The sequence below is a fragment of the Mchenga conophoros genome, linkage group LG12 (assembly GCF_057382185.1).
Source record: "Mchenga conophoros isolate Kocher_MC1m ecotype Shallow Benthic linkage group LG12, M_conophoros_male_GT1.1, whole genome shotgun sequence".
Classification (NCBI taxonomy): Eukaryota; Metazoa; Chordata; class Actinopteri; order Cichliformes; family Cichlidae; genus Mchenga; species Mchenga conophoros.
The window spans coordinates 29,410,062-29,525,319 of record NC_140537.1 but is presented as its reverse complement, the minus strand read 5'-3'; the positions used below and the strand labels follow the sequence as shown (position 1 = coordinate 29,525,319).

Here is a 115,258-nt window from a genome sequence, read left to right as displayed (position 1 = left end):
CTTAGCTAATTTGTAAGGCAGACATGCAGTCAAATATCAGTAGATTTTAGGTTACGGTCCCATTACCACTGGTCAATTGTTGTTCAGTCTCGACAAGAAAGTGATGAAGTAGGCCGAGTATTTCCAGACAGCATACAGACATTTTCTCTCTCACCCCTTAGACAACCAAATGTTTCTCAAGGGAGAGAGTTCATGAAGATATTGTGGATCAGCTGCCTCCAGCTCACCCTATCCCTGGCATCCACTTCTGTCACACCAGTCTTCTACATCTCCTCCATCACTGCATCCATGAACCTCCTCTGTGGTCTCTTCCACCTGCTCCAAATTCAGCATCCCTTGTCCAATATATCCTCTCTCATGTCCAAATAACGTCAGCTTTGTCTTTATAACTTTGTTTCCAAACCTCTCGACCTGAGCTGTTGTTCTGATCTACCTGCATGGTATTTGCATGGTTGATCACAGGTATTTGAACGTCCAGCTTCACTTTCTCTAATACTTGCATCATCACCTTTCCACCTGCCTTCATCTCATTTGCACGCATGCATTCTGTCTTGCTTCGTTCCTTTTTTCTATTTAGCACACCTCCACCTTTCCAGGCTCTAACAGATTAACAAAGACATGGTGACATTTTGAAGACTCTGCATTTCATGACCATATTTGGATGACAGGCTTACTGTTACGACCCTCCCACACTCATTAAAGCCATGGTCTGCTGTTGATTGGCTGGCATGATAGGATCAGCTAATTTGTGTCGCCTGTGTCTTACAGACTGTACAAGCTGGCCCAGATAACCTGCTTAGTCTCTCTCTTTCACTCCACCTTACATCAGCTTTGTGTCTTGGTTAGGTTATCTTTAACAAGTTATTTTATATTTAAGTGAATTTCTTGTGTGAACTCCCTCCTTGCCACCGACTTTAATCCACTATGTAATACAATTTAAATTTTATTATTTAACCTTTATTTAATTTATTTAAATTATTATTTAAATTAACTGTGTATGTTATAAAGTAACATACACATAAAATACTCATTAAAGCCATAGGACAGACTTTTTGGACAGGCTGTTCTTTGTCTATAGTTTTATTAAAGTAGTCTGCAGTTTTTCGGTACTTCTCCAATGGCTGAAGTCTTCAGCCTTAGAAGATGCCCTTAATTTAAGTGAGCTGATTGGAGTTCCAAAACCTTGCAGTGTCATCCATAGGCATACTATGACTGCAGGAAAATGGGATGGTAACTCTCCGTTAAGGCAGATGGAGCCCCTCAACAAGGGCTGACACACTTTAGCTATCAGCTGGTCAGAAGTGAATCACCATCTTTAAATAGATTCACAGTGTTTACCTGGGATAAACTGGGTTATCATGTCAGCACATGCTTGAATGTTGTGCATCAACAACACCCGTCCGAAGCTTGGCTCCATGGTTACCAGTCCTGTACTATTAATGAAACTAACGCATACTCACATGCAGACACATCAGAGAAAGACAGCCCAATGCTATTTTTAGGTTTGGGAGTTTCACCCACGCCCCAAGAGATATTTTTGGTTACCAGTTAGATACAATAATGCAGAGTTATGTACAGATACTTAATTGAAGCATTCATATAACATACAAATTCATTTCAATTTAAATGGGATCCAACAAGGATTGCCATAATTTGTTCGTAATTATGATTCTTTAATGTTGTATTTGATGTAGAACAGAGAAGATTCATTTTAACAATGAAGATAGTAAATAAGTAGCACGTCAATAACATAACTCACAACGTTTCCCTTTCAATTGTCAGCAACTGCAAGGGAATTTCAGTTTTATAGAAGTGAAACTGAAAACTGAAAGTTCATGACAGACATGTTGTATATAAAAAATTCTGTGTTGGGTTGTTATACGTATAAATATTATTTTTGTAACTGTCATGGATTTCACGTCTATTATTTTAGGGTCTTTACCTTACAGTATAAAGCGCCTTGAGACAACTGTTGTTGTAATTTGTTGCTATATAAATAAAATTGAACTAAACTGAACTGAACTGATTGTTAATTTTGTTTAAGGTGTGACTTCAAATGCAGGTTAGGTTTGGTTACATATCAGCGATTGGTACAACAAGTAGCACTCTGGAGTTCTGAAGCAGATCCAGTAATGAGTGTTTGCCTGAATCTGGTATTTTAGTATTGTTGCTGTGAACAAGGGCAGTTTTATCATCTTGTTAATCATGAATTAATCATACATTCACAAGACTACTGGAGGAATTCCATATTAGCTGGTTTTCCCTTTGTGAAGCTTGTTTTATTCTTTTGGATTTTTTTTCTAACTTAGTTGGACAGTGAAGTCATTTTTGTCATCTATTTGTTCAGTGATGTAGCATAGCAATACAAACTCAGAGTTTGTTGGTAAATTTGCTAAGTCCACCTTACAAACACGGGTTAATCTCACATGAAGAAGAATACAAACACAACCAGAAGTTTGGCAGCTGAATTTAAAAAGATGAAAAAAGAAAGAAGCTTGAAAAGGACAATGATCTCCTGCAACTCAGTATCCTGGATCGGAGGTGGCATGTGTCAGTGCGAATGTCAGTTACTGTGATTAGCAAACGAGTTCACAGATAGTGCAGGGAGTGTTCATTAAGAGTTACAGTCCCCTGATGACAGAGGCCAGACAAAGATAGCAGCACAAGGAAAGACCTGACAGAGCAATGCCAGGGACTCTCCAGTGCATGTTTGAGAAGCAGCAGACAAAGAGAATGAAGCAGGGGGAGAGGGATACTGTACACGACTGTCAGTCATCACAGAATATTTTCTTTCATTTCTTAGCAGTTCTCTTGCTCTAAACTTCTGTTCCGTCACTGTCACATTCACATATCTATCCCCATGCATTCCTTTTTATATTATCTGCATGCTCCTCTCTGTCTGTGCAGCCTCAAGGGAGTTTCTTTCTTGAAATCCATCCCACATTTCTCTTTCAGAACAAACAGGGTGGAGACGTAACACAAGTGGACTGAAACAGTTTTAGCGGATTTCTTTGCAGTTTGGCTGAAGGACCAACCTCCAGAACTGCCCACATGTCAATTTAATCTAATTCTTTCAATTCAGTTTTATTTATATAGCACCAAATCACAGTAGAAGTCACCTCAAGGTAGGCATGTAGCATGTAGGGAGGCTAAGAATTACTTAAACCAGCAGCTGAGTTCCTTAAATTGTATTTCAAAATTGTTTACTAAACAAGGGAAGAAAAAATACTGCATTTCTCATTGTCTTTCAAATAAATTAAATGAAAGCTGAAGGGCACATTATATTACCAAACCCCATAGGAAGTCAGCCTTGTGAAGCTTCAGTCTACCGCAGGGGTGAATTCCTGCAAGTTTCATTTATACACTTCTTCCAGTGTTATACTGGGAACAGATAAGTGTGTGACACTCTTACAGAGAAACAGTTAGCTACATGATGTACTAGACCTGATTCTAACCAGGGGTGGCATAATCAAAGCCATTTCTTTACACACATACAGGTGTTACATTCTGTAATATGCACTATATATGGCTAAAACTATGTCAAATTCAGCAGGTACAAGGTGGTACAAGATATAAAACTAGGGTGGCACTAGGGGTGGCAAGAGAATATTTTAAGGTGGCAAATGCCACCCTTTGCCACTGCAGTAGATCCGCCCATGATTCTAGGTGTGCTTTGGAGAACAGTTAGCAGAAGAGCCACAGCAAGGCCTGAGAAAAGGACAGATTAGAGCTTACTTCAGTTTACTGAAAAGAGTGTTGTAACTTTAATTTCAGAGAGTGTTGCATAACTTTAATAATTTTTCTATCAGAGGAGCATAGAGAGTGCTTGGATTCAAGTTTCTTTGTTTTGTTTACCCCCTTAGGCAGAGTTAGTATTCAGCAGACAAGTCATTTATCCTTTTAATATATATTTCACAAATAAGACAGACAGCTAATCGTGTAAATATATTGCAACACGGAAAAAAATCCCAAACAACTTTGCTCTTATGTATTTAAACAATGATTGGATCTGCACATTATTGCTTTTTGAAAAAAGAAAATAGTAAAACATGGTATTGTAAGTATAAAGTAATAAAGGCAATAACAGAGACAGAGAAAAAGAGAAAAGGTGGGATTACGTACACGGTGTAACAGCAGGAAGAGAAGCAGAACTTTTTCCATTTGTGGAGGTTATTGTTCTGACTCCTATCAAGGCTGTCAAAAGAAATGTCAAAATCTCCTCCTTTAGTTTATTTCTCCTTGTGCAATCATGTTTATCACTCCTTTAAAGAGATGTGTCAGTAAGTGAACGTACAGGGTTTTATTTTAACAGTCCATATAGTCTAGCATTATCCCAGCAAACACGCCTTAGCAGACCTAACCATGGGTGAACTGTGGGGCTGTGTGAGCAGGGCAAATCCACTCTCACCCATGCAGGACTCAAGTAGATGTGTCCACACAAGGGTCAACAGCAGTTTTGCCTTTTGGGGACCTTGTAAGAGCTTGACAATACACATTCCAGGTGTTAATCTGAGACTGCTTCCTTCAAAGTCTTTAATAGTAAGAGGCTTATTTAATACTTCTAGTATGATACTTATTCACAAAATGTAATGTGGTTGTGCAGGAAGTAAAAATAACCAGATTAGAGTAATATAAACCTTTAACAGATCTGTGACCATGTTTTTAACAAAATTATATAATTATAACAAAACAGATAAATTTACGTTTAGCAAAGTAAAGAAAGACCTGGAAACTACAAGATGACAACAACAAAAAAGCATGAGTGTCTACACGCTTGGAGTGCCCCCTGGTGTTAAGTTTGGTCACTGTTAGATTGGATCGTTTGACGAGACACTCCCTATGTGATATTATACTGTCATAAAAGAAGGACTTTGGCTTCACCTGTGATTAGTCATTTTGCTATCAGGAAGCTGACAGAGAATAGTTCGTGCAGCAGGTTAATGGGTTGTTGCTGTGAAGTTTTAAAAGCTGACATAAAGACACCATGACTGTGGTTGATATGTAGTTTTATATATAAAATAAGCATAAGTGTAACGTATTAAAGGATTCATTGACAAAAGTGAACAAAACTACAATTGTCAGGCAAAGTTAGATACATAAGTATATGGACAATGGCACATTGTCTATGTACACCACACAATTGGATTTTAGATCAAACAATCAAGATGTGAAGACTTTCAACTGTAATTCAAGGGGGCTCATCAAAAATAACTGTTTAGGAATTGCAACCATTTTTACACATAGAACCCCATTTTCAGAGGCATTCCTGTTATTCTGTGACAAATGAAGCAGATGAAAGAACCTGGAAATGTGTTTAATGTGGTAGTTTTTGACTGCAACTGAGATCCAAAGACATGTCAGTGCAAGTGACAGGAAGCCATCATTAGGCTGAAAATAAATAAACCTGTCAGAGAGCTAACAAAAACTGTAGGAGTGGGATAAAGAATAATTCTTTCTTTGGTTAGAAAAAAAAACATTCAGAACATCTAGCAAAATCAAGAAACGTTCTCAAGGAGGTGAGTGAGACTCTCAAGAGATGACTTCATGAATAGAAATGCAGTGGGTTTACAAGCTGTGCCTTTTGCCCCGTCTTCTTCCTCTTACCCCCATCTGGTCATGCAGACGGCTGCCGCTGTCAGGGTTCTTGGGTCGTTGACCCAGTGTTTTCAGTTCGTTCATGTTCAGTTTATTTCTCACTCGTTCACAATTCCTGTCTTGCTGTGCCAGTTCCTTTCCTGTGTGTCGTTAGTTTGATTAGGTTCAGCTGTGTACTCACCGGTCTCTCATCAGTCTGTGTATCTAAGTCCTCAGTTTCCACTCGCTCATTGTCTTGTCATTGATGTCGTCACTGCCGTCGTTCCCATGTGTGTTTTCAGTTCAGCCAGCCATTCAGTCATCCAGCCAGTCAGCGTTCGTTACTGTTCTGTTCATCCACTCACTACACTAAACACCCTTGATCCTGCACCGTGAGTCCTGCGTTTGGGTCATCTCTTCCTCGCGTCCACACGTGACCCCTGACAGCCGCTCCCTGAGCTTGTCGGAGGTTTTCTCCTGTTAAAAGGTTTTCCTTCCCACTGTGCCAAGTGCTTGCTCATAGGAGGTCATCTGATTGTTGGGATTTCTCTTTGTTATTGTAGCATCTTTATCTTATTATATAAAGTGACTTGAGGCGGTTGTTGTTGGGAAAATGAAAAGATTGAATTGAAAAGTTTACAACGACAAAAAAACAAAAAACTAATGGCTACACTCAAGAAAAGTTGTAAAGGACCAGCTCTTTGTTCAAAGCATACCATATCATCTGTCAAACACGATGGAGGCAATGTTATGGTCTGGGCTTGTATGACTGCTCAGATTCAGTTTATTTATTTATTTATTTTCCCGCCTGTCCCGTTTGGTTCTTTTGCCATCAGAATTATTGTCTGAAGGCCAAGAAAGATGTCCAACGGATTTACTATACCAAGTGGACCATCCCAGCCTTGCCGTATTGGTCCATTTGATTGACCTTTGTTTTTATTGTTTATATTTTTTTTATTTTCAGTTGTTACATACGGGACAGACATGAATGGGGGAAAGGAAAGGGAGAAAGAAAGAGAGGGAGGGAAAGAAAAACAGAGGGGAAGAGGAACAGTGATAAAGGCCACACCAAAAGGGGGGGACAAAAATACATATACATCAATCACCTGGATCACCTGTTGAGAAGAAAGAAAAGAGAAAACAAACAAAAAAAAAGAGCGCAATATAATAAAAAACATCATCGCGAGAATCTATGTGTATATAACAGTAAATACTAAATACTGAATATTATTGTGCAGCACGTAAGATCGACAGCACACAGTGTGCTTTGAGGTAGCAGCCAAAAGAGGTGTAGTTTGTGTCTGTGAGCACCCGTGTGTACACCTGTGAGCATGAGAATCCAAAAGGTTCCTTCATGTAACGATCTGCTAGAGGGTGTGGGGAGCCATAGCCCCGCCCCCCAGGGCATGAAGCAGGTATGGAGGAGATCCAGGCTCTAGACATCCAGAGACCCCATCTGGATGTCTAGAGCCTGATCATCTGTCAAACATGATGGAGGCAATGTTATGGTGTGGGCTTGTATGACTGCTCAGATTCAGCCAAATGTTGCCAAACTAACTGGATAACCCTTAATGGCACTTCAGAGGATAATGACTAAAAACCTGCTGCAAAAGCACCTCAAGAGTTTCTTAAGCCAAAGAAACTGGAAATTCTTCAATGTTTTAAGTTGCACCGAAGTGAATCTTTGTAAAACATTTCAACTTTTATTCCAACTTTGTTAAAATTTATGACAAGCTTGATTTAGTGTTTTTCTTTATTTAAACGTATCCACAATATGTACATGTGATACAATCATTATTATGAACATACATTTACATGAAAAATTTCCTAAACATTGAAATCTTTTTCTAACCTCTGTTTCCAGGTTCATATTACAGACTTTGTTGGAGCGTTCAGTCTGTACAGAGAACTTTAAGTAGACCAGCTACTATAAATATCATTCACTTTTTTTTCCCTGAGAACAATTTGAACAATTAATTTGCGAATTTTGTCTATTTACACATTTCATTTCAAGTAAAGTGACTGTTTCATTAAAGTCTTAAAGCAAGTTCTCAGAAATCACAACAGTAATTGAATGGTACGTGAACAGCTGTAATAAATAGCACTAACTGATTGTTCGGCCATAACCAACGGCTGAACAATGAGTTACACCTATGCAGTCCCTGTCATGAGTGAAAAAGGCCTCTTCTAGCACAATATGAATACAACATCACTGCAACCGTGCTATTACAGTCGCATAAGTTAATCAGCATACATATATGAAAATACATGCTTGTCAGGCACACTTCAATATCATGTACTTCACTGTATGTGCTTGTTTAGAACATCACTTAAAAAGCAACCAGAGAATACATGCTTTCCAAAATAGTCACCCAAAGCTAATATTTTGATGAAAGAATGAATAGCGAATATCTAAACCCTTTTAGTAAATATACAGAGTGTGAACAAGCAAAATGCAACCATTTCAGTTTCTCACAGTGTTATTGTAAATGCCATGAGTGCCATCCCTTTACTGTCTGTTGAAATGAAGTCTGTAAAAGTGGTGAAAAAAATGCATCTCGTCCTCAAGATGTTGAGTGCAAACCAAAACAACGTGTATTTCAGTTTAGCTCTGCGCTAAACGTAATAAATACCTGATACCTGATACACTTCTTTGATATCCTGCTAATAAACACAGAGAGAACAAGCTGAAACAGAAACACGTTTACAGTGTTGTAACTTTAAACCTTTTCCATTTCCGCAACTTTGATTCTCTTCGTGCCAGCATCAACTCCCTTAAAACAATAAAGAAAACAAGTCTAACAATAAAACCAACCCTTAAAAGATTAGAACTTCTCGTTACTTATGTCCACGAGGCAGTGCAATATCGTGAGTGTCCGTAACCTCGACACAATAATGATTTTTCCTTATGGTTGTTACTGTGCCTGTGGTTGAACCATGTCTGGGCGAGGCGGTGGGGGTGTTATGGGATACATAGAAATGCTTTGTTCATTGTAAGCAGGTGGGAGCTCATCAGGCTTAAATTCCAGCTGAAGATAGAGAAAAAAAGAGCTATAATTTAGCAATAGCCTAAATGTACTGATATATGGGTGCATTATTTTGTTAGCGCAAGAGAAAGAGATGCAGAGAAAATCATAATCACCTCATTATAGGCAGGTGGGGGTCCTGAGTAGACTGTTGTGCTGTATCGTGGTGGTCTCATGGCATCACCACCTTGATCTTCGCTGTCCTGCTGTGGTATGCTCCTGGGGAAGGGAATGAAATATATGGACTGCGGGAGCCTGCCCTGGTCACTATGTCTTATAGACCTCCGTGATATAGGGTCATCCCTTTGGCGATGGCATAGTCTGCATATAGTGGTGCAGAACATCATGGCGAGACCAAAACCCAGGATGCCCAGGAAGATCCTTGGAGAAAGACGAAGATGTGGAGAAAGCAGAGAACAGGTTATCTAACAACTCTGGCACAGTTTGAAAACTCTCAGCCTTCCCTGGTGGTGGAAGATGTTACCAGTTTATTAGTTTGCTGTTTTAATAGAATAAAAGAAACTGAAAAAAAGGATTCTTTTTCAGCCAATAATACATAGTACACACAGCACAGGAAAGTAATTATCATAGAAAAGTATCAATGAAAAGAAATGGGTCTTACTGTAGAAAGACACTGTAGTCCGAAAACATCCTTAAATCTGGTGGATGAATTCTTAATGGGCCAAAATGACAGTGGAGTAACAAACCACTGAATGAACCTGAAAGGCAAACATGTAAAACAAAAAGAAAATAAATAGATTTTTTATTTTTTTTTGTCATCAGTGATCTAAAAACAGTGCAGTTAAAATGTAAAGATCTTGCTTTCACGAGCTTATGTGGTCACCCTTTCAATGAAAATGTTCCATTTTTAGATCTTTTCGTATCAGTTGGAAAATGTGTACACTTTGAACTTTAAACCCAATGTTTTGTCATAGAAAAAATGAAATCTCCAAGGAGCTTTTATTGCCTGTCTTGATTGTACTAGGATAGATAAGATAGGATAGGTAGGTTCTGGAAGAAGATTTCTTACAAAGCAGCACTTTGTACTACAGTAGCCTCATATAATTTGCAGTCATTTAGTTTAACTATTGCTGTCAGTGATATTTCGCAAAGACGGGATGACTGCACTTGTTCCATGATGCCCATAAAGCAATCAGGTGACGACTTGAAATATTAAATTGATTACAAATAGGTATCAATTTCATAGCCTGATAGCAAATCAAATCTTAGCTTATTTTAGGCTGTTGACATATTAGTGAGCGTGGATTTCAAAACTGTGAATCAGAGAGGTGAGATGGATGAGTGATTCCACAAGTTACCAAATTCTGACTTGTGGAGTCATGTTAAATGAAGTAAATAAACCATGACTTACTCAGAAAACATGGTTTTTATACAACACGATTATAAGAATGAAGTGTCTGACAAATAAACCTTGAATTCAATTTGTGACAGTTCCTTTTTCGTGAGTAAATCATAATATTAGACCTGTTTATCAAATAATTAAGCATTCACTATCAGATGGAATGGAAAGACAAATATATTATCAAAGGCTTAAAAACACAAGATACTAATACAGCTGCTGCACCAAGCCACAAATCAAATCAAGGTGTCCACAATAAGAAAGGTCTGTTTAACTGATTCGCAGCCTTGAATTGAGAAAAGTAGGTCACTGTGTTAAACATGCCTTTTAAGGCTGGCTCAGTTGCCAAAGTTAGGGTTTTCCCAAAATTATATTTTTATTTTCTTAAATGTAAAATGCTGGGAGGGCAACAGATTACAAGATTTTCAACATAATGAAACTGTGATAGTAAAGCCACAAAAACTCTGCCCGTACTGAGGTGATTTAGTTTTTTTTAAATAAATTATTAAACAAAAGCGAACAAGAGAACCTAAAACAATCACATGAGAAGTAGGCAAGGTGAGCACATGATCGGTAAGCACAGCGGGAAAGCGGCCTAGTCTGCGCTTCTAAAACAAACAGCTTCTAGTATTTTCAGATTTTTGTTATTAGATTCAGTTTTATCAGCTTCCTGTAACTGAGCAGAATAGTCAAAACAAGGAATCAGAAGAAAAAAAATCCAGCTCTGTGCTCTTACCTTCGATCCAGCCACAAGTTCTCTCACGTATGAGACTGGGAGGGAAAACTCACTGGAGCAGAGTGCAGTTTTATTATGAGTGTCCTGATAAGAGGCGGTGTGTACAGTGTGCTCAAGCATGGGGGCGAGTGCAAAGAAGGCACGTTTAATAGCACCTGAAATACACTGAGAATTGTAGTATTCTTAATTGTTACCAGGGTTTTTCACCTCTGCACATCTTACACACACACACACACACACACACACACACACACACAACAAAAACTTATATCTATTAATAAAAGCCAGGGGTCGGCAACCCTGGGCACGCGTGCCACAGTCGTCACGCGAAGGGTTAAGTGATGGCACGACCATAGCTGGACTGGCCATCGGGCATACCTGGCATTTGGTCGGTGGCCGATGATTTTTTTTTTTTTCTTTTTGTAATGGTATATAATGAAAGTGGTGGATTGGCCAGATGCTGGTCGGTGTGTAAAAAACGAACTCAGTTGTTTGGTGGTGGCTATGGCGAAGCTTCCACAGATTCGTTAACATTAATAAGTGGTGGATGCCAGCAGGCGGATGAGAGAAAGGGGAGGCAAGAGGAGAGACCCGAGGCAGCCGCCGGTCCGAGTGTCAGGTGAACTGAACTTCAGGTAAGAAGTTATGACCTGCAGTCTACCTGGGTCAGATATAAACCAACTTTAGGTGCAGTTTATTTTCGTTGTGCTGACTTTTTACAGTCAGTTACAATAACTGTACTGTGTGCTAGCTAGCATGACAGAGAGTCTATACAGCTGGGTGGGTGCTATGAAGTTACTGATAGTGAACTTTATTTTATTCATAAGGTTACTTAGTAGAGTTGCCAACCGTCCTGTAAAAAGACGGAATCGTCCCGGACTTCAGCTACAATGAAAAAGACATAAAGCTGGAGCTGCACAGCTGCCTCTTCTCTCATTCTCTCCCCTCTCTCTCCTGTTGCTACTTCAATCATGAAACTGATCAATGATCAGCTGATCGGCTTTTCTCTCTTGTTTGTTTATCGCCCACTTTGGCCAGAAAGAGGAAACCGCCGGATGTCGCGCTAAACTACAGCAGCATGTTTAAGCTTGATCAGCTGTTGTTAAAATTTATTTAATATTTCTTTCTAGTAGCTGATGTTTGCTGGAGCCACAGCTGTAAAACCTGCTGGTCATGATGTCGGTTTGGTTATCTGGTGAGAGGGAAACATGCAGATGAAACCAGGAGATGTCCTTACTGAATCATCAGAGCTGAACAGGTTTTAGGTGACATGAATGAGTTGAAGGGCTGGGTTGAATATTAACAAACATGCCATATTGGCCCAGTTTATTTCTCTTATCATTGTTGTGAGGAGACCATAAATAGGATTTGTATTTTCTGTCGTACAGTTCATTTGCTGTTGGGGAGTTCTTGTTATGGATAAAAAGTGTCTGTTTTTTGTTTCAAAACAGCTGATAACTATTCGCTGATAGCTGCCAACATCTGCGAACAAATATAATTCTATAAAGTGGTTCTATATATTGTGTAACTGTTCATATAGAGCAGGGGTAGGCAACCTTTCTGATGACGAGTGCCATTTAAAATTTCCTCAGAGGTCAGTGTGCCATATGATTGCATTAGCAATAAATCTAATAACGCTCTATATGAACAGTTACACAATATATAGAACCACTGATAAGAGAAATAAACTGGGCTAATATGGCATGTTTGTTAATATTCAACCCAACCCTTCAACTCATTCATGTCACCTAAAAGGTAAACCTGTTTCTCCATCACCTGTTCAGCTCTGATGATTCAGTAAGGACATCTCCTGGTTTCATCTGCATGTTTCCCTCTCACCACATATCCAGACCGACATCATGACCAGCAGGTTTTACAGCTGTGGCTCCAGCAAACATCAGCTACTAGAAAGAAATATTAAATAAACTCTAACAACAGCTGATCAAGCTTAAACATTCTGCTGTAGTTTAGCGCGACATCCGGCGGTTTCCTCTTTCTGGCACAAAGTGGGCGATAAACAAACAAGAGAGAAAAGCCGATCAGCTGATCATTGATCAGTTTCATGATTGAAGTAGCAACAGGAGAGAGAGAGAGGGGAGAGAATGAGAGAAGAAGAGGCAGCTGTGCAGCTCCAGCTTTATGTCTTTTTCATTGTAGCTGAAGTCCGGGACGATTCCGTCTTTTTACAGGACGGTTGGCAACTCTACTAAGTAACCTTATGAATAAAATAAAGTTCACTATCAGTAACATCATAGCACCCACCCAGCTGTATAGACTCTCCGTCATGCTAGCTAGCACACAGTACAGTTATTGTAACTGACTGTAAAAAGTCAGCACAACGAAAATAAACTGCACCTAAAGTTGGTTTATATTTAGTATTTATTTATTTATTGTCATTGTCAAGAACAATGAAATTGCGTTTGGGGCTTCCATACAACCCAAAAAAAAGAAGAAAATAATAAATACCCCTTAAAACCCAAGTGTACATATTTAACCCAGTGTGACTCCAATGCAATAAGACAATCCTTAGCAATAATGTTCGTAGAAATTCAGACAAAGACCTGAGAAACATGACAAAATACAACAATGCAACCCATTCAATATTATTGTACTGTGAGATATGATATCAGATATGATAGTTATCTATTTAAGAAAGAGGGGGGGGGGGGGGGCAGGAGGGGGAAGAGAATAAAGATATGATGCACCAATGCAGACCAGTTCATTGCTATTAAGAAGTTGGATATGGTTATTGTCCGTGAGAGGGGGGCAGAGAGTTCAGGAGCCTCACAGCCTGTGGATACAGGCTGTTGGCCAGTCTGGATGTTCTGGCCTGTATAGACCTGTACCTTCTCCCTGAGGGCAGCAGATGGAAAAGGTGGCGCGCAGGGTGATGTTGGTCCCGCAGGATACTGTGCACCCTCCTCAGACAGCGAGTGGGGAAGATATTACTGATCTCTGGCAGACTTGTTCCAATAATTCTGCCAGCTTCTTTCACCACCCGCTGGAGTGCTTGCTGATCGGCCTTGGTGCAGCTGGGGAACCACACTAGAAATCCATACGTCAGAACGCTGCTGATGGCACAGTTGTAGAAGTTCAACATCAGAGATCTGGGAATGTGTGCGCTCCGCAGTCTCCTCAGGTAGTAGAGGCGCTGTTGGGCCTTCCGTACAACTGAGGTGATATGGTTGCCCCAGGACAGGTCCTCGGTCACAGTTACCCCCAAGAATTTAAAACTGCTCACCCTCTCCACCGCCTCACTGCCAATGAAGAGAGGCAGATGGTTGTTATGACCCCTCTTCCGGAAATCTACAATGATCTCCTTGGTCTTTTTGGTGTTTAAGACCAAGTTATTGTCGTGGCACCATGACTCTAGTTGTTGCACCTCTGTCCTATAGTTTGTCTCATCATTGTTGGATATAAGTCCGAGCACTGTAGTGTCATCTGCAAACTTAACAATGAGATTGGACGCGCAGGAGGAAATACAGGTAGACTGCAGGTCATAACTTCTTACCTGAAGTTCAGTTCACCTGACACTCGGACCGGCGGCTGCCTCGGGTCTCTCCTCTTGCCTCCCCTTTCTCTCATCCGCCTGCTGGCATCCACCACTTATTAATGTTAACGAATCTGTGGAAGCTTCGCCATAGCCACCACCAAACAACTGACCAGCATCTGGCCAATCCACCACTTTCATTATATACCATTACAAAAAAAAAAAATCATTGGCCACCGACCAAATGCCAGGTATGCCCGATGGCCAGTCCAGCTATGGTCGTGCCATCACTTAACCCTTCGCGTGCCCAGGGTTGCCGACTCCTAATATAGAGCGTTATTAGATTTATTGCTAATGCAATCATATGGCACACTGACTTCTGTGGAAATTTTAAATGGCACTCGTCATCAGAAAGGTTGCCTACCCGTTATAAGCAGACTTCTATGAATTTCTGTTTTGTCAGTTGATCAGTGTCTTTTATTAGTATGTTCTAAAGGTCCCTCCAAAGAATTTATGGCAGCATTAGAAGTTTAAAAGAGAAAGAGACACGTTTATCTACAAGTTCTTAGCTGAAATTTACTGCCTAAGAAAAAATGAAAGTAAGGAAAGTAGTGGAATAAAACATTTTTATAATAGTATCGTGTTTCCTGTCACCTCTGGGCAAGAGAAGTTAAATCTGATGATTCATTAGTCGTCATTTTAAGGTATATTAAAATATGTAACAATTTGTAATTAATCTGGACACACTTAGCTTAATAACATCAGATTTTTCCTTCACTATGCATTCAGGTGTTGTGTCATGACGAGTCTTGTTAAAAGGTTTATTCCAACCATTTATTTTACACTTCTATAAAGACTCACTGTTGTGTGAGTCTTTCAGAGCAGCAATATTAGCTGTTATTATAGGCAGGATTAATACACCGCTGATCCTAATTTATAAAATCTTTTTGGTGTGTGTCTGAGAAGAAAGCCCAAAATTCAACAGGAAACACTCCCAAACTGGAAGAACACCTGCTGATCAGAGGGATGAGGAGATACAAAGGTTATATCCATAAAACTCACAGGGACCGAACATATAACCCTTATCAAACTACTAATATAATTAGAACACTATGCTGTTAGAAAAAATGCATTATAGTTCAAAAGAAAAACTTTATTTGTCCAACGTTTAATCAAACCAACACACATCTTTACATTTTCAACAACGGTTTTAGTAAAAGGAGCATAAAAATGGAAATATGCTACTCTGTTCAATAAACCAAAAAGAAAACAAAACACACACACACACATAAAACATTTTTTCTTACAGTGCTTTTTGTCTTGCCGAGCTTACTCATTTAAATAAACTGTACCAAAACACACACCAGCGCCGCTGGAATCCATGTTTAGCTCCTCAGTATTAAAATTTACCCAAACTGTGGAAAAATATAAACGTACAGAAGTGTAATCTAATCTTTTAACGACAACCAATAAACTGTAAAAATATATTAAGCGCAGCGCACTACATTGTCTGTTTCATTGGTTTTGCAGCATTCACTCGCAGACATGCCCACATTTTTAGTTTTTTTTTCATCAAAAAAACTTAAGTCAGACATTCAGTGCATTTCTTTTGCACTATTTATATCACATCGTATAATCTTTATGCTGCTTCGCACTGAAGCAGAATTCAACATTTACTGTTAAAAAGCAACAACTGTGACTTCATCCAGCCAAAACAGAATTTAAACTTCACAGTTAAACATACACACTTGCACAAAGACATACTCAGCACACACAAACATCTCTGTGGAAAAAAACAAGCTCTTTTCTTCAGAAAAAAGGAGACTATTACAAACAACAAATAGGTTCATTTAATAATTATGTTATATGCTAAGGCTGCTTTTCCCCTTACTGAGGACTGTTATGTTAGTGTGCTCACATGTTGTTTTGCACCATGCCTGTGCACGGTTTGACCGGTTTGATCATTGTGTAACATTCCCTGGCACACTTACACTGTTGAATGAATGGTTAAACATATTGTGTCTGTGCTCACTTTAAGAGTTAGGCCCCAGATCTCACATGTGATTTAGTTGGACTCCTGTATGATTGGTTTCCATGCAAAAAAAAGTCTCCCATTAGCCCATATAAACTGTAAAATCAACTTCATTGTGAAACTTTTTGGAAAGCAGGTGCGCTGGAAACTGAGAGGAAAACACAAACACACATCAGCAGATTGAGGGAGAAGGAGGGAGGGAGGGAGAGAGAGAGGGAGAGATGCTGAAGCAAACTGAAGCAAACCTGGGCACAGAGGGTTAAATGCAGCTGGACTGGAGAGCGAGCTGACTTTTAGGACGTTCTTAGAATGGTTCATTAGTTTTGTTTGGATCTGAAATGCACCTGTTTAACATTTTTTTAGGCTGTAGTTTAAACAAGTGTAATTAAAAAACTCACTAGTGTGGTCAGTCAGTTTCAGGGTATTAAATAATACTTATAATGACCCACAATCTTTCCCAAAGCAAGCTCATTTTTTTGTAAACTTGTGGGACTGGGTAGAGATTTAAAGTGATTTTGACACAAAAAAAAATCCAATTTAAGTCAGGACTTACTGCTATTATAGACAAACTTGAGCTGAAAAACAACCGTCATTGTGATCAACTTCATCTATTTTGTGGTTTGAGTTTACACAGATTTGTTTCTGTTTGTAATTATTCACTATTCATTATTTTAACCTTCCTGAAGCTATAAATCCTCATGAGACACTCGTCGGTTGCGCTTGTCCAGCCAAGCCTGCAGAAGAGGAAGATTTTTGTCCATCCAGCGGATGTTATCCTCAATGGTCTCGTAGGCCTGCTGGATGCACCTCATCTCTGAGCCCGTCTCCTCTGTCAGGGAGCCGAAGAAGCTTCGTACCTGAGTCGGGGTAAAGGAGGAAGACTTTGATCGACATTCTAGATGCAGCGTCCTTAATATTTAGATCCAGGCAATATTCTTGTTATCCGAAATACGGACATGCCTTCTGATCGAAATGCAGCCATACTTACCTCATCTAGCATCTCTCTAGTAGAGTACTGGTTAGTTACCCCAGTTACCAAGTATGATATAGTGCTGGAGCCGAGGTCAAACCTGTGACATCAAAGCAAACAAACACCAAAGTTCAAATTTTTTTAACCAGTGATAGAATTCCCTATTTTGTTAGGGAATAACTTCATATCAATATATAAATAAAAAACAAACAACATTTTCTGTATACAAATAAAGTTTATACTATAGGCTATTCTGCCAATTTTAATACTCTTGGCAAAGGCGGTGCTCTCTCCTGGCTAAACAAAAGTATCAATATGTGCAAAACTGACAAGACTGAGGATTTAAGGCTGATGGTGTATTGTGGATGATAAAACATGTGTGTGATGGGCTGACTGACTTCTTGATCATAGTGTGCCAGTTGGCTCTGAGGAAGTCCCAGGCCAGCTGGTAGCCATGGGGGTTCTTGCTGACAGAGACGACTACGTCTGGGAGGTCCTGAGTCTTCATTATCTCACCGATGAGGCTCTGCTCCATCATCCTGCAGACACAAAGGGAACAGTAAAGGGAGAGCAGGGGTAATTATATCCCCTTAGCTTTAGCTAAGAAATACTGATGTGTCCCAGTTCCCATAATCTACACACCACTTGAGCTTGTCCTGCAGTGGGCTAACAGCCATGGCAGTCTTCATGCGGCTCTTGACCGACATTTGCAGCGAATGGCGGTACTTCTCAAAGAGGAAATCCCAGCCCTCTGGTGTTCGAGCTCCAATCACAAACACAGCCATGGTGATATCAACAGGAAGGCTAAAAAAACAAAAACAAGGAGGCTTTCAGTTCAGATGTATATACATAGTAAAATCAGATTTTCTTGTGCTATTGTTGACTATGACTCCAAACCTCATGGTGCCATCAGAGTCCTTCCACTGGTTAAAGAGCTGGGTGGCTTTGGTCACACAGGGAGCATAGTTCCTGACACAGGAAAACAGCAGCAGGTAACTTCTCAACACTCGCTGAGACACGGAGCCGGAGTCATTCCATTCCTGCTGGTCAATCAAATCCTGGAACAAATCTACAATATAGCTCTAAAAAACAAAATGAGACATTAAATCCTCCTTAGAGAGTATACAGTTACAATCCACATACTGTATGTTTGTTTTCCTGCAAAGAGGAACGTCAGGCACCCCTCGAACGATGTTTGAACCAAAAAAAAAAAAAAAAAATTTAACCAGTTTTTCTAAATTGGAGTTTTATTGCATAATCACAATGGACATGGTTGAAAATAACAGGAAAATGCATTTAAGGTACCATAGATTCACTGCTTTTAGTGTATGCAGTAAGACTGGCGAATGACTTCAGGGGTATACTAGCAAAGTGATACAACAACAACAATCTTTATTTATAGAGCACATTTAAAAGCCTTGGGCATACCAAAGTGCTTTACATAAAACAATAAAAGGTTCAAACATTGATAAAGGATAAATAAAAATAACGAGTTATGTTCATAGATAAAAGCTACCAATAAGAATGACTACAGCACATGGGTAATAGCAAGATAAAAGCTGTACCACCATAATAAAAGACACCAATAGAAAGATAGGAGGGAATTAATACAAGAGGTCAATAGGTCACAGCAACCAAACAAACAAACAAACAAACCAGCAATTAAAAGGTGGAGAAGGCAAGTTTAAAAAGATATGTTTTAAGCTGTGATTTAAAAGAATGAATAGAATCAGATGCCCGGATGCCAATCGGGAGATTGTTCCACAGCACAGGTGCAACAAGAGCAAACGATCGATCACCTCTAGTCTTAAGTCGAGATCTGGGCTGAGCCAGCAGTAACTGTGACGATGACCTTAAAGCCCTAGCAGGAGCATAAGGGTTTAAAAGGTCCTTAAGGTAGCTGGGTGCAGTGTTGTTAGTAATTTTAAAAGTAAACAACAAAATTTTAAATTGAATACGATACCTTTGTATCAGGGTTTTCCTGGTCCTTACCTTACCTTCAATTTTTTAACAGAATATTAATTATTTTAGTCATTTCTGAAATAGAAAATTATCACTACAAATTCATCTTAATAATGTGGAGACATAAATAAAAAGAATTAAGAAGCGAAATAGCTCTTAACAGATATTAAATATGATATTTTGTCACTAATAAATCAAAAGCATGACTTTGTTTTTGCTCACTTTTTCACATTTCTGTATTTATGAGTATAGATTAGACAAGACTAGACAGAAATCAGCTGCTTTCTTTAAGGTTTAGCACAGCACACCATCTGCCTCCATCTCGTGCGTTCCCTAGCATCCTCCTCTGTCACACCAACCCTCTGCATGTCCTGCTTAACTATATCCATGAATCTTCTCTGTGGTCTTCCTCTTTCTTTCTGCAGGGCAGCTTCAGCATCTTCTCTCCAACATATCCACTATACCGTCTCTGCTCGTGTCCAAACCACCTCAGCCTTACCTTTCTATCCTTGTGTCCAAACTGCTTGAGTTAAGAAGTGAAATTTCTAAAACGGTCCATTCTTCATCTCCGCCTCCTGTCTCTTTAATAAGTATCACTGTCTCCCAACATCACTACCATCTTGTAAACCTTCTCTTTTCACATCCATTGTAAAATTCTAACAAACTGAAATTATATATAGTGTGAACCCTGCTTCTTAGACATTTCACATTATAAACTAAATTATATACAAAATGAATCTTTCATTACACTGATTTTGGGACAGTACTTTTGTTTCGTGACTCAGGTACTCAAGATAACTTATCTTGAGTACCTGAGTCCATGACAAATTTCCCAGACTGGACAATAAATTTTATCATAATATTTCATATCATATTGCACTCTGGGGCACTCGGCTTATAAAACATGTGCAAAGTCAAAGCCTTTTTATTCTTTTTCAGTCCAGTGGTTGATATGCGTGGAACACCTGAAGTCAATAATTCAGATGGGTGAATGTATAGTTTTACCTTAAACTACTGTAAAGGCAAAGGTTATTCTTTTTTTCCCTAATTGGGCCTGTGCTTTGTTGAGCTTGGTCGCACTATGTCACTGAGTCACATATGTTGGTATAATGTGCCAAGTAATGTGCCAGCAAACTAACCTTCATCTGGTTCTCCAGCACCTTCATGTCTCTCTTTTCCATCAGTTTGTAAAGCGGCACAAGCTCTCCAAAGCCCTGAGTCACAGCCATGATCTTGGTCTCTCTGGACAGGTAAAGCGACAGCTCCAAAGCCGTGTCGAGCCTCACCTTCTCTATACTGCAAGACAGATGTCAGGTAAACATCCTGCTCCCCTTTTCTCCTTTCTAGCATACTGTGTGCTTGGATCTAAACATAATTTTAGCTGATATATTTCAAAATTCTTGGCTTTAGAACAAAGAGTAGGGAAAAAGCAATGTATGTGGAATGTATAATACTTTGTTTTCCTGCAAAGCTCAATATATCAGACTGCTTCACTTAAACTAGATACCAAAGGATAGACAGCTAATTTTGGTGTTAATATGCAATGTTTAAACAGACCTGACAAGCTGGAAGACATTGTGGATGAGGTTGGCACGGTCATTACCGCTCAGGGCTGTGTGACTGTGTTGCAACAGCTTGATAATAGAGTTCCACCCCTCGCCTGCATAATGAACCATGTAGTAACCACTCATGTCCACGTTGAACTTCACCCAGTCTACCTCTTCTGGCAGGAACAGGAAATCTGAACAAGACAGAAGAGTAAAGAGAAGCTTTCAGTGATGAAGACTTGTGAAATTTAAATGAATATTGCCGTTTAAAAGAAAACCAAGGCTCAATGTCATCAAGTACTCACCAGTCTTTGTCTTAAGCAGAAAGCGGTGGACGGTGTTGGAGGCACTGGTCTTGTACGTCAGCGGGATCTGCCACAGGAATCTAGACACACAAAATAATGATTAATTAAAAGGTAATGTCTTTGTTTAATCATGATTAAATCAAGATAAGCAACTGTCAAACTGTTTATTATGACAATAAAAATACTGGAGACCGCCAGGGTGATCCCTCTGCCTCATAGCAGACACCCCTATGGTATCAATTTCAAAATCCTACATTGCCAAGTTATTGCACTCACAAGAGTTTCAGAAAACCTGACCTCTGACCTTTCATTTTTAGGTCAAGTTCAAGTCTTGACCGTGAGTTCAAGGTCAGAGGTCACTGACCTTGAAATCAAGGTCACTGAGAATAGAACTCATCCGAGATTTTTAGTAGATGCAACTATGGTATCAATTTTAAAATCCTACACTACTGTATTCTTCAGTTATCACATTCACAATACTTTGGGAAAATTGGATCTCTGACCTTTGACCTTTAAGTTGAGGTCACTGAGATATTAAGTTGTCCAATATTCTTAGTAGATACACTTATGTTATCAATTGAAAGCTCCAACGTCTCCTCATTCTCGATTTATCACATTCACAAACTTAGTTGTCCACACCGCCCCATCAACCTTTTACAGCTGAGGGGTAAAAACATAAGACTATTATTGGCTGGAGAAATGAAAGTGATGATTTTTCACTGTAAGCTTCAAAGACAGCTACACAGTTACAGGAACTGTTCAGTAAACTACAGTTTAAATATTGCACCCTGCTTCCTGCACGCTCCAGGCTGAAGACAGCTTAATGCTGTAAACTTGCATTGTAACAGAAAACGCTCCTGACAGCATACCCTTCACTCGGGGAGGGGTTGTCTGTCTTCAAGTAACGCTCCTGACTGAGCCTGACTTCCCGACCTCTGACCTCCACCGTGACCAGTGGGAAGCCTTCCTGCAGAGTCCAGGTGTCCATGATGGCCCTGACGTCTAGCTCATCACCAGAGTACCACTTCTGTATATACAGACAAACATAATGTTGTATAAATACAACAACGTCACAGGAGTTTATTGTAATTGCTAAAATATGCTCACAATCAGAGAGCTTTGTTGAACAAGTTTGCTACCAAGCATCAAACGACAACTTACTGAGGCTCCGGACTGAGTTTTGCGTTTAGAGCAGAATTCTGTGTGTTTCAGGCGACCTTCATCCAGATCATGTGAGCTGCAGATCTGAAGCACATTTAACAGAGACGCGTATCACGATGAGCCACATTCAGCATTCACAGTTACATAAGAAGAAAAATGGCTGATGAAAAATCAGTCCTCTAAAAGAGAGACCGCTCACACATCACTCACATTGGTCAGGCTCTCCCACAGGTGGCTGTTCACAGTGTTTTGGTAGCTGTAGCGCTTCAGGTATCGGACGATGCCAATCTCAAAAGCCTCAGGAGTGAGGAAGTCCCGCAACATATTCAGAATGCATGCACCCTGAAAACAAAATACATACATGCTTCTAAAAAAAGGAACAATATGAAACGTAGATAAGTCCTTCAGTGTTTTGATTCAACTGCACAGTGTGGGTTCAGCTTTGGGAATTTATGTCAAATATTAACAGATTTTACATGATGATGAAATACTGAGACGATTGTTAGTTTCAATATCCTACACAAGTACAGAAACATGAAACAGAATGTAACAGCCGAGGTTAACCTTGTCATATGACACATCGTCGAACATCTCCTGGATCTGTGTGGGATTTTCCACAGGGGTGGAGACTGGGTGGGAAGAGCTGAGGGAGTCTACTTCCATAGCCTCAAAACATTTTGCCAGGAAGAAATCATCCTGGAAGAATGAGAGGATGGAATCATGTTTATGCACATCTTTGTAGCCTTATCCAGCAAAACATAGGAGTTGTTCAGCTAATGTACACTACTAAAACTATGAGACTGTGACTTTAATGTCCTTCTGGTTTTTAGTAAATCATTTTAACTGATCTGTATGTTCCAATAGGACCTGGGATCAGTCAGTTTTAAATAGAGTTTCAAAGTCTCACCACATGAAGTTCTGGGTACGTGATGTCGAGAGAAACAAACTCCATGAACTTGGCGAAACCTTCATTGAGCCACAAGTCATTCCACCACTCCATCGTCACCAGGTTTCCAAACCACTGGACAGGTAGGAAAACATGCAAGAACAGCATTAAACATGCTCTTTCACCTTTAGTGTTGTTATACTGTACTAACGACTGAAAAGTCAAACAAACCTGTATCTACTGCACATGCTACGCTCAATCATACTGACAATAAATTTAAGCAAATTTTCTTTGTAAAGCTCTGACTTGGAAAACTTGGTACAGACTGATGAACTTTGACACGAATGAGTTTATTTCTATTTATTTTTTAGATTTTAAGCCTTTATTGTGACAGAACATTGAAGAGAAAAGACAAAGCTGGGAGAAAGACCAGGTGAAGACATGCAGTAAATGGCCTCGGCACTGATTCAAACCCAGACCTCTGGATTAGCCTTATAGCACATGGGTTGTCTGCACAGCCTAGCCATCCCCTAATGCTTTACTTTTAACTTAAAACAAACAGAATCAGTGCAGCTACCTGGTGCGCAAGTTCATGGGCGATGACCTTGGTGATGCCCAGCTTGTCTGAAGCTGATGACTTTTCAGGGTCAAAGAGGAGGCCGGTCTCTCTGTAGGTAGTCAGTCCCCAGTTCTCCATCGCACCTGACTGGAAGTCAGGAATAGCTGCCAGGTCTGCAGAGGGAACACAGTCACAAATAATGTGGTACAGTCATGTCACCTCACGGTTCGACTAGGTATGGCTTACGTTCTCCTCTGATACATCTACAGAGCAGTCTACACCTAAATTTACATATTTGTCCTGTCAAAGCGTTGAGATATGAGGTATCATGTGATCCTGAATGTGTGCACAAAGCACAGTTTCCACACAGGCGAGTAAAGGATCAGAAGCAGACAGAGACTTATGACTCATCAAGTCTTTTCTTGCTGTTGTAATATGTTACAAAATAACAACTGCTACACCAGTGTCTGTCTCTTAACATGGAAACACAATGTGATTTCCACTGACCCTGTTTGGGAAGTGGGTAAGGAATGTCAAAATAGTCATCATAGAAGTCCAGCAGCTTGACAGCAGCATCCAGTGCAAAGGCTGTCTGGTCGATCTTCTCAGGGACAGCATAGATTGAAATCTGAAGGGAATCACAGTAAAGAACAAAGAACAAGCAAGTTTTCTCAGTTAGTACAACAGTCATTAGATGACACGTCTGATATGCTTCACACCGTGGAGATGTATACAGTACCTATGCAAAGTATTTTAGTCAAACTGCTGACTAAAAAAAGTCTTTTTAATAAGAAGCATCTGGTGTGCATCTCACCTTGACACCATGCTGGGTCGTCTTGCTCACAGACTTGAAGTCCGACACAATGTAGGCAACCAGGTAAGTGCTCATTTTCACAGTGGTGTCAAAGTGATCCTCAAGCAAACCACCTGGCAACTCCACAGTTTTAACCTGAGAAACACAGGTGTGTTTTAATAATTAAGAAAAGAAAGGAGAGGTCCATAATATTGCAGATGTGCATATATAGTCATATGTATATAAGCATGTTGCTATTTTGTTCTTTTTAATAAATCCATATTTCTGGTAATTACTCATTTATGCTTAAAGTAAACTGGGACTGGTCAGTCTACATTTACCATTGGCATGTTGGATATGGCTATGTGGCGTGGCTCTCGAATAATTCGTATGGTGAAGTTGGCTTTGAAGGCGGGTTCGTCAAAACAGGGGAAGGCTCCACGAGCAAAAGTCGCTTCAAACTGCGTGGACGCCAGGACTCTGAAAATGTAATTAAGCACAAAGTGAAAGTGGATTAAAGCTGGTGTGATTAGGAGCTTTCAGCACTAAATAATCTTTTTTTGGTGAACTTTAAGCTTTTACTTGCACTGATTTTATAGCCAATTCCAAAGTTGCACTACATTTACAATAAACTCTTTGTTCTCTGTTGCAAAAAGGAAGATTTTACTTCAGTATCCGATAACAGCCAATAAAATGGAGGTGAACAAGGATGCCATTCATTTTTTTCTCTGACGTTCTTCAGTTATTTTAGTTATTTGTCAAAAGAGAAATTTAGTATTATTAGTAAAATAAACACAGAGAACATTCAAAATGCCTCGTGGCCTTACCTGACCTCCCCGCTGCTGGTGCGGTAGCTTCCCTTGTAGAAACCATGGAAACTGTCAGACAGGTTGGCAGCAAATGCCAGATGAACTTCATACTTCCTACCTTTGATGAGCACCGAGTCTGACAGCAAGGCTAGCTGATGGAAGCGAGGATACTCCAACACCTTAAGGCGCTTAATGCCTTCAGGTGCCAAGAGGAACACATCGGATATCTGCATTTGCTTGGCATGGAGAATGACAGTGTTGGTGTCTTCATGCACATCAAGCTCAATACGAACAACGCCAGTGAAGTCCAGGGTGGTCAGATTGGGGTGTATGGCCAGGTCATAGTGGAGTGGAGTGACGGTTGTGGGAAGTCTCATGCGGTCCCAGGGGAAGGGCTGACCATTGGTGGCAATAGGGAGGTCTTTGGCCTTGGCTTGATTTGGTAACTGTGCTCCAGATGAGGGAGAAAAGGGAACGAACAGCACCAGCAGGAGAGGAGCCACTAACATGGTGACAACAGAGGCGGGACCTGAAATACAAACACAGAAAACTAAATGCAATATTTCTCCGCTTACTTGTAGTGTCACACAGCAAACACCGAACATCTCAGGATAGCTGGACTGTCAAACAAACTACTGCTTCTCATGGTACTTTATGACACATGACAAAGGACCGGGAAAAGCATTACTTTCGATTTCACACAAATGGATTCGTTGTATAATCATGCATTACAATGCAGTCAAAATGACTCAGATTTTCAGAAGCCATAAAGCATCTTATCTTATATTCTCATTATTTTATAAATTATGTGAGCTATATGTAAAAAATTGCTAACTTACCGCTTCGTCTCCTGCACGCAGCTTCAGCAGAAATCATTGAAAAATGAAAGTGAAACACAGAAAGGGGGGAATTGCATGCTGGGAGAAAACGAAGGAAAGGTTCACTAAGCTGAGGTGTCAGTTTAGGTCATTTCACTTACAGCTGTGGCTGTAACTCTGAGTCTAAGACCTGATAAAGACGCTTAAAATTCAGGGTATCCTGTCATGTCTGCAGCTCATGCTTATATTCCAGCTGTGAGTTATGAAAACATACCGCCTATTTTTTCTTTATCAAACACTTCTGGTGCACATTTTTAAACTACTGACTGTGTTACACCACCATCACAATAAAAGGGGACAAAACGCACGAGCAATTTGTATAGGAAATGGACGGAAACAGGAACTTCCGTGTTTACAGCCCCCGCAGTAAATATATTTAACCACTAGAGGGCAACGTTGCTTCGATTAACGGTTATTTCCGTGCGCTTACTGTCTCAACTCTCTTGTATTTTGGTTTTCAGTTGGTCCTCGTCGAACATTTTGCAAGAATCCGAGATTAAATAACGTGTTAAAGTTTATTTATTTTGAGGAACACTGATCCATCCTCAGTGAGGATCAGTTCCAGACAGAAAATAGTAGTGTACGCTATGGTCACCTACAGGTCTACAGTTATGGACCACATGTACCCTTTGGGTGTCAGTGTATGTCACTGAGTGATAAATCTTTCATTATTGTTAGCATTTTTCTGGTTGAACATGACAAGTAAAGTAAATGAGTCATGAATACTAAAATTAATTGAGCTCAAGCTCATGGAGTGGCTGTAACTAAGGAGGTAGAGCAGGTCATCTACTGATCAGACAGTTTGTTCCCTGGCTGCTCCAGGCTGTATGTTAAATATCCTTTGGCAAGATACTAACCCCAAGTTGCTCTCTGATGCATTCATCTGAGTATAAATGTGTGTGACTGATAGATTTGCAAGTGTTGTGGAAAATTTAACAAGAACCTGCAATGGGGAAACCTTTTGAATACAAGCGCGCTGATTCACACAGGTGTGTACACAGATGTTCACTGTCCATAGACATAAACTACACCTTTCTTGGCTGCTACCTCAAAGCACATTGTGCGCTGTCGGTCCTGGGTGCTGCACCACAACATTCAATATTTAGTATTTACTGCTGTTTACACTTAGCTAGATTAATGCGGTGGTGTTGTGTTTATTATGTTGCTCTGTTTATTTGCTTGTTTTCTCTTCTTTTCCTCTCAACAGGTGATCCAGGAGGTTTTTTTTTCTTTTTTTCTCTCTCTTTCTCTTTTTAAGCACCCTTTCTCACTGTCCCTCTTGCCTTCTGTTTTTCTTTTCCTTCATCTTTCTTTCTCCCTTTCCTATCCCCTAGTCATGTCTGTCCCATCTGTAACAACTGAAAATAAAATAAAATAAATAATAACAACAAAGGTCGATCAAATGGACCAATACGGCAAGGTCGCGATGATCCACTTGGTAAAGTAAATTCATTGGGTATTCTTGTTGGTCTTCAGATAACAATTCTGACAGCTAAAGAACCAAATGGGACAGGCAAAAAAAAAAACCCAAAAAACAATAACCTGCAACACACCCAGTGAGCTTGATTTGAAGTGGGTTTAATAAACACATTGCAATGTGGAGAGAGCATCCCAGTGAAACACTAGGACTATCTCTGAATTGTGGCCACTGCCTTTACATCTTATATACAGACACAGAACAGAACATTCCACAAACTCTTACATGTTGGCCTCTCTCACGGGGGGGGGCTATACCTTCTCCCTCACAGTGAGAATTATGACCTTGTTTTCTGCTTAGCCGTCACCTAAGGATTTACATCCCTGATAAGCAGAAGTAGTCTCACTATCTATATAATGTCTCCCATTACAATGGCCTCACTGTGTTAACATTCCACATGCATGCAAACTAGTGACAGGAGTGCTCTTACTATAGTAAAGTGAGAAAGTGATGTTACTATAACTAATGTGATATGATTAAATATGTGATTAATACATGAGAAAAGAAATCTACCTCCACATATGCCACTAAACTCTGACTTATGCACATAACAGACAGCTTAATAAAGAACCCACTGCATCTTTAGGCACTTTGTTACTAGCTTCTTGTTACAAAGTTGCACATTTTGGCATTTCATTTGGCATTTCAGCCAGTGATATTTGGGATATTGAAAAATAAAGGTGGTTGTACAAAAAGACTTTCAAGCTTGTCAGCATAAACTCTGTTTTTGCCTTATAAACTGTTTTTCCAGTTATGTTTACCTGTTTCAATAGATCACTGCACTTATTCACATCTTCCCTGCAAAATATAAAGAAATGAGGAATTGTTCAAGACTTTTACAAAGTAGTGTCGAAAACAGCCTGCATGCAAAGCATGTTTAGTTAATGTGTTGTACGACAACATTAAGGGCTGAAGGATTTCTGCATATCTTTGACACACATTTATTTCTTTCCTTACCTCTGAATTCAAACAGTACATTTTAAAATGAAACAAAGCATGCAAAAGGTTCAAGTTTATTCTAGTTCCATGTGACCAATTTTCTTAATCGGTCCACGTTACTGTGTACTTTTTTTTGTTCTCCACATAAAATTCGAATCTTTCAGGTTCCTTTTTTGGCGTGCTATCATGATGCAGTTAAGTAACAGGAAGTCATGCATGAAAGTCATTAGTCCCAACAAAGATTGTGTTTATTTAGTACTGATACCAAATAACTCACCGTAGTCTCACAAGATCCATCCATTCATTATTTATAGACACAGGCAACAGTCTCTCATCTCTTGTGTATTAGGAATATTTGGACATTCCCATTTTGGTACAACTTCGACATTAAACCCTACGTGGATTTAATGATTTCAGTGGATTTTCCTTTATTGGTGATATTTTTTGTTTGTCTTGTAATCTTTATATTGTTAATATAGTTTTTAAATTACATTTTAACAACATTCTAACTCTTATATATTTTTTACTTTAAGAATTCTTTAAATATAAATATACATACATAAATTGACTTGAAATTAAGTTAAGAAATTGAGAATTGGGTTGAGAATGACATGTTTATAAAGAAAAGAAGAAAAGGATTTAGGTGTGCAAACATTGAAAATAAATGATTTTCAGTCCCCTCACACATTTACACATGAAGGGATAAAGTCCATCGCATCTGCAAACATTAATGAGTAAACTTTACAATGACCATGTCTTATGGGAGGAGACTGCAGGGGCTGCACTGTCATTACATTCAGGAATTAACAATGCTGTCTTACATAAGACGGGATTCATAAAAAGCTTACAGGTCAAAAAAAAGATCTTTGGGGAAGACTCACTGTCAGGGTTCAGGTCCAAAGAGACTTTTTCACAGGAGGATCTCATCTCAGGGAAGAGTATGATAAAACAGGTGATAATTGGGGTTGTGTGTGGTGCTGCCGTACTGACCGTAGGCATCCTAATTGGTCACTTTGGTATTGCCAAGAGCGGCACCTCTGCACCATCGTGGCTGAAAGATGTGGCCAAGGATGTGGATGAGAGCCTCATTGAGAAGTTCATGTCGGAGGTGGACAACATTCAGATTCAGGAAAATCTCAGGTCAGTTTCCTTATTTTTTAAACAATGTTATAAAATCTCACCAGCACCTCATTTAAAATCCAAAGAGTATAATTTAATACCATTACCATTCATTCAAGTATTTCAAAGGCTAAATTGCCATTGAAGTTTTATCTTTCATCTTCCTTCACAGGAGCCTGACAAAAGTGCCCCATATGGCTACCACAGCTGGAGATGAGGAGACTGTACAGATAATGCTTAAGAGATGGCAAGACCCTGAAACTGGACTAGACAAGGCCTGGAGAGAGGAGTACTGGGTCTACCTGTCCTTCCCTGACAAAAATAACCCTAATACAGTCACTGTAGGTGAGTGAAATGCTTGTGAAAAGCATGATGACAGAGGGAATGGTTACATTATCTTGGTCAAAGTAAACATTACAGTATAAGAAGGAATGGTTTAGTTAGCTTGTGCGGTATGATTAACTACAGTGAAAGCTGCTCCATCAGCATTCATAGGATTATTCCATGGAAGACAAAATCCTTTAAGTACTTTTACATTGTTACGTTTTGGTTATATTGTATATTTTTTTTCCATACATACGTATTTTGTCTTTTAAGAAAGTTCCATTCCATACTCAATCCAACATACCAAGAAAACTGGTATTAAGCGAAAACTATCCACTCTCTGTATTTAACACTCTTTCTAACACTGAGAAGCTCTTCAATCTGCAAGCGCCCTGATGTCTCACAAACAGACCTTTCACCATGACTTGTTAATTTCAGTGAGCCCAACCAATACGGTGCTGCACACAATAAGAGAAAAAGAAAAGCCTTACACTCCGGACCAAAGCGATCCTGAGGTGGTTCAGCCGTACGCAGCATACTCCCCTGCAGGACATGTAAAGGTAAAAAGCTACAGCCTTACGCATCAAGCACTAAATTTAACTTATAAATGCAAATCACTCAAAATAAAACTGAAGACACATCAATTATATTACATTTAAAATATCTGCTTTATTCTCATTAACCAAACAGAGTTGACCAACAGCTTTCATCCTGTTTCTGAAATGGGACAATCTGGCAAAACAGTCCTCAAAGAAACCTCCAGTGTTTTATTGTGTGTTTGTGCACAAACACTGAAATATTCTGTGTCTATGGAACTCCTACACCATTTCTGACCATTAAATTACTGAAAGAATGATAAAATAATAAAATCACATGATAGTCATAATTAGCTTACTTGTTGTAACCTTTGAGGCTGCACGTTGTATGCTTACTGAAATACAGTCAGTATACTTTTAACTGTTGCAGCTACATGACTGAATATTCAAGAAAGATGTTTAAAAACCTCTGCTCTGAACAAGGATTAAGTTGCCGTGCAACAAAAGCTAACAGTGTTGGGTTTAGTTCACATAGAGTGTTTATCTTATCTTTTTGAACTTGCCTTCTCTACCCGTTAAATGCTGACTGTTAACTGCGACCTATTGCATTAACTTTTTACTATTCCTTCATTCTTGGTGTTCTCTATCATGCGGCACTGGGTCTGCTATAATCTATGTGCTGCAGTCCATTTTATTAGTGGCTTTCTACTGTGAACATTGTCTGCTGTTCTTATTATATTTGATATTAATGCTCTTAACTGTATTATTTTATTGTTTTTTGTAAAGCACTTTGGTATGCCTAAGGCTTTTAATGTGCTCTATAAATAAAGGTTGTTGTTGTTTATGTGAAAACCTTAAAAACAAACAGGGAATGAGTATGTGACACAAATATTTCCAGGTGTAAAAGAGATGGGATTTACTTCTGACAAATATTATGGGAAAATTTAACATTGAATGGAAAAATAAATAAATGAATGAATATGCTACAATCACAGATTATTTTAGTGTCACACTTTTCAGTAAATTAGGCAATAGCGCTTGTTTATTGGTGCCATAAACTTCTCAACATCAACTTCAAGGCTAAAATGTCTTTCATAGACTTGCCAAGTACTGATAATTTCACGAGTTATGATGTAGACTGCGTTAGCAAAACGTCAAGAGCCAGTCTGTAAAGATTTGTATCACTGTCAAGCTTTCTCATGGCAGTAAAAAAAATGATACCCTGATTAGGAAAATAGACTGTTCTAGCCCGACTCACTTTATGAATGCAGAACACACAATAATAATAATAAAAAAAAACTTTCCCCAGAGACAATACAAAATACATGCAGGCAAACGAACTCCAACTGAAGGTGGCAGCAAAATGCAAAGCAAAAGTAAAGTCAGGGGAAACTGAAGCAAAGTTAAGATAATAGTAAAACACTTGAATGCCAAGAGCTACATAAAGGTTCAAACAGGGACATACAGTGATTCTGTGAAGTACACAAACTGATTACTAACAACCAGATTGATACCAGATTGATATTGATGATAACAGTGTTCTGGACTATGAGCCAATGAGGGAAAGGCAGAGAATGACTAAGGGGTAAAAAAGACAAAGACAGGAAGCAAACTAGCAAAGATACAAAATGTAAGTGGCAAATAAAAGAGGAGCATTAACAGACCATTACATAAACATTAAATGTTTTAAAATTTGGTTACAGAAAGATTTAAATCACCTTTTCTTCATATCAGTTCACTTTTTTGAGTTTCTGTTGCTCACAGAGCGTTTCTATTTCTCATGGTTTTAGGGGAAATTGGTTTATGCCAATCAGGGGAAGCCAAGTGACTACAGCGAACTGAACAAGACAGTGGACCTCAGAGGAACTATTGCTATCACCAAATATGGTGGCGCAGGAAGATCGGCTAAAGTGAGTTTCAGAATGCATCATTAAATCACCGATTTGTACATTTTAAGCCCAATTTTGTTTGGTTATAAGCAAAAACCATCAACTAAGCAACAGGGTTAATTCTTATTGCCACTAGTTACATGTTAGTTCAAACTCTTACTTTAACAAGTGGCATAATTGTTTTATCTAATCTATATAAACACTATTCTGTAGTCACAAACTTTTATATTAAGATACGCTGACATCACGTGAGCTAAAAAAAAAAAAAGAAGATTACCGCCACACACTTCTAGTAAATTCTAACTTTATTAATATAGCACTTTTGCAGCTCAAATTCCTCTAGAGTGGACAGGTTTGATGACAACTGAAATGTAAATTATAAAAGAATAAAAGTGTAAACCAACAAATTACTGTTTACAAAATGCATTATGTGTCTCATCCAGGCCATCAATGCAGCACCATATGGCGTCGTTGGAGTGCTTGTCTATACAGATCCTTTGGACATGAACGATGGTCTCATGTCAGACGCCAATGAGACGTATCCTCACTCCTGGTACATGCCACCCAGTGGCGTGGAAAGAGGTTCCTACAGCATTGACTTTGGAGACTTGCTGACACCTCACTTGGCTGCCAAAGGTTAACCATTGCACTTCTCCACACGCCAAAAAGATACACGCTATATAGCTTCAAACACATACACTATGGAAATTTAAATCATGTTTAATTCCTTTTTTATTATTTCAATTCTTAAATGTAATCATTTATTTTACAGAGGAAACATACAGAATCAATGCCACAGACATTACAGGCATTCCTCCTATTCCAACTCAACCAATCGGATTTGAGGACGCCTATCGATTGATCTGGTTTGTGACAAGATAGATCTGCATGTTTAAGTGATACAGCCTAACAAAGGTGATGATTACTTTAATAATATATTTTTTCCATTGGTCATTTCAGTGAGTTGGGAGGAGAACCAGCTCCAGATGCATGGCAAGGAGGATTCAACTGTACCTACAATTTTGGTGGTCCAGGGTTCAAACCTACATCCAATTTCACCAACAGGTAACCAACAGTATAAGTAAAAAGTTTTAAAAAAGTAAAAAACCTTACAGACCTTTTCAACTTAACTATTTTTGAATAATTCAATTAGATAATTTAGAATCAGTGTAGTAAACATTTAATTGCCAGCCAACTTGATCATTTTTATTCACTATACAATTTCATGTCAGATGATTTACACTTGAATAACCAATTCCATTTATACAAATACATGTTTTTGGAGCAGCAGTTAAAGCCTCTTTGTCCCTTTTCTGTGTTGCCTTTCATGTCAGTGATGTAAAACTGGACATCTACAACTATGAAGAGGTGAAACCCTCCTCTAATGTAATGGGTTTTATCAGAGGAAGTGTGGAGCCAGGTGAGACCAAGGTTGGATCGGCAATTTAAGATCAGCTGTTTTGATGTTGTGATTATTTTGTGTAAGTGCTGTGTTTATATCCACAGACAGGTATGTGATATACGGCAACCACAGGGACAGTTGGGTTCATGGTGCGATAGATCCAAGCAGCGGCACATCAGTCATGCTGGAAATTACCAGGGTGCTGGGCAAGATGGTCAAACAGGGTGAGGAGGAGCTGGAATGAATGACTGTTTGTATAGAGTTCTCGATAAAGGCTGACCTCTGTGGCTCTCTATTGTAGGCACCTGGAGGCCTCGCAGGTCCATTATTTTTGGAAGCTGGGGAGCTGAGGAGTTTGGCCTTATTGGGTCTGCAGAATACACAGAGGTGATTTGCAATTTATCCACAAGACTACCCACAACTCCAAGCAATGTGTAAAATGGCCATCTGTGTTAAAGATATAAAGTGCACATTCTTCTACACTTGACCTCGTTCTTGTTTCTGCTCCAGCAATACTTTGCAGCACTCAGTGAACGAAGTGTTGCTTACATAAACGTGGACATTGCAGTATTTGGTAAGAAGCTCCACACTGCACCTGTACATCAGAAGTAAATTTAAATGTATTCCAATCAGCCAGTACGACACAAACAGCTAACAGGAAAAAAAAATGCTCCTGGAGTTTCTTAAGAAATGTTAAAAATATAAATCTAAATCTGATTATTTTGCACATAGTCTGCATGAAATGAAACGCTGTGTTAACACACCTAAGATGAATTTATAGGTTTAATAGTGATGCTCTTGCAAAACAATTGTCTTGCATTATTCAGCTAATGCTACTCTCGGAGCTTCAGGCATGCCATCAATGCAGAATGTCATCTTTAAAGCTTCAAAACAGGTGAGCCCTTTGACTAACTACTATCTAGACAAAACCAAGACTTTTACTGCTCAGAAGTGTGGTTTTTAGCTAATCTGGATCAATTAAGAATCAATGAGCTTATGTGATAGTGAGGCGCCAATACCGTTATTCACAAGAATCGTTACAGTTTCCTCATTTTGGTTAGATTTTAGTGAAACTTGAACCCAATAAGCATCTGATAGGTCTTCGTACTTGTAGGTATTGGTCCTATTTACAGGCACTTATCCATTTTTACAAAAATCTCTACCCGTCCTAGACTATTCTAGAGTATCTTTCCGACTTTACATTGCAATAGTCTGTCAATCAAGATGGATTATTTATCATATGAATTACTGACCTTTGTTTTCTAGGTTAAAGCACCTGGCCACGAAAAATCTGTGTATGACAACTGGTTACAGTACACAAACAAAACCAGCCCCACCCATGGATTAATTCCCAGGTAATAAACTGCAGCCATATCTTGTTAATCTTGCATTGAATCTTGGAAGAACAGTTGTCTAGGATTCTATTCAAAATCACTTTTCTCTATTTGAAAGTTTAAAAAAAAACAACAACAACTAGATATTATATTGACATCATAGATTTTATTCCGCATGTTTCAGGTATAAACATATTAGTTTTTTAAATTACCAGTGGCCACAGTAGTGTTAGCTGGTTCATTGTTAGAATGTAAAAGACTTGTAAAACACAATCTGAGCTTAAAACCTAATCAGAAGCAATTAAGATATGCAATTTGCATATTTTGTGTATTTACAATAATGTATGAGATACAGAATTTGATTTTTTGTTTAGTTTTATTGGTTCTATGTCATCATAATCATTTAAATGATCTAACAGACAGTTGGTTTGGTTGGCCAAGTCCTACTTTCTTTGTGATATGTACTTTCACAGAATTTTGCAGTGTTCTTTATTCATATTTAATTCTATCCTATGTCTCCCTGCTGAAATACCTCAGAATGTGATGTTGTCTGTCTTCTTTCAACAGGATGGGATATCTGACAGGAGCAGGAAGTGATTATGCTCCCTTCAGCCATTATCTAGGAATCACCTCCATGGACATGTCATACACATATGACAAGGTACTAAAGATGTACGATTGCACGATTTGACACATAGACAGAATAATACTGCACAGTTTTGCTTTTAGAGCCTTTTTGTGCAGTCGCAGTAAATGTGCTTTAACTAGCGTGTACTGATTGTGTATTAAAAATAAGAATGATAGATACAGTTAAATGCTCTGGTCATTGAAGCCAGTTGTTCATTGTACATTTTAAACCAAAATAAGCTGCAAAAAGTGTTTTATTTTGGCATTCACATATATTAGGAGAAGGCAGGTGTTAACTGAGCTCATTAAGATAATATTGTAACTATTATTGTATATATATTTGTCTTCACACAGACTAAAACAAATGCTCGGATTTATCCTGCATATCACACAGCATATGACACTTTTGACTATGCTTCAAAGTACATTGATCCTGGTGAGAATTTTTTTTTCCCCCTAGTAGTCTACTTCTTGCACAGTAAGTAGAATAAATGAATCCTTGTCTAACCCCTTTCCTGTCATAGTGCTATGACAGGAAAATATTTTGCCAGCAATGGAAGAAAAAGAAAAAGCGTTGCATTTCTCAAGAAAATATTTTCTGAGTTGTGGTTTTTCTGTTTTCAGATTTGATCACTGAAAATAAATAATTAGCTGAAAAGAATCAAATTATTCCTTTATAACATTAGCTCATACCTTCTCTTGTAGGCTTTGTCGGTCATCAAGCTGTAGCCAGGACTGCAGGAAATGTCCTGATCCGACTGGCTGATAGCTTGATCCTGCCATTAAACTGCGCTGACTATGCTGAAAGTCTGGAGGAATACCTCAGCACTGCTTTGAACCTATATGAGCAGAAACTTAAAACTATGAACATTTCAATGGGTAAGTACAGGAGATCTTTTGAGAGATGTGGGGGGAGGGGATCTTTTTGGAGCTAGGTAACACATCTTATACTTTAATGATACCCTCTGAAAGTGTCTTGTGCATCTATGTTTTGTCTTGTATATCTATGTTCTACCCCAATAATCAAGTGTAATTAGAGAGAATAAAAGAATACAATCATCACTGGGTGACAGCAATCATCTGTATCTCGTTTCAGAACCCCTTAAACATGCAGTGACCAGCTTTCGTGCTGCAGTTTCTAATTTGGAGAAGGTGATTCAAAGTCCAGACCTGGCAAATGAAACGTAGGTGCACACATTACATACAGTATGTGCACAGTCATATCCACATCCATTCAAACAGAAATGAATACCAGCCCCCTTTGCTTTACCATGTCTTTTTCCTCAGGCCGCTTAAGGTTAGATGGATCAATGACCAACTCATGCTTCTGGATCGAGCTTTCTTGGACCCTCTGGCTTTCCCAGATAAATATGGATTTAGGTAAGAATGTGGCCCAGTGGATTGCGCAGAGATTTCTGTGGCTTTGGAAAATAATAAAATTATAGTGCCTAGTGGAGTCTTCTGTGTCATGCAGGACACAGTACACAATGAGAGAAGAAGGATTGTGGGGGTTAGTGAAGTCCCACTGTTAATATAACATGTTAATCAAGACATGATTACAATGGTTATGCCTACTATCTTAAATAGGACCAGGATAAGGCCTCAGGCCTTAAGTAACTTTTTAACCCCCACAAACAGCAAAAGTCTATGGAGCCACTGGAGCTGGCATAGTTGTTAATACCTATAGTGAAAGAAGTAACAGTGATACACAAACATGGAATGCAGTAGTACGGCATTTCTGGGGCAAGGAGCCATTGGGAGAAGCTAGTGAACAATATGCAGAAGGTAAACACATGGAATTAAGACAATGTGTTTTAACAGTACTAGTGATTTGAATATGGCAGTGCCAGTAGGTTAAATCTTGGCCGGCTGCTGTTACGCTCTGTTGATTGTTACATTTAGTAGTCTTTTGACAAGAGATACCAAGTGTAGTGAATTGTTTGTTTCATTGTAACTCAGAAACACATTTGATAACACTGTTGAGCTAATCTTTATTTTGTTGTGTGTTACACAGGCATGTTATCTGGGCCTCAAGCAGTGCTGGCAAACAAACCTTCCCAGGTCTAGCTGATGCCTATGCTAATGCTGAGTCATCAGGGCAGGCCAGCGACTGGGACAAAGTTCACTACCACCTGTCAGTATTAAGCCAAGCCATACTGGGTGCCGCCAGCACACTGACTGATGACATGCAGACTCAAACTTGGAGGAAGTAACTGCACTAACTCAGGAATTTAATCAAAATGCCAATGGCTTTAAGCAAGATTAAGTATACCAGCTGTTGTTAATAGAGGTTGGTTTTGTTTTTGATTACTTTATGCAGTCTTTCAGAAATGAATGAATAAAAATGGAGGAAAGAAAACTTGAAAGGCAAATGTGTTTGGGGCACTAGTCACCATGAGGCAGGAACATCTTATCAAAGGAGATTAGACCACAGTTTTAATTTTTCTCTTTTGGTTACAAATGCAAAGATGGTTTTGGTTTCTTTGGTAGAAAACTAGGTTTTGTATCCTATAAATGTATGATATAAATATTGTCTTTATTTTTCAAAAGAAAGCTTTGAGTCTTGAGCATATGGTGCCACTTTCCTCCCACACATTTGTCAGTAATATTTTCACAACAGTAACAGCTGAACATATGTAATGAGAATGTGCCAAGACTTTATTATTTGTTAAGCGCCCCACAAAGTTGTACCCCTGAACTTCTCAACTGTCTCATAATTAGGAAAAACAAACATACAGAATGCTGTATTGTAAACTGGATTTAAGGCCCATAAAGGAATGGTTAAAAAACTTCCATTGATGCTATTGGATGGTGTAATGGCACATGGAGCAATAAAATTTTACTCGGAAATACTGGTGCAAAGGTTTGTGTGATGAGTCCCTATCCCACGTGTGGGACTAATAAAGGTTATCTTATCTTATCTTATCTTATCAGCAACATAAGAATTATAAAGGATTTTATGGCAATCGGCATAAAATAAAAGATGATGATCTGAGTTTTAAAGAGGTTACATCATTTGTATGCAAGGTACAGCTGGAAAAGAAATTCTGAAGTTATCTATACGTGGTTTAGTTTGAATCGTACTGACAAGCTACAAGTCAATGAAAACCTGAGCACTTCATAGGCCTCCTGCCAGTGCCTATGGTGGAGCTGCAGTACTGACCCCTACCAGCAGGGGTCAAAAATACTTTGACACAAGTGTTGCAAACCCAGTGAAACAGGCTGAAGAGGTACTTTCACACTTTCTCCTTCAGGGATTCTTCCAGGAATTCATTCACAATGCAAAACTGAAACTGCAAATGTATTAAACAAGAAAGAAAATCAAAAAGAGTTTAGCCAAATTATAAAATCTGGTTAAAATTTAAACAGTGTTATTCACCCTCATTTAATCCATCCAATATGCTTTGTTGTAAGTTACACGGAGGTAAATCTAATTTGTCTGCTTTGTGATGTTTAAAGATGCATTCAAACCGATGTGGAAAAGAGGCAAGCTGCCTTTGAATGCCCCACATTAATTTTAATGTATTTATTGACACCGTAAGGAAGGATTAAAATCTCTGGAGATCTACCTTTGGCAGCCCATACCTTGGGAGAGGTAATAGGCAGTAGCAGTAGCACAAATAAACTCTTTAGGTGCAGACACTCAGTGTTTTCCTGAATAAGGTGTAGGATCACTGCATACTTTTTTCTCCTCTCCAAAATCTTCCCACACTATAACCAGTGTATTTCAGGAATGATTGCTTGTATTGTTGGTGTGATATATATAGAGGTTCTTCAGTATTTTTACCAGGGGAATACTTACAAGCCATGGATTTTTTTTTCCTTCAGTAGTGCTGTGTGAATAGCATTCACAGAGTTTGACATTCATATTTGCAGAGTTGCCCAGAACAGCAAAGGCAGTCTGTTTTTAGCCACTCAGCACATTACAGCTTGAAGAATTCTCTCATGCAGGATAGTAAACACTTTGCAAGCGTTGGATTCAGATGGATGAAATAACTATGCTCAGGCTTTGTTTTGCAACCTCTACTCAGCTGTTTCCCCGTATACTATATAGTATACGGGCATTCCCGGACATTTTTTTTGCTCAGAGAAATGCTCTTTTTCAGACCGCTCTTCATAAACCCTAGAGAGGGATCTGCCGGAAAGTTGAATACTTTCTGCAATGCCAGTTGAGAGTAAATATTGAACACCTGACATGCAGTGATAAATCCGACAGTATTATCTATGAGTGCAACCCCTTATTTAAACATCCCATTTGCATTGTGACTGATGAGGAAAACTACTTTTGATATAGTCTAAGGAGCTTGGAAAGAAAAGCGTCTGGACTTATTTAGTCCCTTTGAACCCTAGAACTGAAGAAGCTTCTCGGATGAGAGGTGAAACGTCTTCAAGCAACCTAAAGAAGTCCAGACGCTTTTCTTTCCAAGCTCAGACTACGATGACCTGGATGACTGAGAACCTTCACAGATACTTTTGATATAGACTATAGTTACATCCCGACCTTTAACCATTTCACATGGCAAAGTCAGTATGAGTGTGAACATCAGCCATAATGTTATAAAAACGAAGTGTCTTCGCAATGCCATTCAAACAAGGAGACGACGCTGGGGCTTTACTTGCCAGTCGCAGAGTTTATTATTTTAAATATACATAGACTATCCCGTTCTCATATTAAATACCCCACAACCCGTCCTCCCTCATTATTCCTCCCCTCCCTCACCCTCATTTCTCTGCTTTCTTTGTTCTGCCTCCAGAGAGAAAGCTTGTCTGGCTGAAAAACACACTCTACTTTGTGCAGCATATTGCTTATTAAGACATTTGCGAAAACATAAATTAAAAAAAACAAAAAAACAAAACTACAGCTTGTCTTCCCCCCCCAATTTCTGCTCCAACATCTGACTGCAGAGAACAGTATCTAAACAGGAGGAAATAAAAAAAAAGAAAAAAAGAAAAGAAAACAGCACAGTGTCCCTCAGTCTGGCTACATACAATGAAGTGGATTCCCAAGTTTTAGTTTTTTCATTGGTTTTTTTTGTTTGTTTTTTTTAAACTCGCATGTATACACAGTGGTCTGTACCGTGACAGATAGACAAAAACAAAACAAAAAAAAGAGAATTCCTTTCTTCAACAAATGTCCTGAGTTTGGTCAGATCATGTCGCCGTGTTGTTGTCATGTCGTGTTGTACATGAGACATCCAATCAAAGTGGCCGATTCAATTTCAGCCCTTGCTTTCACTAGTGTTTGTGTCTCTGTTCATCTCCTCTCTGCTCCTCAGAAGGTAAATAACCCTCACGATCAGGGGATGGGACTGTTGTTTACGGCTTTTTTTTCTTCCTTTTTTTAAATTGCTGTTACAATTATTGGTCCAATGAGGCAGTTGGAGCTGCAGGCAGAGTGAAGGACAGTGTGATACGGCACTAGAGGAAAATTCAGGTGTTTAAGTCACAAGGCATGCATGTTAACACTGAACTCAGAGTCACCACCAGAAGTGTTTCTGCTGTTATGCTTGTATCATGTCCCGGGCATGAGTCTTGTCAGTCTGTTTTGGTGTGTGTTTGTGTGTCTGCGTCAGTGTTTGTGCATTTTTTTTTTTACTTTTTTCTTTTAAACAGATTAAGGTCCTGGAAAAGTCCTGCTTTTAATACCATCCATGCTAGACTACCCTGACACCAAGATTTCATCTTTTCAGCAACTGAAGGTGCAAAGAAACCCATGCTTGTTCCTGTGACATTTTCGATCTGCATGTGGGCTCTCAGTGGAGAATAAATGCATAAAAAGCAGGTCTTTTCCAAATACCAACACTGTGACATATGTGCACATGTGTCTTCTGTGCTTCTGGTATTTCTCATGAGTCTTTTCAAAATTTTATATCCAATATTCTAGAAGTCACTTTCCCCTCTCCTCTTTAGGAAGCACACGAGGGACTGCGTTGGCATTACGGAACGTCAAAAGGTCAAGGTGGGATCACACACGGGGGGAGTATTTGGGGTTTCTTGGCACCTCGGTGAAAGATTTCAGCTCATATGGGATCCCCGTGTCCACTTCGATGGATTTGCGGGAGAATAGCAGCCGGATATCGTTGTGCAAGTATATCTTTCCAGATTTGGAGCTCTGGAATCTAAGAAAAATCAGACCAAAAACAGAGGTTGGCAAAACAAATACATTCCACTTGAGCCAAGAATATGACTAAAAGCACAAAAAAGGTTGCAAAACTTTTAAATATTCAATGAAAAATTTATATAACACAAAGTTTTATTAATGTTTTAGTATATAGACATTTCAACTAAGCTTTTAAAGTCACGTGATAATGGAGCATTTTAGCCTTTTCTGGCATAAAAAGTAAAAAAAACAAAGCAAAACACATAAAACCTTAGTTGTACCTGAGATGTATAAGGTAGCAGAGAATCTTCTTCCTATCTAGCATTCCACTTCCTGGAGACGCCTCGCCTTTTCCCTCAGCTCCCTCCTCTACTGGCACCAAGAAGATGCGGTGTCGCAGGAACGTCATATGATTAACAGGCATGTCATTAAAGTTGTAGGTCACCAGGAACATCTTCACCACAGTTTTGTTGGGATTAAATAAGGTCTGAGGACACAACAGGAATAGATGAGATAGCTCAGCATGATTTAAATTCAATGGCTTAGCTATAATAATTACAGATATGTGACCCTTAATAAATAAATATATATATATATATATATATATATATATATATATATATATATATATATATATATATATATATATATATATATATATATATATATATATATATATATATATATATATATATATATATATATATATATATATATATATTTTTTTTTTTTTTATTAAGAATGACATAAAATTACCACTTGGATGGTCCCTGCTTTGGGTATGCTGTATCCTTTCTTTCCAAGGGGTTCGAGGGATATTACCCCCTGTGAGAAAAAAAAGAGACACAGAATACATATCCTCAGTCACTGCAATGATGAAATAATCTGTAACATTTTAATACTTAAAACCTACACGAAGACTATGCGCCATGAAATAAAATGTAGGTGGCAGCGCAGCAGTATGACAGCAGTAGTTTTCCATTTCTGTTCCAAAACACAGATGAAATCTGCATATCTGTATTGATAACACATGTAAAACCAAAAAAAAGGAAATTCAGAAATGAAGTTGATGAACTCTAAAACTACTGCAGCAGAGTGCAGTTGTAAAGGCAGCTGCATGGAAAGTCAAATTAAGAGTTCAAAGAAGTGAATCAAAGGAGGCCTGACCTTCACTATACACCGCAGATCAAAGTAGAAATGAGGAATTAATCTAAAAGTGAAACAGCTGCTTTTCCATTTTTCCAGCAGGATTAAAGCACATCAGGGCTTCCTCATAACACTGCTAAAATGCTTTCTTGGCATATGCAATAAATGTACATTATTTCCCGATGAACTGAAGAACAGCATCGTAGCATATGCACAGAAAGACATTTTCCACATCTGCTTGTGAAGAGGCAAATCAACATCAATCAGACACGTGCATTGTTTTGGTAGTTCTGATCTCTAAATTGGGTTTATTTTTTTCCCCAACCAACAAACCACAGCAAACATTTCGTTTATCTTTTTTTCTTTCCTGACTAAGGATATACACAACAACATAAAAACATAGCACAACACACACACAAACACACTGACCAGGAAGGGTGAGGGTGCGCTGTGCTCCGAGATGTCATAGTATGTAACCTGCACAGGCAGGGTGACGTGCTGTGGGCAGTAGGAGCCGCTGGCACCGATCTCTGCTGTGAAGCCTTCAATTCGGCCTGAGGGGGAGAATCGCCCCTTCAGTATGGACTCCTGGGAAGCACAACAGAAGGTGAAATGGGTTGTAGACTTAGAGAGTCTATTAAAACTGTAAATGTCAATTTGACTCACGAGTCAAACTGGGTGGTGAATCAGATAAACCCATGACTGTGAAATCCATAAAGATCCACATTTCTTTTGTTTATTTTAATTGAAACCAAAGCTCAGTTGGACAGTGTTAAAATATGCATCTGTTTACCAGCAACACTGTGAGCATAAAACTGTGAAATAGCAATATTTATTTATTTATTTGTCTGTTTAATTAACAAATGAAACTCTTAAGATTGAGAATCCATTTCTCATCATTGACAATTAAATGTAGAGGCTGTAGTGAAAAACAAAAGTAACATCTTGACAGTGCTCTCATGAGAACACCTGTCATCGTAAACCAGCTTCTATCCTTGTTTCAACTGCCTAATTGGCCAAGTCCTCTTACATGCAGACAATCAAACAGTTAAAAAAAAAAAATGTGTCAATAATAAATCACAACTGTCTAAACAGAACCCTATACAGATTACAAAATGCAAATGATCACCGTATTAGGTGCATCAGTACGAAAAAATCCACTGTCAGAGCATAATTAAAATAAATCTGTCATTGCAGTCGTGGTAAAACTACTTTCTTCTGGTTTATTATTAATTCCAGCTCATGTTGGATTTAATTAAAGAACAAATTATTATATGTATTTTTTTTAAAGATCACATTTTCCTTCCACCAAAGTTGTCAAACATGACCTTCGGGCTGTGACTGCAGGTTGTCGGGTTTATATTATGTGGATTTTGCATTTTTGAAAGCTTTAGCCTGTCAAGGCTGAGAAACTTGGCTCCAGTCTAAGGGGGATTCAGGAAAAACTGTTTTGGCAGAGAGCCACACTTTTAAAATGGCCATGCCCTGCAGAGGCTACAGCATGTGGACTTGTCCTCCAAAATGCTCCTTAAAACTACACGTGTTTTTTAAAAAACAAAACCAAAAAAAAACCCTGTGGTACAAACACTTTCCCCCAAGTTGTGTAGATGAATGGGGAGAAGAAAAAAAAAATCACTAAAATTCTTGTTTTGTTTTTCCAAATGGCTTTGAGTTGGAATTACAGGTTACAATTTGTACTGAATTACATTACAATGCAAAAATGTACCTTAAAGGTTTCTCCAAGTGTATGCTGCCAAAGAAGAACCAAGATTATCCCCATCTCCATGTGGGACACATTACATTACATTACTAGTTAAAGGAGACCTAATATGTTTCAGCTTGGTTTTTGTCATACATACTACTACACTGGTGGATAATAAACATGGCTAAAGTGTACGCTCAAGGAATTCCTTTAAGACAAATGTTCTGAGTGTTCTTTATGCTCATTTTCAGAAAAAAGTTTTCTACTCTTGGCTGTGTAGTATGTCAATAAGTGCAAATATCTTTAATATGGTCATCTTAGGCACAGCAGCCTCCTCCCATAAGAAGCTCAAGTCTTCTGTTTGTGAAAGGCAAGCAGTAAGAATAAATGGTTTAAATGGAGGACACTTTCTAAGTGAGAAGAGCTAAAACTGTTGCTGTCAGATAGAGAATGAGCTGACAGGATGCATGAAGATAAGATAATGGGGACCTATTATAACAATCATAACTGGTCCTTGTTAATGTTTTGCTTTTGCTGCAAGTAATAAAATAGAATTCGCACCTCAAAGTTGCCGAGCAGGGATCTGCTGATGGACGATGTAGGCCCACTGGAACGTGTGGAACGGCCGGTGTCTGTGTGACTGCTGCTGCGCAGCTGCCGACTGAATATGACCATAAACACACACACACAAAAGAGACCGGTGGTTAGTGGTTAAGATTACACTAATTTAGTCTTAACCAATATGTCACATGCCTCTGAGTGTGCCTGAATATTCGAGTACAGGCACAAACCCTTTAATTTAAAAAACAACAGAAGACCTGCTCTAACTCCCACTTCCTTTCCCAATGTTGATTTTGGTGAAGTCAGTATGACATTGGCTGAGAGTTTTTATAGATAAGTGTGCGCATGTGTGTAGGTGGGTGAAAACAGTTAATAGAGTCTTCAGACCAAATGTGAATAGCGCTGTGCATTTACAAAGTCTATTCAGAGATGCCGACTGACACAAATTTGCATCAGACATTTTGAATAGAGGGAAATATCCATCAGTGCAAGTTCCAAATACTGTGAAAGACTTTCTGCTCAGTTTTAGCCATAGACTGTGGATTCTCCTGGCAATCAGAAATAGGCCTAAACCTTATTACAGTTTTTGGGCAACTGCAGCTGTATGATTCTACTTTGGGACGGTGAGGAGAGGCCTTGGAGCAAAGTGAGCCAAACTGCAGGACTCTTACGCACAAACATTTGTGGATTTACAAAAATATTTTATTTCACGTTCAGTCTGAACACAGCCCAAATTCATTTTTAGTATATGCTGTCTCTTTAATATTAATATTTGACTACAAATGGAGTGGATTACTCACCTTTTTAACCGCAGTCCATTCTTTAGTCGTCTTCCTGATCTTGTGCAGTCTGTGGAGGTCTAAAAAAAGTGAAGACAAATAGAGGAAAGAGTATGATTTGTTTTTTTCCCCCTCTGTTAACATCCTGACTTATCATTAAGCTACTCATAATCATAAAGGAGTGCTTGTTTTTCTATGGTGCTGTGAGCTAAATTGTTAAGTGTAATTACATATTTCAGGTGTCCTACTTACTGTGCACTGACTAGTGGTTGTTGTGTCACGCATGCATACATTCCCCATTTCCAGGCTTCCGATGACCATAAAGGCCACCCTATTCTCAGGTGACTCGCCACTGGCCAAACCCATGCTGCCTGCTAGCCATTTTCTCACAGAAAATCTCTCACTCATCATTAACTTATCGTTACTAGCTAATCCTTGGTTATAGTTGCTCCCTTCAGAGCTAGAAGTTCTTTGTCAGCTTGTCAGCTCGTACTCACATTTGGTTAAATCCAAAGACGGCATTTTGAAAATTATCTTGTCCCACCGTTCCGTATGACCTAAAATATCTTATTTCCAGCCTTTGTTTACTGAAATATTGCCTGTGACAGTCTATCCTAGCTGCTTTTCTTTAACTCTGCCTCATCTGTCACTGATTCCCTTTCCTGTTTTGTTTTTTCTTAAGTCTATCTGTTTCTCCCTGCTACACAAACACACTAATCACTTGCAGTCACAATGATCCCACTACTGCATGAAACCAGTGAAACTAGTGAACCCTATTGCAACCATTAGCATACTCGCCATACCACAAACTCAAAGCACTTTCTGGCCTCCCAGTGTTAAAAAATTCAATTCCAGAACCATTTTTAAGCAGGATGTATCAATACATATGAGCATGAGAGACACAGCATACTCATGTGGGGGAACAATGGGCCCTCCCTGAATGGGCTTTATTCTGGAGCTGCTCTCCCTGTTCCAGCGTGGCATGATAATGAGCCAGCCATCACCTCATTCTTTTTACCTTTAGTTGTTCTCTCAGCTTTTGTGTTTTTAATACCTCAAGCCCTTATACAGGACTGTCAGGAATAGCAGATTTCTTACCTATACTTATTCAAATGCATTTCATTAATCACAATTCAAAATCTCTGATGGCTCTGCATACAAGTTCTACAGGGTTCTGGTTTAAAACGATGACGGTATCATGGAAATGTGCCACTGCTGTTCATTAATGTGTGCTGCATTAAAATGACCACGAGACATATGATAAAGATGATGTGTGCTAACCTTAGGCCGGTCCCAAACAGAGGGCAGCAGGTGGTTCCAGTAAGGGGCAGCTTTAGCATCAGTGCTACGACATGAAGCGGGCCCCAGTCCTGGAGCGAGCAATGACAGCCTGCTTCTCTTAGATGTGGAGGGTCCCTCATCTTCTGAACACGACTCCCCTGTATCACTTGGAGACAGCAACCTCTTTTTGGCAGGCCAGTGGCCTCCAGAAAAGAGACGGTGGCCATTAGTGCTAGGAGTTTTCTCACAGGAAGCCAGGCCGTTAGAGGAGGTGGCAGCCTGGGTGGCACTTCGCTCAGGTGGGGAGGATTCAAGTCCAACTTCCCATTCTGTTGCCTCCCCTGGTTCCTGCATCTCTGTATGGTGTGGTGGGGAAAAAGGACCTGGGGGACTGGTTGGGCTGGCTGGGTTAGGAGTTTCATATGTGGACATTTCATACATGTGGGGGCTGGGCTGGCCTCCAGATGACCCATTACTACAGCTGTCATTTCCAGGGCTACCTAGTGAGTGGGTCGGTGTGCGGCTCCCATTAGGTATCTCTGTCCTAGTTGAGCTTCCAAGGGAATGACCCTGGTCACACATTGGGGCTGATTTAGGTGAGAGTGGAGCAAATACGTCAGGAAATGGCCTATCTTGATTGTACTGAGCTGGGCGTCGGGAAGGATTGTGGGTAGGGGAAAGGGGTGGAGACCTGGGTAACAATCCTTCCTCTGGGTCTTTGTGCTCCATCTGCATGCAAGAGTACAGAGAACCAGATCCACTAGGCCCACCAGCTAACCCCATTCCTGCACCTTGAGCTGTGACTGGCCCACACAGCATCCCTCCTTCAAGCCCCTCCCTGTCTGGAGAGTCCCCCAGGTGGGGGCGCTTATGAGTTAACTGAGGCTCCTCTAACCCCCTTTTCACACCTGATCGAATAGGCCTCTGCTGGGCATCAGTGTGGGATTCTGTGGCGGTGGTAAATCCTCCCAACTGAGAGAAAATAGAGAGCTGGTAGACCTTTTGGAGTCTCAACTCCTCCTGGTCAAGGTGCCTGGGTGCCCCTGGTCTGACACCAGGGTCTAAGCCCTGTGAAGAGGGAGGCAGGTCCCCCTCCTGTGCCGGAAGTTCTAGTGGAGCCTTTTTGTGGGCTAACTCAACGTGAATGTGCCGCATCTTTTGACGGCTGAAGGATAAGAGTCTAAACTAAGTTTTGTGCAACAAGGTCAAGTAGATCCTCACAAGTGCAAGAGCAAGATGATCCACAGGAGGGGTAAGTCCTACACTTCTTGCAGTGATGTCAAACACAGGACACTTGGCCACAAAGCTCCTGAGAGAAACAACAGACAATTTTACAATTCAGGAAAACGTTTAATAAAGCAGAGATTATTTTGTAATATTTGTAAGTTAGGCTCTTTGACATTTAAACACACACACGACTTAAAACTTGCAATAAAACTCATTTTTAAAAAGAAATTATTAAAAGACTCAAGTTTTAAAAGAAAAACAGTTAAGCAGGGATGCTAAAAATCCCATCCTGGCTACATAGAAAAGGCATGCCTCAAATAGTTCAGACACAATGGCTTAAAATCTTTTAAAAGAATGTGATTACTATCTTAGTTTTAGTCAGCTAAGGTTGGCTGCCCTGCCACCAAGCCAGAGGACTTATATTCAAGCCAGTACCTGAGAACAACAGCTCATCTCTGTGCCCGTCCTTGTCCAATTCTCCCTGTGTGGACAAGCTGTATCTGGCACAACATCGGAAAGCTGTATCTAACAGCATACTAAAGGAACCCATCTAACTCCATGGCAGCTCTCAAAAAAATGAAGCCAGTATCCCAGAACATGTGAACAGGAAACACCAAGGAGTCAAGAACAAACCGGAGTGAAGGAGGTAGGCACAGGAGCCAAGACCTGAGAGAAAATACAAAGGTCAGTGTTCTTGTCAGTGACAGAAGAAATCAGCACCATTACAGGTATATATATTTAATAGTCAAAGTTGCTGATTCAAATTTATGAGGATAAAAAGGCTTTTTTTCCTTTTCAGTACTACAGCCTAGCTTGGGAAACCATGTTAGTAAATATACAATGGACCACTTAATGCTTCTTTGTATGCAAAAGACATAAGATTTGGATTTGAGCAGCAAAGGTTGAAATTTACCAGTGGTGGAGAGTGTCAGTGATGTAGCAGGCTCTTGAGGAGAAATATCTCAAAGTTGTTACTAATTCTAATGGGCTTCCCTCTGTGATTGGCTGAAAGCCAGACACACCCTCCTTGGTCACCTAGGCGTGAGATGTGGCATGGCTGAGGCATCATGACAGGGTCATTCCACCCAGTATCTGTGAAGAGGCAGGACACCAAATTAAATTACAGATTTAGGAGCGAGAAGGAGAGAGAGCGAGTGAGTTAGAGTGAGAAGCGGGTAAGTTAGAATGTCGATATTTAAGCATAAAGCAATTAAAAAGCAGGCCATTTAATATATTTTACTATTAATTTTATGTTACCAAAAAGTCAACAGATTAAAAATTGTCTAATCACTCTCTTATCTGTATAAAAAAAAATATCCCATTTGAGGATGAAATGAGGAGGAGTCATTCGGAGAGCTAACTTGACACTAAATCATGCTAGGCCAGGGGAAGCTCTTTCCAAACCTACTTGGACTACAATTTGGGAATGTGGGGGAGCGGGGGCACAGTGAGCCGTCACCGTGGCAACCAGTAGTCCAAGGATAACGACTCCTTTGTGCTTGGCCACAAAGAGGGAAAAAGACACACTGAGCTAGAGAGAGTGAAGGAGACAGGGTGGATGGTAGGGGGTGCAGGGGGGGGTAAGGGGGTGCAAGGGTGTAGGGGGTGGCGGGGGGGACTAAAGATGCTCGTCAAAAAATATATATATATATCTAAAAAAAATTGGGAAACATTACAAAATAGCAGTGTTCCATTAAATCTCTCCAGCCAACTAAAAATTTCAGGCCACTGTGACACAGGCCTATGTTGTATCAAGCTATCAAAAATAGTTCAATTAAATGCTTGGATATTTTATTCAAAGCTTGAAAATGAAGAACATTAATCTGACTTTCTTCCCCTGGCACTCATATAAAAAGAGAAGTATAGTTGGTTCCCACTGAGACCTACATTACAGAAACCAGGTACTTCAGCTTTTTTTGCATTTAAAACATTATGATGAAACTGCGGTGACGCAGGCAGAAATCTGTAACGTGAAAAGAAGTGATGACACAATCCTAAAGATCAAGCAACAAAAAAAAGAACTGGAGTATTCATGCATATTTTCCAGTACAGGGAAATACGGGTGTAATGTTTCCAATGCTGGAACTGGATGCTGAATAAAATCCCCCCAAAGGCTATACTATCTAATGATATGACTGGCTGCACTCTTCTTGACCTTCAGCAGGTGTTTGAATTACTGAACAATAACATTTATGAGCATGTACTGTATTATATTTCTTATTGCTCTAAAAAACAAATTTTACATTCACTAAACCTTCATGCTGTGTTACATTACAAGATGTTTATATACATATACAAAACATCTAATCTAATGGCATACATGACTTCATACAACAAATCACATGGTCAGGAGTGAAACCTTTGTAGTTAGAATGGATTACTTTATTTTGAAAAAAATAAACCCCAGGATGCACAAGCTTCATATAAAGAGGAGTGCTTATCTTATTTTTACATCAAAACATCTGGTGACACTAAGTAAACATTCTAATGTAGTTGCTTTTCAGCCTGTATATGTATTAGCTCAACTATAAGACCATCAAGAGTATTCCCCGGTTACTTCCTAGTTATTTTCTTTTATTACGAAAACTGCTCCACATAAATCACAGTCTTAATATAATTTGCCCACTATGGATCTTAAGTGGAATTTATTGTGTGTTAAATCTATGCCAAAGGCACATCATAACTGCAAACCCTACTGAAACCCTACACTATAACTTACTTCTGCCGACATCATTTAAATCAATCGGAAAAAAATGGATCAGCTCAAAGACAGAAATTATATCGCCAACTAGTGTTTTGGTAGTGACCGTGCAGAACAATGCTGGCACACTATACACAAGTATGAATGGTTGTAACTTTATTGGCCGCTTATGTAAAAGCTGTAATGTTGCCTAAGTTCAAAAACGAAGCATAAAACACAAATCTAGGTGACACCACCACAAGAATAATAACTCCCTCTTAATGGCACTAAAAATGTTAAAACAAAAAATGTAACAGATGATTAATAAACAGCCAATATGCTGCTAATAAGCATGTCAGTAAGAAACGACATAAGCGGAAAGTGTTTGTAAACACAGATGTACACATAACAAAGTAGATCAGTCTGATTCTTTACAAGCCAAACTACCCATACTGGTGTGAGATTTCTTTACTATAAACAGGAAAATATGAGCAAGAGGACATGACAGGACATTTCCAATATAAATCCTGCTAGCCAAGGTCATTCAATTTTTTGTTGATATTTGAGTAGGGAGTGCCAAACCAGACCTGGTGTTTTTACCAAGTCAGATAAAGAGACATCATAAAAGTTCACTGCGAGTAATTATATCACACATAACTATACCCACAGACACACAAATACACACACAGCAATCGGGGGGGATGAGAGAAGAGTCAGCAACAGTATTTATAGTCATAGCCTACTGCATAGCCCAGTTGGCTCCATGCAGGATCCCACTTGATTTTTGACCTTATTTTGAAGGAGCAGGAGTCTGGCAGATGCTGCCCAGCCCTTCTCAGGCTTAATCCAGTAACCAACGGGAGGGAAAGGTCTGGCTTCACCCCAAAAATGTCTCAGGTTTCTGGATATGGTGGCAGTTCAGGTCAGAGAACCTATGAAAACCATATTCACATCTACAGGTTAAATCTGATCTGCTTCAAATTCATATGACCTATGCAATCTGAACTGTGTGCTTCTCACACAGTTCGGATTGCAAAGATCTGTACTTATAGTGACTGTAAAAGCCCACGTAAAGTATATGCAATTTATTATAAAATGTCCAAATTAACTCTTATCCAAAATATAAGCAAATAAAATGAGTTTTTATCACCACACAAGAATTGTTAGATTTTTTTTTAATTAAAACTTTGTTTTTTAAAGAATTTCTTACATTTCACTAAGAATGCATTGCTAAAAGTAATAAAGATGTTGCCTATCACTGGTGAGCCAGTTGCAAACAACATAACCTCTGCAGCACTGCCTATAAATCTATCTGCATTCAGAAACAGACAAAAGAGATTAAAAAGGCCAAGATGAAAGATAAAAGACTTAAAAACACCTGACAGCAACCAGCGGTCAGAGAAAGCAAAGAGATAAAGGATGAGGGGAACCGAGAGAGGCCAACCCAAACCAAAGACCTTGAGGATGGTATAAATAGAGCCCCACCCCCAAGTGTCAGGGGCAACCTGGCATGTTCATGGCTACATATTAACGAGCAGTTATGAGGCCAGTTGGTTCAGAGGATATAAAATGGAAAAACAATGTTAAAAAAAATAATATTCAAATATAATTTTTTAATTCTAACAACACACTCCTTGAAAATGGTTGAATGCAGAAAAATCTTCCAACATAAATATTGCAAAAATGAAATAAAAACTAGAATAAAATAAATTTAATATCTTTAAAATAAGCTAAAAAAAAAAAAAGAAAAGAAAAAAAGATATGAAGTAATAAAAAAAAAAAAACTTATAATAAATAAACCCAAACAACTAATGAGTCATGAATTAACTGAAGTTAATATTATTTTACTCAGTTTGCTTCAAATCCATGTTAAAATGAACTTAAAATAGTAGGAGTATAGTTTTAAGAAACACAGTAGTAAAATGTTAAAGAGGATGACAAAAATAAATTAAAATTGCTGAACAAAAAGCTTAGTTTGTCTGACTCGGCCCTAGATCTGGATCAAAGCAACAGCAGACTGAGTCATGCATGGAAAAACATTAAAAGGAAATCTGCCTATTATTAAATCAGGAAATAATTTTCCAATACAACAAAAGGACAGTGAGATAGGATACTCACTGATCCTATTCATTTTGATAAACAACTGGGATCCAGAGTGAAACCTCCTGGAAAAATTACCATTTTCCAACTTTTCAACCTAAGCAATAGTCACATTATCATATATTGTTATTTAGCGTTTGTATTAAGTTACTTTTCTTTGAGACATTTCGGTTATGTGTGTTGAAATATGTACAAGTATGTGTTCATTGGAATGCACAACACTCAACACATAGGCAACCACTGTGTCAGTCTATGAGCATCCTCCAGGGCAAAGAAGATTGTGGTCATGAGGTTGAATGCCAACAGTGTTGGGTCAGATGACTTATAGCCCATCAAGAGGCCCAGAAGAGTTTGACTCGATCATTATGGGAGGTGGTGTTAGGGATGTGGTAATTGCTAACAATAAGGCATATGGCTTACACATACACTCTTAGTTCCACTTGAAAGACTAATCAGAGCTTATGAGACTAGACACCCATCAGTAATGTGGGTGGCAACTACCAAACATCTGCAAAACAGGCAAAAGCACACTTAACACCCTGTGGTTTCTAGCAAACAAAGCTGCACATGGATGGACTACATCCTTGAAAACACACTTAAGCTATAACAGTCATGTTCAAAAGGTGGGGTGGGCATTAATGTTGGGACGTGGAGCCACTCCTGGTAAGGTCAAGACAACCCATAGAAGAGAAAAACATGAATTGAAACTAAGGTGAATAAACTATTTTAGAGAAAAGAAAACCAATAATAGTTTCCTGATGCAGCTGAATATGGATATTCATATTTTTTTATTCTTAGAAACTGATAAAATTGTGGGATTTGTGGCTTGATTTTTTGTGTGGTGAGGGGCATGAACTGTGTTTGGCATAACAAGGGGGATGTCAAACCACTGGGCTATACATAAAGAAATGAATGCAGAAAGATGTCATTAAGAGGCAAGTGATCATGCAACCTAAAAGCAGTTCCCAGTAAAATCTATGGAGATGTCAAAGATCAGACTCAAAACCTAGCAATTTAATCCTGCAACGGCTTGGGTTTGTTTTCAACCCTCAACTGATTTGAAGAACAACAAAGCTACTGTATACTTTAGATATTTTTACTGCATGCTCTTCGACAGTTACAATTTCTCATAGGTGGAGTCCTCAGATAAAAACAGCTGACCTTCTTACGGCTGTGAAGATTCACTTCTTTTAGTATAGAAATGCTTTTATTAGAATACAAACATTTTGCTAACTGGGAATTTTTGCAGGTAACACAGGAAACGCACACGTTTTAGTTTTTTAGCTATCCATAACATTTTTCTATTCCAGCTATCATAGAGTGAGAAGCATCATACACCATGGACAGGTTGCAGTGTTAACATAGAGAGACAGACAGCCAGTCACACTTGAATTTACACCTACGTCCAATTTTGAATCACCAGTTAACCTAAACTGCATGTGTTTAGACTGGAAAGAAGCTGGAGTACTCCGAGAGAACCCACACAGGCACAGGGAGAAGACGCAAATTCCACACAGAAACCACACTCTTCGATTCAAACCCAGGACCTTTTTGCTGTGAGGCAACAGTACTAACCACTGCACTGCTGTCCTTCTCCCTCATTTCATTCATTCATTTGGAATCAGAGAAAAGTGTGAAGCAAAAAAATCAAACTGGGATAGCTAATGGTAAATTTCTAGTCTCTCTTCTTCCAGAGGCAGACAAAGACTTCACAGTGGCATTATGCCAACTGTGTAAAATCGATGATTTTTTTTCCCAGCTTGCAAGATTAAAAAAAAAGACCATGGGATAGGGTTAATTGCCCACCCTTCTAAAGAGGTAAAATAGTTTGTTTTCAGTCAGTAACACAATATTTTTGGCTTTTGTGAAACCCTATCTCTAGGTGGTCAAATGCACTCTGACCTCTTTATGTCCTCGGTCAAACTAGAGGCATGATAGCATCAGCATGAAGTCAGTAACCTCCCAAATGTCCTGATTGTCTCACCAAGTTTTAGCAGATCCCCACCCAAACTACTCCCATGCCTGTACTCTGCCTGAAGGCTGATAAACAAACACAGAGAGAAGGGAAAAAAGAAGAGAGAGAAAAAAAAAAAAAGCACCACAAGAAAAAGTTACTGGGTGTTTCTACAAACAACCAGCTGTTGATTAGATTACTATAGTCTCAGTTCACAAGGGACTGGAATGACAGCTCACTAAGTCTGTGAATGTGTTTATGTTAAACAAAAGGCAGAAGACAGGAAGTGGCAAAGAAAGACAGAACAGAGAGGTAAAGTTCAGTGAAACTGATAAACGAGAGCGAGAAAGCGTTAGAGTTGACACACACAGCATTCTGACTGGAGAGTAATTGCAGTCTGAACTAAGCTGGCTCAGTGACATAGTTGCTGAGAATGCCTTTTTGACACAGGGTCTGTTTCTGTTTCTCCCTCCCTCTGCCTATCTGTCTGCCTGCCTTTCATGTGGCCATTTTAGGAGACATTGAGTCATTCGAGCCCAGCTGACAATATGACAGCAATCAACAGGAACAGCTTTAGTACACTTGACTTCACACCAAGAGAACTTGTCTCACTCACCCTTGCAGAAAGATTATCTTGCTGTCTCACTCGGTCTTTCCCCTTCCTTCCTCTATTTCATCAGGTGTTCTTGAGGGGTGACTCTGTTGTCTCTTCTCTGTGTCCTCTTGTGTATTTCTGTTTCTACTAGATTAGGGTGCCTTATTGGTCTTAACTCCCTGGCTTCTCATTGGTCTTTGCTTCCTTCCGTCTAAATAGGTAATGTCGCAAGAAAGACAAGTAGTTTTTCTGCATGCACTAATTATCCCTCTGCCTATGTATCCTGTTTTCTTTCCGTCTACCTCTCTCCACTCTCAGTCACACATACACAAATGAAAAACCCATCAACAAACTTGCAGCCCTGTTTTCTCACTGGTTCCCTCCCTTGCCTTTTCTCTTCGGAGTCCTCCCTTTTCCCGTTTTTTTCCTCTCATTCGCACACCTCCAAAGTATCTTGAATACAAAAGCGATCTGGCATGCTACAGACCCTTCTCACCTCCCACTTCTCCTCTTCCTCTATGTACTTTCAGGCCCCTCCTTTTAAGCTTTCTAGCCATCCTATCCTCTCTGTTGTGTGTGTGTGCGCTTTTCTTTCTGTTGGTTTCCTCTCAGCTGATAGAGTGAGGCATGCTTTGCTCACTCAGCAGTGAAGGCATACAGGGGAGAGGAGGGGGGGGGGGATGCTTCCAACTGATTGGCTCACCAGAAGGGGGGTCAGCTGTAGTGGCTGAAGCCCTGATTGGCTGGAGGAAAGGATTGCAAAGGGGGAGGAGGTGTGAGTATCCATAAGCCCTCCCACCTGCTGAAGCTTTGAATGTTCTGCAAAAGTAGAGTGCAGGCTTTAAGAACACTTTGCGTAAAGTGTGTATTAAAACACACAACTCATCTCCAAGCATGACGAGTTTTCTTTGTACAGTCAACCACATGTAAAGTTGTGCATGTGTGCTTGAATTGGTTAAAGAATAACAGTTAATAAAAGAAGTTAATGTCTTAGAAAATAAACCTGCTAATAACTATGCAATCACTCCCTCCCCCTTTCTCTGCTTCCCTATTTCTTGCTCCTCTGTGGAACATTAAAAGCAGGCATGAAGCAGAAGGCTTATCTGTGGTGGGACTGATAGAGCAATAAGTGCATGTGAAAAAGTTTATCAGTAGAGGACCAGGAGCAGCGCTCAGCTGTGTGCTTATGAGTGTGTGTGTGTGACTATTGCAGCATCTGTGAGCTAATAAGGAGCAGGATGTCGATTACCCGAGAACTACTTCAGTTTGGTGTTGTTGAAGTCCACACAGCACAGTGCACTACTGACACAAGCACGCATACAGTGGGTGGAAACTGCACAGAAAGTTGACCACAACATATATCTTCGAGGCTGTCGAGCGAGTGCTTATTCAACACATATTTAGAACACTTCTTTGTCCAGTGCTCCTGGAGATGCACACTCACACCTCCCTGTCTATGCTTTATTTTTTTTTATTTTGGAACACTGGGTTGACTTTTTATCAGATGTACACTGGTTGAGACATGCAAGACCAACATACTGACAGCTACTCGTCACTTTAAATTTCATTCACTTTCTGTCATTCTCTCCCTCTAGGACTCCTGATCTACAGGAATTCTACCTCCAACTCAGTTTCCATCTGTAACACCCTTTATCTGTTTCCAAAACAAGATGGAATATTTATTCCTGCCAAGTTACTGCAGAGTTTCTGTATTGTCTCTGTTTTACAAGAGGGTGGACTGGGCATAAGCTTTGTGGTGTCTCTTTTAACAAATTACTCTAAGGTTATGGCTCCTTAACAAATGATTCATGCTTTAAAAAAATAAATAAATCCTTGTACAAAATAAAAATCTGTCACACACATAATTTGATCCTACCTGCCACCAGAATAAATATGTGCATAAACCTGCATACAAAATTAATCTCTACCACTCTCATAGACCATGTACTGACATGTACTTATTCATAGGTGGTTCCTTGGCTGAGTGATAGTATGGTTGCACTTGTTTTTTGGTTTGTTTGTTTTTGGCTTTTTGAGTGTGTGAACAGTAAAAGTTAGCAGAGAGGTGGCTTGAAAAACAAGACACGTCTTCAGCCACATAGCTCCAAATATAGAGATGTGGGGATAGGGGTGAGAGCGGAGGAGCGGAGGGGGGTAGACAGGGGAGGAGGAAGCAAAAGAAACAGATCAAGACAAACTGACAACTGAAGATTGAAATGAGATTCATGTGATTCGTCCGCTGCTTTTCACAGAAAAGCTGGTAAAGAAATCTAGTAATGGGATTTTATGTTCCTACTGTTTAAGATTCTCCGTTTCAACGCAAACAAACGAAGACAACTACACCCTGCTGTCCCTTTAAGAGTGAACGTTGCTTTCCATATTTGGCGATAAAGGGGTGTGTCTTCCCTCTGAACACCTTCCCCCATTCAATGCCATTGAGTGGAGCAAAAGAAAACGATGCATTGAAAACACACACACACACACACACTCACATTCCAACAAAAACTCACACTGATGCAATTTTGACTTGAGCGCATGGCAGTGTTTGTTTTGATGTCTACATGGCAGCATAGGGGGCTGGACTTTCAGCCTTGATAAGAGAAATGCTGCTTGACACATGTCTTGTTTTTGTAGGCCCCTCAAAGTGACACCAGCTGTGTTTATTCCATTTTCTGGATTAAATGGGTTTCTATGGGTTACATGGCTTGTAATATAGTCTCGGGAACAACATTTACAATGCATATCAGCTGCATTAAAAAACAAACAAACAAACAAACAACGCGTAAAAATAAATAATCTGTGTTTCTAAACCAAAGTATCTAAAACAAGCTCCTTAACTCTCTCACTCAAACTGGGAGTGAATAAAAGGAAGGATTAATGAGGGGAGGTGGAGGAACAAGAAGTGTGCATGTGTGAAGAGAAGAGCATGGTGCCTGTTTAAAGACGCACAGACTCCTTCCTGTTTTGATGTCCACGTCTGCGTGTGGAAGTAAAGCCGTTAAGAAGCATAAAGCTAAAAAAAATATTTACAAATAATATTTGCAAGGGTATTACAAACACCGGTGCATGTTGATGACTCGCTTCTTTAAATACACTCAAACTTTATGATGCAATGCCTCTGACTTGACTGTAACAATTACATGAATGTCTGCCAGTAAAGGGTAGACTAAGGTACATATATTGTAGGGTGGCTGATAATTACTATCACACTTTTTGCCCTCTGGTGAAATGTGAAGGTACATTTAAAGCAATTTCAAACTTCTTTTTTTTTTTTTTTTTTTAATACAACCTCCTTTTTTTAGTGCTGCAAAACTTCAGCTGTAAAATGTAATTCTTTAAAAGCAAAACTAATGACCTAATTGGTATGTAGATGAATTTAGTTCTGCTTTCATATTATGAAGTAGACCCTACGATGACACAACAGAGAAAACCCTAGCAATCATATGACCTCCTATGAGCAAGCGCTTTGGCGTCAGTGGGAAGGAAAAACCCTTCACTTTTAACAGGAAGAAACCTCCAGTAAAGCCAGGTTTAGGGAGGGGCGGCCATCTGCCGTCACCAGTTGGAGTAAGGGTAGGAAGACAGGATGATTAAATGCAGAGAGGTTTATAAATACATAGTGACAATAAGAGGTTTCCTATTTTCAAACATTTCGGCTCTTATTTCAACCAGCACTTTTGAAGCAGGTCTTTACCTGCCTGATTGAGTGCTATAATTCCACAGCAGACTTTACCACAGATAGAAAGTTCAGGTACAGGTGCTTTCTCTGTTTGTAGGGTAATCAATTGACTTTATGCAAATAGATCTAGCAAATAAGCTAGATCTATATGACCAATTAAACACAATGGTTCGATTATACAGCTCCATAGTGTAATGACCTTATAATAGCTGGATCAACAGAATTACAGATATGATGTCAAACAATTGTTATGGTCAAAAAGTAAACATGACAATAAAGGAGGACGGAAGTAACAGGATTAAAAAACAAAACAAAAACCGCAGATGTGTACAGGGGCAGTCTGTTTACTCAAGTCACGTAATGTCATGTAAAAGTCAGGCCAGAGTAGTAGAGAGTAGAGAACCCACAATGAGTAAGAGCTCATTGATGAATGCAGGGAAGATGCAACATGTCTTTTAATGCCAGTGGGTCAAAACTTGAGAAGCTTATTAACGCTTTAGGATATTTCACAAAATACACACGTTTATCTGCCCAAGTAGTTTTAAAACATTGACATTAAACACAGCTATACTGTATGTTGATCATTCTTATTAAATGATCTTTCTACACATCAGTGGACTAATGAGACTGGGCACTTCTACAAGGTGTGCACTTTTTACATTCAAAATAACTGAACTGAAATGCAGAGCATGTAGAAAAAAAATGTAAGTTTCCCAAATTAAATAAATAAACTATAAATTAAAAAAAAAGATTATTTATTTATTTATTTATTTCATTTTAACCCATTCTGAACTCTTATACATCATTCCTGAAATAACATTAGTTCCCTTTGTTGGTTTGTTTGGCATTTTAAAACTAATTTCCTGTGTATCAATCGTACCGCATTTCAGAACTCTGATTATATCACTGTGAGATAATGTAAAACGTATGAAAGGAAAGAAATCAAGTGGATGGGGAAAATATGATGGGGAGGAGTGTGGCACCCTGAGTCTTGGTGACAGGCTAGGCCAGCTCAGAGGATGGAATGTTCCAGAGAAATATGTTGCCTATTCACACAGGACAGGAAATGTGTGTGTGTGACTGTGTGTTTCTGTCTCCTCCTCCTCCTAGCCTTCGGGTACTTTTTTCCTGTCCATCTTCTTTCAGTATGAACCAATTCTTTTTTGCCTTTCATGCTTAGGAAATTCACATAGCATGGTGGTGTTGCACCATTCTGACTGGTAGAGGCTGAATGTAGTACCATCTTGGCAGTGAAGGGGGGGGGGGGGGGGGACAAATACCACGTAGTTCATCCAACAATCATACTGTCACTATTTAACCATTTAATCCAACAGATAACTGGTTACTAACCAAAGCGGATGGCTGAGAAGATTAGGATGGCACTTAGAGGTCATTGACACCCACCTTTTCCAGGAAGTGTGCAATCAACAGCAGAATGAAAGGAAAACACAAGCAGCAAAGCACACAGACTTAGAGAAAAATGTTGAATTCAGTCGCATAACAGCATGTTGGTAGACACACATTCATAGGACGTCTCATCAACTTAAATGTCGGTGATGTTTCAGTGTAAAGTAGAGAGTGACGTCTGACTAGGGTTAATCCTGAGATCCATTTAACACACATCCACACACGCATTTGCGGTTATTAAGCAGAACTTAATAATGAGAAGCTTTGGCAATATAACTGCAGCTCTCTGTTTTAGGCTACACCCACTTTAAGATACTTTCATTAAAAATAAACATGATCTGGTTCCAAAAATGTATTTTAGCATAATAAAGTCAGTCTAGAGAGATCAAAAATAATCTCTCTACACTGACACACTTGTAAATCCATTTTACATTCACTATTTGCGTACAACGGGTCTGTGGTGTTATAAATAGCAAGCAGCAAATTTCTTTTTTGTAAAAACACAATGTGTAGGTAGAGCAGAAATGAGGAGAACTAAGAGCAATTTTTTTTTCCCCCATCAGGCCAATAAACAAACTCCAACTCAAATTATAAAGCAGTCAGGGGAGTGGAAATAATATTGTGAATATTATGCCACAAAGTAAAAATATGGGGACATATTAGAGTTGTATCAGGACCATTATCCATTGCCAAAGACAACCAGGCAGTGGGAGTGGAGTGTCTATAGAAAACTGACCAAACATACAGGACAGCCACCCTGATGGCTGAGTAAGTCACAAGCTGCGTCGGTGTGACTCCTGGCTCACGTTTACTGCACGTCATTCCTCTGCTCTCTCCTTTGCTATAATTCCTGTGTCCACTTCAGCCTAATTGGTGGCTGCTTGTCCTGCATGTTGAATCAGGCTATACACAGAAGGGATCCTGCTCAGAACTATCAATGCAGTATGGAGAAAACAAAAAAGCTTTTTCCCTTGCTCTGGTGAGACATGCAAGGTGAGCCAGTAATACACACATACAGACAGAACATTTGTTTCATGGCATACCAACACAACCAAACCATTAGTACGCAAAGTCAGAGATAATCACTTATAGGCCTATTTTAGAAATACAAACAACACAAAGTGCTACAATGCTCTCAAGGCTGTAGGAAATACACTGTTGTGGATATTTGTTTAATGTTGGCAGACCTAAGACTTGGTAGGTGATGTACAATAAACTGTTTAAATTAAACCCTACATACTTCCAATTACACTATACAGGTATACTGCAAACATCAGCTCTGCGTCGCTGCCTTGGAGTCATTTTTTTTAATTTAGTGTAAAATTTCATGCAAGTCAGGCGTGTCCTACATACCCAGAATCCACAAGACAGATGGGAATATGTACTATGCACACATGGAGGGCTTTGATGCTACACTTGTTCCCCTGAGTAATGGCAACACAATAAGAACAAAATGGAAAGCTCATAAGTGACCAATGTAATGCACAGGATTACACGTCTTCTTTCCAAGACTAACTCACAAGACTACATTAATACAATGCGTTTATATGTTTTGTTCAAGGAGACTTATTTATAAATGCTAAATGATAACTCTTTGGCCACTTCTTTAGATATATCTGTTCAGCTACTTGTAAATGTAAAGATCTTATAACCATATTTTATGGCAGTTAGGCATGAAGACCTGGTCAAGATGACCTGTTGAAGTTGAAACAGAGCAACAGAAAGGGAAAGGAAGGTGACTTAAGTGACTCGTAATATGGTGATGCTGCTTGTGCTCAGCCTCCCTGGGAAAGTCTATGCCAGGGTGCTGGAAAGGAGAGTTCGTCCGTTAGTCGAACCTCGGATACAGGAGGAACAATGCGGTTTTCGTCCTGGTCGCGGAACACTGGACCAGCTCTTTATCCTCTCCAGGATACTTGAGGGTGCATGGGAGTTTGCCCAACCAGTCTACATGTGTTTTGTGGACTTGGAGAAGGCATTTGACCGTGTCCCTCGGGGTGTCCTGTGGGAGGTGTTGCGGGAATATGGGGTGTCTGGCCCATTGCTATGGGCCATTCGATCCCTATACAACCGTTGCAAGAGCTTGGTTCGCATTGCCGGCAATAAGTCGGACTCGTTCCCGGTGGGTGATGGGCTTCGCCAGGGCTGCCCTTTGTCTCCGGTTCTGTTCATAATTTTTATGGACAGGATTTCTAGGCGCAGCCAAGTGGCGGAGGGCTTTCGCTTTGGTGGCCTCAGAATCTCATCTCTGATTTTTGCAGATGATGTGGTTCTGTTGGCTTCATCGGGTGAAGGCCTCCAGCTCGCACTGGAACGGTTCGCAGCCGAGTGTGAAGCAGCGGGAATGAGGATCAGCACCTCCAAATCTGAGGCCATGGTTCTCAGCCGGAAAAGGGTGGAGTGCCCACTCCGGGTCGGGGATGAGTTCCTGCCACAAGTGGAGGAGTTCAAGTATCTCGGGGTCTTGTTCGCGAGTGATGGGAGAAGGAAGCCGGAGATCGACAGACGGATTGGGGCTGCAGCTGTAGTAATGCGGACGCTGCACCGGTCCGTCGTGGTGAAGAGGGAGCTGAGTGTAAAAGCGAAGCTCTCAATTTACCGGTCGATCTACGTCCCTACCCTCACCTATGGCCACGAGCTGTGGGTAGTGACCGAAAGAACGAGATCGCGGATACAAGCGGCAGAAATGAGCTTCCTCCGAAGGGTGGCTGGCCTCTCCCTTAGAGATAGGGTGAGAAGTTCGGCCATCCGGGAGGGGCTCAGAGTAGAGCAGCTGCTGCTCCACATCGAAAGGAGCCAGCTGAGGTGGTTCGGGCATCTGACAAGGATGCCCCCTGGGCGCCTCCTGGGTGAGGTGTTCCAGGCATGTCCCACCGGGAGGAGGCCCCGGGGCAGACCCAGGACACGCTGGAGAGATTATATCTCTCGGCTGGCCTGGGAACGCCTTGGTATTCCCCCGGATAAGCTGGAGGAGGTGGCTGGGGAGAGGGAGGTCTGGGCCTCTTTGCTTAGGCTGCTGCCCCCGCGACCCGGCCCCGGACAAAGCGGATGAAGATGGATGGATGGATGGATGCTTGTGCCAGACAGGCTGTTCTGGTATTTCAGATTTTCAAGCACAGTCACATCTACGGTTTACAAAGAATGATGAAAAAGAGAGAATATCTAGTGACTAGCAGTGGGTACAAATTTGTTGTTCATGTCAGAGGTCAGAGGAGAATGGCCAGATTGCTTCAAGGTAATAGGGCAACAATAACTCAAATAGCAATCAGTATACACAGAAGAGTATCGCTAAATGCACAACAGATCAAACCTTGGAGCAGGTGAGCTGCAGCAGCAACAAAATCCATTGTTCTCCTTCAGACCCTCATGAGGCTCAGCAGTGGCTGCAGATGACAGGATAGTATCCCATCCTGATTCAATCAGTTCTTTTGTATTGCCTCACCTCCTGTTTCAGGGGATACTGGGGATGGAGCCACCAGCTCAAAACGATACCGCACAGGACCAGCTCAGCCAGACTGCTTTAGATGATTAATCTGTTTCCAATAGCTCATTCCACCACCTTGGACCAAGAATAGAAGAGGGTGAAGAAGAGGGTAAAACTCTCTACTACAACATAATCTTTGTGGTAACAAGGAGCAGTTTTCCTTGCTTCCCTTTAAGTTAACATTAGTTTTAAACTAGATATAGGCAGAAACAGAATGCCTTTGTAAAGAACAAAGAAGTGCTATGGAGAAACTTGGGAGGTTTAACAGCAAAAAGGCAACAGTTTACTAGATTAGTTATGAAAGCCTGATGACACTTAAGCAACCTCCATTGCAAGGAGGGAGGCAAATACATCAACAGGAGTGGCCTGCCACACCAATATTTGCAGAGCTTAACAATCTATCAATACCACGGTCATTCCTAGGTCATTTATCAAACTTGGCAACACAACTGTGTTGTCAATGGTCTTGAAAAGGTCTAGGTTAGGAGATATTTTCTCAGAAGGAACAAAAGTTTGAACTTGTCTTGGTTGAGCCTCTAAGATGTAAAGCAAGCAAGCAGCAATGTGGGACGAACAGCTTAGAGTAATTTACAAATGCTTCAAGTACTTTAGATGATGCAATACCATCATGGAAACTTGTGACTTTATCCAAATTCAATCTGCACTCAGTGTCATAAAAACTATGTTCGGTGGCAAGAAAAACAAAGTGTTCTGTAACAGATGGGTAAGGCCTAAGCACTGATCTCAACATCATGGAGTTCGTTTGAGTTTACCCTAAGCCAAAAAACGCAACTGTGTAATTCTCCAACATGTGTCGAAAAACCTACTGAGTATCTTCAATTCCTATTATTGCTTAACACACTTTTTGTGAAGTTAATTGGTAACTATTTAAGGTAGTTTTAAAATGCATCATTATGTTTCTTCTAGAGCTGTACATACTGCAACAATAATTTTTGGTTTGTCTATTTGCATAGTTATTTAGAATGCCCATATAACACACGTATACACAGAATTGGAGACATGTCTGTCATTTATAAAAGATGTTACATACTTAACTTAGAGCAGACACCAAAGCAGCTTGGTATAACAAAAATACATGTATTTGAGATCATTTATTTATTTTTTAAAATACTGATCACCAGCAGTTATTTCACCTGTAGTTACTTGAAGTTGTGGAATGTAATTCACTTTGCTCTACCGTGTCACTGCAAACTGCTTCCACGCTAGATGAAACCTTAGATGTGTCATTCAAGCCACTCCAGCATAATACGCAGTATCTTCCCTTTACAAGAGCAATCAAAAGTAAAATCTTAGATTGACAAGAAGGCAAACTGGAACATGTGAACACTTTTAGGCTGTTTGAGCAACTTGAGCAACATTTAATATACACTTGACCTGTTTATAATTCCTGAGTCTTCATAATTGCAAAGCTGTCACAGTTCTGACTATCCGTGACCACCACTGTAACATTGCCAACTTGTTCCAAGGATCACAGAATTCTTTGGCATTTTCTTCAATAACCTCCACATTGATTCTTCTGAAAACTACAGTAATAGAAACACAGGGACACTGTATGATTGCAAGAGAACTAACCACTTCCTCTTACTGGTAGACTGTTAGGAGGACTGTGTGACCTTTAATGGTAAGATTGAAGCTAAGTTTGATTAATGTGTGTACCAAGCCCTTTTTACACATGCTCTCTGGACAAAGTCAGGTAAGGATATTTCCAAAGCTTGGGCAAAGGCATGTTTCTCTACTCTGTTGCATTAATTCTTCTTTTTACAACACTTTGTAAGTGTTTGGGAAATGAGGAGCCCAGCTGCTGTACATTTAAAAACAAAAATGTTTCCTCATTCTGAGTGAGGTTGTACATCATCTTTATGCAATACTGAAGGCCTTCCCTGAAAGAGATATATGGATGGCATTAATGGTACCGTCATAGATGTGCAACTTACCCAGGCTATATGCACTAATTGATTCATACGCTGTTACAGAATCTGGCTTTTGAACTGTGGCCTCTCCTATTTAGCCTTGGGAAAAATAATGACAGATTAAAAAAAAAAAAAAAAAAAGAATACTTTGGTTATTAAAATCACAGGATAGTTTTAAACTTTGGTCCGTTCTTTATAAATGAAGTCAGTCCCAGAGACGATCTTATTTATTTTCTTTTTTCACATTTTTTTATTGTTCTTTGTCTTGACATTGTCCTGTGTTTTATTCTATTGTTAAGTGTTCTTGGGTGTCTTAAAAGATGCTTTTAAATAAAATGTATTATTATTATTGTTTTCTTTTGCGTTGTAGAATTTTGACTTCAGATGTACTGACACATATGGAAAAGAAATAGTAAAAACTTGTATGATTTACTCATGAAAGTGGCCGCTTTCTCATTACTTTCATATATTGTTTTAGTAAGTACCCAAAACATACAAGTTTCATTAATATAATTTTTCAAGGGATCTTATATCTGTTTTCAGTGTTGTATGCTTTTCATACAAGTTTCACACAAGACAGATACAAACGTTATAAGATTTATATATATCTTTTCCATATGGGGATGAATCATGTTTAGTTATACTGATAGTGGTTGTCAGAAGTATTCCCAAGCCTATGCAGTCATTTCCAGAGTCATATGCGCCACCAGTGCAGTGCTACCTGACGACCTGAGATCACAGAGATTTCATCCTTGTGTTTGATCTTGTCCATTGCATATAGATTTTTTTTAATTATCAAGTAGAATCCCAAAGTGACACTGAAGAAAAGAAAACTCTATTCAGAAGACCCAACAGTGGTAGTCTCCCTGCATTTTAAAATGAGAAACACTATTCCTGTCAGCTGGTCACTGCTTTCTGTGGTTTAGTACCAAAAGTCACATCAAATTCTTGTGCATACTTATTATCTAAATTTATTTGTTGCATTCCTCTTTTCTTAAAGCTAATAATTTATGCCTAGTATTTTTTTGTTTATTGTTATTCAATAAACATAATTTAGCTCCCATAAGGATAGAGCACAGTCGTGCTTGGGCACACTCAGTCACACATACACACTAGAGATCAATATAGCCCCAGAGCAGTGCTGAGTACTCGATCTAACCCACACAATCATCTGTAATCTCTGGCATCAAATCCTGCTGAGATACACTGGAGAGCTGACAACAAGCCTTCATCAACAAGCCTTCATCTGCTCAACGCATTTAATAGCCACCCCCACTTTTTACACAGACAATCAAATTGCTGCCAGGTAGAAATGCTAAAGAACAATCGTGATCAAAGACGAAAACCACCATAAGACAAATGATACAAAAGTTATTTTTGATTTGCTCAAAGATAGAGTGTATGCAAAAGTATGTAATGTTGTTTTTGTGGACTTTATTTTATTCTCTTCCGACAGAATCATTCATTCCCTTAGCCTAAATAGATACTGGTGGCCCTCCAAACTACTTGAAAAACAGACTGTTACTCATGATCCTACTCTTGCTTAACTCAACGCTCTTGCCTGCTTAGTATGCACAGAAGCATGCAATTTGATTTCATTTAATTTGGCTGAATGTGTTGGTTGCTAAATTTTTTGAAGCAGAAAAAAACCCCAACAACACAACGGGGGCTTTCCTCTGGCTATTTTCTTTTCATGCATGGAGGTTGATACACTTATCCATTCTTGTATTTGATCACTCCCTCTCTTCCTTTTCTTTGAATGTGAGAGGATTATCCAAGTTTCTCTATCTCACCTGAATAGACTGAATTCATTTTGTGTGTTTTTTTTTTTTTTAAATTGTCCTTGTGTACCTAAGCATGAGGGAACTTAAGTAAAAGGTGTTTGAGCATGGGACAAGCCCAGACCCAGGCCTGCTGAACAACATGCATCTTGCCTTCGGGGCTGGATACAGCAAAGATCTACATGACGTCACACTCGGCGTCGTATCTCCCACACAGAGCAGCGTCCTCAGCAGTGCCCGATCATCTCAGACCTGAATGAAATGATGGTTGCTTTAACCTTAAGCGGGTCCTTTGTTTGGTTTTAGTTGCAGAAAAGCCCACTGCTTTCTCCCAGACAGAATAGTGGGGGGTGGCTGTCAGAGCAATGCATGGACAAGCAAGAGAAGAAGAATAATGAGCCGCAGCTGTATTTGGTGCTGCAGTGTGTGCAAAAATCTGTAGTTTCCATACATGTAAGACAGCTGCTGTTTTCCCATATGCACGTGTTCTTTATAGATGATGCAGTGTGAGACTGCACATACATGCCTAATGTGTATGTCATTGCCTTCATGCTCTGCTTGTCAGGACAATGAGAGATGGTGCACTGCAGCTAGCATATTAACAGTGCAATATAGGACTCATTGATTTGTTACATTTATATATTTATTTATTTATTTGCATATGCATGTGACAAAGGTTCTGTGCCATCATCAATACTCTTCAATGCATGATGCAATGCAACTCCCAAGTGCAATCCAAGGGAACAATACACCGACTGCAATCAGTTATATGCCCTCTTCTATTAGCTGTACAATGTTCATCATCACTCCACCCGCTGAGCTACAGTCACAATCTCACAGATATACCGCTGCTGGTTGATCCTTCTTGCCTGGCCCATATATGCACAATCCCAGGAGCACAGTGCGCAGTTACAATAATTAAAAAAAATAAAAACCGTTTTATCTCATAATCATTTTAATGCCACGCACACTATTAATTTTGATTTATGCATTGGGATTTCACTGGGAAATTCTAGCACTTTGTCCCCAACCAATGCAGACTGTGCACACATAAAGAAAGTGTGAGGAAGGCAGACAAAGCAGGGGAACGCCCCCTACATCATGCAAGCTACTGTCAGGTCATCAGCTGGATCAGGCTGGATTTCGCTCATTCTTCTGCTAGACTCCCAATTATGATAAGGAATCTCTATGCATGATCACAATGCAAAGGATATAACTTAACCCATTTCAACAAACCCCTACCTTTAAAGTACACACAATGCAGAAGATTAAAGGGAAGGCAACCAGCCACATTTCAAGATTTCGAAGTCTACTCACCTCACGAAAAATATAGACTCAGATTATCAAACACAGCCAGGCAGTCTGAAGTGACGTCCGTGCAGTCTGGGAGTTTGGCCTTTCTACTGTCTGTCTGCCGTGTTGACTGCTGCGTTGTCGGTTTCTAGGTAGCTGATGTTATGGGCCGAAAATCGACTTCGAAGCTAAAAGACGTTAGCAACATTAACCGTATATCAAATAGGTAAAATATTCGGACAGTCTTGAACTCGTCCTCTCACTCTATAGTCCAAATAGTTTGTTAGCTAACAAAGCTAACTCCCTTCCTCTCTGTGCCAGTCTTTTTCGTGCACTCCCAGCTGTTTTCGTTGTTTCAGCCTTTGCCTTAAATTCCTCCTCTGTCCCTTTAAGTAACAGGATTTCCGGGGTTTGCGTGTAAAAATACCAAAGGCGGGGCTTATTCACCAGCTGAGCGCCTGTCATTTAAGCGATTCGCCGCTTGGATTTCCCTTAACCAATCATCACTTGTAGTTTTTTAAACTATGCAGATTTATTCAAACATACTGTTCTCTGATTGGCCTAAGGATTACCCCAAGAGCCGCCCAGTACACGTGCATTTTCTTCCCTCCTAGTCTTCAGTGCCAAGGATAGCTTTTTGTGCTGGAGCTCCGACAGTTGTTTTATCCATTAGTGTTTAAAATAATACATGACACGAAATTAAAGTTAAAAAATAAGACTTTAATAATTACTGTCACGGATGCGTGGTAATTCATTTAGTTATTTTTGTATTTATGCACTGGTTAAATTCACAGTACTGTAGGTAACCCCCTTCTTTTCCTTCCATTTGCTCTAAATCAGCATGTTGTCACAGAGCTAAGAATAGCTCAGCAACATGTATCCCCTTGCAGCTGCACTGAACTCCACGCCCATCTACCCAGAGTACACTGGGGCCTGATTATACTGTTCTGTGACGACGATGCAGCCTAAAAAGATAAAAAAGACTGCGTTTAAGCTCTGCGCCTGGACTATGGGATACTGAGTTTGATGCTCTTGGCTGTTACTTCTCAGTACTTTATCTCTTAGTAATAAACCCAGTGTCTGTTACTGAATAAACTCAAAATTACTAAATCAGTCAATGAGTCATTTATTCTTATTTTAATTACCACACAATTCTAATCTGTCAAAAAATAATTAATGCACGAGTTTAAAAAGCGTGTACCACATAATCACACGTGTTGAGGAAAAGTGGATTACTCCCCTTTGTGCATGGCAAAGAGAAAATGTCCTTTTCCGAGTATCATATCAGCGTTCCTATGTTCTTTAAAAGTTATCTGAACTTTATGCACAGGCACACAATAGAGATGTGTTATTGTTCATATATTACTCTCAGATCCAGCGTACACTTGATGGGTATTATGGTGGTAACCACATAACAACTAATGTTATGATACCGTCACAGTGCTCTCTGTTCTGCGTTAATAAAGGTGATATTTAACATTGGTGTATTTATAATGCACTGCAAGAGGAAGTGCTGCTGTATCAATCATTTGTTCAACTTCTTTTTGAAATTTCCCATTAACAGAATATCTTTGGTGTATGATTATTTTTAGTTTTGGCCGTGGGACCACAAAGGTGGGGTCATGACAGATTTTTTTTAAAGACATTTATCCAAAAGCGACAAAATTTGCATGCGGTGTCTGCAAACATTTTCCAGTAATTCATTCTCTGAAAAAGGAAATGAAACCTTATTATTTGGTAAAAACAGCTGTTATTATTATGTGTATTATTTTTCACGGTTGCATTGCTTCAACAAGCACAGTAGTATTCAATCACATACATTTTCCTGTCACATAAAGACAGAAAAGAACCTTATCATTAAAAATGACAAACTGCACCATGCCTGTGTTAGCTTCATCTTGGCACACAAAGGTGCTTTTTAGTTTAGCTCCTTGCGCCCCCTTCTGTTTACTTGCTGTAACAGTCGTATTGCCCTCAGATCAAAGTCAAAGTCAAAAAGTCAAAGTCAACTTTATTTGTCGATTCTGCCACATGTACAGGACATACAGAGAATAGAAATTGCGTTACTCTCAATCCCTAGATAAATAGCAAATGAACATTTAAATATATTTAAATATAAAAGTGATTAAAAATGCAAGTAAAATAATTAAAAAGTAAAAATTTAAATAAATACAATTTTACATATAACAAGAAAGCTATACAATATACAATATAATGGGTAAGTGACATTGAGTGTAAACCAGGCAGAGTAGTGCAAATAGGCAAATAGTGCAAATGGAGATTTAGTAATGTACGGTAAGAGAAAGTGTAACAACAAAGTCTTATGAGGTAATGGCAGTCCAATGCTCCACAAAGTGACTGGTAACTGGTGCAGGCCAGTGAGTGAGTCAGAGAGTGTGTGTGTTTGTGTGTGTGTGACAGAGTTCAGTGAGACCGTGGAGGAGAGAGGGGAGAGGGGGCAGAATCGGGAGGGAGTTAAGCTTCCTGACAGCCTGATGGATGAAGCTGTCCTTCAGCCTGCTGGTCCTGGCCTGGAGACTCCGCAGTCTCCTCCCCGACGGCAGCAGCTTGAAGAAGCTTTGCATTGGGTGCGTGGGATCAGCCGCTATGCAAAGGGCTTTTTTAGTGAGACGGGTGCTGTAAATGTCCTGGAGGGAGGGGAGAGAGACACCAATGATCCTCTCTGCAGCTCTCACTATGCGTTGGAGGGTTCTATGACAGGACGCATTGCAGGCTCCAAACCACACAGTGATGCAGCTCGACAGGATGCTCTCGATGGTGCCTCTGTAGAAAGTGTGCATGATGGGGGCTGGTGCTCCTGCTCTTCTTAGTTTGCGGAGAAAGAAGAGACGCTGCTGTGATTTCTTGGCCAGTGCTGTGGTGTTGTACGTCCAGGAGAGATCCTCTGTGATGTGCACACCCAAGAACTTGGTGCTGCTCACTCTCTCCACAGACGCTCCGTCAATGGTCAGAGGAGCATGTTGGGTGTGCATTCTCCTGAAGTCCACAACAATCTCCTTCGTCTTCTCCACATTCAGAGAGAGATTGTTGTCAGCACACCACGTGGCCAGGCGTCTCACCTCACTTCTGTAGTCAGTCTCATCCCTGTTGCTAATGAGACCCACCACCGTTGTGTCGTCCGCAAACTTGATGAAGAGGTTGGAGCTGTATGATGGAGTGCAGTCATGGGTCAGCAGAGTGAAGAGGAGGGGGCTCAGCACACATCCCTGCGGGGCCCCTGTGTTTAAAATGATGGTGCTGGATGTATTACTGCCAACCCGTACTGCTTGAGGTCTTCCGGTGAGGAAATCCAACAGCCAGTTGCACAGTGAGGTGTTGAGCCCCAGCTGGACCAGATCTAAGCATAAGCAAACTGCTGATCAGAATCCAGGACTTGATAAAAGTCTTTACAGTTGATTAAATAAGTGAATGTCCTCACTTATACTATAAGTGCAACATGCAGTTAATTTTTTTTTTATTAAAGAATAAAACAAAAAACAGAGCTTACTTTTCTTTAATAAAGAATAGCCAATACTTATAATACAAAATGAATGTCTTTATAGCAATACTTGAAATTTGGGTTTTTGAAAAGATGTTTGAATACAATTACATGTACTGCCATGCATGTACAGGTGTCTTATCAACCTAAACATTTCCAGTCCAGCTCCTTAAACACTCATTATAACCATAAGTAACAAGTCACACACTATATACATCACTATCACTTCTCTATTCTCACACGCCATGCTAAATATTAAGTGTTCAGCTGATCAGTTGTTTTTATCTTCTTTGACCCTTCTGTGTCATGTTCCCTCCTCCTCTTCTGTCTGTGCTTCTGCCCTTCCTCTTGCCTGAACTGGTGCCTGTTGTGGGAAAAACAAAAACATATTCACATGCATTGACAAGAGAAGCTAATTTACTTGAGTTGAATCTCAAACAACAGAAAAAAACCTATATGGACAAATTTGGCTCAGCAGTAAAGTGCTAAACTGTTTCAGGCTTTTTTTGCAGCTTTCCTGAGTTTCCAGGTGATAAAATACAAAATTACACACTAAATAAAAAATGCAGAAACAAAACTTAGTATTGTCTGACTTGCAGTAAATGGCGTTAGTATTCAAGTCATCTTCTACAGTACAACAATGATAAAATGAAGTCCACTGAAGGTTAGCTTTTCCTACATCACTGGTCATTTTGACGTGTGACTGTCATACTTTAAAACGTTTAATGCATCAGCATCTTGCAGACAAGAATCTGGTGGATATTAAACAATATTTTGATCTTCTGTATGAATCTAAACAGGTGGGCTATATTTCCCTTGTGTTGATGAGATCTTTAACATTTAAAAAGTTATAGCATGATTTCATCCCCATGAAAGCAAATTTAACACAAATATAAACACCATAGATTTTAGACACATTGAGGATCATGTGGCCTATTGGCTAACAGTGCAGACAAACATAAAACACTGAAAATATCTGAATGATATTTTCTCCTGTCTCTGTAGTCATTCCTCTGCCCAAACATGTCCCAAAACACCATATATGGAAACCAGGTGCAATGAAGAGCTTTGTCAACTAACCTGGACTGCCAGCGTCGACCGCTGTTCCACACTCTACCAAAGGAAGGTAGCCAGTTGGCGTCTGTATGTGAGCTGTGATCGAAGTTGGCCCCCACTCTGTTCGGAGGAAGCTTCCTCAGCTTCTCTTGCTCCTCTGGCAAAAGCGAGATGTCATTATACTCCCATTACAGGCAGATTTTTTTAACTGGTTTTATACAAGTCTATGTGGATATGTTATTTTTAATTCCTCACACTAACTCCAGCAACAGCAGCTTCATGATTGTAGCTCTAGTGTTTACGAAAATGCTACTTATAAATGACAGTGATGCAACAAATGCTTGACACTGCTACATGTCATTTGATGATAGCAATCATCGTCCTTACTATGTTTGAGGAACTCGTGGAGTGATGGGCCAATCTCTGGCTCTGCAGCAGTTCTGGAGGTCCCTTCTACAGGATCATCTTGGAGCCAAGGAGGGACAGCACCTACAGCACACACAGGTTAAAATGCTTCATCAAGCAGACAAAATAGTTTCATGCAGAAGCTTCAGAAAGGTTGAAAAACACAACAGGAAACCAGTAAACAATGTATTAGCTTAACAGAAACCAAAGTTTGTCCACTGATACACAATGCAGTTAGGTCAACATCATTAAGCACTTATTTTTAATTCATCATGCAATATGACTAAGCAGATGTCTGATGTACAAGTTTGGGGACAAGATCACAAGATATCATCTCAATATTGACCAAAATGTCTGAGTAATCTTTCCAGCACCTTGTTGAATCTATGCTACCAGGAATTAAGGTACTAGCAAGGAGAATCTAATAATGTTCCCAGTGAGTATATATACTGAATTTATATGTATTAATGTTATAAATAGCAGGAACAGTAAAAGTTCTGCGTAACTCTCAAAAGCAGTTGTTTTGCACAACCACATATATATTTTTTTTTCACCGCCACCTCAAGTCATACATCACAGTACCTGTATGAACGTTTCCACTGTTCGATGAATCCTGTATGAGAGAAAAAAAGCGTTCATGTGAGGTCATTGCATTTGTATGATAACATTGCATATATATATGTATAGATGAGTGAATACTTTTTGAATAAAAGCTGCCAGTCTACCTGATAACCTATGAATGTCAGGCCGTGTCCTGCTGGAGTCCACGGCATTTCACCCATCGAGTCCACAAAGCTGCTCCCCGCCTGCTGGTCTGATCCTTGACACATAAACTGTGAGCTGTTGCCCAAAGGACAAGGTGATCCCCAAACAAAAACACAAGTCATTTGAAGTGAGACTGATGAGAGTGTAGAATAGCTACAGTGTTGCAGATGTGACAATGGTTTACCTGACAGAGTTCTCTACAGATGAGTCTGTGCCGTTGGGTCCGTTTAACAACTCAGGCTCTGCATCACGCTGATATTGATTCAGGAAAAGCCAACAGTGGTTCACAGAGGAAGTCTGACATCTAATCATGTTTCATTTCAGCTTTTATCATCACAATCCTTACACACATATTACCCAAAATGTTAATATAAACCTCGTGCCCTTCTTCTTACACCAAAAGGTTAACCAGCCACACTATTCTTCAAGAGTTAAACAGGAGCCTACAATTATTTAGCTGAAGAATGGTGGAATTTGCAATCTTACGTGCAAACAAACACCAGTTAATGCCACAGTGATGGATACTGCCACAGCATCGTTGGAAAACAAACCTCTAAAAGTGACTGTAAGACCTCCTGGCGATGCCTTTCCTGGGCTCGTATATGCTCAGCATGCTGCAGTCACAAAAAAAGAGAGAAAACAAAAAATAATTACCAACAAAAGGTTTCAAACCTGGATAATGTACCCTTCCTTAAGACACTAATTATACTGAAAAATGACTCTAAGGATGAAAACAGTCTCTAAGTAACTACATCTGCATTTCAGAGCTGACTTTCAGATGTTGAGATGCTGGATAATTCAGCAATAAATTGAACTGAACATTTAAAACACCTCTATATATGTAACTATATTAGCATTTATCAATACTGTGCTTCACTACTCCAAAAACAGAATGCTATATGTAGTTCATTTAAAAACAAGGTTGCAATACCTGTTTAATGTATTCATCCTCATTCTCCACAAATGATTCCAATGCCTTTGCCACCTCAACTTTAAACCTAAAGAAAAATACAGAACAGTCAATGCAGATACATTTAATTTTACAAACAAACTTTAATAATGTCTGAATACTTATGGCTCAGTAGGTCTACCTTTCCGTTTCCTCTTCTGTGACGATGACTTTGTCTCTAAACTTCGGGTCAGCTTTATTGTCCCACCAGAACTTGTGTGTATTCTTCCTGTGTTCTGGGCTGAAATAAAATATAGTTGAAAAACTTTAAATACACTCTCATATAAATTCATATGAAAAAATAAAGTAGGTGTACTATATTCATTCAGCAAATGTTTGAGAAATGTATGTTTTGTGGTCAAATGGGTCTTGGTGACCTCTGGACATATTACATATTTTTGTTGCATGTGTAGGTTTGGGAAACATCTTAAAGTCTGTGAAGGTTCTCAGTCATCCAGGTCATCGTAGTCAAAGTAGTCTTTGTCTACAAAACATCTTAAAAATATTTTAAAAACTCAACTTGCAAGTTGGCACATAAACAGGAAGAAATGGAAACAGTAATTCAGGCGTCAGCGTTTTCTTCCTGATTGTGTCTTATCAGTCACTTAAGGATCTTTCCTGTTTCATCACACGTAAGCAATTAACCCTATCCTTCTTCTTTACAACAGCATGTGTATACACAGCCAGTTAAGTAATACGCATTTAAATGCAGTTTATATGAAAAAAAAAAAAAAACAGTTTTTTGAAAATGTGTTAAAACACTTTTCCAGACATGGATTGCTTTAAAACAGCAAAGGAAATTGAAGAAATCTGAGCAATCAAAGGCAATCAAAATGGTTCCAGACAAAACAAAATACAGTGAATAAAACCTTATAAGTAAGACTCACGTGGCCATGTGTTCTAACAGGCCTCCATAAAGGACAGTCATGTTGCCATCTGTAACGTTTTTCTCAATTTCACACCCACAGCAGTAGCACCAGAATGTCTGCTTGTGCTGGGTGCAATCAAACTTTTCTACTTGGGGTTTCTTAAGTGTTCGGCGAGCTTCCTTCACCTGGGAGACAGTGGATGAAGCAGACATAGAAAACTGACAAAGTTAGACTCTGATTGGAGCTAAAACAGTTTCACACAATTCTACTGTTGCATTTAAATATTACTTTTTATTATTATTCAAATTAAAAAATACAAATTTAAAAAATATATATAATCAGTTTGGAGAGTGTAGTTTGTGGTGCTGTTGAATTATATAGGGTTATATATTTATATATATGCTTACAAAACAAAAGAACTAAAAGAGCTGATTCAGGAAAAGCTAACAGTAGTTCTCAGATTGGCCTTGTTGACTCCCATCTCTAAATAAGATGACATTTACTAATGGCAGTATGTCAGTGTTTATTGTCGATTTTGTGTTGTTTCAGATCAAGGCTGCATTGGCTAAATACAAGATAATGTGATAAAACTCTCAAAGACTTGAAAACAACTTTATAATGAGGATGTATTTATTTCACTGGTAAAAAAAGGACAGGAATAAATAACAAGAAAATCCCCAAACTGCTACTAACATGTGCAAATCTCCAACTACTGTGTACATACAAAAAAAATAGACCAAATTTATTGACATGCAAAGACATACTATGCAAGTATGTACATTACAGTATTTGAGGACATATATAAATGAACTGTTTAAATATTTGTTCAAATAAATTGTTTTAGGGAACGAGTCTGAATCCTTACTGATAAAGAAAAATATATGTAATATACATGATAGTAAATCAGACTATATTACTGTCCGATTTCAAAGAAATATAACGGTAATATCATAATGATATATACAGATGTTGTATATCGAGTAAAAACAAATTGTTAAAATATATAATACACAATCAGAAAAATATAATAGTAATATTAATAATAATAATTATGATGCTTTAAAGTTATTTAAGTTGTATCGTGCATTAGATATGAAAGGATGATCTCAAGCTACTTAATCAGAAGCAGGGCACATTACGCGTGACGTGCTGGTGGTATCAGAGTTATGATTATTATGAATACTGACGCACCTCATGGTGGCCGTTCTGTAGACTTAAAATCATATACATATAATAAAGAAGATAATGGACTCACAATATTTCGCTACACAACTTGGGAATCATACTTTTTAATGTTACTCAGAAGGAAAAGAGTTCAATCTAGGATTTTAACAACAGTTTGCCTCCATCACTTCTACCAGGGTCAGATCATGCTGCACAAAACACAGACTACTCTCAATATCAAATATCAGTTAAAAAAAAAATCTACAATCTGCATACCTTTTCTGTGAATTTAAGGAGAACCACTCTGAGTCTACTTTGATGAGTTTTTCCGAAAATGTGTCCCTTCCCGTTGAATGTTGTTTGTCTACAAATGGCACAGTAGTGTGCACCCATTTAGATTCTGTGGAAGTTACCAAACATATACCGAAACCGAGATGAAACCAGATCCGACCTAAAACCAAACGTAACAGTTTTGTCTTTGTTTATCTCGTATCCCCCTTCACCACAGCAGCTACCCCTCATAGCTTAGCGTAAGTTAGCCTTTGCTGCAGGACGTAGTTCCGTCCAGAAATACTTCCCCCTTGAAGCAGAGGAACGGGCTTTGTGTTAAGACTTTCAAAAGTCTTTGAAAAGACTTTTAGTACTATGAATATTGATCATATTTAAAGTAGACTATATACCAAAAGCGGAGTAAGATCATAGATAGTAGAGGCACAGCCTTCTTGCTAAATGAAAAGGCAACAAGTAAAGGCGGAACGAAGAGCTGCCTGACTTTCAGTGTCGGAACACTGTACGAGCCAGTGGAAGTAACGTGGAGAGTGAGAAGATCAAAGACGGCAGCAGTATTCATGCTCAGAAAGAGAACTACTGATGAGACATTTGCTTTGAGTGGATGCTCAGGCATGTCCACCGTTACATTTTAACGAAACTACCTCATGCCAAGTGTCTTAAAGATACGTAGTATAATTACAGCAGCGCAGAAAAAAATAACTAAAAGTCCCCGTGAAAGCGACTGGAATAGATCAACTACTAGGAGGGAGAGGAATGAAAGGGTGAACTCGCTTCCAAAGCCGGATCTTCTAGTGTGACACCGAGCGGAAGTAAACAGAAACTGGGCTGGTGGCGTAAACATCGACTTGTGCGTGGGAACAATATATGTGTAACAAGGCAATAATGCCTTCAGTTCAGCATTTTAGACAGTTTTTCAACGAGCGACTAGCTGCTGCTGCTGAAGAAATATTCAGCGCTTTTGAAAAAACTATCCTCGAGTACGAAGAAGAGATCAGCCGTCAGCGCAGGCTGCTGGACATCGTCTGCAAACCTGCGGTGAAGTTACCCAGGATAGGTCCGCAACACCTTAATTACACGTTTGATATAATTTGCAGTTAAATAATGGAGGCTTTAGACTTATATTAGATCCTGTTGGTTTAAAGTCCTATTAGTTTGTTTTCTTTATCCCAACAGGGTTGTGAGGATGGGAATATGAACGTGCCTCTATTACCACAGCACGTGTCGAATCGACCTCAGTCTATAATCTTTGTCAGTGTGAGAGAAAAACTGGGAGTCGGTGTTTGCTAAGCATTTTTTCTATTCAAATTCAAATTTTATTTGTCACGTACACAGTCATACACAGTACGATATGTAGTGAAATGCTTGGACAACTACTCGTGACCTAAAGAAAACAAAAAAAGGAAAGGCTATGAATAAGATAGGAAATAAATATGCAAAATTAAAAAGGGTAAATTAATTTTGCATATTCTTAAATGTTTTCGTTTTTTGATCAATCAAAACGGAAGAAAATCTGAAATTTATTCTACAACATTGTTTAAAATATCAGATTTGGCAACATGAAATTGAGCGGCAACTACAATGCTATTTATTTGTTTCAAATCCCTTCCACCTCAAACGTGTTTTATTGGGTAGTTTTCTTTATTTTACTTTTTTTCTGTTACTGACATTGGATTGCACACACCAGTATATGGAATATTTATGAACTTTTAGGTGGGTAGCAAAATCTGTGTAGTTTCTGTCAGTGTGTAACTTTTTGTTTGTTTGTTTGTTTGTTTGTTTGTTTGTTTGTTTGTTTGTTTCACTTATCCCTCCAGAGCTCCCACATCAGCTTGCCTGTAAAGAGGAGGAGGTTCTTGCCTCTGACCAGCAGCCCATTTTCCAGGAGAGGAACCCCAGGTTGGATCAAGAGGTTAAAGAGGAACTCTGCGCTAGTCAGGACAGAGAGCATCTTGTACTGAAGCAGGAGACTGATACTTGCATTGTGCCTCTTACTTATGAGAAAGGTGACAACGCTGAAGATCAGACTTTGAGATTGATTCCGAGTGAATTAGTAAGTGCAACAGAAAAACATTCCTTAGTCAAAATATCTATTAAAACCTCAGAGGAAGCAGAGCTAAATACCAACCACCAGCTCTTTTCTCACAGTTCCTATTTATCTAAAAGCCCTGACAAAGAAGACGAGCCTGAGGATTGTATGTCAATTGGAAATGCAGAGACAAAACCACAGAAGATAAGTCACAAAGGCAATCATATACATAATCCTGCAATGTTGATGAATTACTGTAAAACACACGCAAGCAAAAAGTCTTTCAAATGTGACACTTGTGGAAAAACATTTCCATTTAATTCCAAATTAATCAGACACCTGCGAATCCACACGGGCGTGAGGCCATATTCTTGCAACATCTGTGGTAAAAGATTCAATCAGACATCCATACTGAACGTTCATAAACGAATCCACACAGGCGAGAGGCCGTATTCTTGCAACATTTGCGGAAAGAGATTTAACCAGACGTCAATACTGAACGTCCATAAAAGAACTCACACGGGCGAGAAGCCATTTTCTTGTAACATCTGTGGTAAAAGATTTAATCAGAAGTCAATACTGGATGCTCATGTCAGAATCCACACAGGCGAGAAGCCCTTTTCTTGCAAAACATGCGGGAAATGTCTCAGGAGTCGTTCTACTCTGTTGGTTCACATGAAAAAAACACACGGGCGAGCAACCGTATTCTTGCAAAATATGTGACATTTCAAATGCAGCTATCTTGTAAGTCCATGTGTGAAGCCAGACGTTTGCCAGACTATATGTAAAAGAAACAGCACACGAAAAATCTGCAAAGGCAATAATTTTATAATTTTGTGTGCAGCAATTATGTGAAATGATTCTTTTATGCATCAAGCTTGATACGGTATCTAAGGCTGCATTCGTTCGACTACGGTAAGTGTTTGTATATGCAAATATAGATACAATATAGAGTTTCAGTTTTTCACTTCAAGACTAAAACAAACCACTAATATTTAATTACACCTCAGTCTTCTACTTCAATGCTTACATTTGATAATAAGTGTTAGGACTTTTTAAAAAGCATTAACCTGTTTAGGGGATACACAAATAAGGCAGAACCATCAGCTGTGGGCACAAATGGGTCATGGCACACTCATTCGTTGAGCACAGATGGAAAAGTCCCACTTATAGAAAACTACATTGACACAAGGCGTAGCCACAGCGGATTTTTAGAGGGGAATGTAAAAGGGATTTATGATTTGTTTTCCCCCCGCTCTGCCTTGCAGATTGGTTGTGGGGGTCTGATATATGAAAAGCTGCTCCTCCTTGTCTCCAAACACGTCTTTGGTGACTGTAGCTGCAAAAACCCAGTTTTGATTTCTTGACCCAGTCACCACATGACTTCTGTAGATGTTGACTTTTGTTATGAGGGTGTACGTCAGGACCATGTTGGCATATTAGGTCTCAGTGATGCATGATGCTCATTCACTCACGTGTCAGCAAAACCTTCCTGCAGCTCCTTTTCAAACACATAAGGGTTTGGAATAGTAGATTTTCATGCTTGAAGTGCCTTCATGTCTTTATATCCATCTCTTGCATCGTATAAATTCTTTTTACAAGTCTGTTCACAGTATTTGTCAGCTGGTCAAATTTCAGCTGGCAAACTAATACCACTTGCTGCTTCGGCTGGCTTCGAAGGCCTAGAGTTCCTGCCTTTAGAAGAAGACATGCACACGCCACAGTGTCTGTATTAAATAAAATATCTCTAATTGTAACAGTATACGCCATTTTCCTCTGTGTGCCTGAATGTTCGTATGCAACTGTACGTCTTCTTTTCGAGAGCTCATGAATATTTGTTTTGTAACTTCATTGCTTTTTTGTGTTGGTGTTGTTTGTTTGTTAAAGTCCAAAAGTAAAAGTATCTAGTAACAGTGTTGCGAAATACCCATCACAATTTCATACAACTCCAGCTGATGTTTGGAGATATTTTATTTTGTTTAGCGAGGAGCAAAAATGTGCACAGTTCAGTGTGACACAAGGTGATTGGATTGAAATGTTCCCAGTTACAAGTTTAGCAGTTAGAGCCAGACTATGTTTGGTGTTTCTCATTACAAAAAGTCACTGTTTAGCTTATTGCTCCTGATTATTGATCCATTATATCATTTAAAAGGAAATGCACAGCAGGCTGTCTCTCAGTGTATTTCTGCTGTAATTGTGAATGAGATGCTTTGTGGAACTTTTGAAAGCACTGAAACCCTCAACATGAATTTGTTAATTACAACATATTTATATCTGCCTTTATTGTTTTTATTCTGAGGCTGCTCTACATACCTGAGGCCAGCCTAGCATTCATTAGGTTACATGTGAATGTTTCTACTTTATGGTAACACAGTGAAGAAAGCCTTTTACTTGTCAGCGTTACAGTTTCCCTGTTAACAAATGGTAGAAAAAACAAAACTGAAATACTTACAGAAGTTACAGTATTGTTTGCTTTTTTTTTTTTTTTAGCTTTTCTCTTCTCTTCTTTTCACTTAGTAAATTTGCACGCCAGTATACACTATTACATATATATATAGCACATAGCAAGGGCTGATTTTAGCTAACCTCTTGTAACGTGTACTGTAGAGAAAAACAGTTAAGATACATGATGCTGGATCTAAATGTAAAACATGTTTATGTCTTTATCAAACTTGCGTGTTGTTTAACTAATGAAGGAAGTTAATAGTGGCTGTTTAAAATTAGTTAAGGGGATTGATTTATTGAAGTAACAATAGACAATAAAGGTAGCATTGCCCAGTCAGTATTTTAGGCTATATAACTTGTTTTACTGTATTCATCTCCATTTACAGATATTTAGATACCAAAAAGAATCCTAAGAGCCATCTATGCAGTCTGAAAGTCTTTGGCATTTTGTGTTTATTTTGTTCTTTGCAGTATTTGTTGCCCTGAAATTATTGTATATCTATGTAATGTTACACTAAATGCTCAGTTTGACTATATCCCTGTGTGTGTTTTGCATTTTTATTTCACTCACAGCACTGTTATCTTTCCATAACATCAAATTGTTCCTCACAGCAACATGAATTGGTTTGAGGAGCTATAATATACAACATCTTTGTATTAGTATTTCTTTCACTGTCTGCCAATTTGTCCTACAAGCTCAGGATGTGATCAACCAAACTTGACCTGCAGATATATCTTAGGTCCTTCAAGGTTCTTATGGCCCACAAAATGACCTGTTTTTAGCATCTGTGCACCTTTAACAACTTAACCTATGCCTCCCTTTATGCACTTAAAAAACATCAAAGCATCGTGTTTTAATTCCACAGCCATCAACGTGGCCAGTCCAAACAATACTGTAGTATATCATATAATATAATAGCATATCATATCATGTAATACTGGAAAGAGAAACTCATGCATTTAATTCTTATCTTTCTTTCAAACTATTTAATTAAAGCAACCACTGTATCGCTTTATATATGTAAATATTGATCATAGTGCTCTTTACAGTTCCATAGAAAGAATTTCACAAGTACATAAAACAGTGTTCAGGGGTTTTTGGGAGGAAATATGAGATCACTCTGTGTGTTTTTTGTGGTCAGCAGTGTGGGCAATTTGTTTTTCACATAGGGCCAGGTTTGTAGAGTTTGTAGAGAGCAAGTTTGTAGAGCTTTTTTCCCTTACAAAATGAAATCATCATTGAAAAACTGCATTTTGTATTTACTCGAGTTATTTTTTATAAATGATTTTTCTTAATATTAAAAATTCTTTGACTATTTGAAACATGTAAGTGTGACATATGCATGTATGCATGCCTTTTGCACGCCGGACAGTAGGTGGTGATAGTGAGCGGGTACAGGATGTGTGTATCGCCCAGTATCACTTGCGGAAGTTAAAAGAAAAGTGCGCAAGTTTAGGCAGCTTCGAAGTCAAAGCGTCTACATTTTAGTTGTAACAATGTATCCCGTTCAAAGCATGCGTAAGTTTGTCTGTGATCGACTAACAGCAGCTGCCCAAGAAATACTGGGAGCGTTTGAAAAGAGAGTAGAAGAGTACGAGTCAGAAATCGCACGTCAACGCAGGCTGCTGGATACGGTGTTCACACCGGAGATAAAGTTGCAGGATAAAGGTCGGTCAGATTACCTTGCTCCTCAGTAAAGAGTCCTGTTATGTTTGAAACGATGACTGGTTAAAATGAATCAGTCCTTAGATATTCATTTCTTAATTGTGCCAGGATCACTGTGTGGTCAGACCAGTTTGACAGGTATAATGTACCATTTGGTTTCCACTGAATTACACAATTTATTTTATTTTTAATAGCTGGATGTTGTACCTCGGTAATGTAACAAAAGCTGACACAAAGTCCTCAAATCCTCAGCTGAACCAAAGATCCTTGTAATGCTGGGCTTACACTGTGTGGTTTTTTCAGTCGCGCCATTCAGCTCCTGCTCAAACTGTACGATTGACTCGCAGGGGTTAGATGTTCGTAGGTCACGATGCAGGGTCTCACACTATACGGCCCGATGCTCTGATGCGACCTGAGTGCTCACACTGTGCGTCCATAAAATGAAGGTTATAACAGAAATTCTGTCGCTCGCTCGCTCTCCCTTTCTGTCTTTCACTCACACAGACACGCACACCACCACCATCAACTTTGCTAAATTGCTAATGAAAAACATTAGCATTGCAGCTGTGATTGAGCAGCAGTGTAAACCCAACTATTTTCACGGTTGTTGTGATAATTTTGTGAGGCCTCATCGAAAAGGCTCGGATGAGCTTGCCATAGTTCTACAAGTTGTGCCTCCATCGCTTGTGTCCGGATCTCACGCTGCACTGCCGTGCCGCGCCGTCTTCTTCGCTGACATTTGTGTTTGCGCGTGCGCAGTGTGAGAAGCTGCGGTGACACCCTCACGACCAAGCGATTGATGATCGGGAGCTGGTCGTGAGGTGTTAATCGCTTCTCGTTAACCCACGTATACTACACGATGCACGACGCACGATGAAGGTCAAAATCGGACCGATCGCCAAAACGGTCGCACGACTCGTGCCAAAAATCGCACAGTGTATGCCCAGCTTTATATAGATGATGCATGTCTTGGGGAAGTCGTCTCATGTCACGTGTAAGGTCGAGCGGGTAATGAGTTATGGACAAGGCAATCATTAACACATCTGTGTCTCAGCAAGCAATGGAAATGAACAACTAAGCGGAGTTATTAGATACAATACCGAGATACTATTTTTGATCAAAATGTTGGTGACATATCACATCAATACATTTTTGCATTCAAACTTCCCAGCAGGTTTCATTTTAACAGCTAGAACAAAATGTATCCAGTGTCTTACTAGTATGTGTCTCAGTTGTCGTTAATGATGATGAGGACACATCCTCATTAATTATTAGAGCTGTAATTTGCACGGTCTCTCCCTGGACTGCACGGGGCTTGTCCTGTTCTGCTTCTTAGTTCACAGATGAATGATTTGCACAAGTCCACAGGATCAGATGAGGAGATAAATAACTTTTGATGTGCCAAATAATGCATTTAGGTGAGGTTGCATCGGGGTTGCCGTCTACATTTTTGGCCTATACCTTTAAACTCACAGAGAATAGTTTTTAGTGTGCTTGGTGGTGAGTCTGGTTTCCCACTTGGGTGCTTTGTAGATTTTAAAGAGGCAGTCCTATAATTTTAAATTTAGATCCTGAAAATGAAAGTCGGTTCATTATTGAGGTTGAGGTCAGTCGAATACTACAATTATTGTTTTGTTTTGTTTTGTTATCAGTTCCGTAGATAGATTTTAGCTCTAAACACCCACCTACAGGTCTCTGTCTTTGTGACTATAGCACTACTGGAAATGCTATTTGGAAATGCTTTTTACAGAATGAAACTTTTTTTGCTCCTTTTTCAGAAACCAAAACATTCATACAATTCAATTTAAAATTGAATTCGATTTTATTTATGCAGCACCAATTCACAACCAAGTCACCTCAATTCGCTTTACATTGTAGGGAAAGAGCCTACAGTATTAGAATGCAAACCTCAACATTTAGATGTCCAGCCAAAATTAAATAATTACTAATGACTGAATGCAATTGTGATACATAAACACTCAGAGTGAAGATAGGTGAGTGAAACAGAAATGCTCAGTGCATCATGGGAAGTTCTCCAGCAGTCTAAGCCTATTGCAGCACGACTAAGGGACGGTTTAAAAGCATGTTACAGTTTTTATCAGCAGTTTAATCCTTATAAGTTACCACAGAGATGAATGCTGTCACATTCAAGGTGATGCATGGCTTTTAAATTCTATCACTAATAAACAATGTACATACAGAAAGTGTCATTTTTAGCTAATGGCTATAAGCCAAAAAATAGTATTTTAAACACTGTCCCATTCTTTCCTTCCTCCCTCTAGATCTTGCAAATACTTCTTTGAGTCAGCAGCAGAGTGACTCCACTGTTCAGCCTGATATTACACGGATTAAAGATGAGCATGAGGAAATGTGCATCAGTCAGGAACGACAGCAGCTCAAACAGCAGCAGGCGCCTGCTGCTCCTAAGGTGACTCCAGCTTCAACTGATCAAAGTGTCCACAGTGATCAGTCTCAGCCTTCAGGTCCTGACCAAACGAATCCTGCTGCAAGTAATGATCCCAAACCCAGTGTCCCTAATGAAGAGGAACGTGACAGAGAGAGTTCTCCAGTACCACCTCCAGATGATGACAACCACTTCTTCTGTCACAACTCAGATGAAGGGGAGAGTCAAGCTGACATAACTTGTAACTATGGAAGTGAAACACCAACAAGAGGCGATACGGACACATCATCAGCTATTACAGCAGCGCAGCCGTTAGATAAGGAAAACAATGATGTGGGCAGCACAGCAAACAGTGGTACAGAGGAAGGACAGGTGTGTACCAATGAGAGCAATGAGCCAGCATCAGATAGAAGTTGTAACATTGAAAACACATCATCAACCAGTAATTCTGAGTTAACACCTACTGTAAGATGTAATAGTGAGACCACATCAGCTATGAGTACTGAGCCAACACCGAACAAGAAACATATAGATGGGAATGAAACGTCAACTGCAACTGCTGGCCTAACGACTAACACAAAACAAAGTGGTGACTACACAACATCTACAAAAAGCACTGAACAAACACTAACAAAGAGCCCAACAGAAACTAGATGCCCCGATGTAACGCCACATGAGAAACACGATCAAGCGAGCCCCCCGTTAAAAGGGAATGGTGAGCCAGCGGCAAATAAGTCAAGTCACGATGGGGAATCAAGCTCATCTGTCAGCCTATATGAAAAAAGCAGTGGTAAGAAAACATCAGCTACAAGTGATGAGTATGCATCTAGAAAGAAACACAGCAAGAAAAAAACAAGCAGAAGTACTGATTTAGCTGCAAGTAGGAAACTCAAAGATGGAAAAATGTCATCAAATACAACTCCTCAGTTAATGCCAAATGAGAAGCATAAAGACTGGGACGCAAATGATGTCACTGAGCCTTCACCAGACTTTACATGTCACGACATATCAATGGAAAGTACTGAGCCAATTCAAAATAAGACTAGTGACCATGAACAGGTAGCATCAAATGAAAGTCCAGTTCAGGCAGAACCCACTGAGGGGAACACATCCTCAATTTCAAGTCCTGACCTAGCACAAAAGAAGCAGAGTGAAGGAAAACTAGCTTCTCCTTCAAACACTGAAATGGCACAAAGTAAGAATTCTAACAGTGACGAAGCCACATTGGCCGAAAGTACAGAAACATCGCCAAATAAGATGCCTGGTGATGAGACTACAAGTACTACGTCAACCTCAAGTAGGAAACTTACACATCAGAGAACATTATCAACCAGAAGCAGGGATTTAACAAAACAAAAGAAGCATAGACATAGAGACGCAAAGTCTTCAAGTAGTAAGGAAGCAGCACTGCTGAAAAGACAAAATGATGGGAGCGCAACATCAGGAGGAAGCACCGACCCAACACAACGGAAAAGACATAAGGATCAGAGTGGGGAATCCACCCAAACTACAGAGGCAAGACACAGTAAGAGAAACAACAATGGGAGCAAAAAATCAAGTGGAAGTACTGATCCAACACAAAAGAAGAGACATAGGGAAAGTGAAAAACGCTTAAAAGCATCAAGCCAGAATGATGGTGGTAATGCCAAAGATGAGGAAAATCCTTACAAGTGTGACCGGTGTGGCAAAGTGATGTCCAACTTCAAAAACTACAAATTTCATATGAAGAGCCACACAGTTGAGAAGACGTTCAAATGTGAGACTTGTGGCAAGATGTTCCGGGAAAGTTGGGATTTAAATAAACATTTAGTGATTCATTCAGCCGAGAAACCCTTCAAGTGCGACGTCTGTGGAAACGGGTTCAACCGACGTTATAATCTCGACCTGCACGCCAGGGTTCACACTGGGGAAAAGCCTTACAAATGTAGCACCTGCGGGAAAAGCTTCAGCGCCTGTGTGAACATGAAGAAGCACATGCGAATCCACACCGGTGAGAAGCCTTACACTTGCAACGAGTGCGGTAAAGAGTTTGCGGATTCTTCTGCTTTCAAGAATCATTTGCGAGTGCACACGGGGGAAAAGCCCTTCAAGTGTACCTACTGCAAGAAAAAATTTGCTACCAACACGACTTTGAAAAGGCACACCAGAACACATACAGGTGAAAGACCGTATAAATGCACCGTGTGTGATAAGGCGTTCAGTCACAAAACCGACCTGAAAGGACACATGAGGATGCACACTGGCGAGAAGCCCTACAAATGCACTAGTTGTGGGGAACAGTTCTCCACCTGGTTAAAACTTCATAAGCATAAAGAGCGTGCACATGCAAGCGAATCAGAAAAACCCGCCAAATAACTGGTCGTACCAAATGAATTAACTTGTTTTTGCTTTTCGTTTTCTTGTGATTTACTTCATAGTTTTGAATTTTTTGGACATTCCAGGTGTTGAGGTCAAACAGGGTTCTTTATTGTGTATTTTTCTGGTACTAGTGAGAAGTTAAAAATCAATTCAGGAAGGTCACTTTGAGTAAAAGATCTGCAAAGAGCTATGCTTTTCAAGGCTTACAAGCAAATACTGGAAATACTACAGAAAGCTTTACACTCTCACACTGATGACAGTTTGTTATTTGTGACAAAAAGATTGTATGTTTTCCCTTTCCTTCTTGGCTTACACTTTTCTGTTACAAGTCGACGTGAGAGCTTTTTTTTCTTTCCATTCTGTGTTATTTTTGTCTGCATTTCTCAGAGAAGGTTGCACTTTTGCACTATGTCATTCTAAATACGGCCTTAACAAGGCCAGTCTTATTATGGCAACTCAAAAAGAAAATTCTGTATCAGAACAGTTAACCCCTAAAATGAATAGAATAGAATAGAATTCAACTTTGTCATTGCACATGTCACAGGTACAGGGCAACGAAATGCAGTTTGCATCCATCCAGAAGTGCTTTAGCCATGATATAGATATATTACAATATATATTAGCAATGATATAGATATGTAAGTATATTACAGAAATGGGTCTATTGTGGTATGTAATATGTACACGGTATGAAGTATGTTATGAATGAACAGAAGCTGTTATGAATGTGAATATACAGTTGTCCATTGTGTGTGTGTGTGTGTGTGTAGGTGGTTGTGGGTGTGTGTATGTTCAGTCCATGTGTTAACGTGGGTCAGCTGTCAGGAGGCAGAGTTCAGGAGTCTGACAGCTGTGGGGAAGAAGCTGTTCCGGTACCTGGTGGTCTTAGTCTGGAGGCTCCTGTGGTGCCTCCCAGAGGGCAGGAGGGTGAAGAGTCCATGTGATGGGTGACTGGGGTCTTTGATGATTTCCCCAGCCCTTTTCAAACACCACTTCCTGTAGATGTCAAATGCTGGCTTTACCTGGACCATTTTGCGCTGGACATCATTGTCGTTTATTACTCACAGAGAGTTTTGATGGCTGGACTTTTCCATCTTTTCGGGTTGTTGGTAGTTTCCATTTATGTGCAATGGTGGCTGCAAACTGCATTATCACCACCTTCTGGGAGTAAAAGCACATTAGATAAGAGAGATAAGAGATAAGATAAAACTTTATTAATCCCTCGGGTGGGTTCCTCTGGGAAATTCGGTACATTACATCCTGTGACTGATTTAAAAACGGGAAACGATATATTTCAGGACAAAAGCCATAGTCAGTCAGTTTTATTTTTATAGCAAATGTTAAATTATTTGATAATCATGACTATTAATTACTAAATGCAATGTAAATATTATATCAGATCCAACTCTGCAGGGAAAGCTGACGCCTCTTGGTATTTCCTATAAAAAGCTGTTGCATTTTTTTTAAAGGTTTTGTATGATAGTGAACTTTTACATATTTATAATTCTGTACCGTTTGCTCTTGCTTAAGCAAATGCTTTGGTTTTTGGATTGTTTTTTACATCTGTAAATATTCTTGTTAAAGAAATCTGGGAATTCCATCAGACAGATCATGGACAACAAAGTCAGACGAGTCAAAAGCCAGTGGTTGTGACTTTTGACGAGCTTTACAGTTGTTTAAATACAGTACACAGAAGTGCTTCTTGCCACAAGAATGCCTTCATTGCCTCAATGTGTTAATAAGTGTTGTACTAGAACAGCAAGCAAAAGGAACACAATGTTTGTTTGGTTTTTTTTTTTTTGTCTTGTTGGTAATGATTTTATTTGATTTTTTTTTTTCAGTGTTTTTTCCCATTTTTGTCATCAGAGCATAGACTTGTAAAACAGTCAGTGAATGTCTTATTAATGGGTTTACAATAAACCACCATGCCTTTTGTAATTGTCAATAAGTAATGTGTGCTCTTTCTGAATCTGTAGGATCCACGTTGATTTTCGTTAAATTATTTGTGATGTATTGAGACAAGAAGAATTAAGAGATTCGTTTTTGTGTAAGTGAAGGAGAAAAAAGTTACAGTGCAATAAATTCTGCTCTTATTAAACATGTGTTCTGATGATGATTCATTATTTAGAGCATATTAGTAGTTTTTAACAAGACTGCATAAGTTGCTTTTGAAGCCTGAAGTAAAGTTACAAAGGTCAGGTGTATATGTAGGTTAATATTTAATATTTGCGTACGCTTGTTGAACACTTTTCTAAGGTATCCTTTGGTAGGACCTTTTTCACACAGAGAACTGTTGATCAGTGAATATTCCCTTTTTCAAACCATTCCATGCACAGCCTAGAGATGGTTGTGTTTGAAATTCCCAGTAGATCTGCAGTAACTGAAATACTCAGACCAACAACCAAGTCTCATTCAAAATCATTTAAATCAAATCAATAAATATTTTTTTGCTATTATGATGCACATTTTGAAATTTAGCAGGTCGTCTTGAGTATGTTGTTATATCTAAATCCATTAAGTGATTGGCTTAGATGTTTGTGTTAAGTAGTAGTTGAAATAATGTACCTAATATAGTGGCTGGCAAATGTGTGTTCACATGTATAATGTCAGGTCTATCTAAAGATATTAAAGACCTATTATGTTTTTATTTTTAGTTTTATGGTTTCCAAATAATTAAAAAAATGTTAAAATAAGTTTTAAAAATGTTACAAAGTAAACTACTATTTTTATTGTTCTTCACAAAAGTACATATTTGTTGGGTGAAAGAGTTAAAATGTAATTTGGAGGCTAACAAAAATGTGGTAATTTGAGATACATCACATGGTCACGTAACAGTGAGTGGACACAAAAAAATTGATTACTTGTTTACTCAGTCCCATTCTGCCATCATGTGGTCCATTATATTTTTGGCTGCATCATGAGAAAATGTGATTTAATAATCGATTTTTAAAAATCTGCAAATTGAACTGCTGCTTTCATGCTGCTATCAACAATCCCTGTACAGTATTTTCTATTTTTTCCCCACAATATCTTGAAACAACTAGAACACAGCTAACTGCTATAAACACCTGCAGCTGATGACAGAACAGCTCTCAGAGCGTATGGGCACGACTTCAAAGAAGATCACAGCAGAATTAAAGAGCAGAATCTGAAATAAATAAATATATTAACAAACAAAGGCAAAACACGAAGGTCCTGGGAAAATATTTTTACAGTATGAAGTTAAAACTCTTGTAGTAAAACTAAAAGCCCTTTTTTGGTCATTGTTTATCTATTTAGCTAAGAATTAAGCAGACTATCTGGAAAACATCTTCAGATTTTTTATCGCAAAACAGTCTAGCTGTGGATTTGCTTCTTTTCCTTCCCTTATATGCTTTATCTCCTCACATTTCTCTCTGCACTGTTATAGTTACACAATAATCAAAAGTTTAGTCAGTGCAAAAATATTATTTTAGTGCCGAAGTTGCTGTCAGATGTGCATTTATATAGTTGCATATACAGAGTGATAAGAAATTGACAACAGATTCTTACAATGGAGAGCAGGCCAAGACTACCTATCTGTCTGTAGAAGAGACCACCCACCTGCCTCTTTGTACTGTATATTTATCAGGCTTTGTTGCAGTGCTTTATCAGTGACTCCGAGTTACAGAATCACAGTGGGTCCACTGTCATTTCGGACTATTAGTAACTCACAGGTGGGTTCATGAGTCATCCAGACTCTGTTTGTACAGCTGGCTGCACCGAACCCCCAAACACACACACACACACACACACACACACACACACACACACACACACACACACACACACACACACACACACACACACACACAACAATATCAATTTCAAACATGACTTGTTACGTGTAACAATTCATTACGTGATTGATGGAGCGCTACTGTGGCGCGGCCGGCCGAGGGCACAAACAGAAAAAAGACAAAAAACAACAAACAATTTTTTAATTGCCCCAAGATAAATCACCTTACTCATAATTTTAATCCTCCATTTAGAGCACAGTTGTGTTAACAAATAGAAACCCCCAGAATCCCAACGATATCTTCACTTTCAAACAGTTTGACCACAGGATATAGACCAGCAGCACTAGAAGGGGCCACAGTTTCACTCCCCCAATCTGCCTGTCATACCAAGGAGCAGGCCACACACACCGTTAGATACTTGTTTTACTGCCTTCTTGTTGTGTGTGTCGGCTAGTATAATCTGTTTGCATTTTCATGCTTCTCTGCGTCAAACATCTTAATCTTTCTCAGAATTCTTGCAATGAACTTTTTTTTAAAAAGCATACTCTAATTAGTAAGCCATTATCATACGTTATTATCCTAAATGACAAAATAAACCCATGCTTGAACTTTTAATTGTAAACATTATGCCTTAAAACCTCTTTATCAGAAGTAGCATTGCAGCTGATCCTGTCAACTCCATTAGCCTAAAACATCAACGGAAATCCTCTTCATTACTCCCAGACACTGAACGCACCTCTTCACCTTTGCACGGCGTGTCATTTGGTCTCCAAATTCCTCTGCAGATTACTATACTCCAATACTACTACACGGCACCTTTGCAAATGTTATGCTCTTAGCAGTATGTATTGCATTGCATTAGAAAGGTTAAACTATCAACAAACCGAACGTTTTAATCATAAAATACATTCACGCCCAGCTGCAGGCCTCCTGCTCCTTCAAGGTAAGAATTGTATGTTAATATGCAAAATGTGAGTTTGTGATGTCACATCGGCTCTCTTCGGTCAGTTTTTGTGCTCGTGGCATGGCGACAGGCGTCTTAAAAGCCGAGGCTGAGGCTGCAGCTGATGCGGACTGTTTAATGTTCTGTGCAAATTTGCTTGTGGTTTCTTTGTTGACATCTGGCTGGCTGCTAATTTCTGCTCTTTGCTGCTACTGCCATTGGGACTGATATGTTTTCATGGGTGCTCCACATGAATTTAACCACTTCATTGTTGTTGGGCCAATATACTGTATGAATGATAGTTTTAACAGAAAAGATTTGGTAACACATTTTTCCTCCTAAGCTGCTTTTTATTTTCTTCTTTGGTGTGTGTGTGTGTGGGGGGGGGGGGGATTTGGCTCTATATTATTTCAACATGTCTGCTTTCTGCATGCATGAGTTAATTATTTCAATGTAATCCTGAAATCTCACATTTGTTTGTTACATGCTTGAGAAGCAGTGGCTTTTAAGGTTTCTTCCACATGATATATTTAGCTAAGAATCACACTTACAGAAAGATTTCAACTCAGGGATAATTTTTTCTTGGTTTGCTTTAGCTTGTTCTTCATCTCATAATTGCCTCTTAACTGCAGAGCTCAGAGACAGTTGTTTCATGCTGATGTTGCCTTTGGTTCTAATCTGCTGCGTAGTGTGCTGCACAGCATCAAACTGGATTTTATTACCAGTTACAAAACCATGATTTATTGTGATCTTAAATTTGATTTTTGACTTTTTCTGATGCACATTCATGATAAGAGATTATTATGTAACTTGCTCCCGGTGCAGCGCTCATAGATTGTCTGCAAGTGTTTGCAGCACTGTTACATCAGACAAAGTATCTGTCACCCACTGTTTTCTGATTATTTTTTTTAACCGACTATGTCATCTATTAAAAGTAAATCGTGCAAAAGAGGATATTCTGATGAAAGTTGAGGGTGATGAAGGGGTCCTCTTATTGTAATCAAAAGAACACAGCTTAGTCTCACAAATTCAGGGAGTCATGTTAAATTCAATTCAGGAACAAAGTGCAGTCATAAGGATAAGAGCAGTCTGACAAAGATGTCAAGAAGTATACTTGTTAATGTTCCTCTAATACATGAACACAATAAACAACCTTATGTGTTGTGACAATTACAAGACATCTATGTGCAACACAACATGTGCACTTCACAGGACCACACATTTGTCGTCTAGGTGCTATCAACAGCTTCATGAGAGACTTTAACCTAAGCAAGAACAGCCACCCAAGCTGAAAGAACATGAAGTGGTTGCTATTTTCCAAGAAAAGAGTACAACTGTAATTTTAATCTTTTAATGTTGTACTTTTGAAAATTTCTGGCAAGCATGCAAGCGTAATTGTTACATTACCATTTTGGTGCTTTAATATTTTTAAGAATGCAAAAACACTCAGTGGTGTAATGGATAGTATAGCTGTCACCAGAGGACAATTAATTGTTTTGTTTTGCTGGGCAGTTGAAAGGGGTTATTGTGTTTAGCATTTAATGACATCTTTAAAGTTCGAGGCATAATTTATTAAGTATGTTAATTTGGCAATATCCACAAAGATGCCATTTCTGGGTTTTCTTTTTTTTTAGTCTAGTCCACTTTCATTTTAGCCCAAGCCTTCTAATCTGATATTTTTATTTTTACATTTTCAAAGCCTTGTTTTTCAAATGCCATCCAGAATTTTACTTCTTTTCAGTGCGTCTATTGACTTTTTAATCTGTTTTATTGCTTGCCGATAAATTATCTGATGCAGCTGTCTTAAAGGCAGCCTGTGATCCTTGTCATTGTTTTAGAATTGAAGAGGCTATAGAGAACTTTCTTTTAATCATTCAGTCTTCCACCAGTCCAAAGCAAGACTTCAAAATAAGGGTCTGTGCGCCAAATGTGGAGCCCCAGATGTGGAGCCCCAGATGTGGAGCTTAGAGGAAATGCTTCAATCACAAGGACGTCTTTGAACAATAGTCAGATATTTTGCTTCACGTGATCAAATAATTACATTTGGTTGTTATTTTGGGCTATAATACAGGTATCCTTCTTTACATACTTACAGAAAACTCAACTCTTGATTTCATTAACAGCTCTGTGTTAGTCACTGTCCATGCTCACTTGCTGACAGTGGGGAAAATTGCATCAGACAAGTGGTCGCAGCTGGAAGCTGAGCTTTTCTCTCAAACTGGTGCCAGCAGAACACCATAAAGAAAACATAACAGACAATGTTTGGCTTTTACCTTCTGTCACTCAGCTTCACTCTTTTTCTTTGTCAGCTTTACACACACACACACACACACACACACACACACACACACACACACACACACACACACACACACACACACACACACACACACTACAGAGTTCAGGTTTAATAAAAGAAGTCCATCTCAATATCATATTTTCCACCAACGTTAGACAGTCCAAAATGGACACATAAAAAGATAAAAAGGATTCTGTATATTTAACCAAATTACATAAAAGCTTAAATGGATTTGTGATGAAACCCAAAGCTCAAAAACCATGTCTGCAAAATCCATCATGGTTTTCACAAGCTTTCCCAAGCGATTAGCATTGGCTGGAGTGTTGGCATGTACTCCAGATCAAAACCATATTCATTTTGGCCCGACACACTTGTGTGCTTTTAGGAAGTGTCTCTGTTGCTAACCCAGTGATTTATAAACGTTTATCTCGCCACAGTGGGTGAATCAAAGGCTTGGGGAAAGGGAACAAATTAACAGAAAGGTTTTTAGCTTTTCTTAGGGACCTAATTTTAAAAACCACAGTATTCATAAATCCACAGTGCATAATTATGTTTTTATAGCTGTATAAACTAAACTAAGTCACCTTGCAATTTGATGGTTACCAACATAGCAATTTTGAGACCTCAGTTTTGTTTGGGCTTTGTTTGTTTGCGTTTTTGTGTAAGGATTTATGCATGCTTTTTTAAATGTTATGTCTAATTTTCACAGGATGTGGGATTTTTAAAACTGGAGCAACAGGTGTGCCATGGATGTTGGCACGAAGGATAGATGACTCATAGGCCTAAAACAATTGTTCATATAGTGACTGGCTGTGGCGGGAATTAGTGCTGCATTCAGAGTACCAAAGCAAAAGATTTTCTTCCATCAAGTTTACATGAACGTACACGTAATCGATGTTAATGTTAACTCATGTAATGTTGCAGATCCATTTACACGGAAGGTCACTTTATTAGGTACACTTGTTCCATTGTTTGTTAATACAAAAAGTATAATCAGTCACTCACATAGTAGCAACTCTGCATTAAGGCATGTAGACATGGCTGAGAAGACCTGCTGAAGTTCAAACAGAGCATCAGAATAGGGGGAAAAAGGTCATTTACAGTTAGGCAGACATAATCTTTGTAGTTTTGCCTCTGAACACCCACCACAGTAGATTTAAATCACACAATCAAAGGCAGAGTTTCATCTTTATTAAAGGGGTTTTACAAAAATTTTGCATTTTTACATGACATTTAGTGGCTCATGTTTGGACAGGCAAATATAATTTATAATGTATAATTTAATTGTAAGGATTGTTTTGAATACCTTTATCAAAAATCATTTGCAGTCAATGACTCCCTGAAGTTTAGAATCCATGGACATCATAAAAATGATGTGTTTCCTCTCTTGAGATGGTCTGCCAGACCTTGTTGCAGTCGCTTTCAGTTGCTGTGTTTTTCTTTTTTTGCATTTAGTTTTGTATTTAAGGACTGAAGAGCTATTGCACTGAGATCAAGTGCTATCGAAGAATATCCAATTTCTTCGCCATGAGAAACTCTTCACTTGTTTTTGGATTATACTTTGGCTCATTATCCATTTGCACTGTGACATGCTATCCACATCTTGGTTTCATCTGACCAAATAATATTTTTCCAGGACTGTGCAGGCTCTTTTAGATGTCTAGAAGTCTAAACTGGTTTTCCTGTTCAGGAGTGTAACCAGTGCTGTGCGCCTTGTTGTAACCACTCTGTATGTTCATTCATGAAGGCATCTCGTGATTGTAAACCTTAACAATGATAAGCCGGTCTCCTTGATGATATTGTTTAAGGTGGTTTGATGCTGAAAAGTTGTTTATATTTACCAAGGAAATTATTTTATCATCGTGCACTTTAGCTCTGTTCTGTGCATTCATGCTTTTAAAGAATATTGAATCGTTGCACTGAGATCTCTTTAGGCCCTATAGTTAAAATTACAGTGGAAAGCTATAATATAGAAGTTAAACAGTTTGAATCAACTTCATTAGTCATAAATGACAACGGAAGAGATTTCACCTCTCCATAAAATTGTGGGACTATGTATAAAAATGGCTTGAATTGCTACATAGAACAAAAAACAAACAAACACCCAAAGCAAAACTCTGAGCTGAATGAATGTACTCCAGTCAACATTGATTGATTTTAAATACCACTGTGGTGGTGTACAGGGGCAAAACTAAAAATTGTCTTTTTCAGCAAATTATGGACTGTAAGTGACTTTAAATGTGGCATAGGTTGTTGGTGCCAGACAGGCTGGTCAGAGTATTTCAGAAACTGCTGATCTACTGGGATTTTCCTACACAACAATTGAGTTTACATAGAATGGTCCAAAATAACAGAAAATAGTGAGCAGCAGTTCTCTGGGTAAAAATGCCTTGTGTATGCCAGAGGTCAGAGGAGAATAGCCAGGCTGCTTCAAGCTGATAGGAAAGCAACAATAACTCAAAATAACCACTCTTTATACCAAGGTATGCATGCACAATAGTCTGAATGCACGTGTCAAACCTTGTGGCAGATACAGCATCTGAAGTGAGCTAAGAACCAGAAACTGAGGTTAAAATTTGCACAGGCTCACCAAAATTGGAATTTAGAGATTTGTAAAAATGCTGCTTTGTTTGATGAGTCGCAATTTATGTTGCAATATGTACAAAATGATGGTGGATCCATCCTGCATTGCATCGATGATTCAGACTGATGGTGGTTGTGTAATGATGTGGGGCATAGTCCCTTGGTACACTTTGGGCCTCTTAGTACCAATTGAGCATCAATCACCAAAACCTACCTGAGTATTGTTGCTCAATCCCATAGAGCACCTTTGGGATGCTGTGGAACAGATTCATATGCTGGATGTGCAGCTGACAAATCTGCAGCAACTGGGTGAGGTTATCATGTCCAAATCAACCAAAAGCTCTGAGGAATGTTTTCAGCACCCAGTTGAGTCAATGTCATGAATAATTCAGGCAGTTCTGAAGGTAAAAAGGAGTCCAACCTTCTAATAACAAGGTTTATCTAGTAACGTAGCCAGTGAGTGCATTTTCTCCAAGTTGGTTATATTTCCCATCTTACACAAGCATCAAAGGATGGCTGAAGCTCTATTGTTCTGGATTGTGGCTAGCATAATTTATGGTGGCGGCTCTCAGGGAATTGCTGACAGAAGTTTGAACTCTAATTCTACAGTCTACGTTACATACTGGAAGTGCTTTTACAGGAAAACAGTTTAAGCAGTACCAAAACCCAAGGAAATATTTCTCTTACAGTATTCCCATGACCTCAGTATAATCATTTAAGAGCTCAGAAAATAAATAAAATGTAATGAAAGGAGGAAGCCAAGAGTTTAATGGAAACTTTGGAGCAGAAAGCAGAGTGGGAAGAGATTGTTTCAAGGTGACATGGTGTGGAAATATTTGACGAGATGACTCCTTGGTATTTAAAAGGAAGCGACTGCCTGATCACAGCAGGGAACTATGGAAGTTATTTTTCTAGTGCAGAGCCAGAAAAGGTAGTTAGAGTTGTGTAATAGTGACATTAATTCTTTGGTCCTCAAACTTTCGATATTTCCCTTTTAGCTGTGGGTGACAGGTACTCTAGTTTCAACCGGGCTTCCCGAGATCTACATAAATAATGGCCTTTAACTACTGCTCAGTTGTTGCAGTGATTTAGACTGGATGCAGTGAGATCTTTTTTTCCAAATAGAAATAAATGTGGGCTCTAAATTGCCCTAAAATCTGGGTAGGCAGGGGTGCGGCGGAAAGGAAAGCAGCAGGGGAGGAAAATTATTCAGCCAGCTGTTAAATAATGCAAATAAATAATTTATATGTGGTTGTGTGGTACAGCGGGGTTTTGCTGTCAGCACAGTTTAGGATGAGCAATAGATTTGTTGCCATCCATGTCAATGTGCATCATGTCAGTGTGGTATATTTCCTCTATGAACGCTCATTTTTAGTTTTCTTTCATTTCTTTTTCTGCTGTGAAATTATTTTTTCAACATATTTGAAGATATTAACTTTAGAAAATTAGAAAATTTTATATTTAGAAAATACCTTGGGAAAAAAGAAAGTATACGCAGCCCTGAAGGTCATACTTCTAAAGAACTGGTTAATAGCAATTTTCCACAAGGTGAACTGCACATTGAATAGTTTGTCCAAACAGCAGTCCAGAACTCAACAACATTTAATTTGTATCACATAAAAGATTTTGTAATAAAATATCTTAATTAATGGTTTATTACTGGTGTATTAAATAATGGGGCACTCCTTCCTTTGTCAACTAAATACAGATTACACGAATAATTTAATTATGGATAACACAAATTTCTATGGTTAGTTTCAATGTATTATTTATTTAAATGTACTTGCTTTACATATTAATAAATGTCCAGATGCTGACAATAACTGCAGTAATCAATCAGTTATGCCATTTAACTAATAATTTACAGTCAGCCATGAACCCAGCATTTCTGCCAGGTCAGATTTATAAGGAGTAGGAACAACTTGACATGGAACATGCTTTTGTTACTTTTATATCTGTAAATCAAATATTTTATTAGAAAAAATAATAATGTTGTTTATCACCTTTAAACAGGTGTCTTGCTGGTACGGCTCTGATCAGGTGGCCAGCAGGGGGTGCCAGTTCACTTCTTAATTGTGCTTTAGGCCCTAGTCTAACACTCAGGTTTCCCTCTATTACTATGGGGAAGGTGGTCATAGCATTTGTCAACATGCTCACATTTTCAGAAAACAAAACTTGGTTTCTTATCATTTCAACTTCTTGTATTGGAACATTAATGTATTGAAAAAAAAAGAAACAAAGACATCTAATTGTTGCAGCTGTAAAAAACTAAGTAAAAATAACACATGTATAGGTTATGCTAACCAAGCAAACCTTTACTGTATGCATTATTGGATGAGCCATTCCACTTACTAAATTAGCAAGGTGATATTTTTGGCGTTTATGGGAGCCTTTATGAGCTGTGTGGCTGTCACCAGCAGACAGTGTTGAAGCAGCTGTAGGAAAGCAGAGGTGAGCAGGACAAGCTGTAAATCTTCTTCAGGCCACAAAAGGATTGGCACACAGACCGAGCGACACAACTTCAAAGAAAACCCCTGTCTCCAATGAGCTTCTTGCCTTCACTGATACAGGTTTAGCTTGCCCAGCTGTTTCAAGTGTTTTGTTGTGAGAGTGTCTGAATGAGTTGTGTGGGTGGTTTAGTCTGGAGATGGACACCATAAGGCCACCAACCAAGAGCAATGATTGACACCCTTTGGTTGAAGTTTGAAGTGTGTGCATTCTTGTCTGTATGAGTGTGTGTTGATCTTTCTAGACCCATCAAGAAGCTACAATTTGTTTTCTTTGCAAAAAAAAAAAATAAATAAATCAATAGATAACAAAAATTGTTTCACATTAAAGCACAAGAACACAGAAAAATAACTGTTTTTAAGCAACCAACTACTGAATCCAGCTTCTCTGATATTTAACTTTACAGCTTGTTCTGTGATAGTATGAATATGTCTGTGGACAGTTGGTCTGTCTATTCAAAACATTTTGAATATATCATCTTTGAGAGTTGACATTTGATAAACCAAATAAACCTATTACTTAAAATCTGGCAAATTAATTCACAACAAATATACCATCAGATAAACATGCATCCCATCTAGAGAGGTAATATCATTAATAGCATAATTTTTCATTTTATCAGCTTGTTTTTCTCTTTTGTAGATAAGCTGTTGGCAAAAGGTCAATAAAAAAAATTGTGATCTGCAGTGAATCAATAGAACAGACAAAAACACATTGGATTTTACATTTATGAGACAAAACTGTATTTTTGTTGCAGAAATCTGTCTCCAAATGAGTAACATGAGTTACAAAAAAATGAAAATAATATCTACAAAGAAGGCTGCACTAAAAAGTCAGCTGAAAGTCTGTTTGGCTGTTTTAGCTCACCTTTTTATTTTCCCGAGAAAGCTTGAAGAGATCATACTGAAACTATACTAAAGCACAGTCTCTTCTGACTTATTTAAAGAAATGAAAGTTGCAGTTTGCAGGTATTATAGAAAGTCCAAACACCCCTGTGGTCACAAATTATATATAATAAAGGGGCTGATGTTTGAAATTGTTAATATTACTGCCAATGGGACAATGACTCTGACTCTGTCTGGCTTTCGTTTGCTTTGAAAGCAGTTAAGTGTGATTACATGTGCTGACTTCCAGTACCTTTCTAGCGTACCTTCTTTTCTCTTTTTAATGGAATCCATCGTTTTTATAACTTTGTTCTTTACCATCGGCCTTTCGCCCATCTCCTTCCTTTTCCTCCTTCCTCCCTCTCTTCCCACTTCTCTTGTTGGTTGTCTTTCCGTGTCAGAGACTAAGCAAACATAGTCGTGTGTAAGTGGCCTCATAACTCCACGTTCCTGAGAGACTAGGAGCTCTCAGATGAAGCAGCTGTGTCTTCATTTGTCAGCCATGTTCAGCATTCTCTAGATATCTCGAGGAGGCTCCCTGTCTTTTTCTGTGTTCTGGTTTGACCTAGTGCCATATGAAAGGCTCTGTAGAAGCTCTCAGATGCATAGATACATGAGATGCATGATTTAGGGAAAAAAATCTGAGTGTTTGGTGAACTCACCAGGATTTGAGCTCCAAGGATCTGCTAATTTTTATTGGCTATAACATCTTCTTTCACTAGCTGGGACCACATCCTCATTTTTGGTTTGACAGCATTTCTAGTAGATAATGGCAGATGGCTTGAGCATGGATTGAGACTGCGGTTTGGGGAAGGCCTCAGTGGGGACTGGCGGCAGCTCCCGGGCTGGGCAGATCCCCATGTACTAATGAGAAGTGAATGAATTTAAAAAGGGAGGGAGGATGGGGCACAAAAACAAACAGCTTTAAGTGCCGGGGGGAGTCATATATAGACGAGAACCACAAGGTTTGTGTATGGAGATGTGGTCCCGCTCTTGAAAATCAGATAAATTATCTCCAATAGATGCGTTTGTTGTTGTTTTTGTTACTGATACACAAACCTAAACTTTAACCATTGCAAAGAATTAAGTTAACAGGAGAAACAACAGGGGAGTCATTTTGACATCTTCTTTCACCTGTAGGAAACTTCTTTTCATGAAGAAGTTAAGTTTTTAATTTTTATCTAACTTTTAGAAATACAAATAGAATTTTTAAAAAACTATGTAAGATTCGTTTTCACAGCTTTATAACTAACTTTTATAACTTTGCTGTAGAAGAACAGAATCGAGGGAAAATTGAATTTTGTTACACTAAAATAAATAAAGTCCAATGTGTACGCTGCCTGGATGGATGATTAGATGGATAAAAAACAGAGCAAACACTGGTTGCTGTGCTTAAAATTTCACTCTTTATTTGCTTGGATTAGTTCTTGTTCTGGACTCTCATCTGTTCACCTAAAGTTCCCCCACTGCTCTGCACAGCCAGCAATCTGCCCAGTTATCCATGCATCTTTCATCCACTCTGCCCTGCTCTGCCCCAGCTCTTTCACCCATCTCTGACCCATTGAGCCTTGCAATAATTATTCATCTTCTGTCTATTCACAGTCTTGTAACAATCACATCTAACTACAGTAGCTTTGTCCCAAGATATAGCAGCCATCAAGCGGTGGGGTTTTCATTTTAAGAATTTCGTACCTCATTTTAAAATGCTTAAGGAATTAAAATGCTTCCTTTAGCTAGGGTCTAACTCAGCTCTCATACGATTCGATCAAATAAAAATAGACCATATCACAGGAAGCAGTTCACCTATTTAACATTAGAAAGCTGGGTTAAAAGACCTAAGAATGGACATGTAACACAAACTTTGGAGAGAGGAACAGCCAGAACAATTTTCTTTTGCCCGCCAACAAGGGAAAGGATTTGCTGAGGGGTTAGTGATTCCTAAAGTGAAGGGAACGCCTAAAGTCTCCTTCGGTGTCCCTTATAGTCCATTACAAAAGATCTAGCAGAAGATCTTGCTGCTGTTCTGTGATAGTGGATTGCGGATCCTCTGCTCTCTATTTCAACTGCAAATCCTTTGAAGTCCTTGACACATTGCTCACAGTGAAGGCGTAAGGAGAAAGAGCCAAGTGCTTTCTGAAATATTTAATATATTTTTCCTAATATTCCTGTTGCCCTCCCTCTCACTGCCTTGGTTTCTTGCCCTGTGTGATTTCTAAATGCTGAAGTTCATTTTTTTTTTTTTCAGCAAGTCATGGTTTTGCATTTTCCCTTTATTCATTCATCTATTTATTCATTCATGTACTGAATTTTAATACCACCACCGTCATCATCATCATCAGAAGATGTTTACAAGATGTCACAAGAAGGACCATCATGTGTTTTGTTTTGTTTTGTTTTTTTCTTCAGCTTGGCCAAATGAGGTTCACACGTCATCTTTTTTCTTTTCTCACCTCCTTTCTCCTCATCGCCGACTGATAGTCCCCTTTCACCTCCCTACTTATTTTCTTCACCTTGCAGGTTTGAATCATCAGACGCACACACATCTGTTTCTTCTCCGCGCTCTCCATCCCCTCCCTGCCGTGCCTTACTCCTATTTTACTTTATCTGTTACTCTCTCTCATCTGTTTTCTCCTGCATCTGGTGAACATGAGCTGTGGAAAGACAACAGACAAGTAATGGGAGAAGTGTGTGTATGTAATATGTGGGGGCGGCCTTGCCCATCTGCATGAGTGCACATATGCCTAGATGACAAAGGCAGCTGCACGTCTTTGTCAAAAAAAAAAAAAAAAAATCCCATCTGAAAGTATTTTCGGAAGAGCTTTTGGTTCTGTACCCACACTGAACTGACACCCACAAAACCACTGACACTCAAGTCACTAAGCTGTCCAACGTCAGCTGCTGAAACCTCTTTATATGCTCCAATCCATCATGATATCAGAAACATACTCTGCATTTCAAAAACTGACAAATGTGCCTTGTGGCAGCAGAGTTCATTATGTAAAAGTAGGATCAGAGATTCATCAACAGCAGCTTCTATCTGTCTTGGTCTCAACAGCAGCTGGAATCAAACAAGAATGATTTTTCTGAGTATTTTGTACAAACCTCGCACAGTTATACAGATTCAGTTACAGAATAATTTCAAATGAAATTCTTGATTACTTTTGATTCTTTTATTGCATTTCTTGGTTCAGTTATAATGCACAGCTCATGTTTTTATATAAACGTAGAGATTGGGATTAATCTGCCACCGAAGCCTTTTTTTTATAAGGTTGAGAGATGTAAAGTTGGGTAAAAGTGTTAAAAATGTTGGTTTCTCTACATGGACTAGACGCTAGACTTGCATCCTTTGTTTCAGTGTCACAGAATTCAGGGAATGAACAGAGGTGCTGCCACAAAGGCCAGTGTAAGGTAAATCAGGATTATTTTGAACTGCGAATCATGCAAAGCTACTCATGTGGAGTCCAATAATAAATGCAATTTTGGAAATGAGCATTATTTAAACATTTAATTAATCATTATAATGTTCAATAATTCTCTCTTAGTCTGCTAAATAACTTACACTTTCAAATGGATACTTTGCATGGCAAAAATCCTATTGCATAATAATGTTAGGAATGTAGTAGTCAAAGCCAGTCTACTTACAAAATGGAATATTACTGGAACTTATCGTCTTTATAAACAAAATTTGGGTTCCTCAGCACTCAAAAAGTTGTAGGCCTATTTTTATCAAGTATGCTTAAATGCCACGTGCTACTAATGAATGGTAGGTTTGTGGTTCAGACCACACAGATGCCAAGCTCTGGATGAGCAGTGCCAGTGACCATTGGTTACAACTGCAAGTAATATTACAACCTGCTGGTGAGATTTACTAAGAAGCAACATCTGTCAACCAAGAAAAAATATAATCTGAAGTACAAACATATGAAGGTTGTGTTGGTTACTGTTCGAGGCACTCTAGTGGTTTTGTACTTTCAGCACACCTATGAAAGAGCGCAAACCGTTGACCACATCTCTTCCATCTCTGGCCTCACTTTGCCTGAGGTTTCCCCTTTAAGTACCTTTGCTAGCACCTTGCAAGCCACAAAACACAAACTGACTTGGGGAAGTGACAAATTGAGAGGGTTTGGCAGTCTGCTGGCGGTAAAACATGCCTGTTTACATGGGAGGATCCCACAGAACCACAGACATGTCCCTGACAGCCAATAAGGGAAGAGGTAGGAATGATGGGAAAGCTGTGGGGAGAGGGAAGAAGAGGGAAAATAACAGAGAGAGAGAAAAAAGAAACTATAATGGAACATATTTCCAACAAGGTGGAGATGCACATTTGTCAAGCACAGAAGCAAACTTCATGCACTGAGCGGAAACTACATCCTCAATAAACTGGCTGTGGGAACCAATAGCACATCTCACAGTATGTATGTAGACTATATTTAAGCATATACGTTTAGTTTGCACATTTGTTTGTTTATACAAAAAAGGGTAGGTCTTGATAAGTGTTAAACTTCTACCTTTGGAATTAAAACATTTATATACCTTCATGAGTTTTAGTATGTCTGATACTAACCTCACTGATGTATAGTGTTTTTGTATTTTATTTTTTATTTATTTGTTCAGAATTACCGGCCAACTAACCAACCAACTTAACTTTTTTGTGGTATTTGTGCATATGCAATTCCCAGAATGTATAATATTCTAATAACTTGAACTGAATAGTGTTTAATCAATAGCATTTATTCTCATTGCCTCATAGGAGTGGAAATATGCGCATTGATCACATTGACAGCTATTGGATGAACTGTCATGTCAAGTATCATAGAGACATTCACTGCTCCAAAATGATACATCTTGGAGCGCTTGATGATCTTCTAAATTTCCCTTAGTACTAACAAGATGTTAACGTCTATGTTTTGCGGCTTTAATTAGATTCATCAAAAAGAAAAATCTATCTGTAAATTTGCTTAAGTTCATTTGTTTGGTTAAGTCTCTCTTAAGATGCACCAAAAAAAAAAAAAAAAAAAAAACCCACATTGTTAAATAGATAAATTTTAACTTGGTTATAAACAAATGTTTCCATGCCAACACACTAAAAAACATTGGTGAAGATATAAATAAATATGGCTGTTAAACATCAGTATGTTAGAAGGCACTGCTCTCCCTCATCATAGCCCAGAGATCTGTTGACTGTAGCCTCTAAGTCTTGTTAAGTTGTTTGAAATCCATGTTTAATACAGTTGGCACCAAATTGTGCCACGTTTAAACACCAAGTGTAACTGTTCCCCTTCCATCAGACTTTAACTTTTTATGGCTTTTACACCAGACTTCTTCAAACCCATAAATTACTGACAGGCATTGTCTTCGGTAAGTGTGTTGATCTGCCTCTGGAGCAGGGCTCAGATTTCTTGGCCAAGACAAAACTTTAAGACACTGACAGAAATGTCTGAGAAAAAAGAAACCCTATTCTCCGCATGTCTTTGTAATTCAGGAATATTATATGATTTAGAGGGTGGAGAGCATTGGGCTATGGAAACACAGAACTCAATGGCAGGGAACACAAAGGATGTCTGTTCTTTCACAATGAAAACCTTGTTGGCATTTTCTTCGTGCCCTGGAGAAAGCTGAAGAATAAACAACACTTTGCTGTCCCTCATGTCCTTTGGGACTGTATCTTTGACAGCCATGCCTAAATGGAAATAGAAGGGATTCAGATTAATCTGAGACAAACTCAGTAGGATGCATTATTAGATTTATCTGGTCAGCGCATTATATGCCTTCATTGTGAATCTGAAACTTAAATCCACAGTATGCACCGCAGTTGTTGACAACAGAGTGGGTGAAACTCAAATCTGTTTATGTGCAATCTAAATGTAATTTTCAGAAAGTGACTGCAGTGTCTCCACTCCCTATTCTGCTTCTACCAGAAACAGAAATCCCTTTCTAAAGTGTTTAACCACAAATGGTAACAATTTGACATTGTAAGCAGATTTAAGTGTTTGTCCACTTTAGGTAACATTTGTTTCGGTCATTGTTATATGTTTTGCATGTCTAAGTGTAAGTATTGTCAGAGCTTGACTGTAGACGAAATCTAATACTGAAAGTGGAAATTTTCTTTGTGCTACACATCTGAGTTTTAAGATGTTAACCTCTTAAAATGATATGTACATACAGCATATGAATAAATAGATATGACGTAGAAACTGAAACTGAATGCCTGCATTGTAAAAACAGCAAGTTTGGACTGCCAGTGATGCAGGACCTCTGAAAGAAACCAGGAGGCTTACATGTTCATTTGGCTATTACTGATCTAATCAGTATTTTTATATTATAATGGTGCAATGAAAAAGGAGCTGTCAAGATCTCTGCAGTTAATCTATATATAATCAGAGCATTATTATAGGCTGCAGGCTGTGCGCTGCCATAGCCAGTAGTAAATACAGTCGATACCAGAATGCTGCTAGATTTAGCAGCATTCATTGTATCAGTTAATGGAGACTAAAGCACAGCTAATAGGACAATTAATATTAAACGATATAATATACATCATGTCAGACATCACCGGTGGCACCTGATGGAAAATCTGTCCCATACCCCTTAGAAAATTGGTGAGCAGCTCAAAGTACCTTTGCGTGAGTATAACTTCAGTGTGAAGGGTAGTAGCATCATTGCGCTTGAATTTTATGCGTGGAACCTTGCTTCTGTTATGCGCCTGTGTTAACTGACATCATGAACCAGTGTAATGTGTACAGTTTGTTCCACTAACCCATCCCAACATTATAGTTTTATGTGTATTTCTTTTAAATCACAAAAATGATCCCTATCAAGTGTTGTTTCTGGACCTGTTTGGGTCTGACACCATGCATAAATTAATCATTAACATTACAGACTTCTCTAGGTAACATATAAGCAAAAATGAATGCTGGAGAACATTGCGTTTGAAAGTCGTGGTACAGTTGCAGTCTGAAGTAGTAAACATTCACTACTCCAAATTATTTCTTCTGCCTGAGGCACTAGAGGAGTTTCATTTGAAGAAAGATCCATGCGAAATTATTTAGAGACGGAAAATGTAGAAAAGTTTCATATGAGATTCTCCAGGCCTCCCCGCCCAGGAAGTTATACTAATGCTGTACGAGTGCATGGCCTTAAACATCCTATTTATCATCATTAGAAAAGTTCAAAAGCATGTAGGAATGCCACTCTCACTGACATTTCTTTAAACAGCTGGATACGCAAAACAGCTTCTCTTTGAAAAGTTATCGCTAAGCAAACAACATGTGAGCTGTCAAAGGCTTATGGCTTTTGCAGCTCACCTCCTACAGCTGCCTTTACACACTCTGCAGGTGATTTCCCAGAAGGAAAGCCAGGAAAGGCTGACACACGAAACACAAGCATTTACTATCATCCAAGGTAATGGTAGGTTACTTACAATGGCATAAAGGAATTATCATGTGTGACTGAGGAATCAGTCTTTCTCCGAATGGAAGCTTATTTTGTCCCAGTCAGAAAGGAGCAGGGGGTTTTGCTCTTGGTTTGGATGTCACTTCGTTAATGTGTTTTGGAGCACATCACTGTAAAGAACACAAGATGATCAGTTGAGCAGGTATTTGAGCATGCATTAGTGTTAATTCAAAAGATAGCAAAAAAGGCTTTCTTATTAGATTTTGATTTGTTCTCTTTATAATTCAATTTAGATTTAAATGTGTTCTATTAAAAAGGAGTTTGTAACATAGCAGGATAATTTGTCGTGATAATGAGAAAAATGTCACACCACAAAATTATCTGAAAGAAATTCTCATTAGAGCAAAACCTGAATATTTATTTTCTTACTGTGAATATAATATGCTTCTGTTGTTTCCAGTGTATTGCTATATGCTTCATACTCTACTTCACACAGTGGAGTAGAATAACAGAAACAACATGATTTTTACCTGAGCATTTAATTTCTTGTGCTTCACAGCAGTATATATGGCTAAATATTTATTGAAGGCTCAATTCCCTCCAAGGGATTATTGCTGGGAATATTAAATGGTTTCTTTCTTTCTTTCTTTTTGTTTTGTTTTTATTAAAGCAATTCTTACCCTGGAACAAAGGTTATGGTACATACTGCTGTAGTATGTATATAATATGCTTAGTTTATCAACCAAGAGTGAGCTTCAAATCAGAAAGACACGTGTAGTCACACATGACGTGTATTTCTGAAAAACTTTCCCTTTTCCCCCCTCAATGATGGAATTGTTCAAACTGAAGGAAACTTGGCTTCATTCAAAAGACTGGCTAGGGATTAATCAATTTTCTGCCATCTTGATTATCTGGCCAAACTGCCCACCACTCAGCAGCAATTAGGCTGTCCTGGAAAAAAAAATCTCAACCTCAAATGTGCATTTTGTCCAACTTATCAGTCTGGTCTGCGCATCAGTGGCAGGGGCCCATTCAAGTTCCTGTGATTACCTTTGGCGTCATCTGAGCCGCTATCTCCTCCCCTGTGTAGTGAGTCCAAAAATGTGCAGGCATTGAAGGGGGACTAATGGTCCAGATGGCTGCAGAAGAAATCGGTCTAAGCTGACAGTTTATCCAGGCATCCGACAATTACAGCCTCCTACTGGAATAAAAGGCAACAGTTGGATATTTCATTTAGATCTTAACAATAAAAAGGAAATGTCAAAACACATTCCCACACACAAATGGAACCATATGGCAGCCATCTTACCTGGGTTTGGTTTAAAACCTGCTATTAGAGGGTATATGGAAAAAGCAGCATCTGCAACATGTATAATTATTAGCCTTACTGTGAACACAGTTACGCAAAATAGCCACAAGTATCCATTAACTGTTTTTGGTCGACAAATGCTAGACATCAGGTTAGGCTCTAATGTTTGTATTGGAGTCCAAAGACACCGGTAGAAGTGTGCTCTTCATTTTTGCCCTGTAAATACACAAACACAGTGAGAAACAGTTCCATTAATTCAGTTTTACCATCTATGTTAAAGATTTATGTCAATGTTCTTAATAGGTTAAAATAAAGACAACAACAACATTTTGCAAAGAAGACCAACGACCCTCCAGTGATCCTCTGTAAGTTAACATTTAATAGGGCTGAGGACCTAGAAGTCAAGGGGTGAACCAGTTTTGTGTTAATTCAAAGAAGAGCTTTAAATGTCTTTCATAAAGCCTGGAAATAGAGTATATATTGGATTTGCATTTATTTTTTCACAATAGATCAATGCAAATATTTCCCTTTATCCTAGCAAATATAAAGAACCGAGTGCTTTCACAAGACTTCTGTACAGTATTGTAGCTTTGGGGCATAAACCTCACCAAAAATGTTTTGGTTTTTTTTGTGTAATTTTCTTCCCAGTCTATTCTAAAAATACAATTACAGAGATGTAATGATACCACATAAGACACAAACCGCGGTCCTCTTGGTGAAAGTTTTTATTTGGCGTATGCCAACACCATCAACTCCTGGTGGACTTTGTAGCTTTTTCTACGCTTTGCAGAGAGAAAAAAACTTGAAAGTCATGCCAGTCCAGTAAAACGAATATCTACATTGAACTTGTGTGGATTTCCAACTTTTGAAAAGGCTGGAACTCCATGCAAGTTTGCATTAAAGCTGTTTATTCAGCTAATTCTTTTATGGGAGACAATGAATATCTTCCTGGCTCCAGCATCCCTTTTGTTCTGATTTAGGCCTTCAGATTGATGGCTTCAGATATAAACGCGCTGAGCGTGTATTTAGAGTGTATATAAATATATACATAAAGCCTACAAAAGCATGTGGTTAAAGGCTGTTATGCCCCAAAATATAAAGCTCAGCAGAAAGCTTTCATATCCCTCATTAGTTTGGACAACTGGCAAGTGATAAAAGATTCCAAACGTTCATTCTGAGCGTGTTCAATTCATAGAAAACAAAACAAATGAAGAGTGAATGAATAGCAGATGGTTTGGTGTAATACAGAATCAATTCCCACACATCTGCTGCAAATAAACCAAGGAGACAGAAATAATAATTATGCATGCAACTCAAATACAAACTAGATCAAAGCTTTGCTTTTCTCTAGCAACATAATGATACAATAACACATTCACTATTCTACGTTGGACATCATAAACCTAGATAATAATTAAAGAATGACTGCGGGATTTCAGCATTTGAAGAAGGGAATGGCTGTGTGCGTCCACGTAAACGATCGGTGTCTTAAATAAAATGCAATAGTGATATTGATAGAAGGAGTTGCATGTTTAGTTTTGGTACATGTCTTAGTCTTCATGTACAAATGACTGGATATGATGGCAGCAGGTGTACTTATAATTTAGAGTCAAGCAAACGTTAATTTATTATTCTGTAATACAGCACACAAGCTGGGACATGCTTGAATTTTTTTCAGTTCAAACTGTATTTGTTACCACTGAATCAGTCGTGCCATTTTGCTGATCAGCAGAAAAAAGAACTCTTGCTGAGAGCCAAAATAATCCTTGGAAAAGACTGTAATATCAAAGTAATGAACTTCATGGACAATTTGATTCCAAGTACATGCTGATCCATAGCAAAAAGTGATTTTCATGGATGAATAATACAACTGCGTGAGACAATGCTCAAGCCATACTGATCCCTCTATCTGCATTGAGAGCTCTTCAAATCCTGGCAAACCGGACTCAGAGCGAGGTGTCCAAAAATAGAAGGACAGATTTATTGCACCCCAGATGTGCCTGATTTATGACCATTGTTTAATCTGCAGATTCCAACCACATGAAGGGCTTATATTTTGAACCTTAATTTATGGAGCTCAGAGAATGCTGGCTTAATGTTTTCTGTCTCTGTAGAAAATGAGCCAGCGCTGTGACTCAGGCAGATAAACAGATGCTTGGATTAACACTGATCTTATAAACATATGTGGAGAAAAGGTTATCTCTTAAACAAGCACCATTTGTTTTGGTCAAATACAGAAACGTGGGGTTTAAACCTCATTGAATCAACCATGAAATTATTATTTTTTTTTCCTTATCAAAATATGTACTTTTTTTTTTTTTTTTTTTTTTTTTAGGTTAAAATTTTCTGAGAAGAAATTTAAAAGCCATAAAGAGTCCACAGCAAAACTTTCACTAAGCAGGATTTTAGAGCTGGTAGGAGGCAGGACTGTCACACAAGTAATTATACATCATAATAGGTCTACAATTTTCCTTTTCCCACCCCTTGGCGTCATATGCAAGTTCTCATTACCAGATCGACTGAGCTTACAGCTCCCAGGCGGACGATTTTTTCCCTGCGAGCTGGGGTTCTTGTGTTGTGGTGGGAGGGTCGGCAGAGGCGACATGGGCCAATGTTGCTGTTTATTTCCATTCTGTCATGTGTGTGAATCTGATTACAGGTCGCTAAGTCAATATTTAGCTTCTGCGGACAGCATCATCGTCGAGCAGTTTATTTTTTCTGGGCCCCGCCACATCTGCTGCCAATGTCATGCGCGGTCGCCAGCGTTTGCTGCTACCGGGAAGGAAAGCAAACAATGAGTCTGCAATCCTGGTCAAGTGAGTCAGGCGAAAGAGTGGCGAGTGTGAAACCATGATTTGCAGCTAGAAGTCAGACTTGTTGGTGCTTCAAGCAGTTTGAGGGAAACCTTAATGGATTTGATGAGGGGTCAGAGAAGTCCATGGTTATTCACAAAATGACATCTTTCATATTTGGGAAAAAAAAGAATAAAGCACATATAGCTACATATAGCTAACTTGCTCAGACTATTTAAAAGTATGTTCAAGTGAACACTTTCATTTCACTTGTTTAGTAGAAGCAACTCATACTCATATGCTTTTATATTGCACAAGCTGCGGGGACAATAATTACATTTCATGCATTTTTCATTTGATTCCTCTTGTCTTAGAGTCTTGCATGGGGGCTGCCACTTTATTAGGAGCCAAGAGGAACACTAGATGGAGGCTTCTTTTCATCTCTCCCTCAGGCAAGAAGGATTTGATATTTATTAAAAATGGAGAGCAGTATTTTTTTCCAGTCATGACTCTAGGTTATTCCAGTGAGGCAGACCACACACAGTCAGTAGATCAGAAACACCTCCTCTGCTTGCCTGACCTAGTATGTAAATTTTAGAAGAATTGTGGACTTTCTGCCAAAGATGTGCTGCTCAGGACTTCATTAGACTCTGAAATGATTCTGGCTGTTACTTGAACTAAGTTGGCAATTGTACAGTGTGTGTGGACTTGCTCTGTTATTTTGGCTGTATTAAGTGTATCTGCGTTTGCGTTTATCGTAACTCGTAAATTATGCTGCTACTTTTACTGCTGAATGCTGATAATGTTCTTTAGGAGATTAAAGGCAGAATCTCTCAGCAAGACTTTGGAGTCTTGCCATGCATAAGGGGTCTGTATGACTTTTTTTTTTTTTTTTTTTAGGTACATATATGCATTACTGTACAAAAACGAACAGCTCCTCACAACTGCCAGCATCCCTCCACCCTTTAAAATTCACTTTCGTCTGCAAAACATCTGGAATTCATTGAGTGGAGGAGGCTGGGGGAAATGAACTTCGACAAGAGTCTGTAGATTTGGGTACAACCCCCTTCTTTAGGTTCCCTCAGATGTTGAAGATAGGTTTACAGACAAAAACGTGCCAGTCTCTCTCATTTTGTTGTAACGGTTTAAGAAGAATAAAATAATAAAAATGATTTTATTCCAATTAAAGAATGCAAGAACTGTAGACATCAAGATTGAATGGTAGTGTTAATGATACTTTTCCTTTGATTCAAAGTCCTCTGTTTGCATGTAATGACCTCATAGAAATGGACTGACTTGGGGTGATTTGTTACAGTAACTCATTACTTTACAACACCACTGTAATAAAAACACTGTGAACCTCAAAGTTGGATATCCCTTTTAAAAAGTGAGTCATTATATTAGTCAGAGTGACCAAAAACAAAAAGCTGGAAAGCTGGCATGCCCTCGCTTACAGAT

At 39.1% G+C, this 115,258-nt stretch overlaps 6 protein-coding genes, 1 long non-coding RNA gene and 1 pseudogene across 12 annotated transcripts in view; 4 read left to right on the top strand and 4 right to left on the bottom strand.

Annotated features, from left to right (window-relative positions):
- Nucleotides 1-7,313: 7,313 nt before the first annotated feature.
- LOC146562885 (uncharacterized) lies at nt 7,314-10,781 on the bottom strand. Its single transcript, XM_085295121.1, has 4 exons — nt 10,697-10,781; nt 9,223-9,319; nt 8,717-8,981; nt 7,314-8,603 (listed from the first exon to the last, which is right to left on the bottom strand). Exons 2-4 carry the CDS (start codon nt 9,249-9,251, stop codon nt 8,490-8,492), a joined length of 408 nt encoding a protein of 135 aa, XP_085151247.1. The 5' UTR covers nt 9,252-9,319; nt 10,697-10,781; the 3' UTR covers nt 7,314-8,489.
- A 4,537-nt stretch (nt 10,782-15,318) lies between these two features.
- erap1b (endoplasmic reticulum aminopeptidase 1b) lies at nt 15,319-26,389 on the bottom strand. Its single transcript, XM_085295120.1, has 19 exons — nt 26,050-26,389; nt 25,229-25,739; nt 24,743-24,881; nt 24,423-24,557; nt 24,116-24,236; nt 23,627-23,781; nt 23,071-23,184; nt 22,728-22,859; nt 22,374-22,505; nt 22,164-22,247; nt 21,872-22,029; nt 21,003-21,082; nt 20,708-20,891; nt 20,290-20,446; nt 18,086-18,270; nt 17,831-17,992; nt 17,587-17,727; nt 17,207-17,288; nt 15,319-17,075 (listed from the first exon to the last, which is right to left on the bottom strand). The coding sequence occupies exons 1-19, from the start codon at nt 26,084-26,086 to the stop codon at nt 16,905-16,907; spliced, it is 2,880 nt and encodes a 959-aa protein (XP_085151246.1). The 5' UTR covers nt 26,087-26,389; the 3' UTR covers nt 15,319-16,904.
- A 2,845-nt stretch (nt 26,390-29,234) lies between these two features.
- Nucleotides 29,235-38,710, top strand: naaladl1 (N-acetylated alpha-linked acidic dipeptidase like 1). Its single transcript, XM_085295119.1, has 19 exons — nt 29,235-29,644; nt 29,796-29,968; nt 30,386-30,507; nt 32,274-32,393; nt 32,816-33,008; nt 33,145-33,238; nt 33,333-33,437; nt 33,707-33,792; nt 33,879-33,998; nt 34,076-34,161; nt 34,285-34,348; nt 34,602-34,669; nt 35,041-35,129; nt 35,676-35,769; nt 36,090-36,171; nt 36,441-36,614; nt 36,832-36,919; nt 37,023-37,115; nt 37,750-38,710. Exons 1-19 carry the CDS (start codon nt 29,235-29,237, stop codon nt 37,946-37,948), a joined length of 2,460 nt encoding a protein of 819 aa, XP_085151245.1. The 3' UTR covers nt 37,949-38,710.
- Nucleotides 38,711-40,355: 1,645 nt separating this feature from the next.
- Nucleotides 40,356-69,878, bottom strand: atosb (atos homolog b). 5 transcript variants are annotated; one of them, XM_085295114.1, is made up of 11 exons: nt 69,460-69,878; nt 64,389-64,505; nt 49,445-49,623; nt 48,967-49,197; nt 47,305-48,613; nt 46,045-46,103; nt 45,245-45,344; nt 43,411-43,569; nt 42,592-42,660; nt 42,117-42,322; nt 40,356-41,854 (listed from the first exon to the last, which is right to left on the bottom strand). In XM_085295114.1, the coding sequence occupies exons 5-11, from the start codon at nt 48,457-48,459 to the stop codon at nt 41,701-41,703; spliced, it is 1,902 nt and encodes a 633-aa protein (XP_085151240.1). In that variant the 5' UTR covers nt 48,460-48,613; nt 48,967-49,197; nt 49,445-49,623; nt 64,389-64,505; nt 69,460-69,878; the 3' UTR covers nt 40,356-41,700. The 5 variants fall into 5 exon arrangements, with proteins under 5 accessions (XP_085151240.1, XP_085151242.1, XP_085151239.1 ...); XM_085295116.1 differs by lacking the exons at nt 64,389-64,505; nt 69,460-69,878 and adding exons at nt 52,001-52,143; nt 55,882-58,001; XM_085295113.1 differs by lacking the exon at nt 64,389-64,505.
- A 3,055-nt stretch (nt 69,879-72,933) lies between these two features.
- cenatac (centrosomal AT-AC splicing factor) lies at nt 72,934-78,708 on the bottom strand. The gene is made up of 11 exons (XM_085295112.1): nt 78,419-78,708; nt 76,997-77,163; nt 76,252-76,350; nt 76,092-76,158; nt 75,712-75,774; nt 75,345-75,412; nt 75,121-75,235; nt 74,978-75,008; nt 74,378-74,479; nt 74,015-74,147; nt 72,934-73,298 (listed from the first exon to the last, which is right to left on the bottom strand). The coding sequence occupies exons 1-11, from the start codon at nt 78,533-78,535 to the stop codon at nt 73,190-73,192; spliced, it is 1,071 nt and encodes a 356-aa protein (XP_085151238.1). The 5' UTR covers nt 78,536-78,708; the 3' UTR covers nt 72,934-73,189.
- A 218-nt stretch (nt 78,709-78,926) lies between these two features.
- Nucleotides 78,927-83,440, top strand: LOC146562880 (uncharacterized; annotated as a pseudogene). The gene is made up of 2 exons (XR_014894687.1): nt 78,927-79,487; nt 80,248-83,440. The product of XR_014894687.1 is annotated as an uncharacterized LOC146562880 (transcript).
- Nucleotides 83,441-84,320: 880 nt separating this feature from the next.
- Nucleotides 84,321-91,415, top strand: LOC146562879 (uncharacterized). The gene is made up of 2 exons (XM_085295110.1): nt 84,321-84,573; nt 86,853-91,415. The coding sequence occupies exons 1-2, from the start codon at nt 84,402-84,404 to the stop codon at nt 89,327-89,329; spliced, it is 2,649 nt and encodes an 882-aa protein (XP_085151236.1). The 5' UTR covers nt 84,321-84,401; the 3' UTR covers nt 89,330-91,415.
- A 21,597-nt stretch (nt 91,416-113,012) lies between these two features.
- LOC146562878 (uncharacterized) overlaps nt 113,013-115,258 on the top strand; it is a 4,136-nt gene continuing 1,890 nt past the window's right edge. Inside the window, exons 1-2 of the long non-coding RNA XR_014894551.1 lie at nt 113,013-113,824; nt 114,175-114,252. This is a non-coding gene — a long non-coding RNA (uncharacterized LOC146562878). The remainder of the gene's footprint in view (nt 113,825-114,174; nt 114,253-115,258) is intronic.

Bases quoted from the DNA above. Each gene is read 5' to 3' on its own strand.
- LOC146562885 (XM_085295121.1), bottom strand. From the start codon at position 9,251: ATGTTTTCGGACTACAGTGTCTTTCTACA. The intron at 8,982-9,222 runs GTAAGACCCATT...TCTTTCTCCAAG, and splicing joins GACTACAGTGTCTTTCTACA to GATCTTCCTGGGCATCCTGG. The intron at 8,604-8,716 runs GTGATTATGATT...CTCTATCTTCAG, and splicing joins CCCCACCTGCCTATAATGAG to CTGGAATTTAAGCCTGATGA.
- LOC146562879 (XM_085295110.1), top strand. From the start codon at position 84,402: ATGTATCCCGTTCAAAGCATGCGTAAGTTTGTCTGTGATCGACTAACA. The intron at 84,574-86,852 runs GTCGGTCAGATT...TCCTCCCTCTAG, and splicing joins GATAAAGTTGCAGGATAAAG to ATCTTGCAAATACTTCTTTG.
- cenatac (XM_085295112.1), bottom strand. From the start codon at position 78,535: ATGGGTGCACACTACTGTGCCATTTGTAGACAAACAACATTCAACGGG. The intron at 75,009-75,120 runs GTAGACTGGCAG...TCTCTCATACAG, and splicing joins TGACATTCATAGGTTATCAG to GATTCATCGAACAGTGGAAA. The intron at 74,480-74,977 runs GTACTGTGATGT...TGTGTGCTGTAG, and splicing joins CAGTGGAAACGTTCATACAG to GTGCTGTCCCTCCTTGGCTC.
- erap1b (XM_085295120.1), bottom strand. From the start codon at position 26,086: ATGATTTCTGCTGAAGCTGCGTGCAGGAGACGAAGCG. The intron at 22,860-23,070 runs GTGAGACTTTGA...TCATTCTTCCAG, and splicing joins CGTACCCAGAACTTCATGTG to GATGATTTCTTCCTGGCAAA. The intron at 21,083-21,871 runs GTATGCTGTCAG...TTGTGTGTCTAG, and splicing joins AACCCCTCCCCGAGTGAAGG to ATTCCTGTGGCAGATCCCGC.
- naaladl1 (XM_085295119.1), top strand. From the start codon at position 29,235: ATGAGTAAACTTTACAATGACCATGTCTTATGGGAGGAGACTGCAGGG. The intron at 32,394-32,815 runs GTGAGTTTCAGA...TGTCTCATCCAG, and splicing joins GCGCAGGAAGATCGGCTAAA to GCCATCAATGCAGCACCATA. The intron at 37,116-37,749 runs GTAAGAATGTGG...TGTGTTACACAG, and splicing joins CCAGATAAATATGGATTTAG to GCATGTTATCTGGGCCTCAA.
- atosb (XM_085295114.1), bottom strand. From the start codon at position 48,459: ATGCGGCACATTCACGTTGAGTTAGCCCACAAAAAGGCTCCACTAGAA. The intron at 42,323-42,591 runs GTAATTTTATGT...TTGTGTCCTCAG, and splicing joins AAGCAGGGACCATCCAAGTG to ACCTTATTTAATCCCAACAA. The intron at 41,855-42,116 runs GTACAACTAAGG...GATTTTTCTTAG, and splicing joins TGCTACCTTATACATCTCAG to ATTCCAGAGCTCCAAATCTG.